Source organism: Amphiura filiformis, chromosome 9 (assembly GCF_039555335.1).
Source record: "Amphiura filiformis chromosome 9, Afil_fr2py, whole genome shotgun sequence".
Lineage (NCBI taxonomy): Eukaryota > Metazoa > Echinodermata > Ophiuroidea > Amphilepidida > Amphiuridae > Amphiura > Amphiura filiformis.
Genome location: NC_092636.1, coordinates 66704634 through 66848812, shown reverse-complemented (window position 1 = coordinate 66848812; position 144179 = coordinate 66704634). Strand labels below are relative to the sequence as shown.

The window sequence follows — 144179 nt, the reverse complement described above, 5'->3', positions numbered from 1 at the left end:
ATCCCCTCTTTTACAAAATTATTCACTTTGACAGTATATTTTAAAGCTTTTTCGGATATAAAATGTATCTATTAATGACAAAATTGGTGGCGCTATTTAGTTACTGGAAATTTTTCTTTCAAGCTTTTAATACAAATAATTCCTTTTATTGATTGATAAAATATGTTTATAAAATTTCCTTCTTGCTTGTTTCACCTATCCCAGCTGTTTTAATGGCAGTATTAATCACCTAACCCTTGCAAATAAAGAAATAATTATGATTTAGGATAAATAGCGCCATCTATAGTTTGCATTTAGTTAATAATGAAGCCAATTCTATATATGTGATGCGATCAACCAAAATCAGTCGGAGTCTGGCCGGGGTGCAGCGTCTCTCTTTGTTACTACGGATTTCTCTGGAACTATTTGTGAAGATATTTCAGGCTTCCGTTTATTATGTTTATTTATTCATTATAAGATTCGACACACAATTGATTGTTTGGAGATTTGTTATGCTATTAGAAACTTATAACTAGGACTACATAATGTCTGTGTGCATAACCTTTCTTGCAGATGATATCGTTTGACAAAGACATCGTCCTATTTGTCTATAGGGGCCTACATTCAACATTAGTGGCCCAATAGGGTACCGTATATGTGTTCATTTATGCGAAATTCGCAAATTCTATGTCCGAATCAACTGACATTTTGGAATTCCGGAAATAAGTCAATTTGGGTGGATATATATACAGTAGAAAAGGTTCTTTTTCAGATCCAATTATTCTGGTACTTACTCAGAAATATCTACGATCAACTCATCAAAAAACAGCAACCAGGAAGTTTGGTTACGTCATCAAGACCAAACAGTGTTGCCGTTTCATCAAACATCTAGAAACACCACAACAGAGTGATCAAGATTCCTGATAGGAATTGAAATATTTCTGAGTAAGTACCAGAAAAGAACCTTTTCTACTGATGAACCTGCTTCAAGAAAAAAAAATGGGTGGATATCTGTTGAATTAATCACACCTATAATATGCTATGTCATGTGCGTTTAATCGAAAGCAGGTTACATTAAAAAAACATCTTAGTTATATTAATATCAATAAACGACAATTTCTTCCTTTCAGCATCAACTGTTTACTCAAGTTGTGCCGATGTAAAAGCAAACTCACACACCGTAAACGGGGTTTACTACCTGACTGTTGGTTCAAACGTTATTCCTGCTTATTGCCGATTGGCTTACACACCTGCACGACTGGTATGTTAGTGCTATATACAGGGTGTCCCAGAATGATCTATACCGGGAAAGATGGAATTTTTTAGGTATGAAGGGCATGTTGAATGGTCATATTGTTTTGCATTTAAAGTGCTACAGATATTTAGCTTTCTCAGATTTTTTAGATTTTAAAAATTGGACGTTTCTAGTAGAAGTTATAGAAGATTGCGTAAAAATGGTGAATTCTAAGTTTTGACAACGCAACCTATTTTGAAAATCTGTAACATTACTAACCGTTCAGCACAAAGTTATTTGGAAAAAGTTATGCAGGTATTTTAGTTGTGCCCTGTTCATAATTCCACTAAATAGCCGATATCTATCTATTATTTATGATGTTACGAAGCAATTATTATATGGAATTAAGGATTTGTGGCCTAATCCCATTCTCTCTTTGGCGGTAGTTTTAAATATAGTTATTGTGGTGTGAGGTCCATGTCATTTGAAATGCCTGCAGAGATCGAACTGGTTGTGGTACAGAAAAGACGGCTCCTCAATTTACTGTACAGCAGCGTGGATTTCTTTCAAAAACTTACTGGCAAACCGGCAGCTATGTTGAGATGCAAAGAAGATTTATTAGACGATAGTGTATAACGTAAAGAAGTTTGACGAGCACGGAACTGTCAGGAATCGGCAGAGTGAAGCTTCAGGTGCTCGTAAGACTGTAAGAACTAGAGCGAACATTGCAGCTGTCCGGCAAGCTTTAAGGCGCAACCCCAACAGTAGTTGTCGTCGAAATGTTGTGCCAAACATCCCACGTTCTTCATTTAATCGTATCGTGCCATTTTTGAAAGGTATGCGAGTCGTTTTTCATCGATTTTACATTATTGCATGCCACGCCAAAACAAATAAAGGTAGCGTGCTGAAATTAATAGAATAAGTAGGAGACATGTCCAACATTATAATGCTGGTATCAAAAATAGATACACTGCCCGTCTTCTATTTTTAGTTATTTTTGCAAACACGGTACAAATCATTCTGGGACACCCTGTACATGTATCTAAAGTACAATTCGTTCGATGTTTTGGGTTTTGTCGTTAGACCAGTACTGTAGACAGTGGACATTTTGCCGTTGCGTAGTCATTTCAACGAAGAACCGACAAATCGCAGCGAGCGGAAAACGGTCACATAGTTTGTCGACGGAACGGAAAACACACGCAAAAAGGTTGAACGACTTTCGGCTTCATTCCATAGTGGCGTAAAGTGATTTTGCCCGGGGAACTCGAATATGAAAGTAACGTACCTGAGCCTACCGGAGTTCGACACTATGGGTCTATCGGTGGGGATTTTTGTTGTTAAGAGGGGTCACTCAGTGATGGCTCCAAGATATTGGAGGTCATTGTGTGTGGGAATGCCAACAAGTGGGTGTTATTGACCGTGAAAAATAACTTTCTGTGCAAAAGGTACTAAAAGAAGCTAAAATTGCTACAAAAGTGTTAAATTTGTTCAAAATGGGCTCGAAGTGCACAACAAAAATGGCAGATTTGGTATAAATTTCTACTAAAAAGGGTCATTGGGTGTAAGCTAATGAAAAAGAGGGTCATTGGGTGGCAGATTTGCAGAAAAAAGAGGTCCATTGACAAGCTCACGACACGTGCCAATATATGGAGTGCCCCCTGGGATTTTTGGTCATTTTTTAAAACATAGGTTTTTCTGCTTCTGCTTAAGTACTGACTGTACTGTACTCTCGGTACAGGTCTTGGTCATATGGGAGCAGCAATTAAATTTTGCAGTGGGCGCCGTTTACCAAATTTTCCATGTCCAAGGTATAATACAATGCCGCTTTAAATTGTTCAACATCGGGCAACAAATTCCATTCAATTTTGAATGATGTTCTCTTTCATTTTGCAAAGCCTCGGCAAGCAAAATTAGCTAATTAATTGACAATTACTTTCTTAAATTTGGCGTAAGATTACAAAGTGAAATTCAGTGTTTTCCATAGTGCCGTATCCACCTTACACCACTTTCTATACACGTTTTATAACAGTAAACAAACTAAGGAATATCGGCAAAATGAAAAACATTGCACGGCATACAGGCCTTTCATAACCTTAAAACGCCACTGTGGAATGAAGCCAACGTAATGTAACGCCATAGGGATTACACGGGGGCCGAGATGGTGTAAGGTTAGGACATGTGTTTTGCGTGTTTTCCATATTGAAAGTTATCTGAGGATAAAATATATTGATATTACTACAGAAATTTCCACATTAAGTACAAAATATAATTAATGTCTGATTTACACAACTCGATTTTATGTTGGCATTTCTTCAAACCCAATATTCTCCAAAAGTTGCTTATTCGCGATGCCACACCTTATGGTCAGAAAATGCTTTTACTTTTTAGTTATGTTGAAATCAATAACATATCATGTAGCCATGATAACCTACTTGTGAATGTTAGTTTGAATTGCATTGCATTGAAGTAAATTGAATTTATTTTGATGATAGGTGATTCAAAAACGAATTGACGGAGAGCAAAGTTTCTATCAAAACTGGACGACGTATGAATCTGGCTTTGGTGATCTGTGCGGTAGTTTTTGGTGGGGCAATGCAAACATCAAGATAGTGACATCTACCTACGCGAATCTAAGGGTAAGACTAGAGAAGTTTGCAGGAGAAGTGGCTGCTTATACATACCCAACGTTTCGGGTGGTAGATCCTGATTACACTCTTGATCTGGGATCAGGAGGCGGGCATGGTGATATAGGTGAGACATACACAAACACATTATCCTAACCATAACCCTATATTTTCTCAAAACCAACCACAATTAATGTCACTTTTGAAAGTATGTAATGTATTTCATACCCTGTGACCTGATTCAACATTGTACCACTAAAACGCATAACGTACAAACACTTCACCGGAGCTTGAAACGTACTTTGATGACCCGAATCCACAGCAAACAACAAGGTTTCAATTGGACCGTCGTCGGATTGAAGTGTTTATCGAGTTATCGGAGTCACAACTGACGTAAGCTCGACAACGGACCATCGGACAACCTTAGGCTTTATAATCCGACGTTGCATCAGTTGAAACCTTGTTGCACGGCGAACCATGGTTTATCCCAATTCGTAATCCGTCTTTCACCTCTCTTGACAACATTAAAATTACGTTCTTTTACAACCATCAACTATTTCTATCGCTATTATATTGCATTCTGCCACAAACGAACAAAGATGTTACGATTTAATTTTACCCGATGGGTCATCAAATATTCTTCATTTTCCTCTCTTTCTGTTTCTCCTTCATTCGTAGGTGATAGTCTGGCGAAGAGTAATCCAGGCACCTTTCTTACACATGATCATGGCAGTCGCATAGAGTGTGCTAGCACACTCAATCTGCATACAGGATGGTGGTTCAGTAATGACAGGAATGGAAAAGACTGTCATGAACTACTGGAGTCTAATCTAAATGGAGACTACAAGGCCGCATGCTGTGCAAACGCGCATACGGTGCAAGACATGTATGACGGGGTTGTGTGGAAGAGTTGGAGCGACGAATATACATCTATGAAGACAACTGACATGAGCATAAATATTTAAGCTTTGGAGAAATAACTTAAAGCTTATCCTACGAATTACATTCACTTTCAGACGAGGTTTGTGGGTGTGAATGCAATAAAGCAAATAAATCGGCAATAAATACAGCAATGTTCGACTAAGAATTGTACAGGGCACCTGTCTCATCAACTCCCGGCATCAACTCACTGTAATACCTTACACCGGAGGTAACGCTAATCATCAAATTCGATCGTTAGTAGGGTGGAGCCCACCATAGGTTTTTCTTTACGTAAAATCTGTGATTTTTATTTTCCTCCTGTACATTTTCCGGGCAAAATTATTATTATAGCCTATTTTTTTTATTTACAATCATTTCATATAGCAGCTAAAAGTTGTACAAACAAAACTTATATTTCACTACGTCCATTCAAAAGTTTTTTAAGAAGGGTATTGCGCTGTTCCCGTACCCATGGGTGCTACAGTCTTCTGTCAGCAAGGGAGTCTAGGAGGGAGTCCACATGACAGACGTATAGCTTCATTATGATAAGACTAGCTGAAATTGAACTATTTGGCGGGGATTGGTCAAAAAAGCTGCAATCCATGGAATGATTTCATTTCGGGCACTAATACTAAGTTGCTGTACCGGCTGGATAGCCAAAGTATGATCAATGCAATCAAAAGATTTGGAGAAGTCCGTCACAACAAGGGTGGCCACAGTGTTCGGTTTGTTCAAGGATATTATTGACTTTAAACTTGGTAGTTAGGATAAATATACATTTCCGTTCATAATTAGTATATAGAAATCCATACATGCTCGTGGAATTTTTAGCCGAAAATCAATGTTGGCTATACTTTTTGTACATATAGCCAGAATTTCCAGATTTCGCGTTCACAATATGGCATCATGGCGATATTGTGTGGGGAATGTTTGACATTGTTTGTACGTATTTTGGTACTCAAGTGGGAGACTCATTAACTATACATTGGTAGCAAATAATACTAAACGTATAAAATTCTGACGTTTGAATTTCTAAAAATGATTATAGAGGTTTGAAATTAATAGTAGGAATGGGGGTAAAGTGTGAACAATCAGGCTAGCAGTACTGTGCAAACTGCCTATAGGACTGCAACTGTTTAACAGTCTTGACCCCTTGCTCTGTACTAGGGGTCAGCGACATTTCGGACACTTGACCCCAAAATAGGGTCGTAGACTCTAGGTAGCTTGTTCAGCGATGGCTGGTTCAATCTGATATAAATGGCTTCCTTAACACCACGCTCAAAATATCTAGGTTCCTTGTCAGGGATTTGAACTTCAAACGATGTTGGGGAGACGGTGTTCAAATCTTTGATTTACAAATTGTAACTCTCATACAAAGAGAAATCTAGGCTTTTCGTAATTCCTTGTCATGAGAAATCTGGGACCCTTTTCATATCTTGATATAAACAAATACGTATTTATCAGTCAAAAAGTTACTAGGATGACAAAATGTAACAAAACCAATGTCGTAAATGACATTTTTGGTAAAAATGTGTTTTCTTGTGAAAAGTAACAAAAACAAGGTGTTTTTGTTTTGTTTTTGTATCTTATCAAAAACATTCTGGGCACTTTGTTGCAGATCTCATCACCACAAATAAACATAACATACAAATAATTCCGTCTCCAAATTGATTTTACATGTTTTTGGGAGTTAGTATTGAGCAATACACGTTTCAAACAAGGCCATTCCATTCCGCGAATTTCATATGAATTCCGCGAATTTAATATTAATTCCCCGAATTAAATATTAATTCCGCGAACCAAATATTAATTCCGCGGTTTTAATATTAATTCCACTGTTTTAATATTAATTCCACGGTAATTAATATTTTTAATTTTTTTTGTAATGAAATACTACGTATGTCATATATCAGCCACCGTAGTTTCATGATCATCCATGCATCGTGGATACTCGAAAAAGCTCTTAAACAAATTTCTTTAATTATTTCTATTTACCCTTGGTTAGTTTTAGTTTTATTGATTCATTTAAACATGTAAAAACTTTTTGATTTTGTATATATTTCTTTACCTACTCACGCTACACGTTTATCATCAATATCTTAGCAACGCTTTCAAAACATTAGGACGGTGGCTTTCTAGCCATTGTCAAGAATACCTTAGCTGCATTAATTAACTAATTGCAATAAAAGGAAAATTTTTAATGACAAGAATCAAAGTGAGTTGGCAGCTTAGCAAATGTAGAAGAACCGTGTTTAGACATTGCTAACTTGATCATGTTGATGTTGTTGTATTTTATGGTGGTGTTTCAAATTAAGTCAATGACAAAATAAATACATATTAATAACATACATTTGGATCAAATACGGATCAAAATGTTTCTCTTTGGATGTAATTCCATAACTGCTGTTCTTTTGGTGTTTTCATTGGCAGGTAAGTAGACGATTTTAAACTGATTAGTTCTGTTTCGCTATACGTTCACAAAGGTTATTTAAGCAATAAATGTGAATTCAAAGCAAACACCAATATCTGATATGTTTTTATAAACGTGTTATATTCGCGTCGTGGTTTCGATCAAAACGCTTTATAACATATAAATGTCGGGTTAAATCTATCTATCTTGCGGACGCATCCGAGAAAGAGTTTACAATTCTTTTCCAGGAATCTCTATCAGCCATCAGATTTGGGAGGTCATTAATTTCTTGATTGACGTCCCTTGCCACACAGTCGATGTAGTTGAATGGTCTTCTTCCTCTACATGTTCGTGGAAGTCTCATACAGATGACATCTGAAATTATTTGGTCTTTTGCACGGTAGCAATGGCCTGCAAATCTGGCTCGCCGTTGAGCAACGATGGAGGACACCTGTGGAACACCATCATAGATCTCTGCTTTGGTTTTATGTTCACGCCAGGATATATTTCGAACCCTCATCAACAGCCGGGTGTAGGTACCATCAAGACGGTCCTGAAGATCTTTCTTCATTGTCCAGGTCTCACTTCCATATAAGAGGATACTCTCTATGCAGGCTCTAAAGAAGGCAAGCTTGGTATTTCTTGATATGTTGGACTGCCAGATGGTGTGCAGTTTGTTGCAAGCTTTCCATGCTTGAGCTTTGCGAGTCAGAAAGTCTTTCTTGCTGTCGGCAACAAATGAACCAAGATATTTAAAGTCAGACACCTCCTTGAGTTGTGTGCCATCCCGAGAAAGGATTGGAGTTGTGTTCTTATCTCCATTAATACACATATATTCTGTCTTCTTGGAATTGAGAAAGAGGCCAACTTTGGCGGAAGCATCTTCTAAAGATGACAGAAGATCTTGGGCATCTTGTGATAACGTAGCTGTTAAAGCGATGTCGTCTGCGTAGTCAAGATCGGTTAAATACTTGTTCTTCTCTCTGCTCGTCTTATTGGGCATGATGTCAATCCCTTTGGACTTGTCAGTGTCTATCGACTGTCTGAGGAGATAGTCTACCACTATCACAAAAGGTAAGGGGCCAAGGTGTCGCCCTGCAGGATTCCAGCAGTAGAGAGAAACTCTTCAGTTGGTCCATCACCTGTTTGTACAAAACTTGAAGGATTATCATACATTATTGCAATAGCATTCACAATCTCCTGAGGGATCCCATAATTACGAAGAATATGCAGCATGGCCTTCCGGTTAACACTGTCGAAAGCTTTTGAGAAGTCAACAAACACAATATATGCCTGCTTCTTTGAGATTTTAAGCTCTTCTATTATCCTTCTAAGGGCTAGAATCTGTGGTGTGGTTGATCTACCCTTGCGAAAACCATTTTGGTTACGTCTGAGAATAGGATCTAGATGAGGAGAAATCCTGTTGAGCAGCATAGTGTTATACAGCTTGGCAGCAAGTGCTGACAGTGTGATACCTCTATAATTTGATGGTTGTGAAAGATCCCCGTACTTCGGGAGAGGTATAATTGTGGATCTTGACAAGGCTTTTGGCTTATTTCCTTCATGGTTTCATTACAGAAATCAAGCAGTTGCTGATGGAAGAGTGGGTTTTTCCAAACAATGGCTGGTATGTTGTCAGGACCAGGTGGTTTTGACTTGTTGAGCTTGCTCAGACCTTTTTGCAGTTCCTCCATAGTAAATGGACCAGTGTGTATTGGGAGATCGTCAGAGACATTGCTGTTAAAGAAGGTATCTTCAAGGTTTACGTCTTGCTCTGGTTTCCCTAGTAAGTTGGAAAAGTGTAGAAACCAGTTGTCACGACGCTCTTCAGATGTATTGCCTTTCACTCTAACCACAGGAGCAGTTATCTCCCGGAGGAGTTCCCAAGAAGCTGCATGTTTATATTCATGATGGAGGTTGTCAAGTTCCTCTGTCTTCTTTTGAATAGAGGACTCCAGAGTTTCTGTGTAGGCTTTATCAAGAGTAACTTTGGCCGATTCGAGGAGCTTTTGTGATGCTCAGGTGGATCTAGCATTGTGTTTCATAGATGCACTCTTTAAGACATCTCTTGCCTCAGTGACTTTGTCTGATGCAGCAATGTTGTAGGACTGCTTTGATTTTTTAGGGAGCATCTCCAGTGCAACTTCCTCATTAGCCGCAACTAAGGTATCATAAGTGGTGCTAATATTGGGTTCTTGTAGCTCATCGTGTAGAGAACTGAAGCGGTTATAGACTGCTACCACAAACTGCTCACCCAGGATGGTGTCTCTGGTAACCTTCTTCCAGTCAATACGTTTCATTGGGTCTTTCATGGAAGTTCTGCATTTCCGGTAGCTGATTTGACATTTGCATGAAACAATCCTATGGTCCGAGTTCACACCCTCGAAGGAGCTGTATGCACGTGAATTCTTGATTGAGTTGATCCACTTCTTTCTTACCAGGACAAAGTCTAGTTGAACTAGTTGGCCATTAGGACGCCTATGTGTCCATAATCTGTTGATGCGGTTTTGAAACCTTGTGTTTGTGGCTATGAGGTTATGTTCCTGCAGGAAGTCTTTCATGTGGTTGCCATTTCTATTGGTTTCTTTAGCAGGTGTGAAGAGAGCATCCAATGGCCCAAGCTGAGCATTAAAGTCTCCTCCAATTATAAGTAAGTTATGAGCTGGGATGGCATTAACTGTAGAAGAGAGTTCTTGGTAGAAGGAGATAACAGCTTCTTCCGGTTGTTCGTTATGTGGACTGTAGCAGCAGAGAACTGTGGATGTTGGATTGCCCAGCAGAGAAATTTCCATAATCCGTTCATTATGACTAATAATGGACATGCAGGAATTGATGGCTCTTGGTGAGATTAAGAAGCCTACTCCACCAGTGGCAGCATTCCTTTGGTTCTTCCATGCTGAAGAGGTGACTAATCTGTATCCATTCAGATCTTCCTGCAAGAGGGAGTCATTGTGACAAATCCGGTGTTCCTGCAGACATATGATGTCAATGCCATAATGTGCGGCTTCATGAGCAAGTTCTTCTTTTTTGGCTAGTGAGTTGAGAGTTCTGATGTTGAAAGTGCTGATGGTAAATGTTTTTTTCCTTTGTACAAATTTGTCTTGACCATCCTTATCTGCATCAGGTTTGGTCCGTCCAGGGATGGTATCAACTGGCTTTGAGATCAAACCGTCATTGATGTTAGCATAGTCTAACGGTGACTTAGATGGTCCAGACTTCATAGCAGGGGCTTTAACCCTGGTGCTTAAATGTAAACTCATATTTCTTGTCAATGGCTGAATAAGACAGAGGTCGCCACTCCTTCTGTCATAGAGGATATAAAGGAAAGGTTTCAGCATTTAGTCCAGTTGCCACCCATACTAAATCATATGGGGATACACTTGGTCGCCTGCCGAGGAGATCTGTGTGTATGTACCCCTCAGCGGCATCGGTGAAGTCTCGATTTTTCCCAGACTCAGGTGTCTCTACCCTACAGAAGTACCTGAAACAGGTATTCTGTCCTACCATGCAAACGAAGCTGAAGACTAAAACTAAATATTAAGCCCTAGACAACTGGGTGCTGAGAAGGAGGAAGAACTAGTATAAGCAGGAAAACACATGGAGCACCCAAAGGATGTTGAAAACATCCAGTGGGAAACCCAGCCCCTTAAGATGGTAGTAGGGTGCAAATGCAAATGTAGAAGAACCGTGTTTAGACATTGCTAACTTGATCATGTTGATGTTGTTGTATTTTATGGTGGTGTTTCAAATTAAGTCAATGACAAAATAAATACATATTAATAACATACATTTGGATCAAATACGGATCAAAATGTTTCTCTTTGGATGTAATTCCATAACTGCTGTTCTTTTGGTGTTTTCATTGGCAGGTAAGTAGACGATTTTAAACTGATTAGTTCTGTTTCGCTATACGTTCACAAAGGTTATTTAAGCAATAAATGTGAATTCAAAGCAAACACCAATATCTGATATGTTTTTATAAACGTGTTATATTCGCGTCGTGGTTTCGATCAAAACGCTTTATAACATATAAATGTCGGGTTAAATAAAGGGCATGAAAACATTTTTAAAATGTTTTATAAAAATTATGGGAAAATGTTTGCATTACGTTTTTAAATATGTTTTCTGAATGTCATAAACGTTTTATAACTTTGATACAAATCGACATTTAAGGGGGGCATTTTGTGAAGAAATGAGAAAATTATTTTACAAAGTGGTATGCAAACTGAAGGGGCAAATCTTCTCGTTCTATTGGTGACATCGGTATCAATGTAGCTTACATGCTATTAAAGGTAGACGCCAAAACGTGGTACGTGCCTGATGTACCGCAAAAATGCAGCGTAGTACCCCCTTATACGTTTTCCATAAAACGTTTTTGTGTTTGCTGAGTTGCAATGGCACGTTATTTATCGCTTAAAAAATCATAATCATGATAATTGGAGATCCACAAGAATCAATACGAAGTCTAATTCTGTTTATATTTGAAGTTATTGATATCCATCTGGATTCAATGTCTTTATGTAATATTTTGAAGGTATGTCTGTTTGCAATGTTGCTTTTACAGAAACATTTGATTATGTCGCCTGCAATAATTGTTACGTACATCGTGAAGGATCTCATAGTATTAAATGGCGTTGGTTTGTCACTCAAAAGGATAGCTGTTCATGTGATATGTTTAAATTTGGCGGACATAACGCTAACGGTCCTATGGAATACAAGACATCTAACACACTTTTTCCGTCACACTGTGGTAAGTTGATTTAGACCTATTATACCCCTCCGTTTCTTTTTTTGTAAGTTAAGGAAGGATAGGGATTAGCCCTTTTTTAAATAAACATTAAAAAAAATTACAATTTCAAATTTTACGCAAATTACTTAATTTGCATATTTAATTAGCGCAAATCACGCAAACTTATAAAATTGTAGCTCTGCAACAGAACACCACAGAATGCATGGTTGAGGTGTCAAATGAAAGCTTTTGCAAAGACCGATCCATTGGACGGTCCGGCAAGGCCCGCAGAGCTGGCATAGTATTTGTTCGCGGGCAACTCAACCCAAACCTCCTCGTGGTGTCGGATGGATAACGCAAACTTGGGCTCTGGGGAACAGGCTTGGATGCGAGGAAGTCAAGCTAGCGGAGGGGAAGGAAATCCCACATGAATTTTGGGAATGACCAACCTCAAAAGAAGTATACATTCTAGTGTATTCAATGTAGGTTCAAAACATATAGTACATGGCCGTAGGACTTGCATGTTTATTTTGAATAAACCAATGAATCAAATGAATTATGCTGCCAATTTTTCTGATAGGGTTAAGGGGTCAAATCCAAGATGGCGGCCTAGTTAATGGTATATAGGATAATATGGTTGATTATACTTGTTCACCTTTGACCTTCAATTTAAAACCTGCAGTTTTATAACCATATATATATTTTAGATATTCAAAACTATAACTTATTTGTTTCTTGTGTCAAGCTGAATAATTAGAGACCATTTTCACTTCAATCAGAGAATATTTAGAGCTTCACCACCAGTCAAAAGGTCGATGACCTTTTGTATAATTTACCATGTAACTCATTCATCTTACAGATGTGTGACCATTAACCTTTTTTTTCCTTGTGATTAAAGGAAGAATTTGAGGTATTGTACAACATGATCTGACAATGTTGAATTTAACTTAGCCGCCATCATGGATTTGGCCCCCTTAACCCCATCAGTCAGAAGAATTGGCAGCATGGTTCATTTAATTCAGTGGTCCATGTAGATTGGATTTCAGTTCAAACAACAAAATAAACATGAACTTCTCACGAAATGACGTAAGGCCTCTGACTAATAGCCCTTTGTTTCAAGATGATTTGAGATGAGTTTCTGGCCCATAGGGGTGTAGTTTTGCTTCCACATTTTTTTTTGAAAAAAGTTATAATGTTGAAATATGAATATTAATTAGCTAACTAGCATAATATTATGATTATATATCACTTGAATTTAATATGTACAACAATTTGTTCTGTTCCATTGATGTATTTTGGCCTGTAATTATGATTAGTTTACTTTGATGAACACTGTTTTGAAAACAGTAGAATACATAAGAAATATAATGAATTGTGATATAGGATAAAGCCCATTCTGAGCTGTTGAAAGTTTTTTCACCCGCAACTTTTGAACGCAATGTGCGATTTGTATCAAATAAAAAGTAAAAGAAAACTGAATGTTTAAGTAAAGTAATATCGTAAGAGAAATTCAAAAAAATTACTTTTTAGCACCCAACCCCTAACCTTCAACCTTAAATCCATAATGTACGATTTCTATTAAATTTTAATTGTATTATTCTTTACTCAAAATGATGAAACAATACTAGTCATGTGAGTAATATCTGCCAGGAAAGGTCCCTGTCCATTTTAAGCCTAATAAACACGGTAAAGTGAAAGAAATCCCACTGGCTATTTTGCCCCCTTTTAACGTAGATTTCTATGGGGACTTCTATGTAAAAATTGATCTTTTCACCTGACATTTTCTCTTTTTTCTCAAATTGCTCGCCGCTCCACCCCCTCCCGATTGCTCTAGATCCGCCACTGTCTGCCTCTCCACTTTTCACATAGGATCGACTGCCTAGCCCACACCCCAACCCGTGAGGGATCCAGGATTTGCCAAATGGTCGCATCACAGGAAAAGTCTGGAAGGCTATTATATAGAGTTACATACAATTCGTGCATTCATGGTATTGCTTCATTTATAGCTATATTTGTGATGATGATGATCGTGATTATGGTGATGATGATTTTGTTAATGATGTTGTTGATAATGATGTTGATGGTGATGGTGGTTGGTGTTGCAATAACAATTTTTTTTATTGTCAATGTTATCATATGCCTACCATCAGCAACTGACGAAACCGGTGTGAATATTCCAACAACACCTGGCGATAATGCGCACACACCGAGCATTCCAGCAACACCTGGCGATGAAACGCAAACATCGGGCATTCCAACAACATCCGGCGATGAAACGCAAACATCGGGCATTCCAACAACATCCGGCGATGAAACGCAAACATCGGGCATTCCAACAACACCTGGCGATGAAACGCACACATCGGGCATTCCAACAACATCCGGCGATGAAACGCAAACATCGGGCATTCCAACAACACCTGGCGATGAAACGCAAACATCGGGCATTCCAACAACATCCGGCGATGAAACGCAAACATCGGGCATTCCAACAACACCTGGCGATGAAACGCAAACATCGGGCATTCCAACAACATCCGGCGATGAAACGCAAACATCGGGCATTCCAACAACACCTGGTGATGAAACGCAAACATCGGGCATTCCAACAACACCTGATGATGAAACGCAAACACCGAGCATTCCAACAACACCTGGTGCAACAACGAAGCCTTTGCCAATAAGCACAACGGTATCTAACCCAAGCCAAGGGGAAGTCAAATCGCCCTTTATCAACAGCTGTGAGCCAAAATGTAAGACATCTGATTTTATCATATTTATACTGTGTTACAACCATTTAATTTGTAATGTTTTGTAGTTAATATAATTGAGTTTCTGACCGGACAATAATTATTGTTGTTATTTATTTATTTATTAGATTCATACACACTTGGCCAAAGATTAAATTACATATATTTTACATTTTAAAATCCCTTAAAAATGGGCAAAGAGGGCGAACCTGTTTTCACAGACCGGAGTGCCCCATCTTTCGAAGGACAGACTCCTCCATTTAATGTTGGAGGGGCTGCTACACCAGTCTGTTACCGTCCCGGCATTGAATAAAGCCAGTACCATTTGTGCATCTGTCTAGGAAGATGCAATTGTCAATAGGGGCAAAGAGCCATGCCTAAGTGCAAAACACCTGCGTGGGTTCGAACCCACCGAGAGCTACCTCGCGGTGTAATAAAATATTATAGGAAATATTCTTAATCATTACTTTGACATCGGAAGATTTTATTGCAATTTAGAGCGACTGATCCCATTCCGAATTGTTTTATTCACGTATTGCTCTATCACCAATAGTGTAACTGTAACATTTTAAGATACAAATATTATCATAGTAACAGCACGTATAATAATAGTAATACTATTAGGGCCGCTACAGACTCCGAGTATCCGACGTACAATATTTTGATATAACATATCTACGTTATTCAATCTAGTTCCATTCTATTTCCAATAATGTTCTAACGAATGTTTGATGACGTAAAATCGATAATATCTGGTAAAAATATATTATCGATTTTACGTCATCAAACATTCGTTAGAACTTAAACACTACTGGAAATAGAACGGGAATAGATTAAATAACGTAGATATGTTACATCGAATATTTTACATCGAATAAAAGTCTGTAGGGTCACTTACTCTTTAATACTACTACTGATAATTAGTTTGAAAGGCTATTAAACAGGTGTATATTACTTCCATTATTATTATTAACAAAATGCATTAATCTTTTGCGCGCGTAAACTGGAGCCGATGATCACGTCATTCAATAATGTGTGGAGACATTTCAATGAACGAGCCTGTAAAATTGTTCACTTAATAGCAAAGGAGTCAGACAACATTTGTTTTCAACTTTTCCACAAACACCCGGTTTTTTCATCTTAGAAGCTACAGATTTGATAATTTCAGACCAGTATAAAATAAAGTCCATTCTTTTCTTATAACACGCGATTTCTCTTTTGATGGTTGGAAATCTGCACATTCCACCATACATATAAATTAAACCGACGACGTCAAAGAAGTTTATATCTGGGCGATAATCATATGTCGCCATATTTCGAAAGGAAATACCCCATTGCACTTGTAGAATACAATGGGTATCAGGGCTGAAAACTGTATTCGCCAAGCAGGCAACCAGGTAGAGGGCAGAGCAACAAAGTAAAGACAAACCAAACAGCCCTTTTCTGGGCTATACATTTTATCAAATAAAAAAAGTATATAAAAAAGTATATAAGAAAGTAAGAAATATAATCAAACAAAAAGGCATTAATAACCAAGAATAAATAAGTACTTGCAAGTATAGCCAAAGAGGTCCCATCCCACACCCACAAATTAATGACACTTAGACTGCCTCCACCAGTGGTCTGACTGTGGCTAGTACCGTGTTATGTACCGTAATCCGAGTCTTTACGAATGAGGGCAGCTGTCATTTTTTTGTTCTGCACAAATAAAATCTGAATTTTTATCAGTTTTTGATTTCAAATTGCACGGTTGTTTGTCAATACGCTAGCTAACGACTATCATGTTCTTTTAACACAAATATTCAAGTGCAAGCCTTACAATTGGCTTCTTTAGAAACCAAACATTACGGGAGATATTCATAATTTTTACCCCGGTATCCAAAGATTTATCGTCTGAATATCAAATCGTGCATAGCAGATACACGTGTATTGATCCCGGTATTGATTTAGTTTCCTGCTGTACAATGTAATAATTTACCAGCCGGGGGGGTACTTAGTACAAACGACCATACGGGGACGTGCCGCAAATATGGGTAGCATTTTCGGCCTTTTGACTCCTTTTTCTAAGCCAATTTTGGTAAATGAATGTGTCCTTTTTTCACAATGTTTTGAATTTTCTTGAAAAATGTCGCAATTTTGCCTCAATCTAGCCAAAATTTCGAAAGTTTCCAAAAAAATTTGGAACAATTTGTAAAAACTAAGACAATATGGGTTAAATTTGGCCGAAAATTTTGAATTTTGGTATATCAATAGGTCCAAATTTCTTGATAATTTGGTATATTTATGGGTCCACTTTCAAATTCTCAGCGGCACACCCCTACCAAAATCAAACTTGAGTACCCCCCCCCCCGGGTTTACCAGGCGATGTCGCTGTGCGTGTATTCCTTTTCAATATTTGAAGTAGCCAAACCTACTCCGTGGACAAAGTGAAAAACGGATACATTTCTTAAAAGGAGCATCTTCCAAAGTTGTGAGGCGATTGTAATATTTGTTTTAGTTTATTAAACCTAACGAATCAGGTTTCTTTACATACCAAAATATATTTGATCAACTTTTCCAAAATAGGAGAAAAAAGGGCGCAATGAGGGTTCTGTTTTTGTTTAAAAAATGTGCAAATGAAAGGCGCCCTCTTTGACAATTAGAAATACTAGGGAAGAGGGCTGTACATGTAAATCAATGATAGCATCAAGTTTATCAAGAGTTCCTGCGTGAAATCAAAAGAATGCATCGATTACACAACAATACAAAATTGTTTTAACTGCTTTTACTGTTTTATCAGGATACAGGTATAATGATTCTCTTTTTCACTTAAGTGGGTACTATACAACCCTGCCATTTTTTCACAAAAATTATAGCGCATTGGTGACAAATAAGATATGTATATTATAGGGGCAAGGACTACAAGTACAACTCCTGTGCTGAAAATTCAGCAACTCAAGGCAAGTAGTTATTGATTTATTGATCAAATATTGGTTTTCCCTCATTTTTGACTGTAACTCCACAACTGTTGTCTGTTTTGAAATAAAATTTCCAGTGCAGTAGTTGCAGTCCTTGCCCCTATAATATACATATCTTACTTGCCACCAATGCGCTATAATTTTGAGAAAAATGCAAAAAGAGGCACAAAATTGAGCAGGGGTGTAGTACCCCCTTAAAACAGATTTTAATCTTTTAAAAAAGATAAATACATATTTCCCATTCTGCTGTAAAATTAAATACATGCCAATGATTTAAATTAAAGACAAACAAATGGTGAACACTCTGTTGTAAAATTAAAATCATGTCAGCGACATTGCATATCGTATTGAAATTTTACACTATAGATTTAAAATCCATTGATGATTTTTCATCAAATCATAAGTACAAATTATAATATTTCCGAGTGTGAAGAAGCTGAATCCGACGTTGATATAAAATTGATCGATTGAGCCCATATTTATTGGTCGAGCTATGAGTTTTATAATATTGGACGAGACATAGTCGAGTTCAATATTTTAAAACTCACAGCGAGACCAATAAATATTGGGCGTAAAGCATCCAAATTTTATCATTATTATGTGTTGGATCCAATATTTTCACACACTTGGATTCATCAAAACATAATAATGCTTGAAATCGACAGTTTAGTCGATTTTACAGTTTGGTCCTTAACAGTATTGTTCTTGTACATGGGTCATTCAGAGCCCCTTCCTTCTACGTGACCGCCGCCTGTAGCAACGCTGCCCTCCTGGGAACCCTGCTTCTGCGGAGCTGCTGGATTTCGTTTCTGTACTGTACGAATATTTGGATATAACATTCTATTCAATTTTCTAAAAAGTGGCACAAAAGGGTTTTCATACATTTGTGTTTAGTGAAGCAGATCTCTGGATTCCCTAAACCAAAATGAATGAAACAAACGGTATTCGAAAGCTAGGGCTGCTCCCTTGACGTTGATTTAAGCATCATGTCACAACAGTATTTTCTAATTGCCAAAGATGGCGTTTTCCACTTGCAAAATTTTTCTTTATACAGGCTGTACTAATGCATATCAATAAACGACAATTTCTTCCTTCAGCATCAACTGTTTACTTAAGTTGTGCCGATGTAAAAGCAAACTCACACACGGAAAACGGGGTTTACTACCTAACTGTTGGATCAAAAGTTGTTCCTGCTTATTGTCAATTGACTTACCCAAATGCACGACTGGTATGTTTAGAACGAATATATTCTTGCATCTAAAGTACAATAATTGTTCAACGTTTTGGGTTTTGATGTTGCGACGTTTTGGATTTTGGCGTTGCGACAAATACAGCGGACATTTTGCCGTTGCGTAGACATAATTAAGTATAACTATTTGAGTAGAAGAACCAACAAATCACGGAAAAAGTCACATCGTTTGTCGACGGAACGGGAAAACATACGCAAAAACACCGAACGTCTACTTATTAGCCTCTTATGCTCTATAGGTAAAAACCATTACAATTTCATATGACAATTTAATTAAGATTGTAATAGCTGTAAGACCGATGCGGTCTGATGGAAAATTCTTCTATGATGTGAATTCAATTAAACTTGTAATGGCTGGAAGACCAATGAGGTCTAAAAAAGTAGATCAAAAACAGGCAAAGACATGGGAACATAAGAACAAACGACAAGTTGAGCGTTTATAGACTCATCATATTTTGACAAAAGTCATTGTTTAGGGAGATGTTTGTGGCTTTTAAAGATTTTGTGAGTTCCAAAGAATAGGACCACATCGAATGACATGGTCAGAAAACGATCTTTAATTCGATTGAAATCAGTAACATATCTTGTTGCGCAGTTGTGAATGTCACAACGTTTCCATTGCATTGACCTGAATTGAATTGAATTGACTTGAATTTATTTCGATGACTAGGTGATTCAAAAACGAATCGACGGAGAGCAAAGTTTCTATCAAAACTGGACGACGTATGAATCTGGCTTTGGTGACCTATGTGGTAGTTTTTGGTGGGGCAATGTAAACATCAAGATAGTGACATCAAGCTACGCGAATCTAAAGGTAGTACTAGAGAAGTTTGCGGGAGAAGAGGCTAATTATGTCTACCCAACGTTTCGGCTGGTAGATCCTGATTACACTCTTGATCTGGGATCAGGAAGCAGGCATGGTGATATAGGTGAGACATGGCATTAACACATTTTCCTAACCCTAGCCCAAATTACCTTAAAACCACCACAAGTAATATATATGACTTTTGAAAGATGTAATGTACCAGAGATACTTGATACCCTGTGACCTGATTCAACATTGTACCACTAAATTTCTTATCACGACATTAACACTTCACCGTAGCTTGAGACTGCCTCTGATGAAAGATATTAAGTTGTGAGTCTTCCACGACGGGAATCCATAGCAAGCAAACAAGGTTTAAAGGTGCGCCATGCATCGGATTGAAGAGTTTATCGAGTTCTGACTTCATCAGGGCTGAAGAAGTCAGAGTCGTCATACCTGATGAAAGCTCGACAACGGCGGACAACCTTTGCAGCTTTACAATTCGACGCGGCACCTGTTAAAATATTGTTACACTTTGAAAGATGACTGGTCCCGAAGGGTCTTCAAATATTTCTTCATTTTCCTCTCTTTCTGTTTCTCCTTCATTCATAGGTGATAGTCTGGAGAAGAGTAATCTAGGTACCTTCATTACACATGATCATGGCAATCGTTCAGAGTGCGCTAACGCACTCAATCTGCATACAGGATGGTGGTTCAGTAATGATAGGGATGGAAAATACTGCTATCAACTACTCGAGTCTAATCTCAATGGAGACTACAAGACCGAATGCTGTGCAAACACGCATACGGTGCAAGACATGTATGATGGGGTTGTGTGGAAGAGTTGGAGTGACGAATATACATCTATGAAGACAACTGAAATGGGCATTAGATAAGAGCATAAAATGTTTGACATTCGGAGAAATAACTTAACACTCAGAACATTGACCACTATTGTTATGCATCGTCGTGCTAAAAGTTATCGATACAAAAAATCAACACAATTCAGAGACACACCTTTTGCTTTGAATTGAATTTCCTCAGTAAAATAAAAAACAATTTTTTCAGTAATGTCAGATAAAAACATATACCTGGTATATTAAGTCCCGGTGTTAGAATTAGGCATGAAATTAATCTTTTACGATAAGATTTTTGATTTTCACAGACATGAACTTGGCCCATGTGCTTTTTTTGGTTTATTAAGTCTTTAGCGTTTCAAACTACATTGTACTATAGTTCGCTATTATAGTTTTGTCAGAATATCCGTTTTGATTTCACCAATTTTCACTTGCGGCTGCCAAAATGTCCAACCCAGTCAGTACTTCATTTCTAATACAACCAGCAGAATCAATAGAATATTTCTATTGTGGCTTACAAAATCATCCATGGATACGAGTAAGTCACGCGTTGATATTGAAAAACTTGTAGTCAGAATTGAAAAAATTGTGTAATCAAAACCGAATATCTGACAAAACTATGATAAATAGCCCGGTATGGTGTGCTTTAGAAAGTTGGGAAATATCTTTCATTGACGAATTACCCTAATCACTCGATAGTTAGCATACGTGCCTTCTATCTTAACCTCCAACAAAGGGGTTACAGAAATATTGGAGGACATTGGCACTACAATGAAGGCAACTGTCATCAGGGCCTTTGAAGAATGTGGAATTTACCTCATTAACATCGACGTCCTATCCGGCTAAAATGTTGAATGAATAACCCATGAGCCCAATATGAATAAAAGCAAAACAAAAAAGAAACACAATGAAAAACGAAGCAAAACCCCCCCCCCCCAATAAACAACAACCAAAAACATAAAAAAAAAAAAAAAAAAAAAAAAAAAAAGATAAAAAAAAAGACATACTGCAGTTACTGTCCGTTTTCCTATACACAATACACAGTGCTCTCACCATTGACGCGTGACCCCTACAAATGATGTACGTTGCAAGAATGGGCACTTGCCTAGTTAACATCACTGTGTGAAAAATAACCAGCCAATATGTTAGGTATTCTCCAAACTTCTAGCAAATATATTTCTCTAACATGACCTAAAATTACAGCTAGGTTAGATGTTCAGAAATAGTCGCACTTTTGTAAAATATGAGTGAGGGCAAGGCATAGCTAGCCAACTCCCCGTGTTAATTGAATGGAGATTTGACCGAAAATATTGGTATCGGACTGCTCACTTCTGAAGGATGCCACAAAAAAACGGTACAAGCTACATCTTAACTATTCTCTGGCAATCATCATGATGAGTGTCTTATATAGTATGCCGAAATTGGGTACTGTAGGTGATTGACAAAGGGTCGCACTTTTCTGATAAATAAGTGACAGTGAACATGAAATATCAGCGCCCATAAACCCAAGTTAGTAGCTAGTTAGTGGAGGCCGTCACGGGACTGATTATTGATTATTGAAGTGCCTTATTAATAGATACGCACGATTTAGGGCAAGAAAAACAAACCGGGACACTTTTGGAGACATCATCATCATCATCATCATCATCATCATCATCATCATCATCATCATCATTATCATCGACATCATCATCATCATCACTTTCTACATTTTTTCTAAACAACATAGGGCCTACCGTTTTAATAAGATTTTTTTCTTGAAATGCATGTAACTATAATTATTGTTTAGAGCGTGATGAAATAAAACATCACGATTTTCATCACAAAACAAATATAATGCATAAGAAATCGTTTGTTTTAGAGCGTGATGATGAAATAAAACATCACGATTTTCATCCCGAAACAAAGTAATACATAAGAAATCAATTTTTCGTGAGTGATGAAATAAAACATCAAAATTGTCATCACGAAACAAAGTAATACATGAGAAATCGTTTGTTTTAAAGCGTGATGAAATAAAACATCACGATTTTCATCACAAAACAAAGTAATAGACCTACAAAAGAAATACATTTTTCGAGAGTGATTAAATAAAACATCACGATTTTCATCACGGAACAAAGTAATACGTAAGACATCGTTTGTTTGATTGCAATCAACCGCGACAGTTCGTCTCACACACATAACAATGCACTGCGATCAAATAGGTTGATGACAACATTTGATTGAATGGACTGCACTGCGCCATGATTACGTGCACCGGTTCAAATCCTTTGTTTGGAGCCAATCAATAATTTCACGTACAGCCTCTATGCAAATTAGAGTTTACACACGCTGCAGCTGGGGTAATCGACCGAAGCTGGTTGCCGTTAGTGATCGAATGCATGAGCTTATTTGCTTTACTGAATCGACGTACTGGATTAATGTGCTGTTAACTGGGTTTAATGACACAAAGGTCGAATCGCCTTTGCCATGGACCATGACTGCATCATGAACAAATCAAACAATTGAAACAAATAAAGCAATAGAAACGTTTGTAACGAGTGTCGAACTCACTGAATTTGTACTAAAGTCTGGCGCTTTACCAACTGAGCTAATGAGGTTCAGACACAAATTTGCAGGTTTACTTGTTCGTATATAACTACGTGTATCGATGATTTGCTCAAAACCCTAGACTTATTTTGGTACTTTTGTGGATGGCGCTCTTCATGTTTTCAAAAGCGCTCGATAGAAGGCACATAGGCTAACTATCGAGTGATTACGGTATGTTACTTTGAAAAACAAAAACGTTGACCTCCCCAAAAAGCTCATGGGCGAAGTGCAGGCTTGTCAAAATCGAAAATCTTACCATCGAGTTATAACTCGATGATCTTGTAAACACTAGACGACTAAATTTCCCAAAGAAGTTTGAAACTAGGATTTAAAATGAAAACATAGTATCAAGCCTTATGGTTTTCTGCTGATAAAGAAACTTGTATTTTAAATTGAAAAGATGTAGCTCACAATATTATTGCGCTCATTTCAACACCGAATTCGATCGGTTCATTGCCTAATTTAATGACTGAGTGAGCCTTGCATAACACAGTCAATAGCTATCGAGTGACTAGCGTATTCTGAGTGTTAAGCAGTATTCAGACTTTTTAATGTACGTAAAATATTGTATGCAACATATCTACGTTGTTTAATCTATTGCCATTCTATTTCCAGTAATGTTTTTAAACATTACTTAAAACTTAAGAGTTAAAACTTAAAAGTTTTAACGAATGTTTGATGACGAAAAATCGATAATATATTTCTACTAGATATTATATGTAACATATTATCGATTTTTCGTCATCAAACATTCGTTAGAACATAAACATTACTGGAAATAGAATGGCAATAGATTAAAGGCCCATATAAAATGAACAGATGTGGAAATAGGAGTATAAACTGACCAGTATATACCCGTTGTAGTCCTACTACTTCATGGCATATTGGATGGCCTAGGGGAAAGTTAGCCCATATTAGCAAGACTATCCTTGCCTTCAAGGTGAAACAAACCTACTCATGTTACCCTCTGGCGAAGGGCTGGCCTGGTGTCAGATCTTACCCAGGGAAAGATGACATTCCAATATATGCCTTTAAATAACGTAGATATGTTGCATACAATATTGTACGTGTAATACTCGGAGTCTGTGGAGCGCTTTAAACCTTTTCTAACGAATTCACTGTCCGAGGAAGTTTGTGGGCGTGAATGCAAGGAGCAAATAAATATGAAAAAAAAATCAGCATGGATTTGCTAAGGATTGAACATGGCACCTGTCTCATCAAATCACTCTAATACTTTTTGAAAGTGACAGAGGTGTCATCATCGAAGTGTCATAATAACCACCACTTTACTCCACCTTCGGGTTTCAAATTCGACAAATAGGAGGGGTGAACCCCACCATAGGTTTCTTCCGTAAAATCCGTAATTTTTAATTTCATCTTGAGAAATTATTATTATATATTTTATTTAGGTGCCCTGTTCAATCCTTAGTAAATAAGAAATAACTATGAACTACTATGGTATCTAGAAGCTAAAAGCATGATTAAGCAAATTGTTTAAGGAAGTGTACGGCAATCACAACATCGTGTCTTATATGTTAGAAAAATAATGATCAAGCACGAATCACATGGTTTTATTTTAAACAAACTCATATTGACCATAAAAACGAATAAAAACGGATGGCTCTAAAGGGTATAAGTGCCATTTGCAAAGCAATGGTTTTTAGATATCTAAGTCAGGAATGTTTACTGGTCATGTTTTCCAATTTTAAACATTTTATTTTAGACTTCCGAAGTTTAAATTCTGTCAAAGCAAAGCAATCATTAAAGTTTACTCTATGCAAAAAATCTATTTTATCTATATATTATGTGTACAATGACATGTAGCATTTTAAAATGGCGAAGGAACTTTTGGGACACCCTGTACTTTCCCGCTGTAACAGCCCGAAATAAACTACGCAAAAAAAGTTTCTTTATGGTTAGCAAATTTACCCACTATTAAAATCTAGCAACTAATTTTGTACGTTTGCTAAATAATCGCATGCGGTGGATTGTCCTGCGCATTTTGACACGTCAATAACTACCCTACGACACTCCCGAGAAAAGATATAAATGTTTAAGTATCAAGAGGTCGACAAATAAAAATGGCAAAGAAGCCTACTCAGTGGATTTAGAGCTGATTCACTAATTCAAAACGGTTTCATTATTTCCGCCTTTTCAATTTGAATATAAAGCATTTTCCTTGATGCATGTTGGATAATCCCTTCCTTATTGTGCAGATGAATGATCAAAGACAAAGGTGAGTGGGTACTAATAGAGGTTATCCGTGTTCTATAAGCTGCATATCCTATCAACGACTGATATACCTTGTTTAGGACTTTCAAAAGAAGTACCTGCATGCGCAACCATGACTGTTTCAAAATAGCCCGCCAAAGTAATGCAGGGAACTCCGAGGTCGTGCATTGAATTGGTTTGAATGTGGAATACTACGGGAATCGGTGCCTTTTGTTAGAAGTCACGCATGAGTAAAGTGGATAACCTCTATAAGACATTTATGTTTTGAGAGATGGGTTTGGAAAAGGGATTCAAAACAGGTCATGATTACAGCCAGGACAGCTGCATTCCTGGAAGCAGTAAGGAATTGAGACACTCGAGTGGTCCCAGAAGCCCTGATCTTAACCCCTTGTAGAACCTTTTGGATCAGCTCAAGTGACGAGTCAACAAGAAGATAAAGGCAGATACAACTCTGGTGGGATTGCGTTATCAACGAGTGGAACGGGATCGAGCAAGGTAACATTCGACGCCTCGTTAGGAGCATGAGACGCCACGTGGCTGATGTAAGGGAAGCCAACGGGGACACACAAAGTACTGAAAGACTGGTAAAGAAAGAGATTCATCTCAAGTGAAGTTGGAAGCGGCTGTATGATGCCTGAAATGTGCTCAGCAAGTAAACAAAAAATGTTATCTGCATGTTTGTTGTTTTTGTGTTCTTTTATGCTGAAAACTTGAATAGGCCTTTTTGCAATTTTTATTTATCGACCTCGTGTTACTTTTAAGTGTTTAAAACATTCATATCTTTTCTCAGGAGTGTCGTAGGGGAGTGATTGAGGTGTCAAAATACGCAGGACAATCCCCCGCATGAGATTATTAGTCGCTAGATTAGAAATTAGTCGCTAGATTTTAATAGTGGTTAAATTTCCTAACCATAAAGAAACTTTTTTGCGTAGTGTAGGTGGACATGGAGCACCTCACTCTACGCCATTATGGGTAGCTCAAAAAGACAATGTCTAAATCAACTAAAACTGCTGATAGCACACATTACTTCATCAACTATCTACTGCGTCAGACTACTTCATCAACAATCTGCTACTGATAGCACACTACGTCATCAACTATTTACTGCTGATAGCACACTACTTCATTAACTCTCTTATTGATAGCACACTACTTCATCAGCTATCTACTGCTGATAGCAACTACTTCATCAACTATCTGTTGCTGATAGCAGACTACTTCATCAACTATCTACTGCTGATAGCACACTACTTCATTAACTATCTATTACCGATATCCCACTAATTCATCAACTATCTACTGCTGATAGCACACTACATCATCAACTATCTACTGCTGATAGCACACTACTTCATCAACTATCTATTACCGATAGCACACTACTTCAACTATCTACTGCTGATGGCACACTACATCAACTATCTACTGCTGATAGCACACTACATCAACTATCTGCTGCTGATAGCACACTACATCAACTATCTACTCCTGATAGCACACTACTTCATCAACTATCTACTGCTGATAGCACACTATTTCATCAATTATCTACTGCTGATAGCACATTACTTCATCAACTATCTACTGCTGATATCAAACTACTTCATCAGCTATCTACTCCAGATTGCACACTACTTCATCAACTATCTACTGCTGATAGCACACTACTTCATCAACTATCTACTGCTGATAGCACACTACTTCATCAACTATCTACTGCTGATAGCACACTACTTCATCAACTATCTACTCCAGATAGCATACTACTTCATCAACTACCTACTGCTGATAGCACACTACTGCTGATAGCTCACTACTACTTTCAACTATATCAAATGATGACAAAAATGAAATATCTTAGCACACTATGCTGGCTTTATTTCATCAGTATACAGTGTATTTATTTATTCATATTGTAGAGCTGTAACAAAAATAAGCAGATTCAATCCTATTGATTTTCCTTTAGTTTAATATCTGTAGTATATTGGACACACTACCGAAGGCAGCACAAATAAGGGGGGGGGGGAGAGACACATGGATGATGGAATAAACCAGATGCTGCTCCTTCCTAAATCCACTTCACCCTCCCACAAGAATCTATTTCTCGATAACCGGTGTATTATACTATTTAGTTACTCTCCAAAAGTCTACATTCCTGGAAATGGACACCTGTGATAAATTCATTCATACCAAATACCTTTCAGAGTATGTTTGGCCTGACTCTGCATTTCAATACCAGATTAAATCATATGTTGGTTGTATTCTTGGTCCACTAGTTGTGAATTTCTTCTTTTTTCAAAGTTGTAACATTATAACATTTTTTTTATAACACAAATGGTGTGGTATTTCATCTCATTTCTCAGTTGTCCATTTGTCTCTATAATTATTCATGTTATACTTTCCCATAATTGATAATAAACATTTTATATTGCACAATATACTATACATATGAAGATGTCATGTTGTACATTTGATGTAAATTTTAGAAAGCAATTCTATCAAAATATATATTTCTATAAAAAAAAATTTATGGTGTAGACAAATTTGCATATTATTGTTTAAAATTGCAGTATCATTTTACTGCCAGATGCTATTACCACTTTGGCATCAAATCGTGGTACATGGAGAAACATTGTAGTCACCTGCTTCACAGCCAAATAAAATGAATCATAATACAGCAAGCCTCATCTAATTTTCATTTATTTAGATTTGTTAAGCAATCCATTTTTAGAAAAGTATATTCCCCTCTTTGTTCATGGAAACCTGTAACTCAAACATGTGCATGCAAATTTAAAAACCAGAAATATGAAAAAAGAAACTGCACTAGTCTGTCCCTTTTAATGCTTTCTTTATTTCAATAGCTCCAATATTGTTTCCATGGCAACCATTTGAATGTAACAAAATACAGATTCCAAAGTTGCACTAAAAATAATGCAATATGACATTCAGGGGTAGAATTTTGTTCCACCTTGGAAGAATCCAATTTGATTCTGGCAACAGTATTCTTACAAGGATCTTTAGATTCTCACCCATTTACTATGTGTGTAGGCTCAAATATATCCATGAGAATCTATTTAGATTCGAGCAAATCAGTTCAGGAGAATCTCTGCCAGATTCTAGGCCTGGACATTTTCTGCTTGAGGACAACATATTGGGTTTTTTTTTTTTTCAGTTTTAGTACATTTTAAATTGATTTCACAAAATTCTGCGTACATGTTTTGAGATGTGGTTTTAAAATATATACATACATGTACACCCTATACGGTATAGTATTAAGCAATATTAACTGGTCTCAAAAAGAAACTTATAATTTTTCACAAGGTCATATCTTAAAATCCTCTCCATAAAAATGAGCAAAAATTGCACACAGGATTACTTCAAAATCTACTCTAAACACAATGTCAGTAACCAAGCAGCTGTCCAACTGACACAACAGCAAAATGCACTGACATGAAACACCTTTCTGGATCAAAATTCACATCCCAACAGATTTCTTTTGTTGGGTTCCAATTATTCGCCTGTGAATGTGGTCCCGGAAGCTGTTCTGTGTCAGTGCATTTTACTGTTGTGTCAGTTAGACAACTGCTTGGTTACTGACATGTGTTTAGAGTAGAGTATAAAAGTTATCTTGTGTGTAATTTTTGTTCATGTACAGGCGAATAATTAGGTCCAGGAAGGTGTTCCATATCAGTGCATTTTGCTGTTGTGTCAGTTGGAAAACTGCTTGGTTATGGACATGTGTTTAGAGTAGAGTATTGAAGTAATCCTGTGTGCAATTTTGGTTAATTTTTATGGAGATGATTTTAAGATATCACCTTGTGAAAAATTATAAGTTTCTTTTTGAGGCCAGTTTATATACATACACCCTATACATACAACCTATATGGTATAGTATTAAGCAATTTTTGCCACACCCTCAATTTTGCAATTATACACCCTATAGTATTTTATATTATATTATTTTATACTACTAGTATATTATAGTTTCATTGTGGTTCCTCAATACGGATGGAACTCTAGGTACCATATTCATTCCATCAACCACCCAGGCTCCTATAAGCACCCATCCTGCGACTATACTAGGAGATTCCCTGGGCCACAAGGAAGAACAGATGATTAATTGTGTTTTCAACTGATTGAGTGTCCCAGGTTAAAGAAGAAATAAAACAAACAAACTACACAAGAGGACGACACACGATCGTCCATCATCCAACTATGCAAGTATCAAACACGTAACCATCTACACATAAAATCCATACTTTCAGTCATTTTTACATGTGCAATTATGTAAACAATATAAAAAAAATTAAAAAAATGTCTTTGTTAAGCACCCTGGTGGTTACTGGAATGAATATGGTATATATAAACATTCATTTTGTTCTATATTGATTAGAGTGGAGATTAAATTAAAAAGTGTGTGACATTAAGCATATACTGGCAAATGACTTCGCGGAGTTTTTTGCGGATAAGATCCGGAAAGTTAGAGATAAGCTTGACAACATCACTCTGCAACCATCCGTGCCTTCTGAACAAAACCATACCTCAACTTTCAGTAATTTCTGCGAGGTATCTGAAGAGACTATCCATCGTATCATCATGAACGCACCAGCGTCGACATGCTCGCTGGACTCAATTCCAACTTCGCTCCTAAAAGAATGCCTTCCTGAGTTACTTCCATCGATTACTAAAATTGTCAATCGTTCGCTCCTATCTGGCATCTTTCCTGCATCATACAAGGTTTCTAGTGTAACTCCCTTGATCAAGAAACCTGGACTGGACGTTAATATCCTGAACAACTACAGGCCTATCTCCAACCTGAAGTTTGTCTCAAAGGTTGTTGAGAGGGCGGCGTCAGCCCAGCTTCAAGAATACATGCTTGATAACGAACTGTATGGTAGTAGACAATCAGCGTATCGCAAGCATTTCAGCACGGAGACTGCTCTAGTGCGAGTACAGAACGATATATTGCGTGCTGTTGACCAGCGTTCTGATGTTGTGCTTGTTCTGCGCGATCTCTCGGCCTCCTTTGGTACAGTCGACCATCAGATATTACTTCGGGCGGCTGAGAGATCGTTACGGAGTCCACGGAAAAGCGCTTGCCTGGTGTACTAGCTGCCTTTGTAATCGTCGACAATCAGTTGTTATTGGCGACAGTGTATCTGCGACACACTTCATGAACTGCTCCGCACCTCAAGGATCTGTCGCTGGACCATTCATGTTTACAGTTTATGCTGCTCCGCTTGAAGACTTGATTAGGTCATATGGTGTTGAAACTATGATCTCACGCGACGATACACAGTTGTATCTTGTATTGGATCCCAGTAGCGACGGCCAACTTCAACGCCTTGAAGACTGCGTTCGTGGCGTGAAAGCGTGGAGTGCAGAAAATAGATTGCTTCTGAACGATTCAAAGACTGAGGTGTTGCATTTATCTTCGCGATTTAGCAGGAATCCGACACCAATTTCTACCATCAAAGTTGGCGACTCAGAAGTTGACATTGCTTCAGAAGTGCGCAACCTTGGAGTCCTATTTGACCAGTACATGACGCTCATACCTCAAGTGAACAATGTGTGTCGCGCTGCGTGTCTAGCTATCTCCAAAATTGGCCGATTCGAAATACATCGACCGGCCCCACGGCAGAAACGTTTAGTGCATGCATTTGTGACATCCAGACTTGATGCTAACAATAGTCTGCTCTTTGGTCTAACAAGTTCTGCAATTTCTAAGCTTCAACGGGTACAAAACAGTGCCATGCGACTTGTTTTAGGAGTGAGTGGCCATCGCGTTAATATCAACGATTTACGCCGAAATGAGCTGCACTGGCTTCCTGTGAAAGATCGAATTGTCTTCAAAATCCTCATGATCACATACAAATCGCTGAATGGACTAGCTCCACCTTACCTGAAAGAACTTTAACACCTACAAACCGAGCCGCTCCCTTCGGTCGTGCGTCGCTTTCTCTCCTTGAAGTACCACGGACTGTAGCAACATCAACGCACGGGGAGCGAGCCGTCTCAGGTGCTTCCCCTAATTTGAGGAACGAGTCACCTGAGCAACTTAGGAATGCCGCGTCACTTGCCACCTTCAAGAAACTGTTAAAACTCATCTTTTATCAATCCAACAGTTTAAATTATATGTGATTTGCTGCTATGTTGTGCGTGGTATCCAGTTAAGCAGACGTTTTAGTTTCTCACCTCTGTCGGTTTTTTCCATCATTCGGTTTGTCCGTTCCACGGAGGTGATGGTCTGTTTTTGCTCTCTCCAACTCGTATGCTGCCTGGATACCATGCATAAATCAATTTTGTGCAATCTTTCTTTTCAGATTGCTTATGTTGTTTTTAAGTCATATGTATATTGTATGTTTTGGACCTATACTATGTTTGCTTTTTAAATCACGCGTTTTATCGTATGGTCATGTTTATGAGTGCTGCTTTCACTCTCTGAAATTTGTATATTTAATGCGGTTTTATCATTGTTTTTTTTTTAACTTTTAATTTTGTGTATTTGTTGTATATTTATGTAAAGCGCTTAGAGGCCTTTTTAAGGTATTTCTGCGCTATACAAGCGCCTCATTATTATTATTATTATATATATCGTATGACTTCTTCAAAATAATACACACTCAACAATTAGTAGTAAACAAATTTTGTAAGTGATTCAGCTTCCGATTTGATCAAAGTTTTTACAGTACAAAGTTAAATTGCAATGCCTACCCCCTGCATTTGTTGGATCCCCTAAGGCACTTCATCAGTTATATGTACTCCATTCCACCTTAACTTTGTTAGTGATGCCAGAGCTTTTACACAGTTGTATACTCAGTGATATACACACCTACATCACTACCAGACTTGAGGTAAAACGAAGTATAGGGACATTATTGGGCAAATTTGTTTTTGTAATAGATGCACTATCTAATCCTGCACATTATGACACCCGCATTGAATCCAATGTGACCTCAAGAAGTAAAGTTACAAGCAATTGAATAGATGAAGGTCCAGTTTTAAAAGTGACAAACTGGCCTATACAAGGTGCAAAAAAGATTCCAACAAGCGCAACAAAGAGACAACACAGTTTCTTCAATGAAGCTTTATTTAAAGCAGTATTTATTTCAGTTTTTACTTCTCTGTACTTGTCATAACTTCCATTTTATTTGTCAGCTCTTTTGTTTCAGTATTTGTTTGTTCCTTTTGTTTTAAATTAAAGGCACGCACAAATTAGCCATTACTACTTTCAAACCAGATGTCTAGTCCATGGAGTTTTGAATAGGCCAGTTTGTCACTTTTAAAACTGGACCTTCGTCTAATCAAATGCTTGTAACTTTACTTCTTGAAGTCACATTGGATTCAATGGGGTGTCATAATGTGCCGGATTAGATAGTGCATCTATTAAAAAACAAATTTACCTCAATATGGTTCAGTTTTGAAATTGTGAATATTTTTCCAAGTGTAAGGATACTATTTTGGAGCAGATATCTAGTATCTATGTATTATAATGTGCCCCTTAAAGGTTTTTTCAGTGCACTTGTTTGCATTCCTTCTGGAATTACATTTTGGTGATAAGTACAATATGCAAACATCTGCAATGCTACAAAGGTAAGATGCGGATAAATCCAAACTTTCTAGAAACAATCCATATGTGATGCGATCAACCAAAATCAGTCAGAACTCGGAAATATTAAATTTGCAGTTTCTTATAGGGGAGTAAAAAGCATTTACAAAGCAGGATTTTGCAGAAAACCCCATTGAAATTGAATAACCAGTCCCAAAGATATGAGCAATTAAAAGAGTTTCCAAAACAAGAGGAAACAAAAGGAAATACTTCCTTTGTTTGGCTATATCTCAAAATCAATATTTCCGAGTACCGACTGATTTCGCATCACATAATAATGATGCTACCTGTATGTATAAATCTACAGTGACCGTTTACAAACGTGCTGAGTGTTGGTACAGAAATATCATAGTAGGTATGTCCCAGAGGTATGCAACATCATCATAAGGATTTAATTGCAACATCATTGAAAATACACTAATCTTTGATCTTTTTCGGTCTTTTCAAAAAAAAAAAAAAAAAAGACAAAAGAAGAATGAAGTGCAGTATACTAGTCTGTATGACTAGGGATCCAGCAAGGCTCATTTACCATACCATAACCATACATTCTATCATCTCCTATTTAAATTATTTGCAATAACTCAAGAGTACAAAAGACAGATGATAGAATTTCATAAGCAGTAGGGCTATGTGATGCTCTCATTTTTGATCTAAGTGAAAAAAAAATCAAGCAACATTATTTTCATTGAGTAATGTGACTGCCATTTACAGCACTTCATATTAATGAGTCAGATGAACTGTAATTTTCTGTAAGTGTTACTATAATAATAAAATAGCATTGAAAGTAACATTGAAAGACATTGAAAAAAAAAAACATATAAAAAGAAAAAAGCAAGCAAACAAAAATCACATTGGTCCTCTGTGTGCAATCTGGCTACCTGATCAAACAAATGGGAGCAGTCTACCAAACCTTTGGCATCTTCCAATGTCTGAAGGCAAACTACAAAGTACACAATTTCCAAACATGTCCAAAAACAACCTCATGGGAACTGTTTTCTTCAGGATAGCCAACTTCATTTAATTTTCTTGAGTAAATAAGGCATTGTTTATTAGTGGCAGATTATCTGGTTGCATAAAGGTCACCTTGTTTTTGTGAATTTAGAATGGAAGACATCTACAGTGGTTTCATGGCATTTTCTAAGGTTCATATCACAGTATCCAATGCTGAATTTACCAGTAGGCTTGTAGTAATCTAGTCCTCTGCCAATTTTGATGATCCAGCCATTGTTGAATCTAGAATAAAATGGTGAGAATTAAAAACAAAAGATAAATGATTATAGGTAAGTTCTTCCAACACATTCCTCAAAATAAGTAGCAAAAGTTCTCACTTATCTTATCAATATGCGATAATTGGAGAATTAAGCTTTATATTGCATTTTTAATAGGTTCTTAAACATTGCAAATTGCTGCTAGATGAGGTGAAACCAATGTTTATAATAAACACAGGTACAGGACACGTCTAGTGACGTACTTGGGGAAACAGCATAATGTTCCCTTCACTGTTCAATAGCCCCATTGTGTTTTATCCGATTTTGTATATGATTTTTAAAAACACAAGTCCTTGGCAAAATGCGTAGAACAAATTGATATAGCCGGTGAACACTCAATTATATGTTATTTGAACATAATAACTGTGCGCCATTTATTTTTAGATCATTGTGTGAAATTAGAGGTTTTCTTGGGCCAAGGTATTTTTCAGAGCAGTAGCTCCAGAGCAAAAATACCTTGGCCCAAAACAAATTTTACAATTAATAATTTCACACAATGAACTCAAAATAGATGATTATTGCGCTGTCCTTCATTACCAAATATGTCATTTTCAACAAATAAAAACGGCATTTTATGCCATAAAATACTGCTAAATATTAACAGTTTTAATTACTATTACAACCTACCCTCCAAAATATTGATCAGACAAACAAGCGCCGATAAGAATCGCTCAGGGTATACATACACGCACGTGCAGAAGTCATTTGTAGCACATATCTGTCACAAACACAGTGTTTCAGTAGTCTTTGTGAAATATCAATGAACTTGTAAGAAATGCACAGTCAGACAATCAAACTCTGGATTGGATCGCACATGCTGTGTATATTCATGAGGTTATAAATGAGTTTCTTAGAGAAATTGCCTCATATTTAAGTCAAGTGTAAAAATACCATGTGTCAGCAGTTATGTTAGTCACATTAAAACTAATGAATTATTGGCCTAATAAATATGTCAAATTAAGCAAAAATTTGGTACCTTATTTCTCTATCATGCAGACTTTTGGAAAATTCTATGTCAAATTGAATGCCATGTTCGGAAAGACTTGTCTTGATTTCATTCAGATGAGTTTGTTGAGCAGCAAAGTTATTCTGTTGGTAAAAGAAGAAAACAAGTAGTGTATATGTATTAAATGTTACTCTATTGGAATATTCCAGTTGAATAACATACACCCCTATGGAAGACATGACCTTAGTCTTCCAAACAGGGAGTGTAAACTTCAAAAGGGGTTACCTAAATGGGTGACTCTATATGAAGTCTACACTCCTTTTGTGGGAGATTAAGATCATATCTTCAATAGGGGTGTATGGATATCAACTGGAATAGTCCAAATCTGTACTTGTAAAATCTTGAAGAGAAGAAAATAACTTAGTGATACACTAAACCACCCTAAAATTCATCAAAATTCAGATTTGTGCATTGTCACGTTGACAAATGAGAAACTTCCCGGCCAATTTTGTCTGAGGACCTGCTTTGCATTATATTGTGTCCAACTTAACATGTTAACCGTGCTTGCTGTATTTTTTAGAACACTCAGCATGCGATCCTTTCATAATAAAACAATAGGACACAAGAGCATCAGAAATTGTGACTAAATTTGAGCACAAATATTTTGAGTTCGTCATGTTTTGTAATGTTCATTTTTCAGTTGTCACTAACATACATCTCACAATTCACCTTTTCACTAAAGCCTATAAGCTTTCTTGGGTAGACCTGAAATGTCATTTGATGACAAACTGTTTAGCGAACAGATTTACTGCACATTTGAAAGCCGTGAAAAGCGCAGTAACAATGCGCGCATTAGCATGATAACATCCGAGGTCTACCCATAAAGGCTTATGGGATTTACCAAAAAAGGTGAATAAACATGCTGAGTTCGAAGCTGATGAAGGATTCATTCTATCTTTACCTCCTCTACTCCTGTGGTTAATATTATCCTCTTCACTGGACAACTTGACACAACTAGCAGCTCACAAAACCTAAGGAAGTTATAGATTTGATGTCCTTGTCTGATGTATGGGTCTTCTACATGCACTTCTGTCAACATTTCATCAAGGAAATGACCAAACACTTTCTGATAGCTGTGACCAGTTGAGTTGTTGGCAATATGCATCTGTTCATGGTATTTTCCAGCTGTAACCAAAAATTACAGGTTTATTTATACAAGCTGTATCAAAATGATTGGTACCCGTCATTTTTCATTGATAATGGATGAGTCTGACACATCAACATTCAACATAAGATGCAAATACTTTTTAGATTAATTGTATAACAAGTCATACACTAGACATTTCATGAGAATCCTATTTTTGCATTTTGAATTGGCAGGCTTTTCAATAAACATCAAATTTGATATGTTCCAATCATTTTGATGTAGCATTTGGTCATTCTCTATTGGGGAATTACAGATTACTTTGATTTCCTCTCATTCTGTACTTTGTGCAACATAACCCCAGACAAGACATGCAGAGTTGCAGATAGAAGAATTGATAACAAACCACCACCAATTTGAGTTCCACTTTTAAAGCACTTCACAGGGCCCAACACAGCCAGCTGTCTGTATTACAATTTATACAATACATAAACCAGGCACCTGTTCAACATTACATCTCTACTAGTGCATATCAAGGGCAATGCATTGTAATAAAATATACAATGGGCTATTCCAGTTGAAATCCACACTACCCCTGTGGAAGATTTTGGAAATATCTTCCACAGGGGGAGTATGTTTTTCCAATGTAATTGATCAAGGTCAATCATTTTGAAACTCATACTCCCTCTTTTATGGCTTTACATATATCTTCCACAACTGGAGTGAGTATTACAAGTGGAAGTTACCCAATTGTCTATTCTATACAAAGTTGATACTCCCTCTGTGGAAGACTTTAGCTAAATCTTCCACAGGGGTAGTGTGGATTTTAAATGGAATAGCCCAATTGATGTGCCAGTGCTAATGGTGTAAAGCTGGCAAGTGCTAAACCTGATAGGTATCTCATAATCAAACACGACAGTACCCATTTATTGTAAGATTTAACACCTGAGTGATATGCAATATTTATCACACATTACTGCTGTCCATCATTTATTATTTGTTCATTGGATCTGCCATACATTGAAAACTCTCATCTATGTAATGTGTACCATTTCTTTTTTCTTTCTTTTTTTTATGAAAAAGAGTATTGTTATCTGCCAAGAATACATTTTAACACACCAGTATTAAAGAATTGTGAACACATTCAACCAAATGAAACCCAACTTTGTGAATAAATTTGAAACCAGGTGTACATACTTTCCTTCTCTTTTTCTACATGGTTTTTCAGCTTCTCTGCTCTGTTCATATATTCACTGATTCGTTGTCTGAAAGCTAGCCTTTTTGCTTCATCAGTTGTGCCTGCAGGTGTTAAATAAAAACAACATCACAATAGAAAGAGCAGGAACTCTCCCCTCTTGTACCATAGTTTGTATACACTAAATACCACCAAAGTGACCCCTTATTTTGTGCCTGCTATCCAAACACCCCATATTTTTACAATTTGTCACTGAAATACCTAATGTTTTAAATTTTTTATAGTTTGTTACCCAGAGACCCAATTTATAAACAAAATTAAAATCTATCATCCAATGACTATCTTTGTGAAGAACAAGTCTTTCTTTTTTAAACAAGTACAAAAGTAGAGATTTCATATCTGAATAACCAACATTTTTATTGTGTCACTGAAATAGGGTGTCCTTTTAAAGGTTTTTTTTTTTCTTCTGTCACTGAAATACTATAATCTGTTGTACATGTAAGGTTCCTTTTATGTGTTATCATCATGTGCGTGATGTCAAGCATGTGCATAGGACATTGTGCAAAATAATATGGGCTGGACTGTTACGGTTAGCAGTACGCTTAATTTGTAAAATTAATTCTGTAAAAACTTATACGAGTAAGGTTCTGTCACCAAAAGACCAATATTTGTTCAATGTAGCATGTCCCTTAAAGATCCCTAGTTTGGAAGTACCCAAGACACCTTATTTTTATTTCTGAGAGCCCTCTTTTCCCCCTTCAGATGCCAACAGCACAAACTTAATTAATCATGACAAGGTTTGACCAATACTCCAGACCAGCACCACAGAGCTATAACAGGGAGCTTGTTTGATGACAATTTTGATCTCTATTTCTACGAAAAGTTACACTGTTTTGTTATTATCCAATACCAAAAAATATGCAAATGAGCTATTAAATATGTGAAAGATTTGTAGTCACATTTCTCCTTGTTCTGGCGCAACAACAATTGTTGTGAAGTACCATCACTCCCAGAGACCCAATTTATAAACAAAATTAAAATCTATCATCCAATGACTGTCTTTGTGAAGAACAAGTCTTTCTTTTTTAAACAAGTACAAAAGTAGAGATTTCATATCTGAATAACCAACATTTTTATTGTGTCACTGAAATAGGGTGTCCTTTTAAAGGTTTTTTTTTTGCATCTGTCACGGAAATACTATAATCTGTTGTACATGTAAGGTTCCTTTTATGTGTTATCATCATGTGCGTGATGTCAAGCATGTGCATAGGACATTGTACAAAATAATATGGGCTGGACTGTTACCGTTAGCAGTACGCTTAATTTGTAAAATTAATTCTGTAAAAACTTATACGAGTAAGGTTCTGTCACCAAAAGACCAATATTTGTTCAATGTAGCATGTCCCTTAAAGATCCCTAGTTTGGAAGTACCCAAGATACCTTATTTTTATTTCTGAGAGCCCTCTTTTCCCCCTTCAGATGCCAACAGCACAAACTTAATCAATCATGACAAGGTTTGACCCAGAGGATGTTTAAAGACATTCCCACAACCCAATGGGGTTTCTGACCTTGTATGTCTGGCTTTTGTACACATGTGGTACAGTTGATCATACATTGCATTGGGATTGTGTGCAAATATCTGGTGTTTTCATCCTATTATTTAACATTCAAAACATCTAGACTTAGGAATAAAATTAATGCAGTGGGACAATATGAATGTTTCCTGTAAGAAAATCAAGTATCAGTCATAAGTCTCAACTATTAACTCGTTGGCTGCAGTTTTAAAATTACCATTCTGTGTGTGTGGCAATGGGGACTTTGCCTTTAAAATTAGGTTATATTGATCAAATTTCCCAATCATAGTAGTGCATTGTAGGAATGCCTTTAAGCCTCCTCTGGGTTTGACCATACTCCAGACCAGCACCACAGAGCTATAACAGGGAGCTTGTTTGAAGACAATTTTGATCTCTATTTCTGCGAAAAGTTACACTGTTTTGTTATTATCCAATACCAAAAAATATGCAAATGAGCTATTAAATATGTGAAAGATTTGTAGTCACATTTCTCCTTGTTCTGGCGCAACAACAATTGTTGTGAAGTACCATCACTCCCAGAGACCCAATTTATAAACAAAATTAAAATCTATCATCCAATGACTGTCTTTGTGAAGAACAAGTCTTTCTTTTTTAAACAAGTACAAAAGTAGAGATTTCATATCTGAATAACCAACATTTTTATTGTGTCACTGAAATAGGGTGTCCTTTTAAAGGTTTTTTTTTTGCATCTGTCACTGAAATACTATAATCTGTTGTACATGTAAGGTTCCTTTTATGTGTTATCATCATGTGCGTGATGTCAAGCATGTGCATAGGACATTGTACAAAATAATATGGGCTGGACTGTTACCGTTAGCAGTACGCTTAATTTGTAAAATTAATTCTGTAAAAACTTATACGAGTAAGGTTCTGTCACCAAAAGACCAATATTTGTTCAATGTAGCATGTCCCTTAAAGATCCCTAGTTTGGAAGTACCCAAGATACCTTATTTTTATTTCTGAGAGCCCTCTTTTCCCCTTCAGATGCCAACAGCACAAACTTAATCAATCATGACAAGGTTTGACCCAGAGGATGTTTAAAGACATTCCCACAACCCAATGGGGTTTCTGACCTTGTATGTCTGGCTTTTGTACACATGTGGTACAGTTGATCATACATTGCATTGGGATTGTGTGCAAATATCTGGTGTTTTCATCCTATTATTTAACATTCAAAACATCTAGACTTAGGAATAAAATTAATGCAGTGGGACAATATGAATGTTTCCTGTAAGAAAATCAAGTATCAGTCATAAGTCTCAACTATTAACTCGTTGGCTGCAGTTTTAAAATTACCATTCTGTGTGTGTGGCAATGGGGACTTTGCCTTTAAAATTAGGTTATATTGATCAAATTTCCCAATCATAGTAGTGCATTGTAGGAATGCCTTTAAGCCTCCTCTGGGTTTGACCATACTCCAGACCAGCACCACAGAGCTATAACAGGGAGCTTGTTTGAAGACAATTTTGATCTCTATTTCTACGAAAAGTTACACTGTTTTGTTATTATCCAATACCAAAAAATATGCAAATGAGCTATTAAATATGTGAAAGATTTGTAGTCACATTTCTCCTTGTTCTGGCGCAACAACAATTGTTGTGAAGTACCATCACTCCCAGAGACCCAATTTATAAACAAAATTAAAATCTATCATCCAATGACTGTCTTTGTGAAGAACAAGTCTTTCTTTTTTAAACAAGTACAAAAGTAGAGATTTCATATCTGAATAACCAACATTTTTATTGTGTCACTGAAATAGGGTGTCCTTTTAAAGGTTTTTTTTTTTTTTTTTTTTTGGAAATACTATAATCTGTTGTACATGTTAGGTTCCTTTTATGTGTTATCATCATGTGCGTGATGTCAAGCATGTGCATAGGACATTGTACAAAATAATATGGGCTGGACTGTTACCGTTAGCAGTACGCTTAATTTGTAAAATTAATTCTGTAAAAACTTATACGAGTAAGGTTCTGTCACCAAAAGACCAATATTTGTTCAATGTAGCATGTCCCTTAAAGATCCCTAGTTTGGAAGTACCCAAGATACCTTATTTTTATTTCTGAGAGCCCTCTTTTCCCCTTCAGATGCCAACAGCACAAACTTAATCAATCATGACAAGGTTTGACCCAGAGGATGTTTAAAGACATTCCCACAACCCAATGGGGTTTCTGACCTTGTATGTCTGGCTTTTGTACACATGTGGTACAGTTGATCATACATTGCATTGGGATTGTGTGCAAATATCTGGTGTTTTCATCCTATTATTTAACATTCAAAACATCTAGACTTAGGAATAAAATTAATGCAGTGGGACAATATGAATGTTTCCTGTAAGAAAATCAAGTATCAGTCATAAGTCTCAACTATTAACTCGTTGGCTGCAGTTTTAAAATTACCATTCTGTGTGTATGGCAATGGGGACTTTGCCTTTAAAATTAGGTTATATTGATCAAATTTCCCAATCATAGTAGTGCATTGTAGGAATGCCTTTAAGCCTCCTCTGGGTTTGACCATACTCCAGACCAGCACCACAGAGCTATAACAGGGAGCTTGTTTGAAGACAATTTTGATCTCTATTTCTACTGAAAAGTTACACTGTTTTGTTATTATCCAATACAAAAAAATATGCAAATGAGCTATTAAATATGTGAAAGATTTGTAGTCACATTTCTCCTTGTTATAAAAAAAAAACAATTGTTGTGAAGTACCATCACTCCCAGAGACCCAATTTATAAACAAAATTAAAATCTATCATCCAATGACTGTCTTTGTGAAGAACAAGTCTTTCTTTTTTAAACAAGTACAAAAGTAGAGATTTCATATCTGAATAACCAACATTTTTATTGTGTCACTGAAATAGGGTGTCCTTTTAAAGGTTTTTTTTGCATCTGTCACGGAAATACTATAATCTGTTGTACATGTAAGGTTCCTTTTATGTGTTATCATCATGTGCGTGATGTCAAGCATGTGCATAGGACATTGTGCAAAATAATATGGGCTGGACTGTTACGGTTAGCAGTATGCTTAATTTGTAAAATTAATTCTGTAAAAACTTATACGAGTAAGGTTCTGTCACCAAAAGACCAATATTTGTTCAATGTAGCATGTCCCTTAAAGATCCCTAGTTTGGAAGTACCCAAGACACCTTATTTTTATTTCTGAGAGCCCTCTTTTCCCCCTTCAGATGCCAACAGCACAAACTTAATTAATCATGACAAGGTTTGACCAATACTCCAGACCAGCATCACAGAGCTATAACAGGGAGCTTGTTTGATGACAATTTTGATCTCTATTTCTACAAAAAGTTACACTGTTTTGTTATTATCCAATACCAAAAAATATGCAAATGAGCTATTAAATATGTGAAAGATTTGTAATCACATTTCTCCTTGTTGTGAAGTACCATCACTCCTCAGTAACCATAATTGGCATACTTTCAACATCAAATTTTGACAATAAAGTTATGTTACCTTTAAGTGCATCCATTAACAACTGCAATCCTTCCTGGTAGCAAATCAAAGACTCTGTGTATCTCCCTTTTGTATCCAGCTCAACAGCTCTCTTTAGAACACTAATGGCGGATGCCTCAATCCCACTTGTACTAGCCATATCTGTCAAAAAGTACACCAACGATTTAGAAACACAGATGGTTCAATGTGTTTTAAAAAACTTTTTTTTCAGTGATATTTGATGTTGTTGCTATTTTGTTTTGAATATTCTTTTAAACATAAACTTGTTTGTTTTACCTACTTTTGTTTTGCTCCCAGTGTTCTCCCCGGTTTTGCCCATTGTGATGTGGAAGTAAAATGATGTTTTCTTGAGTGCAATTAATGCTATGTCCAATTTCATGCTGCCTGTTTGTTCTTTGGTCGGCTTTGTGATCATTTTTCCAAGATTACTCCTGACAAACTGCACAGTATGAGCATGAACTGTTGTGTTTTTTACCTTGTTATTTTACCACTGTACATGTTGTTTTAATAAATAGTGTTATTCTTTTGTAATTTATTGTAATTTTAGAGTTGTATGTTGTTTACTTTCGAGTATGCAATATATTAAAGGCACTTAAAGGAGTATTTCATGATCCTAGCATCCCTTTTTGATTTTTCAGTACCATAAAGATAAAAATATCCATGAAAAAGCTTAAAGGCCCATTCAGTGATTTGCTCATCTGGATGATCGTAAAAATCCACAAAATTCAGATTTTGGTACCTTTGTCATTGTCATTAGATGTGCTAACATAACCTGCAAGTGATTCAGCCAAAAGCCGTGTATTTAAGACAAAATAAGACATTTTACACAAATCTGTAATTTAGATACTGACAGTATCTAAATTAGCTACATGTATTTGAATGGGGTTTCAACTTCGTCAGTGCGGCCTGTTTTCTTTGTTTTTTTGCCAAATTTGTCATTTCAAAAATACCGAAACATGACAATTTTAATGACGTATCCTTCACTTTTAAGCAATTTATAAACAATTTTAATTTTTTTTACACAAGCACTGGGAGGCTACTGGGATCACTGAATGGGTCTTTAATTCCCAAAATTTCATTTTCAGTTGATTCTGATTTTGCGTTTGCAAGTTATGTATGATACTTGGATTGCACGCACAAACGCACACGCTGGCGTACGCGTACATCGCGTAGTGTACGCAATAAAAATCACGCCAATGACAGCTGCGTTCATTCCTTTGGAATTCCTACTAGGCCTAGCTACAATGTGGCCTAGCCAAAAAAAACCTTTAATTTAAGTAAGCTTATCCGAACAATGACATATATTATCATCTTCTACAATTCTGCTTAAATATACTGTACACATCGTCCTGTTGGACTATTTCGGTACACCTAAAAGCAATTATTACAACTTAAATAGAACGTTTGCACCAACCTTATTTTGGTGTATGAATCAGATGCTTTTAAGACATACATTACTTCATTCAAGTATAAATTTGTGTCATGGGCGCAGACATCTTGGATTATACTGCCCTCTAACGGTGGCCAATGAAAATCCATGTTTCTAGGCTTAAATTTATAAATTTCCTTTTTGAAAATTATATACTCATCAAAGTATCTTTAATAGACAATAAGTATTATTTTACAAGTTTTTTACGTAAATCATTTCTTTTAGCATACATGGAGAAGGAAAACAACGCTAATTAGTTACAAACAATAAGTTTCTATATCCTAAATTAAATAAACAAAACTTATTTTAAAACCGATTTCCTTGCCAACAAGTAAACAAATCGATGGTGTGAGTTTTTGACGGTGCGCGAGAATGGTTTATTTTGGAAGATGATGAGAGAACCCCTGTAAAAAGTTAAATTAAATTTAAAAAAAAAAGAAAACTAAAATGACTTCTTTACCAAGAGACGTTTTTAAATGGCTTCAAAGTTTAGATCTTACGTTTCCGATTAGAAACGTACGCAGGTAAGTACGCGACTATGCATGTTTAATTTAAAATTTGTTGGTAAATAAATTGTCAATGAATGTCATTGAACCGAGTAAGCTTATTAACCATGTCAATCTTACTATAAATAGGCTAATGTTGTATGGGTGGTGTGTGTATGTGTGTGGTTTATAAAAAAGGCTCCGTCAGTTTCGATCCAAATGTCGCCAAATTCATACGGGAGATCGACGAATATACGGGACATTGCCTGGACTTTATTTGGTTGAAATCGGTCAAGAATTGGCTGCAAAAACAGTGAAAATATGGGTAAAAACGAGGTTTTTGTTATGAAAAACTGCAGCTGGTAGGCAGCAGCGTCAGCGCCAGCGTGCGTAATTGCGACTACGCCAATGCGCTGCAGCAGAACGGCGCAGAGCCACGCGACTTGCGAGCCAGAGACCAGTGGACATGATAATATAGAAAGAAGGAAAAATAAATAGAAAATAAAGGACACAAAGGCACATGGACGGGTCACGGGATTATGATAACGGATGAACACGTCCGCATACACCCTATGCATGAGAGGACGTAATAAATACGGGAAAAAATGTGTGTTGAATAAACAACATGAAGCGGTACTATAAAGAAAAATGAAATTAAAATGACAAAAGAAGTACGAGTCGAGTAGGCCAATGGTTAAAGTAACTAAATGAAACGGGCACGAAACAATGAAGGAAAGAAACTAATAAGGAAATGTAAGAAAAATTTAAGATGTAAGAAACTAATCAGGAAATAGTAAGATAAAATGTATCTTTTCAATGATTCTACCTGTTCAGTAATTCTTCCTGTTATAGTGAACGCTCCCATTTACTCATCTAGCGGGGACTCGCGCGAAGCGCGGGTATCCCGCTAGTGTAAATAACATTCATAACAACACTATACTAAAATGCAGTAAACCTTTGACGAGCGCGTATTGTAAGGATACATCGTGTATTTTCTGCGTTGCACGCACCTGTCTCTGATTGGCTGCTGAGGCGATCTGTTGTTGCCGAGTGGAAATTTATTAATGAACTGTGCGCTGTACGCGTTGTTAGCGCCAAATTTGCAACATCACGGTAGTCACGCTCGTCAAAGGTTTGCTGCATTTGACTATATGATATTGACGATAGTATACACCACATTTTTGTACACTTACCAGAGTTTTAAAGTTCTCTGATTGTGAAGCAAACTGTCATTTATGATTATGAATCAGTACGGTACCGTACATAACACATTTGCTATAGCCAAAATATTATAAAATTCTCGATCATGAGAGCCAACTTTGGGTACGCACAGTTATTTGCGTCGAGCGTACTGAGCAAATACCGGCGCTTACAGCGCAAACACAGCTTTTGAGAATTGACCAATCACACGGTCGTTGCTAGGCAAGGCTTGGCAAGGTCATGGTTCGGTCATCCAGGTCGCGCGATCATGTTATTCTTTGAAAAGTACGCTGACGCAGAAGGTACGTCCTCTCATGATCGAGAATTTGTTATTTTGGCTATAGTCAGGCTAGAACCAGTTGTAGTAACTACAAATTTCGAACGTTTGAGGACTTGTTCTGAAGTTGTAGAAGGTGCCATAGGGTGGCTGGAGTGTTAATTATTTTCATTATAAATGTCGCAAAATATTAATATTGACAATAATTAATAACCTGTTTCACCTCTCCATATATTCATACATTGCTCACCTGTGTTTTCATATCATATTTTGTGTTGAAAAATGATTACAAATGTGTAATTTGCAATCATTTTTGGAGCAACGATTTCTTCGAACCGACGGCTAAGTGTGTATGTGAATGCACATTAAACACATACAAACACATACACAACACCTGTTGGAACTCCCAGTCGGAGCCGGGAGTTTCGATTATTGGAACTGGGCTAGAACACAATACATATTTACATAGAAATTTAAAAGAACAGGTAGGTCAAGGAAACCTACATAAATATGTTGTCTATACTTCACTTGACCCACCAAATATATGATTTTTATGGTGATGAGATACTCGCACATGGAATTTTAGAGGGATTTTGATATAATGAAAGACAAAGAAAGACAATTTATCGCGTCTGACGTCACCTGTCAATCAAACTCGAGCATGGTTTGTTTACAAGTGTCGTGATGATGACTTTGCTGAACGCGGATTTATAGCCGCGCGGGTGCCTTATTGTTAATTTTGCAAGGTTATAGTATCATCATGAGACTAAGATCTAAATACACCACCGAAATGCTGTTTTGTTAGCTGAATCTTTTTGATGAAAGTCAATCTTTGACAAGATGTAACTTCTTTTTTGGCTTTCTTTACTCAAGGGCTTTAATTTGATATATAAAATGATACACTTTGATGGCAAATTTGAATTCACCTGGCATACCTACAGATTGTATGAACGTATTAACAGCGTCTCGTGGTTCAGAAAAGTCACGTAAAGCTGGTGGATCCGTGTACAAAAGAGTCTGTGCATGTTAAAGTGTCAGACTATATTCCAAAAGAGAAAGGGGACCACCCCCGGTTCTCTAAGTTACAGAGCAGAGGATCTTGCCTTTTATATGACCGACCGGTTAACTCTGGCATTGTAATCAAGTAGAAGTAGAAAGAACGATTCATGGGTTACTTGTTATCTATTTTTATTAGCCTATTCAAAAACTCATGAGACATGAAATAGATGCATTTGTAGGATTGTAGAATTAAAGTTGATTAAATTTTTTTTGATTGCCAAAGCCAAAAATGCTCACAAGTTTTTAGATTGCGAAAGTCTAAAACTAGTGAGTATTTTTGGATTTGGTACCGTACTCAAAAAATGTAATTTAAAATATTGACACTCACACATTTTTTGTGTTTTGACAGGGATTTTTCCAATGGTTATCTGGTAGCAGAGATATTCTCTTGGTATTATCCACAAGATATACAGATGCATTCCTATGATAATTGCAATGGATTGCCGGGTAAAGTTGGCAACTGGTCTCAACTTAAAACGGTAAGTTTATCAGCAATGACGTTTAAATAATAGAATACTGAGATTATTATAGTACAATGCTATAATTAATAGTATGTACACCATTATCACCTTGGTGTTAGGGGTCTATTTAGAAATGAAGTTTCACAAAATGCGATGAGTCACAACGAAACGTACCTCGATTGTCGGTTCCTTCATCTCATTTTGGTAGTGCCAGTCAAACACCTTTAAAAGTTTAATCTTTCTATAATCCTATTGTTGGAAAGGATAATAGGATAGGATGTCTATAGAATAGTTATAGCTCTGATATATCCCTGCTCACATGGTGGACAACAGAGTATTGCAATTTTTACCTTTTAGTTTGAGGGACCTCGATCATTGCACTTGAAAGAATGTGTGTGCATTTTATTTCTTTTCAGCATTCTCATTCTTAAAGGAAAACATGCTACGTTATTAGAGGGCTGCTCGTTTGGACCAGGGTGGGGTTGTATGTCCCCACAGTCTAATAAGTTAACTCGAAAGGTGGAAACCGAGTTACTACAATAGCAAATTGGACGAGATAGAGTACATTTGGTTGTTTTAATACAGTCAGTTTTACATGGTTTGGCACAGGTTACTTGATTGCTATCTGCACCTAAACACAAAAACAGCAACACAGCAAGCTGGTAGAAATTCATTGTTGCCAAGTCAAGTACCACTTCAAATTGCTTAAAAGTAGAAGTTCCTTGATAGCTCTTATTGAAGATGATTATTGGAAAATTGATTGAAATCAACCATGCATGGGCCTGGTACCGGGGGGGGGGCACTCAACTTTAGAAGTGACGGGTATGTGCCTACCGGTGTCGCGAAGTAGGGGCCTATCGGTAACAAAGCGTTATTTTAAAAAAAAAAGGGGTCATTGGGTACAAATAAAAAGGGGGTCATTGGATATAATATTTTGAAAAAAGGGGGTCATTGAGTATAAGATTTCAAAAAAAGGGTCAACGGGTAGAACATTTTGAAAAAATTGAGCAAAATTTAGAAAATTTCAGCATAATTTAGAAAAAATGGAGCAACATTTGAAAGTTTCGGCATTATTTTGTTGCATTTTGATGATGCTCTTCTAGAAAATCTAAAAAAAGGGGGTCATTGGGTAGCCGCAACCAAAAAAAAGGGGGTCATCGGGGGGGTCATCGGGTATGACTTTTAAAAAAGGGGGTCATCGGGTATAGTCGACTTCAAAAGAGGGGGCCTATTGACAGGTACCGTCACTTCCAAAGTTGAGTGCCCCCCCCCCCCCCCGGGCCTGGTAGTTGTTATCAATACTACTACACAAATCCTTTAATTCAATACTGTAGAATTCTCCTACCTGATTTGCACATCAGCTGAACAATATTTGAAGACAGTTAAACTTATTTAGTTGACAGTCGAATGGTAAAAATACATCAAAATTATACTTATAAACATGTTACTCAGTGGCTATAGTTGTTAAAAGGTGGCGCATTGAGCCAATACAGCCCAATGTCTGAGTTGGCCGCACTTCCACCCTACCACCATGTCAACATGTCACCATTAATGATGAAATGTTCATGTTCACAGTGAATTGAAAGGGTAAAGAAAAAACATACCATCCAAAACATGAAGCTTGTTCTTGTGTTTAGCTTGACTTACAAATGATTCCCTTGAATGTGCTTTGTTTCAGTTCTTCAAAAGGAGATCCATTGATATACCTCAGGAGTTAGTAGAAGGAACCATCCATGCTAAGCCAGATGCTGCTGAATTATTAGTACAATTCCTTTACACAAAATTAACCAATAGAAAGTGAGTATCAATCATCATTTGACTGATGAATTTCTCTGTCAATTACACATTTTAAACTATATAAAGGTTCAATTTCAACAATTTTCAATGGGAACGCATCGTTGTATTGCACACAAGCACCACGGGCCTATCAATAAAGCACACAATGTAACAGGCACAATTGAATTGTTAAAATTGCAACTTTTTGATTTTTGGGGTTTGAGGGTTTAGAAGCGCAAATCTTGGTCAGTTCTTGCTCGATTTTCACGAACATTCATTCATTCATTCATTCATTCATTCATTCATTCATTTATTTCCATATATAAAAATATACAACTACATCAAAAATAAAGAAACACAATATGGCGGAAAAGGCAGGAAGGCCAATAAGGCCTGAGAATTGCCTTTCCTGAATGAAAAAAAACAAAACAAAGATTATGAAATCAACAAAAATAAATAAAATGACTAACAGACATGACAAATTACAGTGCTCGAGAATGGCCTAATTGTACTTAGAGATAAGTTTTTGTTTAAGGTGTTTATGGAAATGTTTTATGGACTTTGAGTCTTTAATTTTTTTATCTAGAGAGTTCCAAAGTATGGGCCCGCTTCGTTCGAATGGAATGGTCGGAAAAAACTCTTTTATTTTTTGTTAACTGGAGATCATTATTCGCGTCTTGTCTGGTAGTCATGGATGTCAGAACGTTTTGTAAAATACTCATTAAATGAATTGGGTAACTCATGTATGGAATTCTTGTACATAAATACACCAAGTTCAAGAGAATACATATCTTCTATATTTAAAATGTTAGTATTGAGCTGTGCTATCAGTAATGATAATGAAGATGCTTCAGTGATGTACATTGTACATACCAGTATTCTTATCAAGTAGTTCCCCAGCAACCTATGAATAGCTTAGCATCAGTCAAGTATAATAGCCCTTCTACATGTAGAGACAAACTTTAAGGGGGTAACATAACCAAGCTTGGGCATGACCTATAATGGTTCTATATGCTATTGGTGACTCGATAGGTGCCGACGGCTCTTTCTATTATACCCTGGAAATGTAATACATTGTATCAAGCACAATGTTTAGGGTACTATCCATTGATACATTGATAGCGCTATGGCCAAACTTTACATGGAACCTTATAGTTCTATAGTATTAATTGGTTCTTGGAATTATTGGCTTATCATTAGAACTTTTGCCCATTCTGGATTGATTTTTGCCTGGCCTGCACCCATTGTTCTGATTACCTGGTATTTGTGGACAGCTTCATTTTATGTCATGGCTTACATAAGGAATTTTGGTATGTTGTAATTATTCACTTTGACTTAAGTTTGATTTCTGTGTGTTATTTCTTTTCAGAATCAAAAGACTAGCATTAGATCATGAGATTGATTTCACAGACCATAGATATCAGATGTCTTTACCTATCCATGCCAGAGCCACAGCATCCATGGCAGTCAAAACAAATGTCAAAATTACAGAAGCCATGACTGAACCTAACCTTATTACAGGTCAACAAAGGGTAGGTAACTAATTATTCGTAAATGCAAAAAGCAATAAACAATCACGCTGATAGGCTGATCAATGCACTTGACAACAAGCCGGCTGACCCATTGGTCTTCGGCGCGGCTCGTAGTAGGCGACCTTGTCACTTCTATGTGATCGCAATTCACCAGCGCGTACCCGGACCATGGAAGTTTAAAAAAAACAACTTTAGTTGCATGTTTAAACTGCTCACAAAAAAAGGAACTGTTACACTTAAAGGAGTATTTTGTGATCCTAGCATCCTCTTTTTATGACATTTTTCTGTAGATTTCCACGAAAAAAAACCTATTCCCAAAATTTCACTTGATTCCGATTTTGCGTTCGCGAGTTATGCATGATTATGTGTATTACACTGCTCCATAGACAATGCGTTGTAATTTCGTTCTGGTATACCAGAACAAAATTCAAATTTCACAATAACTTTGCTAAACGAAATAATCTGCAAGAAATATTTTGTACATAAACATTATTTAGCCAGAGGTTTCCAGTGATATAAAAATCTCAACTGTTTTTGAGAAAAGTGGGGGGATGAGACTGTGGATCACGAAATGCCCTTTTAAGGTTAGCCGAGAGTTTTTCATGCGCTTGATTTCAGAGGGCGTAAGTTCATAACAGAAACAGCCATGCAGAAAATGAACAAGCGTGCGGGACGTAGGCCTACTTACAATAGAATATCGATCCACGGTCAAGACATGAAAAGGATATGAAACTTGGCTTACCTCGTGCCCGGAGCTCGTGAGTCGCGCGGGGGGGTCATGAGGGGCGACATGCCGGGTCGGATGCCGGGGGGCACAATCCGTTTTCGGCAATTTTATAAATTTTAAAATTTATTGGGGGCACTTCGTCAAGCTACGCCCTGGAAAATGGGTTGATTTTGAATTTATAGCCTTGATATCTTTGATGAAATCAATGCTGCTATTCCCCTGATTACAATGTAATAGGGTACAACAATAACATCAACAACAATATCAAAAAGTAATTATTTACAAATCGAATTTGGGAAGAATATCAACAAGACAGACTTAGCAGGCCTACAAATTTCTGAATTATATAAAGTGAAAAACAATCAATCACGATTCACTGCAGTCAGCGAATCAATCAAATAAAACTAAAAAGAAAGGAGCAAGAAAGAATAAAGAAATAGTGGAAAAGAGAAAGAAAGAGAGAGAGAAAAAGAACGAAAAGAAAGAAAGAAAGAAAGAAAGAAAGAAATGAAAAAAAAAGAAATGAAAAAAGAAAGGAAGAAAGAAAAGAGGAAAGTAAGGAAGTAAAAATGAGAAAAGAGGGAAAAAAAGGAAAATTCAGCCGCACGGGGACTCGAACCCCCAAAAATAGTTCATAACAGATTCCCAGTCCAACGCTCTAGTCTATCCACTCGGCCATACATCAGCTTATGCAATTGACTGTTCTCGAAGCGGATATGTAACTATAATTGGTTGCAATTACGTGATTACAATCGCGTCCGCACAATGGCTCTTAGAATAAACACGCATGTCGGCGCTGAAATTTTGAACGAACTGATGGAGGAAAACCTCGTTTTTGCAATACTAGCTTCAATTTGGAGTGAAAATCAAATGGGATAGCAATTGGCAGAATGTTGAGAAATAATGTAGGTATTCAGATGTCTAAATTAACGTCCCGTGATCAAGATATCGATAATTTCACAAAACAGTTTTTTCTGAGGCAAGATTCTCGAAAATGTTCCCCAAAAACGGGCTTTTAAAATTTAATCGGTACTGTATTTGGTTCTTCCCCATGGCAACATGATTTCTTTAATCGATTTGTAGTACAATACAAAAAAGAAGAAAACAATCACACGGTGTGGTTTTATACGGGGCGCACATTTGAAAAAAACGTCATGCAACACGTTTTTGATCTTGTGAACATGATGCTAAAAACGGCTTTAAGCGAAGGATTTTCAAATTTATTCTAAAAATTTGTATAAACACACAAGAAAAATGTTAAAGGAAGTGTCCGGTAATCACAACATTAAGCCTTATATGTTAGAAAAATAATTATCAAGCACGAATCACATGGTTTTATTTCAAACAAACTCATATTAATCATAAAAGCGAATAAAACAGCCATCTCTCAACACGCGATATTCAAAATTCAGCGCCGAAATTGTCTAGAGCAGTCACGTCCACATAGTTCAATGAAGCCTGTCGACAAATGAGCACAAATAACCATGACGTCACTGCTCTAGAACATTTCGCGCTGGAATTATGAATATCGCGTGAGAGACGGCTGTTTTTATTAGTTTTTATGGTTAATATGAGTTTGATTGAAATAAAACCATGTGATTCGTGCTTGATAATTATTTTTCTACCATATAAGACCTAATGTTGTGATTGCCGGACACTTCCTTTAAGCTACATCCAATGCACCAACATTTCACTTGCTGCGATATTTGATTACTGAGAAAACTCTGTTTTAGAGAACAACTTTATACGTCTTTTATACTTTTTTTATACGTTTCTTTGTGTAACCTTAAGTAAGAAGTAATAAATTTGTTTTTGCACATTTTAATACCTTTAATATTTGCGATGCAGGGCAGGAGGATATTAAGCTGTCATGCCATGGTTCGGGAAAAACACCCAAAATATTGGCAAGTAAACAATACTTGTCACAATGCAACCCCAATTTGAATCCATTTAATGGACAAAAGATAGTGTTGCCAGAATCACAACAGTTGCATTGGCTCGTCCTTCCAACACGCCAATGATGAACATGTCAAAAAAATCATCACGCTGCTGTGAGCTCATATAAAATAAAACTTTACCAACAAAGTTTTGAGAGCTCTATAGCCTTTTGGGTAATGGGTATATAATATGCATTGTATCCACATAATTTTCGAATCAATAAATTATGTACATTGATTGTAATTTTTCATTTTGTCATATTTCGTCTTTCAGGCTCAAGAAATTATCCACAAACGAATCCAGCACAGACAAGAGGAGAGGCTGGAAGACCCAGATAGATTCTGTATCAAACCAACCATAGGTCAACAGTGTATAAGGAAACCACCCATGCAACCTGGACATGAGCAAGATGAGGAAATAGGAAGCAGTAGTAGGCAAGAACAGGGTAGTCCTGTGACTCAGAAACAATGGACACCTCCAGCAGGTATTAACAATTATAGTATAGGAATGTGAAAGGAAGAATATACTAACCAAGTCATTATAGGCAAGTGAAATGGAAAACCTCTCTTTAGAAAGGCATCTCATCTTATCCTGTATGAAAATGTATCACTTGACCCTTGATAATTTTTTTGCTTTAATTATTTTTACTTACCGAAATAACACAATAAATAGAAATTTCAAGTTATCAACTAAACTCCTCAAAAAAGTTTGGAAACTAACCAAACCGGCTTTATATCAGAAAAATTTGAAATCGATTTCCATATTAATTCATATCATTACAAGCATTGTTCTTTCCTGTCAAAAATGACACCAAATTTGTGACCGTAACTTATTTCATTGTTGAGTAACTGTCTTTGAAAGACAAGGAGGTCTCAAACAAAATGTGCCAAATCTGTCATTGTCTGCGGCATTTGCACCAGTAAACATGGTAAACATGAATAAGGAATACCACACAGTTTCATTAAAAACGGTTTCAAAGTACTGCCAGTCTCACATACCGGTCTTCTGCAGCCGTTGTTTTCCTTGCATGGCCACTTCTGGGTCTGTCTTTGACATCTCTGGTCTGACGAAACTTGACTTTTAGCTTGGAGATCATACTGCAGGAAAATCCAAAAGTTGCCGCAATGTGATTCTGAGGTATGCCAGCCTCAAGATGACCAATAGCGCGAGCCTTTGTATAGGTCTGGTAATCGAACCATGTTTGATTAGAACTTTCTTGCAAATGACCACTATGAAGAAGTGACCAGCAAGATAAGTTGACTTGCGTTGATCTGTTTGAATCCACATGTAGTAGAACTGCTAATCCCATCCTAGCACTTTTCATTCAACATGATGTACTGCAAACAACTTTTCATTCATTCTTTTATTCATGCATTAAACCACTCGTTTATTCATTCAGAACAATAAGATGAGCGCAGATAATGGTCAGTTTCGCACATTTTCTTTGAGACCTCTCTGTCTTTCAAAGAAAGTTACTCAGCCGTGGAATAATTTATCGTCATAAATGAGGTGTCATTGTTGACAGGAAAGAACAATTTTTTCGCTGGTATGAAACAAAATGATCTGATATACAACCGTTTTTGAAAGTTTCCAAACTTTTTTTGAGGAGTTTAGTTATGTGAAATGTTTGCCAAGCTACAGGCACCAAGAGCATTCTCCATTTTCTTTAGTGAACAAACCAAAAGATCAATAATGTTATACTAGTGTTTATAGGATGTGATCGATCTTTTGGTTTGTTACCTTATTAGTAGGGATTATCTTTTCTTGTAACATTTTGTTTTTCTTCTTTCAGAGCAAACCAGATCAGAAAGCCAAGAAAAATCCAAATCCCCAAGCCTGGTACACTTCAAAGAAGTCAATGTGAATCAACTAGACCATGTAGCACAGCAGGTTTCAAGGCGAGGGATGACATCCAGTCCAGTATTGCCACCCATAGGATCACAACTTGCTCAAAGTGAGCTACTTTATAAGAACTGGCCAAAGGAAATATGCAGCTAATGTGCATATCATTGTGTGTAAATCTTTGTCATTGGGTAAAACAAAGAGACAATTGAATTAATAGCATCTAACAACATTATGCTATGGTTACTTACCTCGGAGGAAGTCTTCAAAATTGTGTAGTTGCATATTCACCAAATTGCAAGGGTGCTATAGTGTTGGATATTGTAAAAACATGAAATTTTTTCTTTTGAGAATAAAGTAATGGAAAGATGGCAGGTTGTTGCATACTGTAACTCAATAGACAATATTTGTGGGAGAATAATGATTGTAATATCCACATAGTATGTGTCAGAAGCCTTATTTTATAATGTTTGATGTATGTCTTCCTAGCACAAGTGGCTCTTACAAGGCCGGTCGAGTGCAGATCCGTCGGAACACGCTTTTCAATACCAATTGTTTGGTGCGGGCATCTATGTGTCGTCTTAAATGTGTGCGTGTACGCTACTGCTCTGAGCAAACGCTAGTGATTTGAACCTGCGCTAATGAAATATGCACTGACATCACTGCCATGTCAAGGTGAAAAATGGTTTAGTTTTAATTTTGTTCCAGAGGTTGGTGTGCAAAACTTATCTAGTATAACGAGTTAGTTAGCGATTAACAAGATAGGAATTGTTGTTTTTACTGATCTACTTTTGTGTTACAGAAGATATATAGGCATGTCCAATATTTTGAGTAGTGGATGCCGGCCCAGCCGATTAAATATTGGACACACCTACGTATATTAAACTTTTATGGCATGATAATAGATTATGTGGTTAGCTGTGCTTGTACATTTACTATGTGTAGTGAAAGCAAACTAATGTTGAACATTTTGTAGCATTTGCAAATTGTTTTCCCTGTACAAAACTAAATTACAAGGTTTGAGTTAGTAGTGAGTGGCTCATAACACTGTAATCCATATCTGTATCAATATATGACCATCCTCTCATGTAGCAATATTGCTTTATACATTTCATGGTAACTTATTAATTCTAAATAATGCTCTCCATTATATTAGTCGATCCGTCCACAAATAACTACCTGCACTGCCATTGTAATCATTAAGAAAATGCTATCATTATCTTTATCAGCTGCTGTGTCCCCTCATTAGGGTACATGATTACACAGCCGTGACGTTAGTCACGGCTGTGTCTTTTTTCTTACAGGTTCTTTCTTTCTTCTTTCTTTCTTCTGTCAACCTTTACATTTGCTCTAGCACTCACATGCTTACATCGATTTTGACCTAACTTGGTCACAATAATCATTGACCGTGCCCCTACATGTCACATGAAACTCGTGGGGTCAAAGGTCACGAGGGGTCATAGGGGTCAAAACGTGATTTCAACTAAAATGCATCTTCTCCGACAACTTAGGTAGGATAGCGACCCCACTTGCACACATGCATTGTTATTACCCAGTGTCTATGTGGTGTACACATATTTGGGGTCAAAGGTCATTAAGGGGTCACTTCGGTATAAAGCGAAAAACCTTCAAAAATTTTATTAGCTAAGTAAAACATAGCACAGTAACGGTATGTTCACATATGATCCGAGTCACCAAATGTATATGTGGTATTTTTTTATTTGAGGTCAAAGCTCATTAAGGGGTCACTTCCGGTATAAAAAGAAATATCTTTAAAATGCATCTTCTTTCACAAATTATGTGGGACAGAGCGCCACTTGCACACATGCATTGTTATTACCCAGTGTCTATGGGGTGTACACAGATTTGGGGTCAAAGGTCATTAAGGGGTCACTTCCGGTATAAAGCGAAATACCTTCAAAAATTGTTATTAGCTAAGTAAAACATGGGACAGTAACGGTATGTTCACACATGATCTGCAGTCACCCAATGTATATGTGGTATTTTTTTATTTGGGGTCAAATCTCATTAAAGGGTCACTTCCGGTATAAAACGAAATACCTTTAAAATGCATCTTCTTCCACAGATTCTGTAGGACAGTGCGCCACTTGCACACATGCATTGTTATTACCCAGTGTCTATGGGGTGTACACAGATTTGGGGTCAAAAGGTCATTAAGGGGTCACTTCCGGTATAAAGCGAAAACCTTCAATATTTTTTATTTGCTAAGAAAAACATAGGACAGTAACGGTATGTTCACACACATGAATTGTGGTTACCCAATTCATATTTGGTATTTTTTATTTGGGGTCAAATGTCATTAAGGGGTCACTTCGGTCTGAGACGAAAAACCTTCAAAATGCCCCTTCTGCCACAAGTAACATGGCAAAGTGATGCCACGCGCACACATGCGTTGACATTAGCCAATGTCTATGGGCGTTTTCATATATTTTGGGGTCAAAGGTCATTAAGGGGTCAGAACACGGCTGTGTTCGTGGTCTTAGACCACAGCTAAGTCTAGTTTTACTTGTAATATTATGCCCTTCAGAAATAAGGAGTAATACAGTATCTTTTACACCCAAATTTGTCAGAAGCAGTAAATACTTTAGCAATGGTGAGGCGCAGCTGTCGACTGAACCAAACCGATTATTTATTTTCTTTAAACATAAAAATTAGTGCGATTTAAGGGGAAGCAAACCACCTTTTTGCCCAAATATTGCAAGATGTTTACATCAAGGTGTATGTGTATGGTTACATATCCACAGTGTAAGTGACAACAGGTATCTCGAAATGTGTATGCATAACCGTGTGGAGGTAATAGAATAAAAATTGAAATGGGTTGACAATTTGAAATCGAGACATTCCCCTCCAGTCAACATCCTGCCCCTAATATTAATGCGTGAGAGTCAACGAGGCCTCAGTGCATCTAATTGCTATAACAATGTTGTATACTATATCTCAAAAGTTAGAATTGAGAAAATCAAATTATGAACCTTTTTGTATTATAGTTGTGAATAGAGCAGTGTATATGTAACAAATAAAACATATTAATAAAAACATTTTGACTTTGGTTTATATACTTATTTGTAGGAGACTGTTATCTGATGTAAGCATTTCAACAGCCCTAAGAGTAAGCATCTTGAGGAGACAAAATGACAACATCCATTTAATTTGAGTTATCTTCAATAAGAAAAACACATGGTTGCAACATAATTATAGGCCTACTAAAAGAAAATATTGCAACACATAGACATTTTAATTTGATCTTTAGTAGACGGCACCACTCGCACAATTCTAAAAACATCGATCTATTTCGTTCTAGAAATAAAAACAAAACAAAATGCATTACTTGAGCTATCTTCAGAAGATAGCAAAAGCGCATGAATTCAATATATAAATAGGAAAAGACTGGCTGTAAACACATTTCATGAGCAGAAATATTTTGATTGAAATAAACAAAATACTGTCTTACACAATTTTATTAATAATATTCTGACTGGAAAAAAGTCAGTTTGTGAACAAAAGTTTGTCAGTATTATTTTTTTCTTCTCATACTGGTTTTGCTATTTACTGCAGATTGATTGAATGGCGTATTTGTAAAAAAGCAACGCCCGACTTTGATGCCACATGTTATACATTCATTACACTTTGTATGACGTACGGACAAGACCTATATCTTTTTCAAAATAATGTCGCAACACTCTGCAGGCCTAACTGCTTGAATGTTTTACATAAGGTGGTACTACACCCCCTGATAAATTTTGTGACTAATTTTGCATCTTCTCAAGAAATAACTACACGCTGGTAACAAAAGTTATGTATACTAGCGGGATACCCGCGCGGGTCCCCACTAGATGAGTAAATGGGAGCGTGCACTACAACAGGAAGAATAATGAACTGGTAGAATCATTGAAAAGGTACATTTTATTATTTATATAAATCTTTTTCTTCTTACATTTTCTTTTTTTAGTTTCTTTTGCTTAGCTTGTCATGCTTGTGATTTTCAGTTTCCATGTTATTTATTTATTTAACCCCGTTCCCAGCTTCATTTTTTCTTATATTTCGTGATTAGTTTCTTTCCTTCTTTGTTTCGTTCTCGTTTCATTTAGTAATAACCCGTTGGCCTATTACTCGTACCTTTTTTGTCCTCATTTTAATTTATTTTTTCTTTATAGTTCCGTTTCAAGTTGTTTATATATCTTTTTCCCGTATTTATTACGTCCTCTCATAGCGTGTCTGCGGACGTGTCCAAGTGTTATCACAATCCCGTGACCCGTCCATGTACCTTTTTGTCCTTTATTTTTCCTTCTTTCCGTATTATCATGTCCACTGGTCTCTGGCTCGCACGTTGCGTGGCTCTGCGCTGTTTACTCGCGTAGTGCGCATTACGCACGCGGCGCCGACGCGCGCCGGCCAGCTGCAGTGACGCGTAGGCTGGCAGCCGATTTTCATAACAGCCGTTTTTACTCCTATTTTCACTGTTTCTGCAGCCAATTCTCAACCGTTTTCAACCAAATTTTCGCATTACCGTCTCGGTATATGCCTCGATGTCCCGTATGAATTTGGAGACATTTCGATCGAAACTGACGGAGCCTTTCATACCCTTTCACACAACATTAGCCTATTTATAGTAAGATTATAGGGGCAAGGAATCCAATTACTTCACTGAAATTTCAGTGATTCAAGACAAGTGGTTCATTATATATGTTAAGAAATGAAGTACATTCTAGCGGTACCTCTTTACTTATCATAATGTACCGCTTGTTTTGAGTCACTGAAATTCCAGTGTAGTAACTGGAAACATTGCCCCTATAATATACATAACTTTTGTTACCAGTGTGTTATTATTTTTTGAGAACAATGCAAAAATAGTCACAAATTTATCAAGGGGTGTAGAACCACCTTAACTTGATCTCCAGTAGATAGCACATTTGGAGACGAAAATTACACCATCAATTTAATTTAAGCTATCTTCAGAAGATAGTGAAAACACAAATTGACCATGATTTTTTAACGAAAGAAAATGTCGCAAGACATGCCGTAATTTGCTCGATTTTGGTACCCGGTGTCTATTAAGCTCCTGCATTGGTTTGCACGGTGAATGTTAAAATTAAAATATCTCAAGAACAGAATACAGTATGACGCTGAAACAAACTTTAAAACAAAGCCATTAGATTTCTCTGTTGTTTTCAATTTAGTGTATCTTGAATTCATGTTTTTTTTACTATCAACTGCCGATAGCTCAAATTTAAATGTGTAGTTGGCTGTCGTCTTTGTCTGCTGACGAGATAAGAAGGCACATCAGCATAAGATTTCGCAGTCAAAAAGTGCAACCTGTAATTAGTCCCGTAAAACGTTGAAATTGAGCTTATTTGTTCATTTTTTCAGCCAATGTGTGAGATGTTTCTTTGATGCTATATTAAACCTGGGATGGGCTTTCTTTCTTGATGAAATTATGTGCAAAAAATGATCTCCAACCTGTTCTGTCAAAAAAGCACTTGGAGCATTAAGGTTCCTAATCACATGAACTTAAACATACAGTGACTTTCATAAACAAGTGAAATATCATATAACATTTGCCAAGTATCTTTAATATCTTGTTGCTTTGTTTTATTTCTCTTTCAATTTATCATATAATTTCAGAATATACAGCATAGCAGTATCTTACAATAAAAAATATGAGCATTAAAGAAGCATTGCTAGGAATGTTGTGCAAAATAATAATTGTAATAATAAATTACATGTATAATTTATTTACTTTACATTGGAATTGGCACCTTGTGACAAAGTCATTTTTGTAAGAATACATTGTAAATATTGAACAATTAAACACTTGCTATTCCACACTTGATGTTCTGTACATAAAATTATCTACATGTACAATTGAGGATTCAAATGTGTCAAATCTGTCAAATTGCTGACAATTTTTTAGTCTTCTGCAAAACATATGCATTTGCAGCCATATGGCTAAATCTTCTGCATTTCAGCCATCTGGTTAAAAAATCAAAACAAAATCAATTATACTCCCACTGTCCTGTCCTTTTGCAAAAAAAAAGGTCAAGTAGCCCTGGAAAGGCATTTTAAGGGTCTCAAAAAGCCAACATCCAGGAGCTTTTGGGGGCGCACTGATCCCACGCAAGGGCCGTTGCCCTTGGCACGAGAGCGCCACATCCTAAGCTTTTTTACACTTCGCAGAAATTTTCTGCATTTATTTCTGCATTTACATATTCCAATGTTGGCAGCTCTGCCTATTATGCAATATTGCATGGTTTTTAACTAAAAAACCTTGGTAAAGGTGCAAAAGTGAACAGTTACCACAGCATGGTCAATTTTCGTCTGGGAATCCCCACACTCCCACAGCTGCAGAGCTAAGCCACTGATAACATTCAGAGTACTTTTGGCCAGATTTGATCAAAATGGACGAACTTCACACAGCAGGCACTCAATTTGAATAATACTTAACGTGCACTCATGATTTGTTTGCCTGTCATCACAACACAAAAATATCAAAATCTACTACAAATATATCTAGTTTCTCTGAAAAATACTCAATCTCAAAAAATAATAACCCTTAGCACTATATTTTCAATGAAAATATAAATAAGCTCTTACTAATAATATGAAAATACCAGTAAAATTTGTAAATAATATGACTTTTCCTGTCAATGGAGGTCAAATTCTGTTTTGACAGTAAAACTGATATTTACTCAATTCTAAATGTTCGTTTTTTTCACATTTTTTAATCATCTGATACATTATCCAATATCATATTGTGACCCAATCAAGTACAACAAGGACAATGTGTAAGGTCAATTCTCAGCTTTTTGAATCAAGATTATGTATTTTTAATCAGCTTTAATTTAATTGTGATTAATCAGAAATCCAGGTTATAGTTGAAAATATTGGGTATTTAAACAATAAATAACATTATATCAAACATTCCTCGATAGTGAGTACCAATCAGAACAAACCTGTGCATAAATATTGTAGAATTGCATGGGTGCGCACTCCGCAAAGTACTCGCAGTGCTTTCAGACACAGTCATTTTTCTTGCCGAAGGATGCATTTATATTTGCTTGCATTTTCCAACATTTTTAGTGACAATTTTGTTATAAAAATAGCAAAAATCCGTGATTTTTTAGTCGTGTATGAAATAGGTTAATAAATGCGTATCCCTCGTTGCTCACGAAATTGTACAAAATAATGCACTTGTATGAGATGTTTATGTATATAATGTACTCCCCCCTTCGGGGCTCATGCATTAGACACATCAATATCTCAGTATGTGTGTATTATTTTGTACAATTTCACTCCCAATAAGTAATACACGTTTATTAACCTATAAATATTACCAAACTGCAGCATACCTACCTTTTATTTCCCTATTATTAATTACATAATGATGTTTTATTATCAGAATAATACTAGAATAATTAGAATGTTATTGAATCATTGATTGTAAATATTAATTGATCATTGGTGTAATAACTCCTCCTTTTCTACATAATCATATTACAAGAAAATTGCTACATCGAGTTAGAAAGAACTAGCGAAATTACATATTCATAAATTAATACTATTGGCTCTACAGCAACAAATACTACAATCATACAGTACAGTACTGTAGTAGTAAGAAAAGAAATGCAACAAAGTTGAGGTCAAAATTAAATAAAACATACATATGAGCTGTAATTTCACAAGAAGTTTGCTAGTTTTTTGCACAAATGAAAAAGCATATGGCACAATAGAATCAATCCTTGTATGTATCAAGGGTTCATACCACTAAATCCGCGTGTGAAGCGGTTTCCGGTAAAAGTTTATCACGACTATAGTCCCAACTTTGCATAAAAAATGTGCAAAATCGGTACAATATTAACAATTTTAGTATTGCAAATCGTGTTTTGCTAGAACTTGTGAATGTGATCTCTACTAATTTGAACAGAAAGCGCGAAAATTTGAATGATGTTTACAATGATGAGCGCATGAACACACAAGGTCGAAACGCGGTTAGCAGTCAGACGTAAACACGGGAAAATCGCGGCGTTTTCTATGGCGCTCTTTTTCTCAAAAAGTAGACCTAAAATATTGTGTCATTTTCAGATATGCAGAATTTTGTTCTGATTAAAATGATATCAAATATATATTTCAAAGTAAGGCGTAACTTCGACTTATAGCCTAAAAGCGTGACCCCTGTTTTGCACGTAAAGTCTATGGAAAGCTATTTGGTGGCATGTACCCTTTAAGGAGCAATTCCATGCGTTTTTCAGCGTCTTTATCTATTTAAAATGCACGCGAAGAAATGAGGAAGTACATCAACAAGCGCGTGCATGTACGCCGCCATGTTTTTCGCTGTGCGTGCGTTTTCCGCGAATAGGCTTACTTTTATTTCCAATTTAATAAAAGTTCCGATTTTGGTAGAAGTTTGAAACCTTTTGATATGAATAAAGAAGAGTTTCAAAATATTGAAAACATTGTTTATTGGTGTTTAAATTACAAAGAAGTTTTTCAATTTCATTGTTATTTTTTAACCAATTTTTTTGTCATTTAAACTCAAGTTTTGGCTTTCAATTTTAATAAAATTACATAAAAAATTAGATTTAAGATATTTAAGTTTCTAGTTTGCTTTATTTATACCACTGTCCAGTATTTTAAATTGTTATAACATTCAAAGTTTAATTTATATTAATATTTAATTTCAAATAGCCATTCATTACATTTGCTTTTTGGACAAAACTGGTTAAAAGTGACGATGGAGGGGGGGTAGGCCTACTTGATTGACATTTCTTGTCTTTTTAAATATTCTGCAGGTACTGAGAATGTTTTAATTTTGAAGTTATGCACTTGCAAAAGATGTTCAAAGAACGTTTACTATTAACATCAATTAATATCTTCATGAAAATAGCAAATCAGCAACCATTGTGCATTCATGTGCATCAAAATGACGAAAAATGGCAATTGTCGGCTATCATGCTTGTGCTTGAAATCAGCATCCTGTCTAAAGTATGAAAGGAAATAACCCAAAATTTCTTACAAGTTATTCAAAATGTAGTGAAAAAGATAACAAAATCATTTTCAAGGCCTAAAAGCGATGTTTTAGCCACTTCAAGGGTTCATACCACTAAATCCACGTGTGAAGCGGTTTCCGGTAAAAGTTTATCACGACTATAGTCCCAACTTTGCATAAAAAATGTGCAAAATCGGTACAATATTAACAATTTTAGTGTTGCACATCGTGTTTTGCTAGAACATGTGCGTGTGAGCTCTACGAATTTGAACAGAAAACGCGCAAATCTGAGTGATGAATACGATGATGAGCGCATGAACACACGAGGTCAAAACGCGGTTAGCAGTCAGGCGTAAACACGGGAAAATCGGGTCTTTTTATATAGCGCTATTTTTCTCAAAAAGTAGACCTAAAATATGGTGTAATTTTCAGATATGTTATGCAGAATTTTGTTCTGATTAAAATGATATCAAATATATATTTCAAAGTAAGGCGTAACTTCGACTTATAGCCTAAAAACGTGACCCTGTTTTGCACGTAAAGTCTATGGAAAGCTATTTGGTGGCATGTACCCTCAAGTTAAGCGTAATGCCATGTTGGATTCCGCAGGGGCAGATTAGAGTCAGTGCGTTTACATGCTTGCGTCCCAAGCGTACTAACAAGTCGCCCTTCTACGTGTATGTGTATAAGGCCCATGGGATTAGGTTAGCCAGAGATGCCCGTCAGTATTGTCCAAAAATCCTGAAAGGCAAACATTTTCCTGAAAAATGTGCTTTGTACAGAATCATCAAGTAATATTTCCTGAAATCAGGAAATTTTTTGAAGATTGGCAACACTGTTAGCATGCGCAATTCAAATCTGCCAATGCAAAATCTAACATGGTGAGACGGACTATAAATAATACTGTAATACAGATTTTCATGATACAAAATCCATACAATTGATGGAATCTACAATAAATGAACACTGTTAAAGGGACATTCACAGATGTTAGGTGTAGCCGACTAAATGAAAGTTGCATCAATGTGTTTTTGACAAAGCAACACATTGTGACACACACCATACTCATACCTGCCAACATTGTAAAAATAAAAATCTGTACAGGGTGCGAGCAACCCGGGGCGCGCGAAGCACACGCTCACCCTTAACGGCGCATACTTGCCAACCTTTGGAACTAAGGTCGGTGTCTAATTAGAGTGAAGCGAGAAGCGAAACAAAACTTTGGAAAAAAGAAGTTATATACCCTAAATTACTTGTTATTCAAGGTTGGGCATTTTTATTTATTTTTTTTTTTTTGAATTAAATTTTTTCTTTCTAATTTTTTTCAACAAATTTCAAAGTTCTTGTCAACTTTAGAGAACCACTGGACCTATTCTGAAGTGCTAAGATCATTCACAGGTAATTTGAAAAAAATTTGAAAAAAAAATTCTGAAAAAATTAGTTTGTTATCCTTAATAAGTAAACCATTAACTAGTGTTTACCTCTTCATGTATCACATATAGATGCATTGGTTTTCCATGCATTTATAATATGTGCTACATGAAGAGGTAAATATTGGTTAATGGTTTGCATATTAAAAATATAAACAAACTGTAATTTGTTCGAAATTTAAAAAAAAATTAACTGTGAATGATCCTTATGATCCTAGCACTTCAGAATAGGTCCAGTGGTTCTCCAAAGTCGCCAAAAAATCAGATTTTTCTGATTTTTGTGACCTTTGACCTCAAAAATCGGAACGAATCCGATTAAATCGGAACGGTTGGCAGGCATGCATACTAGAAGGTCTATGATAGGGTTTTGGTTATTTTGAGAGAATTATGTGTTGCTGCCAGCTCATTCGAGTACTAGACAAAATAAAAGTCTAAATGATCTAGCTGCAACACCAATAAAAGGTACAATGCAATTTTGCTCCCTACAGAGGACCTTGGAAGGCTCGAAATGACAAACTGATCTATGAGACTACCGTAAATGTTCGCCTAATGGCGCACATGGACTCCTTTACATTGGGGTAAATTTCATGTACAAATAGAGATCCCTCCTCTGAAAATCCCAACCAGAATTAAGGGTACATGTACGTGCCCTTATTTGCTGGTGGGATTTTTACGGGAGGGTACTTTTATATTATGCCTAAAATTCCAGTTAGGTTAAGGCAGCCCATAGCGAATGTTTACGGTATATCTATTCCAACTCCAGTGACACTTCATGCATATTGACCGGGTAGGATTAGGCAAATGGTCACTGGAGAGGCATGAAAACTAGCACTGCAGCTCTGTTAAATTGATTTTTTAAAGTAAAATGCCAATACCTATTTCAATGCATCCAAAGGTCCAGGGAAATTAATGAGGTGTCACTGGAGCTGGAATACATAACAGCCAAAATGATTTTTCCACAAAACTAAATCTTTGCAAAATAAGTATGTAGTGTCATCATAAAACCATATCGCTGAATGCCCCTTTAATTTATGTAAAAACTGTAAATCACATACATGCACAATATATGTGACACAATCTGAAAAATTCTAAAGATTAATTTATATCAATATCAACTTTCTCAACGACAAACATACTGCTTGTAAAATCCTTACATTTTAACAATTTTAGGTTGATAGATATGAACTCTTATAATGCTAATTTTCTTGCTTTTAGCTCCATTTTATGCTTCAGTCCCAAGTAGATTAGATTCTGCCTCAAAGGATCTTGACTGGAAAATTCTGAAACTCGGGTTAGATCGATCAAGGGTAAAAATATATATTCATTTACAAAATAGTAATAATTTTATGAAAACAATGATGCATTTACACATAAATGGTATATTTTTGGATGGCACAAAGATAGAATTATATCACAAAATATTACAAATGTCACCATCTGATGGCTATGGTTTATGTACAATTTTTTTATGTTACATAATTCGTGACTTCTCTCTAGTCCGAAGGGTCTCTAGTCCGAAGGTTCTCTAGTCCGAAGGGTCGCTAGTCTGAAAACCAAATTAAATTAGCTAATCTGAAGGTTCTCTGGTCCGAATATAGAATAAAGGTTAAGGTTAGTGAGCTTTATTCTATAACTAGAGAACCATTTATTCGGACTAGAGAACCTTATTTATTATTCAAACTAGCGAACCTTCCGACTAGAGAACCTGATATTCGGACTATCGAGCCTTTTTCAGAATTCGGACTAGCGAATGGCAAATTATGTGTTTGGACTATCGAACCTTTTGGACTAAGGAGCCTTCGGACTATCGAACCTTCAGTCTAGAGAGTTGTCACCACATAATTCTTTAAATAATGATACATGTACAATGTACAGAATATGGCTGGTATAACTGGCATGGGCAACCTGACAGGAAATGACATCAGATTTTGACCAAAATGGTGATAACTCTGGCATTTGCTTTCAGCTAAATCAAATTATAACAAAACAGGGGCCAAAAAGATCGATGTTACAAGCAGGTATCAAAAGCACATTATTTTCCAGATATTAGCAAAAGAGCAATTATTGCCAAGCGGAGAAAGAGCAGTTCTTGACAGGTCACATCTGTAAGCAAATGACATATATGTACACTATCAGAAGGAATGCTTACATTATGAATCATTATTGGAAATAAATAACAATTTGATTTCATGTAATCATTTTGATGACTCAGCGGCACAGAGCCTTCTCTCCATTAGCTGTGTACATTATTTGTGTACAATTAGCTTCGGTATGAATGAGTTAACCTTACTAATGTTTGGCGTATGACATCATGCACCTGTTTAGGCCATGCACTCATTCATGGACACCAGAGACAATTATACACAGCATTTATTATATGGAGAGATGTCTTTGTGCCCTTCACACATTAATTTGAAGCCACTACACTTTTAGTTTTTTGGTTGGCATATTGATTTTACTAATCAATTTACCAATCCTTAGAATAGGTGAAAATATAAAGACGGTTTTACCTCAAAGCTATGGATACTATACAAGGAAGCTGCAGGTAGCTTTCTCAAGAGAATCACTGGGTTAGCTTATATTTAACATTGGGTGCATTAAGCTGAATTAAGACACAGGGATGTAAGTAGGCCTGAAGAAAAAATCCTGAAAATCTGGAAAAAAAATCCTGAAAAAGCATGTGAATTTGGGCTAAAAAGCCCCAAAACGGGCTGATAATAAATAAAGTGCGGAAATTTGGACACAAAAATATCTTCCACACTTACATCCCTGAACAGTTTATCTTTTAGAACAAGTAATTTTGCAGTCTTCACATAACTTTTCTGAAGTGTTGAGTCAATAACTTTTGACCTTTTAATTTCATGTTTGAGTTGTAAAATATGTACGTTGCTAGTCATGTGACCTAAATAGACCAATAATTACCTGCTGGCCACATCTATTCCGTTGCAAATCAATTTTAATATGTGTAATTCACAATCATTTTGTGAAAGAAATTTGATTAAAAATGATAAATATTTGTAATATAAATATAAAATAAAATATAAGCATGGATGGCATTAAAATGAATTGTCCAATTTGAAATTTTTCATAACATTTATCATCTGCTGCATGACTAGCCACTATCCTTTGGCTCACCTCACGTTAGATAGCAAGGTCAATACTTTTTTGCAGTTGCACGATAAACATGCTGACAAATAGCCCTTACATTTTGTGATTAACTTTACATACGCAATTCTATACTGCAACCAGCAATGCAATGTCACTAACATACTTGGCATGAACCATAGTCTTGTGACAATCAATTGCCATTCAAATGAGATGTGACTTTGGTAAAATGGTCAAATATAAATGAAAGTACTGTTCATATGCAGACACAGGTCAGCATGATTCTCTATGGAATGTTACATATCTTGATTGGTGCAAAATACTAGAAACACCTCAAAGCTCAACAATTTGCACATCTTTCACTCACACCATCAGTTTGGTTTGCCACAAATATTCCCAGAAATCGGGCCGACCATCAATTATATAGCCGCGACTTACTTTATTTTGACACATTGGTGCAAAATACTAGAAACACCTCGAAGCTCAACAATTTGCACATCTTTCACCATTAGTTTGGGATTTGCCAAATATATTCCTAGAAATTGGGCCGACCATAAAAAGTCAAGACTTACTTTATTTTTGACAATTCCTTGGGGCTCCTCAGTGGTTTTTGCAAATATAGGAATTAGAACATAACTTTTGCTGGGAATCCGCAAGTGAATTGTACACACTCTGTGCCTAAAGCGATTTGATCACAATTTCGCCACAGTAAACCATTGAGGTGTTTTAGAATGTAAAACATGGATTGTGGATCAAAACAGTTGGAATTGTTTCATGCTGTGGATGTAACAACACTGGGTGTATAAAAATGACCAAGTCCAACTGGTGGTGTGTCTTTCACTCAACATGATACCATGGAGTATATCTTACTGAGATGACTGTTGGGTTCAGAAACTGGTACTGCTATGTATGTTGCCATCACGCTAAGTGGGAAACTTCAGCTTGGCCACATGTACATGCTGCAGAATTGGTATGTTACACCTGCAAGCTTTTAGTATGATGGCGACTCCCATGCTTCAATAAGTTTGTAGTATGCCATGTCATGTCGCTCTTACATTCTCCAACTGACACGCATGGTTGTTAGCCAGCAAAATTTTCACTGTAAGAACCCTGGTGATATATCCAATTATAAAATAAGACACAACACAAAAGTCTTCCCTCCTTTCCTTGAACCTACCAATAAAGATGTGATATCTATTCAGAATGGGTTGATGAGATTACCATGTCCAAGTGGTGAGAATGGGTTCACTTTGGCCCACATTAAAGCATCATTCAGAGATATTGCTGAAGTACCATCTTCCAAGAAGAAAGCGGGACCCTGTGGATAGAAGAAACATGCTAGCATTAGAAAGCTATACTTAAAGACAACATACACAAAAATGTTTGAGGTTTGTTTCCCTATAAGGATATTGTGGTATAAGCTGTTGAGCAATATTTTTTTGAAATCACAATGAAGTATGCAATGCAGACTGTGGTTTGTATAATGCCAATAAAAGGAAAACATTTTCTAGCTATATAGTCTGAAATCTCTACTCCATTAGTTCTAGGTATACCTCTTGCGGTGCATGCAAAGCTATTTTGCCACAGTCATTGTCCACATTCATCAGTGAATCATGCAACACACTACAGAGATTATATATAAAGATGTTTTCTATAGAAATTGCTGTAAACATTTAAAGAGAATTCATTTCTGGTAACTCACACTGTGCATGGCAGCAGAATTAACAAGGCATCAAGCACACATACTATGCTTCGGATGAGCTTTGTTAACATCACAGAAGTATGCTCTCATCAATGTTTTACAGCAAAATACTACAGTGATCTGGCAATTAAGGTTTAAACAGTCATTCAACACAAAAATAATGAAGAAAACCTCAATATTTCAATGTGAAGACGCACAGCCTCATCAGGAGAACTACAGAGATGTGAAGGAGTTGACTTCCTGATTGACCTGAGATGACTTTAGGTCGAATCAATGAAGTGTACAGTGCCAGGATCTCAAGGCCCTGGTCATAGTTGAGTTGCCTGTACACTTCATTGATTCGACCTAAGGTCATCTCAGGTTAATCGTGAAGTCAACTCCTTCAAAACATCTCTGGAGTTCTCCTGATGAAGATATGCGTCTTTACATCAAAATATTGAGGTTAGTCTCAATTATATTTGTGTTGAATGCCTGTTTAAATCTTAATTGCTGTTTTAACTACCAACACGTATGAACATTCACTTGAATACAGCAATCTGGTATTCATCAACTTACCTGTATTCTCTTGCCGGTTAATAGAGACCTATGGACATCTGAATGACTTGGTAGATGAGAGCCTGTGGCAAAGTCTGCACCCATTTCTAAACTGCTAGTTTGTTCACCAGTTCTTCTTAATACTGCTTGGTATAGATCAGATTGGTCTGCGCTTGGCTCGGCTTTGGTTTCGATGTCTGAAACACTAGATATATAACAGCATTATTTAGGGTTAAACTGAATTCACATTCCTTCGCTGAGCGACAAGTTTTTAATCAATGAGTGCTTTTTGATGCGTTTGGGAAGTGCGCCACATCATTGGTAAAGAAAACAATTGCTTGGCGCTAAGCAAAAGAGTGTAAATTCAGCCTTAGAGTTCCGACTATCCTTGGTCTGCTTTGGGACACGGTTAGTCAATCTGTTTGCTTTAAAGGATGCATTTGCCTTCTGATTTTGCAAGGGTGGGAAGCATTACATATCTTGTTGGGATTCTTATTTATACTACATACCACACTTATCTTAAAAGATATGTTAAAAATGAGAAAACATTTGGTACAATTTTAACCAACTCATGAACCACAATTGACCCTTTGCAAGGTAATCTCATATTGAGGTTCTACCCTAAAGTTATGTGCATGTACACTTTTCATACGCACTCTGAATTCCATAAATCCTTTGCGAAAGCCCTCAATGTACGTTGCTAGAAAAATGCTCTTTTTGCACATGCATTTGTAGGGAGAATCTCATTTTGGGAGCAAGATTGAGGATCCGTGCAAAGAGTAAATACTGACCGAACTAAGGAGTGTAATCTTTGGAATGTAAGACAAGCTCAATTTATCAAGTATCTCCTATTGAGAACATGATGGCCTAACAGTTAGAGTGTTTATCTCATGTGAACAAGATTGTGGGTTCGAACCCCGTCAGGGCCAATGTGCTTGGGCAAGATACTTTATCTTGTCCCACTCCAACCAGGTGTAAAAAGGGGAGCTGTTAATGGTTGGGGTGTAGTCATACTGGCATTATTGTTGGGAGCCACATGGTGTGATATATCCTAGTGGCGGTGGAATAAATGCTAAGTGCTTTGACAGGGTAATGTATTGTCCTTAAAATCCGAATAATACGTCTGAGGCAGTAAAAAGCGTAACTAATGGGCGAGGCGCAGCTGAACCCAATATTTAAACATTTTCACTGCCGAGGACACATTATTTGTGTGTAAAGGATAATGCTGCACCTTTATTTCTATTCTATTACCACAAACTAGTGTGATTTAAAGAAAAAATATCACTTTTTTGCCCCAATAATTAAAGTTTTTTACCTCAAGGTGGAGCGCGTAGGCGTAGCCAAAGCTTAAGTGACAGTGAAAATTGCGGAAATATTGAACACGTAACCAAGCGTAATGCTTTGCGTAGAATGTGTAACATCGCTAATATGCGAGAAGAACAGAAAGTTTTTGCCCTGGCCACTTTATTAATAATTAAAGGTTTTTCACATGATGCATTTCAACAAATCACAGTGCAAGATTTTGAATAATGGGTCGTGGAGGTAATAGAATTACGAACCTTAGGCGCTTTTGTCTACCTTTTTTACTTGTTTACTTATTTATTCATTTACTTACAGGATTGCTGCATTCTTGTTCATTGTTAACCATGCATCCAACTCAGAAAGTACTTGATGCTCAGTGATGGGCAGCTGTGCTTCTGGATAATCATTTAATAGACTCCTGAAATGTGTAAAGAAATATCAAGATATGTTGTAGAATTCCATCTACATGCATATATGCCTCTAAATGAGTGGGTTTTTTAGGGGGAGTTTGAGCAATTATATTACTGATACAGGCACATATTTATTGTATGACCATTCTATTGTAATGTTTTTGTGGAGGGTGTCGTCCTTTCATCTCCTTCGTAAAAAGAACACTCATTTATATAGAAGCATATGTTTGTAAATGGAATTTTAAAGTATAGTCATTTTAACCATGCATCCATCTCAGAAAGTATTTGACACTTTAACTTATTGATTTTTGCAATAACATTTTGGGGTCAGATACTAGTTTTGAGCAAATCTGTCTAAAAGTTAATATGCAAGATATCCCAGTCTATATGAGCACTCATACCTACATATGCTGTAGGTGTACCATTGTACCCTAAAACAAACCACCACCATACAACCAACTTGCAGTCGGTAGTTTGGTATGTTGTATGCAACTTAAAAGTTTTGAGGAATGTTTCTCCTCACTGGTATGAATCATAATTAAGAAACCAAGCAGAAAAGATTTGCGCTTTGGGTCATTGCTTGCCAAGCCATATAAAACACTATAGAAAAACTGCTTGTTTATTTTATGTTATTAGTACATGCATGCTCTATATCAGGGCTGTAGCTAGCAGAATTTGAGTGTCTGGCTGCAATTTACAGAGTTTGCTTGATTTAGCAGGATTTCAACAAAAGTGAACACTTTAATGATAAATTTGGTAAAAGACACTAAATTCTTGCTTTTTTTTAAGTTTGAGTGGTAGGCTCTAGCATCAAAATGAACCTTCAGTGGTGAGCTCCAAAGTGAGTGGTGGGCTACACTGCGGCCCACCGTAGCTACAACCCTGCTCCATAATTCATCAAAGATTTGACCTTACCTGGTATGGTGAAAGAGTGGTGCTACAATGCCATTATATTGTTGTTTTATTGCCAAGAGTGCACCTACATAGGCACTGATGATCAACAGCTCACCTCTCTGACTGCATATCAATGAAAACAAGAATATGTAGGATCAAGTCTTCACCTGCAAAGTGAGTCTTGGTAACAAATCACCATTATCCCTCTTTTTCCTTCACCTTTTCAGTTGGAGGGCCATTCAACTTTGACGCGCTATTATTAAACTGTACGCTATGAATACGCACACAACGAAAATTCAAATTTGCTTGGTTTGGGTTGCAGTTTTAAATCTTCCAAAATTCTCTCTACAACTCCTAATAGCTATATATTTTATAAATAACTATAAGAAAGGCTTTCAACATTCCATATATATGTTCACAAAAAATACCGTAGCTTTGCAAGGAATATGATATGGGCACATAAACACAAATTTTTGTCATGAATTGAGATAAAAGAGTAACAAAAACTACTATATTTTAAAGCTGGCGCGAGTTCATGAATCAGGAATTTGCATATGATTAGAAACATAGCTTATTATCTTCATATTAAAAAATCAAGATTTTTGGTTGGTTAAGACAAAAACCTGCCGGGATGAAAAGGGTGTTTTACAAGACGGAAAAATACCAGTATTCAGTAGGTCATGCGACAACAACATTGAGAAAGTTCATGCGAGCAGTGTTAAACTGCGTGCTGCGTATTTCACTGAACGCAGATGAATGGCGCGCTTTGGCGCATCATAGTCTCACGCGTGTACTCGTTCATGGTGTCAAGTCACGCGATATTGTTATGAAGTTGTTTACTTAATTTTCCTGCATGGGCTGAATCTGGGTAACCAATTTAAACCATTATAACAACTTAAATTTTTAAGTTCAATATTTGGGACAAAGACTAATCGATAGATAAAGGTTGAAATTACTTGTCTGGCTAAAAATTAGAATGATTAAAGCGTTAAGACAGAAAATATCCGGGTTAGAAGTCCTTAGCAACGAAAATAAATATAAAGATAAAGCAAGCGCAAAAATCACGAATTCTAACAACAAAAGTAGACAAAATGGGAATCACGTAGAGAATTGTGAAGATATTTTCAATACAAGCTTATTTGTAAATTGCCCAAGATGATTGGCTACACATAATACGATACATTTAAAATCGAAACTTTCCATGGGAAAGGTAAAAAAACATACCCAAGAGTGCGACGGTCATTTTTGCAAAGGTCGCGTACGTTAATAATTTGACCTTTAACGGAAAACGCGCACGATGGCCCTCTGACTGTTTTTGTTCCTTCTTCTCACCCCTCCTCATCCTCTGTCCCTTCTCAAGTGCTGAGACCATAGCCCAGTGAAATTATTTGATTTCCAGTTTTTTTCAGCCCTAACGCGCCATGCTTATTTTGGCAAGGGTGAAGGAAAGAAGGAAGGAATAAACAAAGAAGAAGAAGGGAAAATGTTTTTCTCGTGCAGATTTGAACCAGTGACCCTTCAGGTAGCCGGACACACACACGACCATGCCTTGCCACAGGGGTGTACCTTGGCCGGCCAAGTTTTCCGACACATATGACTGTCCACATGATGACACAATCACATCATGTGAGATACCCCGCGCTTGCAGATGCTTTGTGAAGTTTTTTGATGTTTGGTTCGGTTAGGGTTAATATATTTTTAGGTATTATGGTCTCAGAATGAACTGCTTTAACAATGCATCCTGAAAGTATATCCTAATTAAAGTTTCTGTTCAAGTCTGCTCACTTTATGCATGAGGGAGTGCAGCCTAGTGTTTTTAAGATCATGTCATCTGACACAAAAATCAAACAGACTCCCTTACACCATATATTTCAGTCTTATACTTACACTGTGAACTTTTGTTGCTGTAATTTCTCTGTTCTCACACAGCTTAACAAACATAGAATGTCACACACATCATTAACTGTCCAGTCTGGCTTGGATATTATAGCTGTAAAACACAAATATGAAATAATTATCAACGGTGATATTATTCATCCTCAGTATAAAAGTGCACTGAGATTGTATATTGAAAGACAGAGATACGTGGCAGTAAAAACGGGCGTCTTATTGTTAATTTTGCACCTTCAAACATACAAACCATCTCAAAGTTAGGTCTTTATAGTAGGGAACTTTCTTTCCTGAAGGTATCATGTCAACAATGCCTAGAAAAGTTGCTTTTTGCCTGGTAAAAGTACATAATTTTTCACAATTTTCTGCTATTCCTTTTTTTCCGCTCGGCACCGGATAAATCTACCTTCCTTTTACGTGCTATTAACCAATCAAGAATTGTAGGGAATTTGATTGACGGATGAAGTCAGACGTGATTTAGTCTTTTTATCTCTGTCTTTCATTATAGTTTTGTTTTAGGTTAGGAATCTTTTCACCAATGTTTTAAATGCTAATTACTGACAAAATACAAGACAAGAAACAAATTTCTTCTTTTGATTTGGCCAACTTAATCTAAATCTAAACCAACTTGAAAAATTCAGCCTTGACCCAACCCTAAGACAAGCCTCTGACCTATTCAAATTAGACAGGTATCATATTATTAATAAAATGGCATCTTTTCCACCTTGTAGCATATAGACTACGAAGTACTTACATTTCAATTCCTTGAGGCCAATCTCTAGTGCTTTCTCTTGATGTGATGAGAGTAGACAATACTCTACACGCTTGAGTAAGTCATCTTCTGAGTCACCTAAGTCCTCCACTTTGGCATTGTAATCTTCTATACTAAGCAGACCAGCCTAAAATGAAATAGAATAGAAATGCAAAGATATCACTTATACCATAAAAACAAACTCAATAGTTAGCATATGTGCTTACTATCCAGTGCTTTTGAAAACATGAAATTGTAGAAAAGTCCAGCTCTTTACAAACTGCGCTAATGAGGTTGAGACACAAATTTGCAGGTTTAATTGTTCGAATATAACTATGTGTATCGAAAATTTGCTTAAAACCCTGGATGGGGCACTTCATGTTTGCATGTTTGAAAGTGCTCAATAGTAAGCAAATATGCTAACTATCGAGGTTTTATGGTAATATGTAATGCCTATGTAAAGCTAGAGGAAGCAATTTGAAAATTCAGCTAATACTTTTGCCCAGGGGCAGATTGCAGATGAGCCAAGTCCCGATATCCAAGGAAATTTTATTATCTCATCTATGTATATAAAGTAAAAAAAAGTTTTTTGAATGTTATGAGATTTTTCAATTATATTCCAATCAGTTAGTCTTACCACAACTGTACTTACCCTTTCCAGTGATGCATTGATTTCTGCTTGACCCCCTCTACATCTAGCACACACTTTGACTAGCATCTTCTCACAGGATGGAATGGTCTTCAAGATATCTACAGCTAAATCCCTGAAAAAGAATACAGAAAACCAAGAATCAGTTGTAACATCATGGTGGAATTCTTGCGATTCCAAATACAGCGCGCCACCTACGATCACGCCTGGCTGGTCTACTTCGCGCAGAGCATCATGGGTAAAAGTCGACATCCAGAACGCGTCGACGATGAACCATCGACCCTCGAAACGGAAACGAGTGTTGCTATCGATTACTCAACCACTTTTGTTTATTTACGTTGATGATGATCAGCTGTTGATTCAACCCTCCGACGATTTTTTTTTCATTTCTGCCCTCTTTCTAAAGTTAATTTCGACAGTCATGGTTTAGGCCTACCTCTGTGAATGTTCAGAGTGTTAGGCCTATTCCCACACAATGGGCATCAATTAAACCCATTTTTTAAACTTTTCCGAACTTTCCGAGGCGCTTGGGAAAATACTTTAGGCTCTCGTTTACAAGAAAAGAAAACACTTTCAGGTCTTTAACTAAGCTTTGTTGTAAGTAGGCCTATAATAGACTTGATTTAAAAAAATATGATTGGGGATAGGCCTACTTTAATAGACCCTCATGCATATATCCTTAAAAAAACCCAATTTTTAAACCTTGTTTGTTTTAAGGCAGCTGTGTACTCTCAGATATGCATGTAGTAAAAGTGCCATAACTTTTTAATTATTAACGCAAGACATATAAAAGTATACATTTTTATAAAGGCAAGACATCAATGAATCTTAATATAAATACAGATTTGGTGTAAAACAACAATTATGAAGAAAATCACAAAAAGTGAGTTTTTGGCAATTTTGTTCGGTACATCATAACAAAAAACCCTTTCCAAAAATGTTTGTTTTGTTTTTTCTTAATCTTGAGACACCATTCCAAAAACGGTTTTTTTAGTTTTTTGATATTGGCCTTATTTTTTGATATTGACCATATAAGGCATCAAAATGAACTTTTTAAAATTCACAAACGCCCATTTGCACAAAATGATGCCTAAAATCGGAAATATACCAAAATATAAAAAAATGAGAAAACCGTTTCTTAAGTCGATCATGCTTTTTATGATGAGCATAATTGCTTACCTATAGATGCTGTATTTATTGAGTTATCGTGTACCTAAATTGTCATTTTACCGAGAACCCAATTTTAAAACCTTGTTTGTTTTAAGTAAAGTAGGCCTAATTCTCAATATTTAGAATAACGAAATATTCAATAGGCCGACATATTTTAACAGCATGGACAGCGTAATAAAGTTTTTTTTTTTTTTTTTTAATACGATTAAAAAGTTTTCGAATTTCAAATGTACTCTATTCTAGATCCTATTCAACCATCTACGGTTAAAACTCGATGTCAAAATGTCAATTTTCGAGTTTGGGTAGGCCTATAATAGCAAATGCTTTTGATGCAAGACAATTTCAAACAGGAAATTTAATCTAAAACGCAAATTTGTGCCTTTTTTATTTCTTGTTTGGATAACTTTTCCCATAATTATTACCATGCGTGATACATGATTATGATAAAAGCTTTTGGTTTTCATAAATGTTTTGAACGCTTGTCTTATTTTTATTATATTTTTCCTAACCTAGGCCTATAGATGTTTTACATTTATAACCTTTTTACAAACTTGAATAGATTTTCGTGTGACGTTTTGAAACGCTCTTTGTAGCATGATGTAGGGCAACTGTATGATCACGGAAGGTCGTAAATTTAGAAGCCATTTCCTTCTATATAGCCCTATAAACAAAACACTTTGGCCCCAATGTATAATGGCGGGAGAAAATAATTGCACTAAACAAATAAACCTGTTAATTTTTAAAATAAACTCTCGTGGTGCAATTCTGTCAACAAAATTACATAGGCTTATGAACCGGTGGCTGGGGGCTCAGCCCCCTCAATAAATTTGGTGCGGGGGCTCGAATACCCTTCTGTATGAATAGGCACGTTTTCATTTTCATTTATGCCTATAGGCCTAATGGCCTCTAAACTACATTGTTAAGCATGTTAAGTTATCTTGTTTTTGTCAAAAACATCAACTGCAAATTGTCCCTTATTGTACAGTATATCCTTCACCGTAAATCGGTGTGTGGGGGTGTGTGTGGGGGGTGTTCTGGTTCCCCCCTTCAGTCTCAAATGAAGCAGGCCTAAACAATGCGTTCACCCCTCCAATAAAGTCCATCCATAGATTTGACCTCTTTACTTTGTAGGTTGAGTCCTTGATCCATGGGCCTGATCCATTATTTTTTTTAATATGCAAGAAATGTCGACCCTCCGAATTTAAACCTTCCAATTTGGCCAAAGTCCACCATGCTGTAAAGGTTGGGCTACACTACAGTTCAGTTCTTTTCACAGTGTTGACTTATAATTTCATGAGAAAGAACAAAAATGGGAAAGATTTTAATCTTTCCCATTTTCTTTTTCTTTTCAAAAAAACATGTAGGCCTACAATGTATAGGCCTAGGCCTAGGCCTAGGTGTTTAAAATTGTCCAATTGAATATTTAGTCGAAAAAGTTTTTGATTTTTCAATGTTGTGCCGACCGATAATATGACTAAAAAGAAACTCATTCCAACCAACGTGTGCTATTTGGGAGTAGGCCTAGGCCTACATTAAGAGTAAATTTCCTTGGGTTATGAATTATTAAAGGGGAAAGATGAACTAAAGATGATATGACATGCAAGAAAGCGGAAGTAAAAATAAAATATGAAAAAGAAACATGAATTAATATTAAAATCGGGCATGACAATTGTCAAATTTAAACCTTTGTGACACGATCTGGTTCATGGGGGCCAAAGGAGGCATTTTTGAAAATTATTATACATTACACGTACAATAGGCTATCATTGTAAACTGAAAACACCAAAGGTCTAACATACTTGGTTCTAAAGTTATGAAGTTTTTTCATGCATATTTTCTTGATATGCCTTAAAATAATGATCTCTTAAAATTCATATACTCTTTTGCAGTTTGAAACTTTCTTCATCTTTATTATAATGCTAGAACTCTATGAGGTATTGTTGAACTTATGCATTAAAGTCTCAAATTGAAATATTAACAAAAGATAAATGTTATTTTTATGCGGTAGGCTATGCCTACAAAGTGTTTTTATTGCGATCGTAATTTTTTTATGTTTGATAGTAATATAATTAAAAATACAAATTTAGGCTAAAAATAAAATAAGGACAAATCAAACAATTACAATAATAACAAAAACGGCAAACCAATGTGATGCATGTTTATAAGTAATGAGACATTAAGAATCTTTTTAAAATTTACTTGAATTTCTTTGCTGTAGCTAGCCTATCCCGCGCGGCGGGCCGCTATAAGCGCCTTTGTGCAAAAAACCTCATTTTTAGAAAATGTAGGCCGATTACAAAAACGCAACACCTATAGTATAGATGTTGTTATATTATTAAGTATGCTGGTGTTATATTATTATCGTATTGAACAAACAATAAATTCAGAAAGAATTAAAACAATTTATTCTAATAACCAAAATAAAACCTATGCGTTTTCCATTTAAAAAAAGGACAGGCCTAGGCCTACTCCGATTGACTAGGCTCAGCGTATCGGGCTGAAAAGCATCTTAAAGTTTAAAAACAAAAAAGGGCGGTTTTAGAAAATGTATAACAAAAAGGAAACACCTAGTATCAACATCAAGTTTGCGGGTTTTAGAAAAGGACATCTGTGAATATCAAACTGCAATATTTCACATCAACACAAAAAATCTCAAAAAATTTCAAAAAGTACTATAAAACATCGTGTTTTTAGAGTACTAATCACAAACATGGTCAGCTACGGATGAAAAAGGATGTCGACCCTAGACACGGGAAATGCCCATTTTCACTGCCGTCGTTGGTGGCGCGCTGTATTTGGAATCGCGAGAATTACAATCAAATGCAAAACTGCTGGGACACTTACAATGATCCTCCCAGCTCCTCTGATTCAATTTTGTAGACAGATGCTTCAATAATTCACATAAGTGCTACATGTTTGCTCTGACATTGGTTGGTGGGGAGGGAAGGGTCAACATAGGTTAGAATCATACAAAAAAATATCATGATGAACTTGACACAGGATTGTTTTATTTTCCCTCATGCACATAATATGAACAAGTATCCCATGGAGTTCTGCACTTGTTTGTACATGGGGTTAAACCCAGTGTCATTCCACTCAACTTGCGACATTACGCATACTCTCATGATCAAGAAGCTATTATTTTAGCTATAGTAGGAGTGTAAATAAAAAAGCATTAGTTAGTTTTGTGTTCATTTTGCAATTAACTGAAAATTAATGAAAACTAACTGTTTTCCACCAACTTACCAGTTTTCCAAACTTTCACATCTCCTTGCTAATAGCTCTGTTGCCATGGTAATGAGTGGCTGATGTTTGTTGCCTTTGAGAACCTTTCCTATACACACAGCAAGTTCTAATTCATGGCCACGGATTAGTTTGGACAGAGCAAGCTGCACACAAAATTGAAAATAAGTCATAAGTATATAACAATACTTTTAATGAAGACATATTATGCATCAACTTGTGCTGGTCTATCATCAACTATATTCTGTGACAATTTCAAGAACCTTGTTATAAACTTGCCATATTAGATTGCTGATCAAATAACGCTATTTACAGCATAAAATACATGTCAAATACTAATCATACTGTAAAAAATACTGTCAAATACTAATCATACAAAAAAAAAAAACCCTGCATTTCTTAGGCTTTCATCATTTATTTCCGATCCTTACATATATTAATTGTACCTCGCATTGTCTTACACCCTGCCAAGGTGAAGCACATAGGTTGCCTCCTTTCTTCATTATTTCATTCTTAAAGTAACACAGTTATGCTAAAATCAATGTCTTTCATAGACAAAATCTACATCTTCTGCTGCCTGGCTCCAACATACCTGTACATTGCCTACTGCCCTCCTAGTGCAATTGATTTCAGTTTACATGCAAATCATGTTAAAGTTGCCATATTTGGCAGATGAATAGTACTTATAGCACTAATAAATCTAGACTATGGAGGCTATTGTTGTGCAATTCTGTACTAGTATGCTATTTAATTCTGTATTTAATAATTGTATTCACAGCTGGTCTGGTTTTTAAAATATACATTTTATTATGCTTGTTGATGTATAGGTGTAGTATTTTTAAGGCTTTTTAAATTTGTATACTGATTTCATTATATCTCGATGTATTATTATTTTGTGATTATTTCGTTTTTACTGTAAAGCGCATTGAGGAATCTGTGATTCACAATGCGCTATATAAATGCTGTTTTTATTATTATTATTATTATTATTTTAACAGACCCTCATTCTAGTAGGAAAAGGTCATTGAATCGCAGATGGGTTAAACTATACTTTTCTGAATCCTTATGACTAGAGGAACACACTGCTTGTGTTTTTAACCAAGTTCGAGCAATTTTGAACTTGACCTGTGTAAAAGTTTAATGACCTTTTCCCATCAAATAAGGGTGCTGTTGAAATGCCTCCATAGCCTATTAATGATAAGTGCTATAAGTACTCTATCTCTGCCAAATACGGCAAATTTAACATGATTTGCACTATTGTTACAGAATTTATTGGACTATCCACTTAAGCCTTTGCAACGGGCTTGAGATTGAATTCAGTTTCCTTTCTCACTGAAGTAAGGGCTAAGAGTAAAATTGTACAATTGTGTTTGGGAGTGGCCTTCTCTCCTTTCTCCTTTTGCTTGCTATTTTCTTCCATTTCTGGCTTTGTTTATCAAAGCTATCTAGGCCAGCATGCATTTTATTAGCCTACACTGGCTATCCAGGCTTGTGCTTTTTTTTATTTTTTTCTTGGAACGGTCCATGAATTTCCCATGGATTAGCATGTGTCCCTCACGGACTAACCTGGGTAAACAAACAAACAAACAAACAAACAAACCTACCTGTACATTGCCTACTGCCAGATGACAACAAGCAGCCATAACTGGAGCACCATCTTGGAAAAACCTATCTGCTAATGAGGCACTTGATTCATGTAACATCCTGAAGAAAACACACACAAAAGTAGATACAACATTATTCAAATGAATTCAGAAAATAAAAATGTAGGAGTATGCAACTCTTGAGTGTATGTATATAGAATGGTGTATCTTACCCTACACTCCCTGCATCTTCATAGCTTCCTCATCCCATGTATCTTGAATGTATTAATTATTGCTTATACATTGGCATCCATATATATAGCTCTTTATTACATTTGAACATTTGCTATTGGTATTACATCTGCATTGCTTTACTGCTTTCACAACTGTGTATCATTGTAAACATGTAATTTTTCAAATATTATAAGTTTGTTGTATAATATTTGAGATAAAATAAAACCTGAATTTAAATCTGAAACAAGCATAAAGTAAAGGCCTATATGCATATTTGCTTAGCATAGCAAATTGTGTTATATGCCAATTTTAGCTCCCAAGTAATTTTTAATTCAATCTATCTTTATTCAGTTAATTAAAAAGTAAGCAAAAAATAATATAGTTGACTGGGACTTAAAGAACTTGAGTACAACAAATTAATTTCATGAAGAACTGCCAGGGGTGTGAAAACTCATAGTCTTGACAGCTGTAAATAAACATCTTGTCAGTATTTGTGGCCTATTGTCCCTTTGCAGCCATCTCAAAACTAGGTTTACCTCAAAGTGTGTGTTGTGTGTGCATAAGCCTTTCATACGCATGTTTAATTACTGTGTATGCTTTGCAAAAGCCTTCTGATGCATTACTAGAAAGGTGTGACCCTCCAAATGCACTTGTTACCCATGCGTTTGCACAAAGTATTTTGTTTTGGGATCAAGATGTCAGACCCATGCAAAGGGTCAATACTCTTTATCAGCATTATCGACATGGCTTAAAAAAAGTGGGGAATTTGGGAAGCTGCTTCCCGGGAAATGTTGGTGTTTGGCGGGAAATTCTGGTATTTGGAGGGGATTTGTATATAAAAACATGCTATAAATTATGGGAAATTTAGCTTGCTTCCCAGGAAATAAACATTTTTTCAAGCCCTGGTTATTGATGTACATTGTTATAAGGCCAGATTCTTTGCACAACGTAGTAGTGAATCAATGAAACTCAACCATTATACACACCTAATGTAATCTTTGGACGGTTCATCAACACCATTGTGATCTTCTGTTGGTATATATTTCCCTCGATGTGCGGAATCCGTCATAACACAATGACTATTCTGAATACCGCCCTCGCAGGCTACTTGAGACACCAACATGGCATCTTCTAGTTGATTGTGACTTGAGTAGAAGCTTACTAATTTGGTTACGTTGCCAAGGGCAACAAAGTATGGTACACAGTCGCTGCTGTCTTCTACAACCAACTGCTCTGCTCTCCTGTAAAATGTTGGGAAGAATCAATATTAATATTAGCAGGAATCATGAAAAGTTGTCATTTACAGTCGGCAAATACTGAACATTTTTCTTGTTTAAATAAGCTATACCATACGTTTTCATGATTATGCATGAATGAGATTAATGACGAAATATGGTGCACAAGCAGTTTTACTTCTTCATCATAATGTACTACCCTTACAAGTTGTGCATTTTTCTGTAAAAAATATAATGGCTCATGCATAGATATTAGTCACTTGAGCTACAGGGTATCCCTGAAAGAACTGTATCCTTGGAAACTGAATTTTTATTTGGTATTTTAAATGTACTTTTAAAATGATTTCATACACTCCTAGATAGTGAGTACCAATCAGAGCAAACATTTGTAAACTAGTAATAATAATAATGAATGGTTCTTTTAAGGTGCAAAATCTTCCACGGAACTCAGAGCGTGCAAAAACATGAAAAAGACGCAGATGACAGGTATGGTGGTAAAGTGCCATCGAAGTGACGGAAAGCCAGAACAGCAAGTTCTGCCATGCATAAATATTGTACAACTGCATGGGCGCACACTCCACATAGTACGTAGGTTCATTTTTCTTGCAGGTGGATGCATTTATATTTTCCAACATATCGAGAAATTGTACAAAATAATGCACTTGTAATGAAATGTTGATGCCTCTAATGCACGAGCCCCGAATGCATCAACGTCTCAGTATGAGTGCATTATGTTGTACAATTTCACTCCTAACAAGTGATATGCATTTATTAACCTATAAGTATAACATTGAAGCAAGTTTGAGCTTTCTTAATTAACTGTGCAATAATTTAACTATTTTGTTTCTTACCTAGCTGTCAGTGATTTCCAATATTCCATAGACACAGAGGGTGCTACAGCTAAGGCCTTTTCCCACTAAATATGAAAGCAATACAGAATAAGATAATCAGACATGAGAATACACTTTCATGAAAAAGTCTGGTTCAAGTGTTTTGACTGCCTTTGATATTGCTCAAATCTTAATGATTTCCTTAGCAAAGTAGTATTTAGATACCAAATGATAATTGTTGTTCTATGTACTATGTGCCATAAGAATAAACAAGGGTTGTTTGTATCGACAGTACTTCAGAAACTTGTGGATTTTACAACTGATAACTCTATCAATTTATGTGATCTGTGCAACCCATATCTGTATCAACCCACCCATGTATATGTCATAACAGCTATCCAACTCATATCTGTAAGTCAACTAATAATATGTTTATCAAGAAGCATTGCTCTTACATTTTGTTCAAGTTAGGGAATAAAATGATTTTAGGCATCTCTTTTCACTACATGAAAAATCTAATTTTCATCCTAATATATTAACCTTTGAGACCATTGGTCTTGTGTGCATCCCTTACCTAATCCAATACTTTTTCAATGGTCTTCTTTTTGCTTTCATGTTGACTTACCTCCCCAACTTGTACCATGAGTTCACAGTATCTCTGCATTTGACCTAGTTTGATATGTAGATTAGCTGCTTCCCTTAGTAGCCTCTCCTCTCTAGCACGGGTACCACCACCTACTGACCCATATCTGGACACCTTGGCCATTTCTAATTCCTGAGCTGCTGACTGAAAAATAAAGAAATTAAATATTTGGTGAAATATAGCCAATCACACAGGAGCTTAGATAATACACAAGTAAGAGATTCTCAACTATATTTGTTCACAAGCCCCAAGGGGCAACACACATTCCAAATACACCCAGTTTTATGTGGCTTTCTTTACATATTAGAGCTGGTCAAGGGTCAATTGTCTGTGGTTGGCAGGTGATATTTGGCTGGTCTGCAGCTGCCTTTTGAGAGCCAATGTCAAATCATAATCAGTATAGACCTTTTTCCCAGACGTCACCAATCAATCGATATAGGGTCCAGCATTTGAGTCATCCGCAACCGTGCCAGCACGCGATCAACTTCATGTGATGCTAGACGTCCTGCACCAGATTGCCAGCTGCAGTACGAATTTAAAAAGTAAACAAAACTGTAAAACATCACGGTTTTCCTTATCTTTTGTATTTTGTAGTATCAAAACAAGCTGAATCAAAGGTAACAAGTATACAGTTCCTGTTTACACAATTATTAATGGAAGCTGAAGTGAATGATGACAAAACCGAGGAGAAAATACGTAGTATTTGGTGTTTGCACATCATGGGCATGTGGGGAACGCACATGTTGTTTGTTTACATCTAAGACCCCAATATCGATTAAGTGACTTCACGGGAAAAAGGTCTACTATGCACATTGTTTTGAACAGCTGAGAACAACCTATTGTCTGCCATTATATCAACATTTCAATGCACATTAACAAATTCACAGGTAGACAGAAAGACAGACAGACGAGACATGATGAGTTAGCAAACATAAGCATTCCTCCAATCAAATTTGACTTTCTTGTCTAAGGGTTTTGTCATGCTTACAGTTTTCTATCCCATTTCTCACAGAAATCCTATACTTACAGCAGTAAACTTGACTAGATGTTTAGAGTGCATAATTCCCTGCCTATAGTCATCCGGTAGTAAACTATCATCTTGGCCATTTACAACAAATGCTAATTCCCACAAATTCTTGGTTCCACCAGGACTCTGAAAGCAAAATACACAAACTGTGAATAAAGAATTCTAAGCAGTGCAGGAAAACAATGAAATAAAGCAACAAAGCAAAACAAAGAAAAAAAGGCCAATTTTTACTTACTGAGAATAGATCTGAGAACCATTTGAGGACTAAGTTAGGATCCACATTGCCTCTGAAATGCTCCACCCTTTGCTTGAGATCTTTTGATGCTTTCCCAGCCATGTGAGGACAAACACCCATAGCCATAGCATGTTCTAGCAAATAAATGAAAATCTCATTATTTTATAAAAAATGCATTTCTAAAATGAGTTTTATTTATGTACATCAATATAATGGATCAGAATCACTAAGCTTGACACAATCCAGGCAGTTATCAGGCAACCTCTGTAAAGTATCAGTCCTTTATTTTTAAGGAGCACGATCACGCAGGCGCTTCTACCGTGCACCTCAAAGCATAGTCGGGAATGTTAATAACAGCGCTCCTTATTTGGAATTACTATCATTTCAAACAAAATGTCAAAAATAAATTACTCCAAGAACTGTATCACATCAATCACTCTGACTAACGATCTGTTGAAACAACGTGCTAGTAAAGGCTCTGCGAACGAAATACCGCGACAATCGACTTGAGAAACACAAACAAATCATATCGGGTCATTGGGTCATCTCATCGTTCTGAAAATACAAGTGCGAAGTTTGTTTCTCCACTAGAACGATAGGCAGCGCTCGGAGGCATGGTTCGGGGATCGCACATACGACCATTTTGTTTTCAATTTGCGTGCATGTTTTGAAGATCGGTCGATGTAATAACGGCTGGGCAGAGATGTCGCCGTGGAAATTCTGAATTGCACAGTAAACAGATTGCTGCCCTTTTTGGTGATAATGTCTGAAAGAGAAATCGCAAGGCATTTAGGAATACCTGAATGAGCAGTATTTTCAACTTGCAGATGTGACCGACATGACCGACGCAGTATTAACGTTATCACCTGTTGGATTCCAAATTGAGCTCCTCAAAAATCACAGGAGAGTGATTTTGAGGAGCTCAATCAAGCTCCTCAACAAAACCAGGAGTGTGATTGATGGAGCTCCACCAAATTCTAAACGTGAAGGCCTGAAGTATATGCTCTGGCTAACAATCCTCACATATGGACCACCATTACCAGCTCACACGATATCAAACATGACAAGCTCATACTCATTCACCAATCAAGCACCTGCACATGACCTTTGAACTTACCAGTTCCACTAATGACATCATCCAATGGTCTCATAGCTATTGTTTTCATTTGTAGACCTGTGATCAGTGGTGTGAGTGACCATATTCTTAACGTTGAATCTCTGGCACATGATGCTAATACAAAAGGTCTATTTGGGTGGGCTGTAAGGCCGTACACATCAGCTCCATGGTCAAGGATCTTATCCACACATGCACCGTCCCTGGATATTGGCAAGTAATCACATGTAGTTTAAAATAACTCACATAGAAGAAGAGACAAGAAATCAATAATCACATTTTTGTGAACAAGTTTTTACTGGAAAAATAATTTATAGAAACAGTCTTGTTCATGTGGAATATTGGCCCATATCCAAATCAGGTAATTAATATGCATCTATTTTCAAAGGATGTGATGCAAATGTATATACAGTACCAAGAACTTCTAATGCTTTATCACCCTACACAATTTAATACCAACCTGACTTTGCAACTAGGTGGTAGAGTAGACAATGGAATTTTGGCCAAGATGGGCAAATTAACATAATTGGCAAGAATATGTAAAGTATGCAGCATCAAACTTTTTGTCTGTCTCACTCTTATCAAGTTTGGTGCTTATCTTTCAGTTTTATCTTGGAAGTAACATATTTTTTAGTTAAATCCCAGAATTACCTTGTATCCCATACTCTAATAGTATAATCCCAGCTGCCTGATATGAGTATGTATGGTATTTCAGGATTCCATAATAGACCTCTTACAGGTGCTGCATGGCCTACAAGGATACTAACACAACTGTCTTGGGTATAGTCCCAGATACGGATGGTCCTGCAATGCAAACACAAGTCATCATCAACACAGAAAACAGACATTATTTCTGCGAAAAAGGTTTGAGAAAGGTTGAAGCCAGGTGTACTACCTTGATATGCAAATCAACTTGAACATACAAATCAAGCACTACGGAAGATGCACTAGTAAAACAAATATCTTGCAACCAAGAAAATCAGTTTTCAAAAGACAACAGGGTTTACTTACCAAACATTTAGTCATTACATTAATTATTAACAATTTGCAAGCCTTGTTATTTATTTGTTGTCCTTTTTCTTTATTTTTCCAAATGATCTTATCTGCGTCTGTTTCTAGTTCAGAAATTGGTTAATGTTACTCTTTATTAGTAGATATATTATTTTATGAGCTGGTACATGACAATGTTTCAAGACCCCCCCCCCCCACCCATCCACCTGGAGATTTTGCATCACTAGTACTTGTACTCACCCATCATCTGATCCACTGCATAGTATACCATCTCTAAGTGGTGACCATTTCACATGGAATACTTTAGCTGAGTGACCAGAGAAAACCTTAAGGGGATGGTCAGTTGCAGTGGCTATGTAGTAGACACGCACATTGCCATCCTCACAACCAGTAGCTATCATATCTCTGCAAGAAAAAAGTAATGTTGAAGGATGGTGCAAGTGTACCAACTTCCCCCACATTTGAGATTTTAGGACTTGTGGAAAAGCTGTACTTCGTAGGTAATCCCATCCAATATTAACATTGGGAAATGTTTTGTATAGATTGACGATCTCAAATTATGATCTAAAATACATTGGAAGTGCAGTTTGTGAGGGCAATAACAAGTTGGACTGGAAGTGTGATATTGTTTGCCACTTAACTTAGTCATTTATTCAACTTTGACAACAGAAAATGCTTTGAAATAAAATTATGTTATAATGTGCGCACAGATCATACAAGAGAGTTGCATACATCAGAAAACCACTATGTATGTAGCTGCATCATACTTCTGTATGTGTTCTTTTATTACCAGCTTTGATAAAATTACTCATACTATAAAATCATGCAAACATTTATTGTCCATCCAAACATACAAAATTTGTCGCAAAACATGTCTATTGTAAGCAGAAATATACCTATGGCAGTATTGAATTCTACTGGCGATTTAACCATATATTTTAGGATAATAAAAAGTACAATAGCCAAATGTACTTACTTGTTATTAGGACTCCAATCACATCCAAATACAGAGGAAGGATGTTTATACCGCTGAATTAGATTACCATCTACTTCTCTGATGATACTGTCATGGTAACAAAAAATTATTATAAACATTAAAAAAAAGGTAAGGGCAATTTCTGGATCAGATACTAAGAACCTTGTCTACTGAGTTTACTTTTCCGATTCTGATGAATCTTGTTCAATCATGATAGCACTCTTAATTAAATCAACAATATTATGTGATGTGATCAAGCAAAATCAGTCGGAACTTGGAAATATTAAATTTTCAGTTTCTTATAGGATAGTAAAAAGTATTTACAAAGATGCATTTTGCAGAAAACCCCATTGAAATTGAACAACCAGTTCCAAAGATTGCGCAATTAAAGAGTTTCCAAAACAACAGGAAACAAAAGGAAATAGTTCCTTTGTTTGGCTATATCTCAAAATCAATATTTCCGAGTGCCGACTGATTTTGCTTGATCGCATCACATATGCTCTTAATTCAGTAAGCAGCCAGGAAGCACTCAACTATGTATGTATGCTTTTAAGGAAAATGCTAAAATTAATCAGACTTGTTTATCTTGGTCAATATTTTAAATGTATTCTGTGTATTACTTTCTGTATATATCATATTTTTGTTTTTAATTAGGAGAATACCGTAAGTAGGATTTTAATTTCTAATTTTAGACAGCCTGTATCCACTGAAAAAAAACTTACCAGAAATGATCAGCTCCACAACTTGCTATTCTTTTGGAATCCTTGTGGTTCCAGGCTACTGAATATATACTGGCTTTACCATGCTGTAAGGAAAACCACCAAGAAAATGATCATGGTTGTAAATGATTTACAATTCCTGTTATAATAACCTCTTTATGGTTAGCAACTATTTTAAACGGTTGCGATTTGGTAGTTAACAGCATCTTGCAAATGGTAGTGAGCTTTGGCAAAAATTGCATTGATTATTTCACAGCGAGTGTGTAGAAAAATTCAAATATCACAGATATACTTTTGTAGGTCCTATGATTCTTGAGTTATGTTGTAAAGAGGGCTGAAACAACAACACTTTTGTAAAACGCATATAACTCATTAACAACAATAAATTAAGCAAGTTTGCAAAGTATCTGATTTGTAGAATGAACTTTTGCAAAACATCAAAGTGTTATTTTTCAATAATATATTGATTTAAATAATGAAAATCTTTTCCAGAAATAAGAACCATACATCAACAACCATTTTACTTAGCTATCCAACAAACCAGGCACCACACACAAACTGCACGCCCTGTATAGTGTGTGGGTGTGAGGCTAAACATCATGATATTAATATTCACATGCAAGTGGAGAAAAACCTCTTGCAGTATGATGGAACATAATTATATACCAACTATTTAATTTTGGGAAATCTTAGTGGCCATGTTAGAGTAAACATAAAATCCAGCCAAGCTGGTGGCTTGAACCACCAATTGTTAGCTATACTCTACAAACACAGCCATGTAGACTGCTCTTCTGCCTTATATAAGGGACCCTAGGTGGTTTAAAATTGTGCTCATAAGGCCCACTTTATTTCAAACCCTGTATTGACACACACAGTGCCAACCTCTGTAAATCTCTTGATGATTTTACTCTTGACCATGTCCCAGATGAAAGCACCATGTTTGGACGTCCCTGCTACTATGCAATTTAAATCAGCTGAAAACAAAACAAAACAAAACAAAACAAAAAAGATTTATGTGGGTAAATAGTATTGTATTACCATGACACTAGCAAAGAAACTAGTAATTAAATGCATAGACTGTGCCAGACACATAATTGTGATGCGTTTACCACAATAAATAATACTATTTGGTACTTTCTAAATACTGGATTTGTCTCCAATATTTTTAAATATTTTAAATTTATTAAGTAGGTTCAAATAAAGGATAAAAGCAATCTTGGTCCAGTCTTTACAAATTATTCATTTGGACAAATTATCTTCCCTACTTCTGGAATCAGGAATAAAGGTAGGCCATAATGATGAGACAAGATTAAAGTTATAAGAAACTATCCCTTATCCGCTACACCCTTGCCCATTCAGAGGTCAATGGTCATTAACATTCACGCACAACCAATATCAACCGAGACATACCTGGAGCCCATGATATTGCGTATATGACGCCCTCGTTGCCTGGTGATGTATTCACTGCTGATAGCGTGTTGACATCCCAAACTTTGACCGTGCCATCAAATGAAGCTGTCGCTATTTGATCAGGATTGTCTGGTTTAAATTTACAATCAAATATGGTTTCTACATGACCCTGGTATAAATAAAAATAACGGGGAAAATAATGTGAGCAGAAATGGAATGGTTATTGTGAGAAACTGTGAGGCTTGAACAAATTTTAATATATTTTTTTATTGTGCATTTTAATATTGTAATTATATTGCTTGTAATTTGGTTGATTAGCCATGATTTGTCAATAAAATACAATTCAATTCATTCAACAATATCTTAAATTCCTTACCAGTTCTCGTAGGAAGTCCCAGCTTCTCTTGCCTAGATCATAGAGCCCAACTCCTCCATCCAGAAAACAGCAGACCGCATGGCCTGGTGGTAAGGCATAGGATGTATCTATCATAGTACTACTAGAGGGTCCTGACATGGCATTACTGGTTGATGACTGTGGTCTCAGGCTTACATCTAATATCAAAGAATAGGCAGTAAATCTGTTTAGCACATATCTATCATAGTACTAGAGGGTCCTGACATGGCATTACTGGTTGATGACTGTGGTCTCAGGCTTACATCTAATATCAAAGAATGGACAGTAAATCTGTTTTTCAATCTAAGTTTTAATATGTGACCATCCAGCACAACTGAGCCCTGAAGTCGCCAATCATCATTTTTGAGATATTCAACCGAAATATTCTGCTTGAAATTGGCTTTAAAATGATGTATATCATGTCTATAGTACTTGACATTTAAGTAGTGAAAAGTCAATAAAACAGTCAATAAATCCTTTGTTTCCTATTGTTTATTGTTAAGTTCAATGGAGCATATCTCAATAGTGGCACTGGCGACATCCGGGCTCAGTTGTGGTGGATGGTCACATATTTAAAAATATTTCAAATTTCATACATTTTTAAATAGTACTTAAGAGCAGCATGATTTGTATGCAGGTGAAAATGCAGATATTTGCCATAACCGGTGAACTATCTCCTTGAGAGCATGTAGTGCTTTCAGCAAATGGATCATGTCAAAATGAACCCCATATGAATGGCCTATATCTAACAATTTCCCCCTTCAACAACCATTTCCTATGTCCTCCTCATTCGACATGCTAAGAGCCTAGAGAAATACATACTTAACCAAAGTAAAACACTTCAATAAATGGTTTTCATGTACATGTCATATCCTGAGAGCATAATGCATGTGTTTAACCCAGAATAAACCACTCAATGTAAATGTAATGTGATCAAGATAGCATAATGTGCCACCTGCTGTCAACTATATTCAACTTAATTACTTGTCAACATTATTTACTCAACATATGTAAGTGTTGTGCTCAAGTAGCCATCAAAAATGAATAATTTGCAACTCCATTATCAAGTGGGCGCCAGAGCCAGAACTTCCTCTAAGTAGCCATAATTTTTTTAAGTAGTAGTATGATACTTGAAATCTCAAATGATATCAGTAAAATAATATAAATTTGTTTGTTTTTGAAGAAATGGGTATATAATGCAGGCAGAAAGTGGTGCTTGATTTAGATAATAAAGGTATTGTTTTTAGCTGTTGTCATGCATCTATCATCTCATATAACACAGGTAAAAACCAATAAGATTGCAGGAACTTTCGCAAGTGTTTAAGAATTGGCTACAAGTAATAGGGCCAGGGGTGCATTTTACTTCACAACATTGCAACTGCCAAACCCATCATAGCATCATCAAAGTTTAGTGAAATGCACCAACCAAGACACTTTTTAAAAATAAATGACACCTGCTACCTTTGTACACACCTTGTAACTTAAAGCAATAATGTACAATCTTATAAAATGAATTTGAAAAGAATGTTTTTCAAACTTTATTTTTTTTTGCATAATTGTATGTTTACACCTCAGCTTAGACAAAAAAAAAGGGCCTTACGTACAGGCACAACGCCTAGACGTTGATCCACAAGCCTCAGCACACTTTACAGGTTCTTGCTGACCACTATGGCCCACATCATTCCATAAATCATTTAACAACAACTCAGGGACTTTGCAGCGTCAAGAGCACACACCCTAGACATTCCACAAATAACCTTCGCAACCAGGATCAGCTCCCCGAGTTTCGTACGGGTTACAACGAGACAATTAACAGTAAGTTCCTTGTCTAGGGGAATTTCAAGCTAACTCAATTTTTCCATGTGAGCGTACTAGTTACCGCCAGGGTTCGAACCCGCAACCTCTTGCACAATAGTCAAACGCCTTATCGATTGAGCTAACTTGACTACATAATTGGAATCAGCCAAATTTGTTGTGTTTGTAGGACAAAGGAGCAATTTTGAATTAATTTCTTATCAAGATATTAAATCCCCCATAGAACTCCACAGTTAAGCGGCCAGGATAAGTGGCTTTGAATGTTTTTGGGTATATGGGTAACCTTATTTGTTTTACACATGTGGACCAAACTTTAACGTCACACATCATTGCGTTCAGTCACAATGGTTCATTATGTAAAAAAAAGGAGACCGTTTTAAACAGTGTTAAAAGTTGCATCTGAGTCCATAGGACTCAATTCTCAAACAGTACAGTAGGCCAGGGATATTCATGTGTTTGTAAAAGAAAACTTAATCTTTGGTATTCTTCTTCTTCTTCTTGAAAAGCAAAGCAGGTGTTTTATTCGTTTCTTTTTAATGATAAATGCCTGAGATGGAAGGGATATGTACTGCAGTGAGAATAGACCACATCGCCAGTAGTTCATCACATGTGAAAAGTCACATTTTAATAATGCCGCGTTTGCCCGAATTTCTTCGTGGTAGAGCAATAGGTTTGCTGGATGAAAACGTACCGGTGAAAGAAATTGCTCGTCGTATGGGAGTTATGCAATTCGAAAATTGAGAGCAAAATTTCAGTTGGGACCATGTTAAAAATAATCAAACATTATCAATGAAAACACAACACTGCAAGAGCTAACCCGAGCAATCCAAAATGTATGGAACAACATGGACCAGCAACGGGTCCGGAATTTAATAAACAGCATGCGGCGACGTTGCAATGCATTTGTCAACAGTACAGGAGGACACATCCCCTACTAAACATCTAGACTTTAAGTTTTATTTCCATTACAAACACATGGACAGGCCTAACATACTGTATTGTTTGACAATTGACTCCTATGGACTCAGGTGCAACTTTTAAAACTCCCTCTTTTTACATAATGAACCATTGTGGCCAAACGCAATGATGTGTGACACTACAAATTGGCCCAGATTTGTAAAACAAATAAGGTTACTCATAACTTTTACAATTTTACATTTCGTTAAATAATTTTCGATTTATTTTAAAAAGCATTAGGGGGAACTTATAAGTTGTGCACTGTATAGTAAGTGGGTTTTCTTTCAATTACTATATTTACCTCATTTTTCAGCTTAAATTGACCAGAAAATAGATTTCATCATTTTTGGCAACAAATATAAAAGAAATTCTACATTATGGTCTTAATCCATATTCTAGTGACTCACCTGCATTGGTGCTATTATTGTTGTGTTCTTGTGATGTACTAAATATTGCTAGTGCATGGAATCCTGTTTTCTTCAGTTTTAGACTCATTATTGGTGTTGGTTTGGATACATTCCATAGTCTTAATACACCACTATTGGAATCTGGATGGGAAAAAAGAAAGAATTGAAATGTCAAGAGATTCTGGAAGATGAGAAGGAAAAAGAGAAAGAAAAAAGGAAATGTTACCATGTAAAGAAATAAAGAATAATAATAATAATAATAAAAGATTTCTGATAAGGACATCAAAACTTGATAAAGCCCTAAACATTACAGAAAAGCTGATGCAATGGATTTTGAACCTGATTGTTGTTCAAGTGAGGGCTTTGGGCAAAAGCTTTATGTACTACAAGATTTAAAAAAAATGATTCCTGATCCACAAATGCAGTCTTTTCAGGGGTAGACATATGAAGCAATAATCAACTGGCCAGCTGGGAAGGTGTCCCGATGGCCTAAGGGCAACTCCACTGGCCCAGATTTGTTGTTAATATATCGTAACATGTCATAAATTCATAATTATGCCAAAATCCCAACTGGCCCATCCAGACAGAAAATCTCCTGGCCCAATCAGAAAACTATTGGCCAGGGCCAGCGGGCCAGTGGCTAAATCGGGCCAGTGGCTAAATCGACCCCTGTCTTTTTAAACTTCAAATAAGGCTAGCTAAATGTTAAGCTGAAACTGTACACAAACTTGTAGCTATTAAATGAAAAATTGAAGATCTTTTGTAGGATTTGTTTGACAGAACTACAGCATGATGAACTGTGGTCTTAAATAAAGAGCCAAAGCCCTGGAGGGGCACTCACATGTAAAGGCAGTACAGGTATGTGCAGTGTTCAAGTTTCACCATTTCAAGCAGCGCTCCAGTTTTTTAACCTTAAACTGACAATTGTAGCTCTTAAACTCAAATTTGCAAATAACATACCTCCAGTAATAAACATTCCAGGTGCAGTCGGCACCCATGCTAGCGTCCGTATAGAAGCTGCTGTACTTGGTAACACAAAGGTTGTGATTGTATTTCTAGAATCACTGTCAATCATTCTTACTCCATAACTTTGATTGGCTACTAAGAGATAGTCAACTGACAGGGGGTCCCACTCTAATGCTACCACTGGGTCTTCCTCGTCGGATCCTTCACCAACATCTGGTTTAAGTGTATGTTTGTAACATCTTTGACCTGTGTGATAACAAAATCCAACACACAATATCATCACTACAAGTTCATACTAATGGAATATGGCATTGGCTTAGCAGAGACACAGAAAAACAAAGTGCTCCGAAAAGGTAATAACATTACTTCCCTTCTAGAGTACATTTTAACCCATTGTAAGTAGCTATTCCCATATCTTCCTAAATCTTATGAAAGAGTTACGATGGGTTCATAACTTATATGCAGTATAAATGTTTGTGCCATATTAGTTATTAGGTTCAGCATTGGTCTGGTACAGGAAATTATTGTGCGCAAAGTGTCATACTGGGTAAAGCTGAAGGCCGGACCCAGTATGACAGAGCGCACAATAATTTCTCGTACCATACTGATGCTGAACCTAAATACCACTAAGTCATTCTAAATATTAAAATAATTAAGTTTTTAAGCATTTAAATTGTTCCAAAAATGGAAAAACCTTGCAAAAATTAAATGACATATTGAGCTTTCAGAAACTAAAAACCCCATGTTGATACAACGTTTTTTTGTGAAGTTACGTCGATTTATCAATCGCTGAAAACAAGAGAAAACAAAAGAATTTTAACACTTTCTTTGCCAATCTCTCAAAATCAATATTAGCGACATCCGACTCATTTCCCTTGATCGTGTCACATATGATAATAATAATAGAATGGCATTCTACAAAACAACAATCTTTCTCAAAATAATGATCACAAAAAGAAACCGCAAGAAACTAGTGAGACAACCTGACATGAATTGGGAATAAAAAGTCACAAAATGGCCTGAAAATAATTAAAAGGGCAGAAATTTGGACTTCAAAAAGCCTGAATTCAGACTACATCCTGAAAAGTGGCATTTCTGTAAACAAGTACTTATGTTAATTCTTATGTTGATCCTTATTGCTTCTTATCCAACCTTGGATAACAATCTCTTGTCGTCTGCATCACATACTGTCATATCTCAGAAGGCTGCCTTGTGTCGTCTGCATCACATACTGTCATATCTCAGAAGGCTGCCTTGTGTCGTCTGCATCGCATACTGTCATATCTCAAAAGGCTGCCTTGTGTCGTCTGCATCGCATACTGTCATATCTCTAAAGGCTGCCTTGTGTCGTCTGCATCGCATACTGTCATATCTCTAAAGGCTGCCTTGTGTCGTCTGCATCGCATACTGTCATATCTCAGAAGGCTGCCTTGTGTCGTCTGCATCACATACTGTCATATCTCAGAAGGCTGCCTTGTGTCGTCTGCATCGCATACTGTCATATCTCAAAAGGCTGCCTTGTGTCGTCTGCATCGCATACTGTCATATCTCTAAAGGCTGCCTTGTGTCGTCTGCATCGCATACTGTCATATCTCAGAAGGCTGCCTTGTGTCGTCTGCATCGCATACTGTCATATCTCTAAAGGCTGCCTTGTGTCGTCTGCATCGCATACTGTCATATCTCTAAAGGCTGCCTTGTGTCGTCTGCATCGCATACTGTCATATCTCTAAAGGCTGCCTTGTGTCGTCTGCATCGCATACGTCTGCATCACATACTGTCATATCTCTAAAGGCTGCCCTGTGTCGTCTGCATCGCATACTGTCATATCTCAGAAGGCTGCCTTGTGTCGTCTGCATCATACTGTCATATCTCAGAAGGCTGCCTTGTGTCGTCTGCATCGCATACTGTCATATCTCTAAAGGCTGCCTTGTGTCATGTTTTTTGCAACCAGTGTCATCTAATATGTGACACGATCAAGGGAAATGAGTCGGATGTCGCTAATATTGATTTTGAGATATTGGCAAAGAATGTGTTAAAATTCTTTTGTTTTATATTGTTTTCAGCGATTGATAAATTGCGTAACTTCACGAAGAAAAGTCATTATCAACATGGGGTTTTCAGTTTCTGAAAGCTCTAAATGTCCTCTTTAGAAACCTGTGTAAAACTCATTTTCGACCAGGGCCGACATGTGACTCATTCCCTTTGATCAGGTCACATATGTGACGAGATACATGTACACTGTAAAATTAACTTTATATGTATATTAATTTTGAGGTATAATCTCAATATTACAATCTTGTGTTCATTAATAAAAGATGCTGAAATATAAAATAACAATATGAAATACAACAATGATGATACAAATCACACAAGGCAGCCTTTTGAGATACGACAGTATGTGATGTAATGACACAGCTATAGGATTGTATCAAAAAAGCTCTTCTAACTCACATGTTTTCCATGTTTAACAAGTGACATGGCTGTAATGTCGGCAGAGCGAGTGTTGAGATACGGACCATTAAACTTCTCAAAAACAGAAGACAACAAAAGGATTTCTCAACTAGTTTACTGATTTTTTACTGCCTTGCCAACAAGCAACAGGGACATGTAATATATTATTGTACAGCTTATTTTGAGGATAATTTGCCTGTCCAATATCTCAAGAAGTGAAAACGCTGACATTACAGCCTATTTGTGGTGGACGGTCACATGTTTGCAATAAATATGCAAGTCTAAACTTGCTACTTGTTATCTTCATAATTCACGAATCAATAACTAGCATGTTACAAACTGTGATTGAATTCATATCCTTAAAGCCCCAAGGTGAATAATGTATGACTTGACAGCTTATTAATTTTGACTAGCACAGCACCGCCTCAATTCTTTTTTTCTTTCAATTTTTACTAAATATTATGCATGTGGGAGTTTCATAAACAGTGAATGTCTAACCATAAAGATATGGATACTACAGATGCTAAAATGTCCTATTTATTTGTCTTTTCTTGGCAGTCTTGTCATCTTTATGAAGATATTATAGTGGCAGCACCAGAAATATAGGGGTGAAATGGGTTTTGTTTTGGGAGGGGGTAGGGGATATGAACATTTGCTTAAAATTTGTAATTTTTGCCATAAAAGTGAAATTTCCCAATTTTTTATTTGACTGGAGAGAAAATATCAAGATTGGGGTGGACAGTTTCATGAAAGTATTATAGTAGCAGCCACAGGAAACCTGCATTCTCCAGCAGCACAGCTGAATATGTAAATTTCAAGATGTACGGAATCATTTGATCATCTGAGGACAGACAAATAATAGGAGATTACTAAGAGCATTGCTTCAGGAGGGTGAAAGTGCATAGGAACAATGCCGGGAACTACGTCACGCTATTGTTCCACTAAGGCTACATCATTTTTAACGCATGCGTGTTCGTCAATACAGCTTTAGTCTCCTCCACCTTCGCAACCGCAGTGCGTGGAGTGACTGGAATCACACTGACGGCGGAGGAGAATACTAGCTGGTCAGACAATTTAATTCTATCAAGCATATAATACCCTGAACAATCACCGTCATTTGATCGATTTACTACAGAATATATTGTATACACAAAATATAATTTTAAAATTGTAAACCTGTTAACTTATATATTTGTGTACTAAAGTATAAGGACACGTGAATAAAATCATGTAGAAGACAAAATGGCCGCTAATCCGCCTTTTGTCTAGACCTAGGCTACATCTTCCGGTTTGTTACGTAATACTAGGATGCCCATCCCTTTGTAACGATCCCTGATTGCTTGCAGTTGAGACTTGAAGCAGAATACCCATCAAGTTTATTCAAGCAAAGAAAGGGATAAGTGGTGTATGTGCACTCGATCATATCAGATATTTTATGTTCACTCTCCGCCTATTTTTACTCAGTAGACTGACATGTCAATTTGGTTCACAAACATGTGACAACAAGAAATGTCGTTAAAAAGACTTCACGATAGGATAGAGGTCCTGTAAGTGACATAGGAGGCTGTAAGACAAACCTTTCAACTTTGTTCAACATAACAGAGCCCAGTCTAGTGCACACTATAAATTAAGTGGACACCTTTGTTTCAAGTACACATTTTATAATTCAATGCATACACTTAAATATAATTTAAAGGACAAGATTTCATTCATCTCTTTCAAAACATTACATAATGTGTAAATTTTTAGAAAAGTTGGATTTATGGGCATTTTGATGAAAGGGGTTTACATGCAAGAGAGTGGTCATTGAGGGTGCCATCACTTTAGTTTTAGGCTTGTATTAAAATTGCTTTTCATAAAATTTGCACAACATGCATCAAACATAGAAGTATTTTGTGCAATAGTTCCCTAACAAGACTGTGACTATCCCATGGCCATCTCCCTAAATGTTTACAGATTTTAAATATTGAGTTTAACTTGGTATACTAGGTATAGCTGTGAAGATGCACTGCTTGGAGTCAATTGGTTAATCTCACAATGCGATGTTACTTTTCTGTCAAAAGCTAAAATAGAACATGCACTGGACTTGATGCAAAGATGGCGAGAAAATATGGTTGCATGACCTCAAATGGAATTTCCAAGTCAATTGGTAAATTTGTGTATTTCATCCATGTTAAAATGAGTTGTTATTTGCTCATTTAAGGGTCATGTTTCAACCTTTTCTTTCTATAAACTGCCCATTTTGGTCAACTTTACTATCTCAACATGTTTTTTTTTTTACTTCGTCTACTCATTATACCAAGGAGCATGTGTGGCCGAGTGGATAAGACGCTCGGCTCATAATCCATAGGTTGTGAGTTCGAACTCCACTTGTGTCAACGTGTTGTGTCCTTGGGCAAGGCACTTTATCCTCATTGCCTACAGGGGGGTATGGTGGGGTTGGATGTTTGTATAGTTTGTTTGTTTAAACGGTTGTTCCGTGTGGAGACATGCTTGGGTCCTGATGCGACCAGGCTCAAACAAAATGCTCAAGCCAGGCTAAAAAGCCTATATAAGCATGCTGGCCTGTATGGAAAGAAAAGTGAGAAACAGATTTGTTTGTTTCGATGTTGCAATATTGGTGCTGATTAAGCTGCTGCCTTCAAATTGCATTGTTTCTGTTTAGGTGTGTTTAATGTAAATTCTAGCAATTTGACCTGCGGGTCACCATTAGAGTTTATAATAAAACCTTTAAAATGTTGTTTTTTTAAACCCAATAAAATAGCCACTTCTGTCTGTGTGCGAGTGCAGTCTATGTTTAGATACATACTGGGTAACTATGCATGTCAATATAGCACCTTCATCTGTACATCTATGATGATCATTTTATCATTTCAAAGCAATGTCAGTAAGCTTCCTCCAGTACACCTGCTTGTCTTGTAAACAGGACACCAAACAAGATATATCACACATGTACAAGCTGCTCTTCCCAGCCAATGACGTCACATTTGGTAAATACAACTTCCATGCACCAACAGGTTTAAACAGCTTGCACATAGGGTATGATGTTTTCAGTTTATCTTGGTGTTGATTATTCATCCAGTAGTTCAAAACATTATTTTGTAAATTAAATCTAATACTGAACTAAAATTTGCAACTCACTTTCTCGCCTTTTGACGTCACGACACCTGACGTCATCACAACATCATGCATCAAACATAGAAGTATTTTGTGCAATAGTTCCCTAACAAGACTGTGACTATCCCATGGCCATCTCCCTAAATGTTTACAGATTTTAAATATTGAGTTTAACTTGGTATACTAGGTATAGCTGTGAAGATGCACTGCTTGGAGTCAATTGGTTAATCTCACAATGCGATGTTACTTTTCTGTCAAAAGCTAAAATAGAACATGCACTGGACTTGATGCAAAGATGGCGAGAAAATATGGTTGCATGACTTCAAATGGAATTTCCAAGTCAATTGGTAAATTTGTGTATTTCATCCATGTTAAAATGAGTTGTTATTTGCTCATTTAAGGGTCATGTTTCAACCTTTTCTTTCTATAAACTGCCCATTTTGGTCAACTTTACTATCTCAACATGTTTTTTTTACTTCGTCTACTCATTATACCAAGGAGCATGTGTGGCCGAGTGGATAAGACGCTCGGCTCATAATCCATAGGTTGTGAGTTCGAACTCCACTTGTGTCAACGTGTTGTGTCCTTGGGCAAGGCACTTTATCCTCATTGCCTACAGGGGGGTATGGTGGGGTTGGATGTTTGTATAGTTTGTTTGTTTAAACGGTTGTTCCGTGTGGAGACATGCTTGGGTCCTGATGGGACCAGGCTCAAACAAAATGCTCAAGCCAGGCTAAAAAGCCTATATAAGCATGCTGGCCTGTATGGAAAGAAAAGTGAGAAACAGATTTGTTTGTTTCGATGTTGCAATATTGGTGCTGATTAAGCTGCTGCCTTCAAATTGCATTGTTTCTGTTTAGGTGTGTTTAATGTAAATTCTAGCAATTTGACCTGCGGGTCACTATTAGAGTTTATAATAAAACCTTTAAATTTTTTTTTAAAACCCAATAAAATAGCCACTTCTGTCTGTGCGTGAGTGCAGTCTATGTTTAGATACATACTGGGTAACTATGCATGTCAATATAACACCTTCATCTGTACATCTATGATGATCATTTTATCATTTAAAAGAAATGTCAGTAAGCTTCCTCCAGTACACCTGCATGTCTTGTAAACAGGAAACCAAACAAGATATATCACACATGTACAAGCTGCTCATCCCAGTCGATGACGTCACATTTGGTAAATACAACTTCCATCCATGCACCAACAGGTTTAAATAGCTTGCACGTAGGGTATGATGTTTACAGTTTATCTTGGTGTAGATTAGTCATCCAGTAGTTCAAAACATGATTTTGTAAATTAAATTTATTTTGCGAATTTTACTTCCAGTATTAGATCTAATTTACAAAATAATGTTTTCAGTTTGTTCTCCTAAGCTTTCATTTAAGTTTGACATTCCAATTATTGCTAAAGATATTTATAACTATATTACCCTGCAGGTCTTAATGTTTTGCCCCCAACCATATTCCTAACCTTAATCTCTAAAACCTTAACACTTAATCAATCGCAACCCTAAAAATTAATAGTAGCCCTAGACAGCTGCCCTCATTCATCAACTTTCTGGTTTGACGACTGAGAAACCTATGTGTTAAATAAGTGTCCGACTTTGCCACCAGATTCTGGTTGCATTGAGACTACGCAGTGTTTTTTAATTGACCTTTTGACCAAGTTTGTTATTGAACATGTATTTTCAAAACTTGCAGATCACAATCTCGTCACATGCGCAGTGCACAGGCACTGATAGTCAGTCACGCTATGACACACAACCAAAGTTGCGCAAGAATATTTTCATGAGTCTAACACGATACTAATGACAAGTTTTTCAGTCATCACTACAAGCATACATGCGCAGTGTAGACGACTAATAGATTTAGTCTATTAAATTAGTCCTAATCTCTTTGGGGCAGCAGTTATTCTATAGTCTTGCCTAATCTTTGAAGAATGATTGATGCAAAATGGGATTCAATTGACTAATAATTGACCAAGTTAGTGACACCCACACTAGCTTCCACAAAAGGATGGCACACTTTTTCTTTTATCGCTGCATGCCCTGCTAATAAGCGACATAGGCGGGTATTGTGTTCCCTTCATAAGCGATGCTCTGTGAAAAACAAAACTTTTATCTATGTTGACGAATAAGCAGCCAATCGGATTACCGTTCTACTGTTACGATTGAATCAGCCAATCCAAATCCCACTTCTGTATTTACGTGCATCACAGATACAAGAGGGCAATACTTTTCTGGAAGCTGGTATGATAGGCTGAGTATGTCAGTAATATAATAACAAATGATTTGGCTCAGCAAGTGCAAACTGATTTACAATAAGCCAATACAGTCTACGGCCTGGTCAAATCCAACCTTAGCGTAATCATAAATCATAACCGGACTCCCAACCCATTTTAAAATTACATTTCATTGCTATAACTTTTATCTTTCCATGTCACAAACATAAATGTGAAAATGAATATGACCCTTTTCTTTATTTGAATATGTTAAGCCTACCAACTCTACAATCATAATCTTCTGCCTTACTTACAATACTGTTATTCAGATTTCCTTTTACAAATTAAGCGTACTGCTACCCGTTCAGCGCATATTATTTTGCACAAGGTCCAATGCACACACTTGACCTCGCCCACGTATACGCGATGGTTAACGCTGTCAAAGGAACCTTGGAAAACATTATACTACACCATTCAAAGACAGAAGATCAGTAGCAAGAGCACGCTCTTATAAAACTATAGCAACAAAACATTTGTTGTATAGCATAAAACCTTTGTTGTATAACATAAAACATCAGACATATATTAATTGCATTGTCCAACTGAAACTTTAAGTCGTGTTCACACGGTCGGACATAATTTAGTTATTACTGGTAATAACTGACATACAACCGGTCATAGTGACTTATCACTGCATTCACTGGTAGTAAGTGACTTAAGTCCAACCGTGTGAACACGACTTTATACTACAAGCAGAGGCAAAATGAGCTACAATGAATAGGCTGTTAGATAAATGCCCGGGGGGGAGGGGTACTCAAGTTTGGTTTTGGTAGGGACGTGCTGCTGAGATTTTGGAAGTAGACCCATAAATATACCAATTTTTCAAGAAATTTGGACCCATTGATATACCAAAAGTCAACATTTTCGGCCGAATTTACCCAAAATTGTCTTAGTTTTTAAAAATTTTGGGAAAATTTTGAAAATATTAGCTAGATTAAGGAAAAATTGGGCTGTTTTCCGAAAAAATTGAGAAAATTTTGAAAAAAGGACCCATTCATATACCAAAATAGGCTTTGAAAAAGGGGTCATTGATATACCAGAAGGCTGAAAATGCTACCCATGTTTGCGGCACGTCCCCATATGGTCATTTGTACTGAGTACCCCCGGATAAATGGCCTTCCAACATTCTTTTGGATTGACTCAATGATGAAGCATTAATCTTAATGGCATCTGGCAGATTGTTCCCCAATGAAGAGGCCATAATAGAAAAGACCCTTTGACCATAAGACTTAGTTCTTGGAACTGAAGCTAGATTTTGAGATCTTGCTTGACCAGGGAGACTTTGTGGCAACATACGAATGAACAAGATCAGTCAAGTAAATCTGAGCTAACCCAGTCAGAATTTTGAAGGTAAAGAGGAGTCACTGTACTGTTGGAAAGCTAACCGGTGATATCAAAGCCATTGATTTGACATGGTCCTAAGTCCAGTAACCTGACATACCCAGGCCTTCGCCACAAGAATACAAGACACTGCCAACTTGCCAACTGTCAAGTAGTTAGTCATAACAACCTTTGACAAGAACTCTTACTTTGCTCTGACTACAAAAGAGTGGAATGACCTATCATATCACATCATCCAATCCGGCAGTGTCAATGATTTAATGGCACTAGCGTAGACACTTCTATATCTTGATTACTACTCTCAGCATAATTATAGCTGGCTGGCTTATAATGCTTTGAGCCCTGCCAGTACTCAAGAAAAACAACCACAAGAATAACAATGAAATACAGACTTAGCTTCCGTTAGGCGAGTTGGAGCAGTGTCTGAGCTAGCGGTGTTTGCACTCAAATGTTGAGGAAAAACAAAGCTCACACTCACAGGGAAAGGTATGGCTTAAATACATAAAATCCCAAGGCTCATTGTAATGGGTTTATTTCCCCCCAATTTGCATGATTTTTCCTGGGAGGGGGGAAATAGCAAAAAGTTTTGAATCAACATATTATTTGTTATAACTAAAATAACTGCAATACATATGGAAATATAAATGTGACCAGTGGATTCCTATAATCTTGGAACTAAGTCTTGCAACGCTTGCATGTAAAGAGAGAAAACTGTCACCCCTCAGTCTCCCCCATGCAATGTTGAGAAATGGCAGGGTAAATCATTGTTGTAGATGTCATATTTGTTCACAAACATAATATACATCATTTCCATGATCAGAAGAAATTCTGCACAGAATTTTGGCAGAGTGTGCCAAGCGTTCCAAGTACCTTTTTCTCAGATTCATTTCCTATAAGATCAATGTATTACTCTGTAGAAATAAACCATACGTGTATAATGTAGCAACTGGACAAATGTGATGTGATCTGTGAAAACCCTTCACATGGTGAAATTGATAATTTTTCAGTTTTGTAGACAGAAAGCATGGAAATGTAGAAATCTATTTAGAGCTGTTTTTACCACAGAATTAAAACCAGAGAACCAGGACTCCACCGCCATCTTGATACAGGCATGGAGCAAAAATTGGGGGTATTCGGTTTCCCTCGGAATGCGCACGAGGCATTCGTTGTCATGCAAGCGCGACATGGATGATGGGCGCATTTGAGAGACGCACTTGATGCGACCTGCACGCGAGTATCAAGACGCTTCAGATGAGACACAGAATTGTTTTCGTTCGTCTCCAGCGCACTGTCGGCAAAGACCGAATACCCCAATTTTCTCCCCATAGCTAATGGCGCGATTTATGCGTGGCGGTATAGGGAGTCGGTTCTCCTTCTCTAATTCTGTGGTTTTTACAGACATAATGTATGTCATTTCCAGGATCATAAGAAATTCTGCACAGAATTTTGACAGAGTGTGTCAAGCATTCCAAGTACTTTTTTTCTAAGATTGTAGACTCATGGTGAAATTTTTCATTTTTGAGTTTTGTAGAAAAAAAAGCTTTTTAGAGCTGTTTTTAAATTAAATTTGTACCTGTAACTTCAACATTAAAAGCTATGAGCAAAGACAGGTTGGAAAAGAGTTTTAGCCATTATTTACTTTATAAAACAAAATAAGATAATGAGACAAGTGAAGGGGTTTCATAGATAAATATTACCTGCAGGCTCTGACTTGCCTTCAGCATGTTGTCTAATATTACCATAAACAATTATACCCACTAGGCAGAACTTTTATTACATGTCTGTTTATCTATGATGACATTTTGCGAGAAAGTTTCTTCAAGTACTTGTTATTATGATCATCATCTAAAACAACCCCTAGACACAGGCTTGAATTGCCATTTAATATCTAATACCCTTGAAAAATCTTATTATTCAGTGCAATGGCCTTGGGGGATGTTGCGCAAAGAAGCTGGATAAAATGAGAAGAGTAAATGCCATATACATGTATCTTGAACTATCCTGACAAGATTTTAAAACAAAATTTACCACATTGTGTCATTTCAGAGATATTCATAATGGACATAGAGCTCCAAATTTAACTAATTGGCACCTGTGGCACTTTTAGTAAGTCGTTTAGAAGGGGTGCTTAATAATTTCTTTATTTTAAAGGTCAACCAAGACTGTTATACAAAACAATGTTGTTCAGGAAAACATAAATACTACCTTTACGTATAGAACAAATGTGGCAGCTATGTCAAGTTGGTTTTGCTGTGATTTAACTAGCATTTTTTACCATATCTTGTGCTAAAGGTGAAACAAAAAGGGGCAGCTTAGGGGCTGTCCATAATTTTCGCCATTTTCACTTACGTACAAAGCGTACGTAACTTTTTACCCCCCTCCCTCCCTCGAGTTACGTACAAATTAAATGGCGAAGGATTTCCACGACTACTACCGGTAATAGTAAAATTGAGATGTTGAGTTGGGGTTGTAGTTAGAGTTTAGGTTAAAGGTTAGATTATGTTTAGGGTTAGGGTTATATTAATGTTCCAGGAGGACAGTTGATTCTGGATTAACATGATTTTACAGATAAGTTGAGAAATGCTGAAAACCATATTTTCATGAAATCGAAAGCCATCAATAAATTAAAATATAGCTTAAAATGCAGCTCGAATCTAAACTAAATGACTAATGCACTCCAAAATCTGCTGAACATAATTATACTCTCTTTTCCACTTAGAACCCCCGGCATCAAATCATATATAGGGGGGGGGAAGGTGGACATCCTTTTGGCATGTTTGGTGTATGTTCTTGCAACATAAACTATGGGTTCCATGTCTTTTGTCGCAACATTGACAATCCACACATCGATCCTAGCTACTTTTTGAAGCATTTTGGTATGAAATAAATTAAGCATATAATGTAAAATAGGACCACTGTGCTGCTGCATATTAGACTCAAAATTAAAGCGAAAATCATTGTTTGCATGGCATGTTAAAGAAATTGTTCAAACGAATTGAACAGTTGGTTATAACTTATGAATAAAATATTGGAAAATACCATAATTTTTCACTTTCATTTTTTTATTGCTCAAACAAATCGCCATTTTTCTTACATTACACATGCCCAGGATTTTTACCCCTCCTCCCTCTTACGTCACGTTTGTATGCATAAGTGAAAATGGCGAAAAATGTGGGCGGCCCCTTAAACAGGTGCAGGTTTGGAAAGGTCACTGGGAGTTGCTAATTAGGGGAGGGTGCTATTTTTTATTCTTTGGAGTTCCCTTATATCATACAAACATGAAAGTGCACAAATCCTTTAAATAGTGAAAACCTTTCCTAAACTTGAAACAACTCTTTGAAACAACCTCAAATCTATCTTAAATTCTGCCCACTTTCTCTTCTCTCTTCTCAGTCTAAGGAAAACCCTTGAAAGGGTAAATTTAGAGAACCTTATGTATCTAGTTCTAGTTAATACTTTTGAACAAAACATTTTAAACCATTGCTTTGCACTGTAGAAAAAAACTAATTCTGTCAAAAATAAAATATGTAGGAAATGCTGAAAATTTATCTATTTTTATAGTAGTAGCAAAAATAGCATAACAATTTCAAGCTATATTTAGTGCTAATCAAATCATATCTGTAGCCAGGTTTGTAGTGAAGCTTGTTGCTAAGTGGATGACTCTCATCATCACATACATGCTAATGCTATATATAGTTCTTATATAGGCAATTAGATATAGGAATCTTTAAGTTATCCAGAAAAGTGATGTACCTGGGTACTCGTTATTTTTACATGAAATTTCAATATAACTGGCAGAGATACTAATTTGGATTTCTGCAAATATAACTGCTCTATATTCTATAAAAAATACAGCACTATTTTTTTGGATTACAAAAATATTGCCACATAAAATGAAACATAGCTAAATCCTAATCTTTTAGTTAGTTTTAACTGGCAATAAAAGTCATATTTTTGCAATTTGGGCCAAAAACATGCAATTTTGCATGTTCTCTTACAATTGTGGTCACACAATTCTAAGACTTGGCATTGAAAATCTTGAGCATAGGCCAAGAGTTAGCTTAATTTTATGTTATTTTTGGTAATTGGTTATGAAATAGATTAGAAAATGTATTGTGTGTTTTTTTAAAAATTAGAATGCATAACTTGAAATTAGTCTTTATACAAGTCTTGGACTTGATTGTTTACAGTATGCACAAAAACACCATAAAACACATGTTTTTGGTCCTTATTTCTAAAAATTGACTCAAAATTAAAATTTGACTTTCATTGCCAGTTAGAACTAACTAAAAGATTTATCTATGTTTCATTTGGCAAAACAGGATAATATTTTTTTAAATTTGAAAAAATTAGTGCTATATTTTTCTGAAATAGTAGTTATAATGTTATTCAGATTTCCTTTTACAAATTAAGTGTACTGCTAGCCGTCCAGAGCGTATTATTTTTCACAAGGTCCAATGCACACGCTTGACGTCGCGCACGTATACTGCGATGGTTAACACTGTCAAAGGAACCTTGGAAAAAACTATAACAATTTTGTATGATTAATCATGCAATGTGTGACTGAAATTCAGCACTTCCTTTGGTAAGTGTGACTCCACTGAATGAAATAAATTATTTTAAAAGAACTGCAATAATTCGCTGTAGAAGTAGTGATGTAACAGGATTAATTACAATAGCGATAGATGTAAACAATTTTTGAATGCATTGCCCTGCACTATAATTAAGCTGCACTTATCACCTCTCATGACTGTGTATGTGTGCAATCATAGATTGAATACAACACCGCTCTTTTCAAGGACACTAATCGTACAGGTGCGAGTAAACGTACACAGACTCTGCATAATGTGAAATTTCCATAGAATTACAATCCCGGTCTTAATGCCTATTCTTTGATAATCAATGGTGCAATGCAGAGTTACAGCGTATGTCTAGTACAGGGCAATATACTCAAAAATTGTTTAGACCTATCGCAGTGGTAATTAATTCTGTTACATCACCACTTCTACATCAAATTGCATTACTCAATTAGACTGAAGTCCATGAGCACTGTGCCTGTTTTAAAACTGCACACATGTTCTCTGCATTTTCCTTTTGTCATTATAACGAAAATAACTCTTTGACAGAGTATTTTTCCCTGGCATTTTCACTTTCTTTAGGTTTACAGTGTCCTTGTAGGTTGCTTTAAAATGTCATCTTGTTGTTGTTGTAGAATACTTCACTGAAATGAAATTGAGTATAAAAGCCCATTGAATTTAAAGTTCACCTAGTGTAATGAAGCTTCATCTACAATCAGTATTAAAATAACACACACTTACACTGCACAAAAAGGAAAGTTCACACTTGTTTAGACAATCACAGTTTAAATTGGAAATAATCTAAAATTAATCTACAATGGATCTGAAAAGAGTGTATTTTGCTTTATTTTCATATTTCACAAGTGTATGTCTGTGATAAGTAAACACATTTCATCTTAAAGAGGTGTGGTCTAATTTTTTGCATGCTCTGTTTTCTTACACTGAAGCAGGGTTGGTGTGATTTAAGTCAACTGATTTAAATCACGATTTAGGGCTCATATTGAAATTCCCTTATACAGGAAGGTGTGCACCATCCTGCAGCTTTCCTGTGCTAGCCTTCTTTTGTTAAAATCCTATAAATCAAATAAATCGATTTTTTGATTTAAAAAAAAAATTAAAAAAACGCCAACCCTGCACTGAAGTCTACCATTACAACAATGTTTCCAAATTTTGAGTTGTATTGCTCCAGCAGTTTAGATATGGGAAGCAAAAATGTGTATAGTACTATACTTCCGGTTCTGGTTACTATAATTCACCACGATTTTGGTCACACCATCTAACCAAAACATACAAGGGTGTTAAATTTTACTGCAGTAATGAGAGCAATACAAGCTTTCATCAGATGCAAATTTATCAGTTTTGATGACGAAAAATGGGAGATGATCCTGTCAATCGCGTTACTCCCCTTTAAGTAAATCATCATAACATTATGAGTACACCTTAAACATCATAGCAAATAATGGTTTCCTCTATCTTATAAACCCTTATTACAAAAAATGCATACTAATCTCCTTTGTGAAATACAATTTACCGTATTTCGTCAATAAACGCCCCCGGGGGCGTTACATTTTCCCAAAGGGAGGCGTTTATTCAAGGTCAATTTTAGAACGATAAATTCACGTTAAAATCACTAGGTAAACTTAAAACTCACCATAAAATGACGAACTACACTTCCGGGTTTCCAATCCAGATTTTCACCAAAAAGTGACGCTATTATCGACCATGTGGGCAACTTGGTAAGCTTACTACACAAGATAGCATGGAAATATCAGCATTTTTTAAACATCTTGGTTGAAAAAAGTGGTGGGGGCGTTTATTTGAGGAGGGGGCGACTATTTGCCGAAATACGGTATCATAGGCATCGTAACTTACATGGGATTTCAGGCTTGTGATGCATTTTAAAGTTTTGTGAGACATGCCATACTAACCTTGGTCTTTGCAATTTGAAGAGCATTATGTTTGCTGTAAACCCATGCAAAAATATCATTACATTCAGTCAAGGGTGTGGCTAACAAAGTTTGAGTGCCAAGTACCAATTCTTTGAGTTGGTGGGCTCCAGAACTGAGGGGTGGGCTCCACCACCTGAGAACCTCCCACCGTAGCTACAACCCTGAATGAAGTATTATGTGTTTTGTCTAATTTGCAGCTGTGTGAATTGTCCTACTTACCATTCCCAGGTATTTCTTCATAAATGAGGTATTAGAGGCAACAAAATGCTCCACATATGCATTTGATTGCTATATCACTATGATCACTCAAACAAGTATATTATGTGTATGCACAGACTACTACATACCATGAATCAACGGTCAAAGTCCCTGTGCATTGTATGCTGTGAATTCTCGCATATTCATGAGGGCCGATTGTTTGATCGTGCCGTGTCTAACAATCACGCCAGCCTCGTGTGCCTTTGCGTATCACGCGATAGAGCACTGATGCTTTATAAATAAAATATGTGGAAAGTGCGTAACAATTTTGCCTGTCACATTTCATGGAACAATCATCCCTCATTATCGGGTGATGCTGAGACTTTGACTGCTTGTACACATATGTTATCTTTTTCGTCCATGACTGTATGAACTATTTTTATTACAATTACCTGGACAGAAAAATGAGAGACTTCCATCGACATGTCCTACAACCAGTTTACTATGTTTCTGCTTATGCCATCTGAACATGCTGATATCCGACACAAAACCATGTGCTTCTTTGTGAGGATGCACAACACCCCCTGACAGGTAATTCCACAAGAAAATAGATCCTTTACTGTGGGAGAAAGTCAGTACATCTTTGTCATACATAGACCAACCTACAGAGCTAGGATGTAACTTAGTTTGCTCAATCATGGCAATAACCTTTTGTTCGGTAACATTCCAGACAAACAGTCGATGATCGGCTCCTGCACTGGCAAAGATGTTGTCATCCTTTGGATGCCATGCTATTCCAGTAATGGTTTTCTTGTGCTCTGACATGATGGCCATGAGTTTGAACTGACCGCTTGGCCTCTCCAGCTGCAAGAAAATCATAAGATATAAAAGATGAATTGAGTCTAAGCCGAACCCACAATGTTATGATTGGCGACTAAAAATTTCTGTGCAAATTCTGTGTCTGGACTCTAACCCACCCCCCCCTCCATCTGGGGAATTTGATCCTGTACAGTCCAAATTAATCTTTCAAACTGCACATGAAATTTTGTATCCACAACTTTTTGAAATAAATGGAAAAAATATTTTATGAAATGTAAAAATGTAAAGAGGTGTATCTATTCTTATTTGTTTTACACATACATGTATGGACCAATTTGTAGTGTCAACCATCATTGTGTTCGGTTGCAATGGTTCATTATGTAAAAACGAGTCTACAGGAGTCAACTTTCCTTAACAAACACAATAGGCCTGACCTATTGTTTTGTTTGAGAGTTGACTCCTATAGACTTTTAAAATAGCCTCATCTTTACATAATGAACCATTGTGACCGAACATATTGATGTATGATGCTATAAATTTGCCCAGATGTGCAAAACAAATAAGGCTAGGCATAGCATTTTACATTTTTACATTTCGTAAAATATTTTTTCCATTTATTTCAAAAAGTGTAAGGGGAACGTATAAGTTGGGGTTCCTATATTGCAGCATTCAGCATGTAATCCTTTCACAACAGCACACAAACACAAATGTGCATTGGAAGTCACAGAACGGGAGGGGGGCAAAGGATGGTGACGATGGGGATGGTAGCGGACAAAAGGGCGAAGCGGTAAGCCCGTCACGCCGATGACATAACGGGAAAGGGGGGATCGGTTGAATACACTGTAGCGAGTGTTAACAACTCCCTAACATGAACCAATGAAATGACAATGCAATAAACATAAGTTTGAAAGATCAGCCTCTTCTGGACTATGAAAATAAGTAATTTATTTTACGTTAATTTTGAAACAAAAATAGGCCTAAGTATACGGCACGATATATTTATAGAAGTCATTGTAGGTTTTTTTCTATCCATCGCTTTTGGAATACCTTGTTTATCAGTTGTCACTAACTAGCGCATAATACAATGGCATGTACATTGCACAGTTAGTAGACAATGAATGATTCAATCTAAGAAAGGGATCAAGGGCTTCTGGAATCCCTCCATCCCTTCAACAGGTATTCCTCAGGTCGAGTGTAAAAGTGCATGGAACCATTCTTTGCATGCTTTTTATTTTGCTTTTATTTCAGGATATGTACTGCACATTTATTACTTCTGTTAAAATTAATAATATTATCATTTCCTTTCATGTTCAAGTTTTATCAGATTGATTCAGAAGTTTATTTTGGCCTAAATTACATATTCACTTTCAGTCGTGTTTATAGCTCAATGATTGTTCATAAAAAAACCAATATAATGCAAAGAAACTAAGCAAATTAATGTAGTACAAAATGGTGCATCCAATTTGCTTTAAGCCCGCTTACAGAATCCATTTTAAACATACTCAAGAGAATGACCTTAATTATCTTAAGAAAACACTTTAAGTTCCGACCACTTACGCTAGCAAAAGATAATAAATTTTGTAAACACTGAAATTATCAAAACAATCAGAAATCCCATCCTGAAGACCCACTAGCACAGCAGAGCTGCCCACAATGATGGAACACCAGCAAAAGATAATAAATTCAGAGAGAATACACAAATTATCATTTAATAAATCCTAGCCTAGTTGTTATAGGGAATACATTATTTGATGATGGTAGAATAATTTAATAAATAATTGCTAATAAATCAATAATATAGCCAAGAATATGCAGTTAACAGCATAGTGAAAAAACTGCAATTACAGCACTAAAAATAACTTGCATAAGGATGCATATGGCACAGATAGCGGTTACGTAAACATATTCAACTATACCAAACCAATGTGTTCACAATTAACGTTTGATTTTGTAAGACAATGTCAAGCTTTCAAGAAAACTTTATAGAGAAAAAAATAAGCAAAAAATTAAATGGACCCCAATATCAAATTTGCATCATTTTCTTATCCAAAGTCCCCATTTCAAATTAATTTGAAACCACCATTGACCCTACATTATAGAAACTTTTAAGTCATCATTTAACATTTTCTCATTTGCGCAAAGGAAGGCCTGCCCTAACATATGTCAACATTCTAAAACAAGACACCGGACTTGAAACTACTGACACAGTGACATGCGTAAAAAATCACACTTCAATAAAAAAGCTCAGTTTGATGGAGTGTAATTACTCAAGCCAGACAAGTTAGCCTTTGGTATTTGTGTATTGCATTGCACTCTGTCTCAAGAAATCATGATAATAAAATTGTATTTTTAAATTAACATCCGCAGAATCTGGACACTCAAGCAGATGAGCAAATATTTGTATTTCCTCATTAAAAAAGTGTTCAGGACTGCTGAGATTTGATTTCTTTTTCATTAGCCAAGAGGCTGAGAGTAAATTAGTCACTTTATTTGAAGAGAGTGACCTTCTTTACTTCAAAGTTTATCTTCAAATATCTTTATATCATACGAGGCCAAATGTTTTTCAACATTTTAAGTCTTAATTGTTTGGCACTTAAACAAGGCGGTTCTCGAACCACGAGTCTCGCCTGCTTTCGCGATCGCCTGCTTTTACGATTACTTTTGGTAGAAGTAAATGAACCTGCAACAACCCATGGCGATTTGCCTGTTCAATTTGAGCTTGATTGGACCAATATTGGAATTTGACCTTTGATCCCTAAATTTTGGTGGGTCTCGGCTGGGCACAATTACCTGGCTGATGGTGACTGTAGGCCTACCCACCAAGTCTCATGCCCATCCGACAATTTTTACTAATTTGACCTCAGATGACCCCTACTGACCCCAAAATGACCTTCCAAAAATTGGGCTCTAAATGTTGACTGTACATGTCATGCCCATACAACAGTTTTTAGTCATTTGACTTCAGATGACCTCTGAGTGACCTCAGATGACCTTGCAATGACTGTCCAAAAATTTGGCTCTAAATGATGACTGTACCCACCAAGTTTCATGCCCCTGTGACAGTTTTTAGAAATTTGACCACAGGCGACCCATGGGTGACCTCAGATGTCCCTGAAATGACCTTACAAAAATTGGACTTTAAATGTTGACTGTAACCACCAAGTGTCATGCCCATGGATGACCTTTGATGATCCCAAAATGACCTTCCAAAAAAATTGGCTCTAAATGTTGACTGTACCCACCAAGTTTCATGCCCATACAACAGTTTTTAGTAATTTGACCTCAGATGACCCCTGGGTGACCCTGAAATGGCCTTCCAAAAATTTGACTCTTAATGTTGACAGTGACCACTTAGTGTCATGCCCATCGACAGTTTTTAGTAATGTGACCTCAGATGACCCCTGAGTGACCTTGGATGACCCGAAATGACTTTCCAAAAACATGGCTCTAAATGTTGACTGTACCCACCAAGTTTCATGCCCATATAACAGTTTCAAGTAATTTGACCTCAGATGACCCTGGGTGACCTTGGATGACCCAAAACGACCTTCAAAATTTGGCTCTAAATGTTGACTGTACCCACCAAGTTTCATGCCCATACGACAGTTTTAGTAATTTGACCTCAGATGACCCCTGGGTGACCCCTGAAATGCCCTTCCAAAATTTGACTCTTAATGTTGACTGTAACCACTAAGTGTCATGCCCGTCGACAGTTTTTAGTAATTTGACCTCAGATGACCCCTGGGTGACCTTGGATGACCCTAAATTACCTTCTGAAACTTTGACTCTAAATGTTGACTGTACCCACCAAGTTTCATGCCCATACAACAGTTTTTAGTAATTTGACCTCAGATGACCCTGGGTGACCCTGAAATGGCCTTCCAAAAATTTGACTCTTAATGTTGACAGTGACCACTTAGTGTCATGCCCATACGACAGTTTTAGTAATGTGACCTCAGATGACCCCTGAGTGACCTTGGATGACCCGAAATGACTTTCCAAAAAAGATGGCTCTAAATGTTGACTGTACGCACCAAGTTTCATGCCCATATAACAGTTTCAAGTAATTTGACCTCAGATGACCCCTGGGTGACCTTGGATGACCCAAAACGACCTTCCAAAATTTGGCTCTAAATGTTGACTGTACCCACCAAGTTTCATGCCCATACGACAGTTTTAGTAATTTGACCTCAGATGACCCTGGGTGACCCCGAAATGCCCTTCCAAAAATTTGACTCTTAATGTTGACTGTAACCACTAAGTGTCATGCCCCGTCACGACAGTTTTTAGTAATTTGACCTCAGATGACCCCTGGGTGACCTTGGATGACCCTAAATTACCTTCTGAAACTTTGACTCTAAATGTTGACTGTACCCACCAAGTTTCATGCCCATATGACAGTTTTAGTAATTTGACCTCAGATGACCCTTAGGTGACCTCGGATGAACCCGAAATAACCTTCCGAAAATTTTACTCCAAATGTTGACTGTACCCACCAAGTTTCATGCCCATACGACAGTTTTAGTAATTTGACCTCAGATGACCCTGGGTGACCTCGGATGACCCCTGAAATAATCTTCCGAACATTTTACTCTAAATGTTGACTGTACCCACCAAGTTTCATGCCCATACGACAGTTTTAGTAATTTGACCTCAGATGACCCTGGGTGACCTCGGATGACCCTGAAATAATCTTCCGAACATTTTACTCTAAATGTTGACTGTACCCACCAAGTTTCATGCCCATCGACAGTTTTTAGTAATTTGACCTCAGATGACCCCTGGGTGACCTCGGATGACCCCGAAATAATCTTCTGAACATTTGACTCTAAATGTTGACTGTACCCACCAAGTTTCATGCCCATACGACAGTTTTAGTAGTTTGATCTTAGATGACCCCTGGGTGACCTCGGATGACCCGAAATAATCTTCCGAACATTTGACTCTAAATGTTGATTGTACCCACCAAGTTTCATGCCCATACGACAGTTTTAGTAATTTGACCTTAGATGACCCCTGGGTGACCTCGGATGACCCGAAAGAATCTTCCGAACATTTTACTCTAAATGTTGATTGTACCCACCAAGTTTCATGCCCATACGACAGCTTTTAGTAATTTGACCTCAGATGACCCCTGGGTGACCTCAGATGACCCCGAAATAATCTTCCGAACATTTGACTCGATGTAGCACCCCAACAGAGACATTTTTGACATAAAAACCCGTTTTAGACATTTTTTTGAAAAAATGCTTCCTTCACCCTAAAAAGGTTATTTTAAATGTACAGTTTCCTATACTTTTGTACATGAGAGACATTCTTAAAAGTCTTTTTTTGGCCTAATAACTTGGCCTACATGACCGAAATTGATATATATAATGCGCAATATAAAAACATTATTTAATTAAATTTTTGACCCCCCCCCCCCAACTTCGAGTGTGTGGGAGGGGGCCACATGGGGGGTGCTAGTGAACATTTGACTCGATGTAGCACCCCAACAGAGACATTTTTGACATAAAAACCCGTTTTAGACATTTTTTGAAAAATGCTTCCTTCACCCTAAAAAGGTTGTTTTAAATGTACAGTTTCCTATACTTTTGTACATGAGAGACATTCTTAAAAGTCTTTTTTGGCCTAATGACTTGGCCTACATGACCGAAATTGATATATGTAATAATGCATAATATAAAAACAATATTTCATTAAATTTTGACCCCCCCCAACTTTGAGTGTGTGGGAGGGGCCACATGGGGGGGTACTAGTGTGCATCCTCTGGTCATACTACCCCTACCACATTATGTTGACCGTACCCACCAAGTATCGTGCCCATACGACAGTTTTTAGTCATTTGACCTCAGATGACCCCTGGATGACCTTGGGTGACCTTGACGCACTAACCAATACAAACTTGTTCTGTCTGGGGTGAAGATGCACCCACCCACCAAGTTTGAAGAACGTGCGACCCCTAGTCTCCGAGAAAATAGGTTTTTGCATTTTATGCATAAATTATGCAAATTAGGTACTTAATTACCATATTTTGCGCTGAAAATCGAATCGGATTGAGATCCTCTGGTCATACTCCCCCCTACCACGTTTCATCATCATAGGGCTTAGGGATCTTACGAATCCCCAGATACAGCTCCACAAGGCGGATTTCTTCAGATTTCCAACCATATTTGTAGAATCGTTCCGCATAAGTTATGCTAATTAACAACTAAATGCGCATACTTTTAGCGAAAAACTAATCAGGTGATCAGCAGATGTGTATCATAGCTGACACCAGGATTCGTTACAATGCGCCCGACGGATCTTGAGATAGTCTGTCCACAAACTCCGCTATCAATTTGCGCTGATTTTCGCATAAATTATGCAAATTAGCTATGTTAATTTGCATATTTTTCACGAAAACATACTGTTCTGAACAAACTTGGATACCCTTCCTCCCACCAAGTAGCGTCGCCCGTAAGTCTTACGGTTCCCCAGATACACTCGGACGGACACACATACATACATCCACACACACACCCCCACACGCCTACCCACATAACCCTGAAAATGGGGACATGGGTAGAGATGTAGGAAATTGGGGACAACCTATTGCATGACATTATGCTTGAAATTTTTATTGCTTATGTGTAGGTATACCCTACTTATCAACAATCTGTAGTGGGAATTACAAATTTCAAATTCCTTGTCCTAGTGATTTTTTACATTGGAACTGTGGACACACACCAATACACACTCAATGAGATTTGTAACATGAAATATGGGGATATAGAATATCCCCATTTTAAATGTAAAGTTCTGGAAGTGTGTATGGGTATTTTATATTAACTGGGGACATTGGAACTGTGGACACACACCAATACACACCCAAATGAGTTTTTAACATGAAAGAGGGAAAACGGAGTGCGTTCATATAAAATGTGAACAACCCTCTCAAGTTCTGGAAGGGTGTGTATATAAATGTTTAAAGCCAATTTTAGCTACTTTAGGAAAAGTATTGAGAACTAAAATGAAATGAAATAATAAGGAACCCTGAAAGTACATTGTATGTTTTAATTCTCCCAGTCCTGGGGTTCTTTCAGATCTGGAAAAATTATTCTTGTGCAATATTTGCCACATTTCCTTTCAACATGGCAGGATTCCCACAGGTGTCAATTGGGGAAGTAGGGATATCTCCAATTCTCTTTTGATTACATGGGGGTGTGGCAGAATGTTGCAATTGGTCGTATGCCATGAACTGGGTACGCTAAAATGGGGGAGCCATTTTTTTGTCAAGTTTCATTCAAGTTTATTCTTAAAGTACTTGACTGTGTTCAAAGTATTTGGTATCAATTTATTGCTAGAGGTCTGCTCTAAAAATAAAACCATTTCCAGCCCATTTGGACTAGTATTGCATTAGTGTTGCATTTGAACTACAGGGTGTCCCAAAAAAGAGGCCCCACATTAGCCCTCTTTTCTCCTATTTCTGAAACGTTGATCAAATATGTTTTGGTATGTAAAGAAACCCTAAATCGTTAGCTTTAATTAAACCAAAACAATTCTTTCAATCGGCTCACAATTTTTGAAGATATGCCCTCTTTAAGAAATGTACCCGTTTTTTACTTTTTCCACGGATGAGGTTTGGCTACATCAAAGATTTAAACGAAACACACGGTTAATGACATGGATAGATAATAGCATTAGTCTTGGGAAAGCATTCACTATAAGCGAGGATCACCAGCTAGCTTCAAACATCTTCGCAACCCCGTATTACTGCTGAATTCGCAAGTATCTGGCGCACAAGGCCTTAAGGATGGTACGCAACGCAATTAATGCAATGAGAACTAGGGCTGAAACCTGCATTCGTCACGGAGGCAACCAGGTAAAGGGCAGAGCAGCACAGTAAACTCACTTCAAAGAACCAAAGACAAACTAAACAGCCCTTTTCAGGGGTACCTTTTATTCAAAAAGAGAAATGACTTATGTTGTCAATAAAAAGAAAGCAAGAAACGAGAAAAACATAAGTAATTGCAAGTATAGCAAAAGAAGTCCCATCCCACATCAATTTAGCCCAAATTAATGACACTTAACAAAATCCATAACCCATAAGCCCACCGGTAAAGCCCATTCCTTAAATAAAGTTGTTATTTTATAAAGTTATCATCGAGGAATGTTTTATATTCATGCATGGTATATGCACTTTTCAATCTTTGAAGTAGCCAAACCTCCTCCGTGGACAGAGTGAAAACGGATACATTTCTTTAAAAGGACATATCTTCAAAAGTTATGAGCCGATTGAAATAATTGTTTTGGTTTATTAAAGCTAATGATTGTAGGTTTCTTTACATACCAAAATATATTTGATCAACTTTTCAGAAATAGGAGAAAAAGAGGGAGCAATGTGGGGCCTCTTTGTTTTGGGACACCCTGTACAAGTGTAGGGAATTGAAGGAAAGGATGTATACAAACAAGCTAAGCATGATTCAAATGTGGTTATTCCAACAGGTTGTGTTCTTTATGTTGGAATAGATATGATACATGAAAACAATAAATTTGTACTTCGGGTTCAAGACCATGAAGACAATATGTGCTCAATATCCGCCTAATAATATACCATATTTAAAGTCACCCTGTATAGTACCATTTTGCATAGAGATGACAAATAATATATGTACTTAACAGAATGTACAAAGGGCCATTTAATTACATAGAAGAAAATGAAGTTTGTATTCCATGACTACACTTACTACATTAAACCTGTTTAATTTTGATGAATTTCGTACTAATGAGTCAAACATAATCACCCTGTATAATATGTTGATCACCCTGTATACTTAATATTTGAGTATAACTATGGGCAAAAACTCACGACTCATGTATTTCTCTTTCTAATTTACATTTTCAGTGATGAAATATAGGACTGCTACTTAAATAAAGAAATTAATTGATCTTCAAATTAATTTTTTTGCATCAAAAAATACAGTCGAATTTGACCACCCTGTATGATCAACACAGAACACCACCAGTCGTCCCGTTTATGATTTGTTTGTGGGCCGTTGTCATATTTTTTTAAATCCACATCTGTTTTGACTTGTACATTTTGGGAGAAAAAGATGACTCAGGTATATCAAAATTTCAAAATATGTATTTTTTTTTATGTTACACCCTATAGGAATTTTACCCGCCCTGAATATTGGATCTCTTTTTGCTTTATCTAACATCCTTGTAATAAGCTTTCCAAAAATATATACGTGTGTGCACTTTAAATGTAAGGAATAAAAGTTATGCTTACTGCAGTACATATTGGTGAGCGTTTATGTCATTTTCAGTGTGTAATATTCATGACATACGACCAATTACAGACACTTATTTCATGCTGAAATTGGGGATACATACAAGGATTCTTACTAGTCAATTGGGGAAGAACCGCAAAATAAGGATATCTTCATATTTCTCTTTTGTTTACATGGGGATGTGGCAGAATATAACAATCAGACACTTATTTCATGCTGAAATTGGGGATACACACAAGGATTCTTACCAGTCAATTGGGGAATCGAATTGGACACAAGGTGTGGCAGAGTGTCGCTCTCACAGACACTTATTTCATGCTGCAATTGGGGATACACACAAGGGTTCTTACCAGTCAATTGGGGAAGTACCGCGAAATGTGAATATATTCATTGGGCATTTAGGTGTGGCAGTGTCGCTATCACAGACACTTATTTCATGCTGCAATTGGGGATACACACAAGGATTCTTACCAGTCAATTGGGGAAGTACATGAAATGGGAATATATTCATTGAGCATTGAGGTGTGGCAGAGTGTCGCTCTCACAGACACTTATTTCATGCTGCCATTGGGGATACACACAAGGATTCTTACCAGTCAATTGGGGAATCGAATTGGACACAAAGGTGTGGCAGAATGTCGCTCACACAAACACTTATTTCATGCTGCAATTGGGGATACACACAAGGGTTCTTACCAGTCAATTGGGGAAGTACCGCGAAATGGGAATATATTCATTGGGCATTAAGGTGTGGCAGAGTGTCGCTCTCACAGACACTTATTTCATGCTGCAATTGGGGATACACACAAGGATTCTTACCAGTCAATTGCGGAAGTACTGCGAAATGGGAATATAAACATTGGGCACAAAGGTGTGGCAGTGCCGCTATCACAGGCACTTACTTCATGCTGAAAATTTGCTATTTCAGATTATCCCCCCCCCCCCCCATTTCCCACTCCTTTTCCTCTCAATATTGCATGGGAATTCCCATCACGAAAATGCCTAGATTGAATGGCTATAATGCCTATTGCTCGAATTCCATTTATGTAAATACCTATTGTTTGGGAATTCCCATCAGAAAAATGCCTCTTGCATTGGAAATTCTCATCACAAAGTAAAGTACTCAAACAAAAAGTGTGCAATTGTATTGCAAAAATAACCAAAACATGAGATTAAAATTGGTCTGAAACTGGGGTAAGGGCTCTGGTATGAACGTTTGTCATTTGGACAGTATTTTTTGTGGGACATGAGAGCACATCATGCATCAGACATATCGAATTGAATTCTGAATACGAGGAATGTCCTGATATCAAATAATTTTGATTTTTTGAAATTTGTGATATAATTGGCAAGATTTTTTGGCAGGCCGAGAGGGGTTGGGAAGTGATTTTTGGCAGGCCCAGAGGGGGCAAATGATTAAAAATTGATATTTTTGATATTTAACAGTCCTCGAAGTAAACTTTCTGATGTATGATGTGCTCAAAAATGGTTTGCACCCTTCCCCTCTGAGGTCAAAAATGTCTTCCTTCCAATTCCCCGCTCTTAATTATTGGTGAAGGGGATGATTACATAATCTAATGTTCAGATATCAGTAGACCTATATTTTTAGAGAAAAGATTGGTATAGCTATATATTTTACCTTCATGCAAATTAATTGCTAAGTTTTAGGTAAAAAGAAGCTATGTTTTTGCATGCAAAACATGCATGTAGAGATTGTAATATGGGTGGTTGTGAAGAAATTCCAACCAAAAGGCCATTTATTCCTTAGGGAAAAAGACACTAAAGTTTCTCTATTTTTGAGGAACTATATAAAGTTATTGTAGAACGTGTTTCGTTTACTAGTGATCAAGACTTAATTGATCTTTTTATTAATCTCATCAGCTACATTTTGCTCAGCTTAATTTAGGTATATTTGTTCACAATAGAAACATAAATCTGCATAGCTATATAACTTGGGTCTAAAATGCTTAACTTTTTGACATTGGCAATTTGGTCCATTTTAAGTGACGGAGTTTTTCTGTAAAAATGGAAAATGCAATGTCTATTATGGCATTGTGTAGGCCTATGCTAACATATAGTAGGGATGACCAATGAACCATCAACTTGATTAGAACACTCCCATAGACATGCAGGGAGCTCAACTGTGCACTGCTTGCACATACATTTCTAAATTGATCTCATTCTTTTTTTTTTTCAATATTTTTCTGTAAAATTTGGGGAAGTTACTGCCAATTATATTTTGTAACTATCTTGCAAATTACAGCAACATAACTTATTTTGTTTTTCTGTAAGTGCGAGTCAAAATTGGTCCATCGCCACAGTGCGCTTAATTGCCAGTGGCTGAGTTTAGCACTGCTCAAGAATGGCACAAAATATTCAAATCAGTAAGATCAGGTGAAAAACGTAGCCTACTGAGCTGTAATTTGGCAGAGTTGCCAGTAATACCTCTATCATACCCTCTGTAAAAAGGTTAAAAAATTGAACAAGTAGATCTCGAGTTACAAATTAAATCACCAGCTTCCCTTTGGAATTTTTATATTCCTTTCAAATCATGTTAAGAAGACACCTTTCTGAACATAAATGTGAAGTTTCGTGCTCATTCGATGTATTGTTCACCTGATCTTAACCCTAAACGTTTTCTTATATTTAGGCCTATAACATCTACAACTTGCTGCTGGCTATACCTTGTTTAGGACTTTCAAAAGAAGTACCTGAATGTGCAACCATAACTGTTTCAAAATAGCCCGCGATAGTCATGCAGGTAACTCCGAGGTCAAGCATTGAATTGGTTTGAACAAAGATACTCATAATGTATTGAGTGCTACTTTGGTTTGAATGAGGAATACTACAGGAATACACATGAGCATGATGAGGATAATCTCTATTGTTGTGAATGAGTCAATGACCTTCAAAACTTAAGATTTTGTTTACATACACCTACTAATTGGTCATATTAAACCCAATAACATTGAAATTCTTGGTTGTGAAAAAAAGTTCACCTACTTAGTGCAATTTTGATTTTGTGCCATATCGGCTATCTTGGATGATTTTTGGCAAATGTCCTCTAAATGCATGATTTCAATGCCTTGGTTTGAAAAAATAAGTTATGCCAGTGACTAGTTAAGTGCCATTTCATAAGAAACCCTTTGATACTTTCACAATATGCTTGTTTCATGTTTGCAAATATGTTAAAATAAAGAAATATATAAAGGTAAATATATGCTTATGCCAATTTTGCTCCCAACTGCTATTTTTGGACCTTGTCATTTTATTTCGCTCCAATGACCGGTCAGAATGGGAAACTTTGATAATTCATAATTGAAAAGTTTTTGACCGATTTTGACCATTTAACCACCAAAATACTTCTGTTGATTAGTTCTACTCAGAAAACAATCTTTTGTAGCAATAGGGTCAACATGAAATTTTGATGGTTATCCCTACATATAGTGATGTTCTACTATGAAAATTAAGCATGAGTGGTTTTGATTTCATTCAAATGGATATCTTTTCTTTATTAGAAAAGAGTAGACCTATTAGTAGGCCTACATATCATAATAATGAAAATCTAGTTGGGTACAATAGGTAATGTATATAGTTCGTATTTGTTTGGTATAAACTGAGGAGTAGGCCCTATACAAGTGCCTTCATAGTGGGTGACAACACCGGGGTGGACTCCATAAGTGGGTTTATCCTCTGTGGTGGTTCTGAAAAGAATGTGTGATTGGAAGCATGTAGGTGATTAATTATATGACAGCGTTCAAGCTTTGACTTGCGTTTGGCGGACAGAATGGTGGAAACTTAAAGTGAAAGATATCCTACTTAAAGGAACATTTTCTAGGGTGAAATTTTGTGTAGAAACTGAATCTGACATAAAAAAATGCACAATTATCAACTTGAAAATTTTCCCCATAGCACTGTACAGGCATATTTCTGCCTGAAGTCTTCAAATTTGAGCGAAAATTGGTGCAAAAAAATAAGTCCTTCAAAATGGGGATACTAAGGGCTAAACAAAAAACATGTTGCTCTAGAGGGAGGCATTGGTAAGGGCAACATGTCTTTTGTTTAGCCTCAAACCTCCCAGTTTTGAAGGACTTATTTTTTTTGCAAAATCCGTGACTTTTTTCACGACCTCAAAATCCTTAGGGGTGGGGGTAGCATTTTGCAAGTTATTTTCTTTTCTGTATATCTAGATTACTTGTTTGTTATATCACCATTTAGCTATTGAAATACTGAGCAAACAAACACTTAAAGCATCCCTATAGCTCATACCATTGTGGAGATATGGCCTTTTCAAATCCAAAATGATGCGAATATTGTATTTTTTTCTAAATCAATTGTCACCCGAACCCTCAAGTTTCTACCCCTGCTACAAAAATAAAAAAATATATGGATCCCATTCAATGCTTTTAATATCACAATTGTACCCTTGTTACACAATTAGCACAGAAAATTAGGCACTGTTTGATAGTTTTCATGTTCATACACTCACAGGAAATCTGCAAGTCAAAATTTTTGTCACCCCAAAACGGCTATTTTTGGCCAAAATCGGACATAAAATTTATTTTTTCTTGAAATCTATAAAAGATAGGGAGTTTTAAAGGGGCATTTCGTGATCCACAGCCTCATCCCCCCACTTTTCTCAAAAAAAGTTGAGATTTTTATATCACTGGAAACCTCTGGCTACATAATGTTTATGTACAAATATTTTTTGCAGATTAATTTGTTTTGCAAAGATATCGTGAAATTTGAATTTCGTTCTGGTGCACCAGAACGAAATTACAACGCATTGTCTAATGTCTATGGAGCAGTGTAATACACATAATCATGCATAACTCGCAAATGCAAAATCGGAATCAACTGAAATTTTGGTAATAGGCTTTTTTCGTGGATATGTACTGAAAAATGTCATAAAAAGAGGATGCTAGGATCACGAAACACTCCTTTAAGTGCCAAAATCTGAAACTAGATGATATTTTACCCTTGGAAACATAAACAATCAAGAATTATCTATGCCCGTGTAACGGGGCATAGATATTGTATTTGTTGTGTTTAGTCTTCGGCTTCTCCGTCTTCTCCTTCTTCGCCTTCTCCTTCTCCTTCTCAAGATCAGTCCTTTGCACCCCTCTAGCTCAGGAACTAAAGTAGCCCCTGGGCCCATACTTAGTACAATGATGGCCCATGACCCCTAGATACATCCTAGGGTACCCCGACCCCAAAGGTCAAAGGTCATGGGCTACAGGGGGCAATATGTGTAAAATTTCAAACAGCTCTAGCTCAACTACTATAGCGCCCTCAGGGTTCATACTTGGTACAATGATGGCCTATGACCCTAGAAGTATGCTATGCTAGCCGCAACCCCAGAGGTCAAAGTTCATATGCTTTAAAAAGCAAAATAAGTACGACCGGTTAACACAGTGTATCATAATAGGTAGCATTTTGGTAGCTACCTGTATTTGCAATAATGAAGGCTTCAAATATACGTCAAGGCATACAATGGGGTTAAGAGGTTAACGCTTAAAGGGACACAATGTTTTGGGATTAAAGGGGTATTCTCCAGTCTGGTGGTGTTTCAGAGAGAGTGAAGGTCTGATGGAGTATAAGAGAGAGTGATGGCTTGGTGGGGTATTAGAGAGAGTTTGGGCCAGCCTGGTGGTGTTTTAGAGCGAGTGAGTGTCTGGTGGATTATAAGAGAGAGTGAGGGTCTGGTGAGGTATTAGAGAGAGTGTGCGCCAATCTGGGGGTGTTTTAGAGCTAGTGAGTGTCTGGTGGAGTATAAGAGAGAGTGATGGCTGGCTGGGGTATTAGAAAGAGTTGGGGTCAGCCTGGTGGTGTTTTAGAGCGAGTGAGTGTCTGGTGGAGTATAAGAGAGAGTGAAGGCTTGGTGGGGTATTAGAGAGAGTTTGGGCCAGCCTGGTGGTGTTTTAGAGCGAGTGAGTGTCTGGTGGATTATAAGAGAGTGAGGGTCTGGTGAGGTATTAGAGAGAGTGTGCGCCAATCTGGGGGTGTTTTAGAGCTAGTGAGTGTCTGGTGGAGTATAAGAGAGAGTCATGGATGGGTGGGGTATTAGAGAGAGTTGGGGTCAGCCTGGTGGTGTTTTAGAGCGAGTGAGTGTCTGGTGGAGTATAAGAGAGAGTGAAGGCTTGGTGGGGTATTAGAGAGAGTATGGGTCAGCCTGTTGGTGTTTTAGAGCGAGTGAGTGTCTGGTGGAGTATAAGAGAGAGTGAAGGCTTGGTGGGGTATTAGAGAGAGTATGGGTCAGCCTGTTGGTGTTTTAGAGCGAGTGAGTGACTGGTGGAGTATAACAGAGAGGGTCTGGTGGGGTATTAGAGAGAATGTGGTCCAGTCTGGTGGTGTTTAGAGCGAGTGAGTGTCTGGTGGCGTATAAGAGAGAGTGAAGGCTTGGTGGGGTATTAGAGAGAGTATGGATCAGCCTGTTGGTGTTTTAGAGCGAGTGAGTGTCTGGTGGAGTATAAGAGAGAGTGAAGGCTTGGTGGGGTATTAGAGAGAGTATGGGTCAGCCTGTTGGTGTTTTAGAGCGAGTGAGTGTCTGGTGGAGTATAAGAGAGAGTGAGGGTCTGGTGGGGTATTAGAGAGAGTGTGGTCCAGTCTGGAGGTGTTTTAGAGCTAGTGAGTGTCTGGTGGAGTATAAGAGGGAGTGATGGCTGGGTGGGGTATTAGAGAGAGTTTGGGTCAGCCTGGTGGTGTTTTAGAGCGAGTAAGTGTCTGGTGGAGTATAAGAGAGAGTGCAGGCTTGGTGGGGTATTAGAGAGAGTATGGGTCAGCCTGGTGGTGTTTTAGAGCGGGTGAGTGTCTGGTGGAGTATAAGAGAGAGTGAAGGCTTGGTGGGGTATTAGAGAGAGTATGGGTCAGCCTGTTGGTGTTTTAGAGCGAGTGAGTGTCTGGTGGAGTATAAGAGAGAGTGAAGGCTTGATAGGGTATTAGAGAGAGTCTGGGCCAGTTTGGTGGCGTTTTAGAGAGAGTGAGTGTATAGTGGAGTATAAGAGAGAGTGAAGGCTTAGTGGGGTATTAGAGAGAGTATGGGTCAGCCTAGTGGTGGTTTAGAGCGAGTGATTGTCTGGTGGAGTATAAGAGAGAGTGAGGGTCTGGTGGGGTATTAGAGAGAGTGTGGTCCATTCTGCTGGTGTTTTAGAGAGATTGATGGTCTGATGGGGTATAAGAGAGTGTGAAGGTTTCGTTTGTGAATTGGGGAAGGGGGGTTAGGTCACGGGCATAGATATTCGTGTTTGGTCAAACACAACTGTGGTTTCTAGTTATCTATGCCCGTGCAACGGGGCATAGATATTGTATTTGTTGTGTTTAGTCTTCGACTTCTCCTTATCTATGCCCGTGTTAACGGGGCATAGATATTGTATTTGTTCTGTTTAGTCTTGGATTCTCCTTATCTATGCCCAGTATGTATGCCCGTGCAACGGGCATAGATATTGTATTTGTTGTGTTTAGTCTTCGGATTCTCCTTCTTCTCCTTCTCCTTCTCCTTCTCAAGATCAGTCCTTTGCACCCCTCTAGCTCAGGAACTAAAGTAGCCCCTGGGCCCATACTTGGTACAATGATGGCCCATGACCCCTAGATACATCCTAGGGTACCCCGACCCCAAAGGTCAAAGGTCATGGGCTACAGGGGGCAATATGTGTAAAATTTCAAACAGCTCTAGCTCAACTACTATAGCGCCCTCAGGGTTCATACTTGGTACAATGATGGCCTATGACCCTAGAAGTATGCTATGCTAGCCTCAACCCCAGAGGTCAAAGTTCATATGCTTTAAAAACCAAAAATAGGTACGACCGGTTAACACAGTGTATCATAATAGGTAGCATTTTGGTAGCTACCTGTATTTGCAATGATGAAGGCTTCAAATATCGCCAAGGCGTACAATGGGGTTAAGAGGTTAACCACTTAAAGGGACACAATGATTTGGGATTAAAGGGGTATTCTCCAGTCTGGTGGTGTTTCAGATTGAGTGAGGGTCTGATGGAGTATGAGAGAGAGTGATGGCTTGGTGGGGTATTAGAGAGAGTTTGGGCCAGCCTGGTGGTGTTTTAGAGCGAGTGAGTGTCTGGTGGAGTATAAGAGAGAGTGAAGGCTTGGTGGGGTATTAGAGAGAGTATGGGTCAGCCTGTTGGTGTTTTACAGCGAGTGAGTGTCTGGTGGAGTATAAGAGAGAGTGAAGGCTTGGTGGGGTATTAGAGAGAGTATGGGTCAGCCTGTTGGTGTTTTAGAGCGAGTGAGTGTCTGGTGGAGTATAAAGAGAGTGATGGCTGGGTGGGGTATTAGAGAGAGTTTGGGTCAGCCTGGTGGTGTTTTAGAGCGAGTGAGTGTCTGGTGGCGTATAAGAGAGTGAGGGTCTGGTGGGGTATTAGAAAGAGTGTGTGCCAGTCTGGTGGTGTTTTAGAGCTAGTGAGTGTCTGGTGGAGTATAAGAGAGAGTGATGGCTTGGTGGGGTAGGCCTATTAGAGAGAGTTTGGGTCAGCCTGGTGGTGTTTTAGAGCGAGTGAGTGTCTGGTGGCGTATGAGAGAGAGGGTCTGGTGGGGTATTAGAGAGAATGTGGTCCAGTCTGGTGGTGTTTTAGAGAGATTGATGGTCTGATGAGGTATAAGAGAGAGTGAAGGCTTGGTAGGGTATTAGAGAGTATGGGTCAGCCTGGTGGTGTTTTAGAGAGAGTGAGTGTATAGTGGAGTATAAGAGAGTGAAGGCTTAGGGGTATTAGAGAGAGTATGGGTCAGCTTGTTGGTGTGTTAGCGCGTATGAGTGTCTGGTGGAGTATAAGAGAGAGTGGGAGTCTGGTGGGGCATTAGAGAGAGTATGGGTCAGCCTGATGGTGTTTTAGAGCGAGTGAGTGTCTGGTGGAGTATAAGAGAGAGTGAGGGTCTGGTGGGGTATTAGAGAGAGTGTGGTCCAGTCTGGTGGTGTTTTAGAGCGAGTGAGTGTCTGGTGGAGTATAAGAGAGTGATGGTCTGGTGGGGTGTTAGAGAGAGTGTGGGCCACGGGCATAGATATTCGTGTTTGGTCAAACACAACTGTGGTTTCTAGTTCTCCTTCTCCTTCTCCTTCTTCTCAAGATCAGTCCTTTGCACCCCTCTAGCTCAGGAACTAAAGTAGCCCCTGGGCCCATACTTGGTACAATGATGGCCCATGACCCCTAGATACATCCTAGGGTACCCCCGACCCCATAGGTCAAAGGTCATGGGCTACAGGGGGCAATATGTGTAAAATTTCAAGCGGCTCTAGCTCAACTACTATAAGCGCCCTCAGGGTTCATACTGGGTACAATGATGGCCTATGACCCTAGAAGTATGCTATGCTAGCCGCAACCCCACAGGTCAAAGTTCATATGCTTTAAAAAGCAAAATAGAGTGCGACCGGTTAACACAGTGTATCATAATAGGTAGCATTTTGGTAGCTACCTGTATTTGCAATGATGATGGCTTCAAATATCGTCAAGGCGTACAATGGGGTTAAGAGGTTAACCGCTTAAAGGGACACAATGTTTTGGGATTAAAGGGGTATTCTCCAGTCTGGTGGTGTTTCAGAGAGTGAGGGTCTGATGGAGTATAAGAGAGAGTGAAGGCTTGGTGGGGTATTAGAGAGAGTATGGGTCAGCCTGTTGGTGTTTTAGAGCGAGTGAGTGTCTGGTGGAGTATAAGAGAGAGTGAGGGTCTGGTGGGGTATAAGAGAGAGTGTGGGCCAGTCTGGTGGTGTTTTAGAGCTAGTGTGAGTGTCTGGTGGAGTGTAAGAGAGAGTGATGGCTGGGTGGGGTATTAGAGAGAGTTTGGGTCAGCTTGGTGGTGTTTTAGAGCGAGTGAGTGTCTGGTGGAGTATAAGAGAGAGTGAGGGTCTGGTGGGGATTTAGAGAGAGTGTGGTCCAGTCTGGTGGTGTTTTAGAGAGATTGATGGTCTGATGAGGTATAAGAGAGAGTGAAGGCTTGGTAGGGTATTAGAGAGAGTATGGGTCAGTCTGGTGGTGTTTTAGAGCTAGTGAGTGTCTGGTGGAGTATAAGAGAGAGTAATGGCTGGGTGGGGTATTAGAGAGAGTTTGGGTCAGCCTGGTGGTGTTTTAGAGCGAGTGAGTGTCTGGTGGAGTATAAGAGAGAGTGAAGGCTTGGTGGGGTATTAGAGAGAGTATGGGTCAGCCTGTTGGTGTTTTAGAGCGAGTGAGTGTCTGGTGGAGCATAAGAGAGAGTGAAGGCTTGGTGGGGTATTAGAGAGAGAGTATGGGTCAGCCTGTTGGTGTTTTAGAGCGAGTGAGTGTCTGGTGGAGTATAAGAGAGAGTGAAGGCTTGGTGGGGTATTAGAGAGTATGGGTCAGCCTGTTGGTGTTTTAGAGCGAGTGAGTGTCTGGTGGAGTATAAGAGAGAGTGAGGGTCTGGTGGGGTATTAGAGAGAGTTTGGATCAGCCTGGTGGTGTTTTAGAGAGAGTGAGTGTCTGGTGGAGTATAAGAGAGAGTGAGGGTCTGGTGGTGTATTAGAGAGAGTGAGGTCCAGTCTGGTGGCGTTTTAGAGAGAGTGATGGTCTGGTGGAGTTTAAGAGAGAGTAAGGGTCTGATGGGGTATTAGAGAGAGTGTGGGCCAGTCTGGTGGTGTTTTAGAGCGAGTGAGTGTCTGGTGGAGTATAAGAGAGCGTGAGGGTCTGGTGGTGTATTAGAGAGAGTGTGGTCCAGTCTGGTGGTGTTTTAGAGAGATTGATGGTCTGATGGGATATAAGAGAGAGTGAAGGCTTGGTGGGGTATTAGAGAGAGTGTGGGTCAGTCTGGTGGTGTTTTAGAGAGAGTGAGTGTATAGTGGAGTATAAGAGAGAGTGAAGGCTTGGTGGGGTATTAGAGAGAGTATGGGTCAGCCTGGTGGTGTTTTAGAGCGAGTGAGTGTCTGGTGGAGTATAAGAGAGCGTGAGGGTCTGGTGGGGTATCAGAGAGAGTGTGGTCCAGTCTGGTGGTGTTTTAGAGAGAGTGAGGGTCTGGTGGGGTATAAATGAGAGTGAAGGCTTGGTAGGGTATTAGAGAGAGTATGGGCCAGTCTAGTGTTATGAACATTAAATGTATATCAAAATGAAAGTTTAAAACAAGGGGTTTCACATGGTGCTCACCAAGTTTTTGTTTGTGAATAGGGGAAGGGGGTTAGGTGTGGTCATCACGGGCATAGATATTCGTGTTTGGTCAAACACAACTGTGGTTTCTAGTTTTTATTGTTTTCACCTCTAAATACTTTTTTCACACACATGTCCGCCAAACGTAAGTCAAAGCTTGAACGCTGTCATAAATGCTTTTAAGGGCATATTTTTAACCCTTTTTTCAAATAGGGAGCTTGCTACGGAATTGTTTAAATGTTTTGACCACGAATATGTATTTCTAAATAAAATGATGCAAATACACTTTCAGCTCTTCATTAAAGCATCAAATTATACATTATCTGAATAATAATAATAATAATAAAATATATTTTTGAGCGCCTCACAACAAAAGCAAGTTCACCAAGCGCTTTACAAAGCAAAATACATGAAAGCTAAATACACAAATTATTTGCAAGGTACAAGCCAGCTGTACAATGCCATAAATTAAAAACAAGGTTACTATACCATAAATTAAGTACAATAATTAATCTACATCTTGAACGACAATTTGAATAAGATGAGTCTTTAGGAATGTTTTAAAGTTGAGAAGTGATGAATCTAAATGATATCTGTAGTATTTGGGCATTTATTGGTTCATGATTTTATGATTATACCGGGTGAAAAAAAAAAAGGTTACATGTAGATTTGTGAAAATAATCTAAGTTGCTGTTAACAAATATTAATGTCCTTTTCACATGACATAATCTTTGTACCCTCTACTCGTACCCCATGTGAATGTCAAGTTCACAATGTGCGTATTTAGCCCGCATTCCAAATTCCTGAGCAAGCTGTTTACTATGTTTACGGGACATAATGTAACACGAGGTTCGCTGCCCGGACACAGCGCACAGTACATTTGGCGGGTCATTTGAGTAGGTCCAGCCATAGCATGGCAGATGCAGTATTATTCTGTTGAACAGAAAGTTAATTTTGTTCAGTTTTATTTCAAGAGACCAATCAGAAAATGAACAATATTCTTACAGTAATTTCAACTCAACAAAACCCAAACAAAGCCTAAATGCAAATTATTATTAATTTCATTATGTTGATGGCAGAAGATACGGCGTGCAGAAATGCTTTCACCAAAAATTGGTGACTCCATAATGTTACATTATAATATTTTATGTATAATACTTTTGTGACGTCAAAAAGTATTACAAGTCAAATAAAAATGGGTTCCACGCCGAGTTGAATCACATTAAATAGCGCGCTATAATCCCGACTCTTAATTGTTTGCTAGATTCAAGCGAGGTCATCCGAAAATCTATCAAAGATAAATTTCTACTGATGCTGCTAAAAAATCCAAGAGGTGCTTTTGGATGTTTATTCTGCACTTTACCAGTAGGCCTACTATAGTAATAAATTCACCAGATCTAATCCACCGTGCCAGGAAACTGAATTCCTGTACCATTGTGTACTCTGTAGTGTTTTTCATTGGCTTTCCCTACACCATGACATCTAATTTCATAAACTTATAAAACAGTTATAAGATACACACATTTGCTTGCATTTTCTTCATTAATGTTTATAATGCACCCATATTTATAAACAAAATTTCAGATTTTCAAGAATATGCCTATTTTTAAGCACATATTCTTACTAATTTCGACATGTCCATTATGAAACCGTGTGAAACTGACCCTCGAATCCAAAACAATTGGACCCCTCAAATTCCAATAATTAAATTCCTTTTGCTGGAAAATACACTAGGCCTATTATTATGTCAAGGACTCACAACATGCCCTTAGGCTTCTCAACGATGTTCACTTCATTCAATGCAAATCAATCACTACTATTCACTATGGATGTGAAGTCCTTGTACACCAGTATCCCACATGACGAGTGACTACGAGCTTTACGTCGTTTCCTTGACAGACGTAAGATCAAAGAACCATCAACTGACACTATTTGTCGACTTGCTGAACTTGTTCCGAATCTCAATTGCTTTGAATTCAATGGACAGTTTTACCTTCAGACCCAGGGTGTAAAGATGGGTACCAGATTCGGACCAGTATATGCTTGTATCTTCATGGGTTTCATTGAACAACAGTTTCTACAACAGTATAAGGGTCCAAAACCTCATCACTTCCTCAGATACATTGATGACATAATCGGCGCTAACTGCAGAGAAGAAGATTTGTTACACTTCATGGAATTTGTCAATCAATTCCACCCGGCGCTTAGATATACCTGGGAAATCTCCAACGAACAGATCAGTTTCCTAGACATCATGATCACAATCGATGGCAATCATCTCTGCACTTCAGTACACTACAAGAGCACTGACTCCCATTCGTACTTGACCTACACATCATCACATCCAAAGTCATGTAAGAATTCCATACCGTTCTCACAACTTCTCCGCCTGAGACGACTATGCAGCAGTGAAGCCGACTTCAGCAAGCAATCCTTGGACATGATCCAGTTCTTCAAGTCTTGTGGTTACCTCGACAATGTAAACTCTGCGGCATTACAGCGGGTTCATACCATCACCAGAGAAGAGAGCCTTCGCACTGAAGAGCGTGCCGACAATCACCAATGTCCCCCGCTTGTACTCACATATCATCCAGCCACTGTTGCAGTAAGTAATGTGATCATGCGCAACTGGAAGATAATTAGTGATCATCCTACAACCACTGATATCTTCAAAGAACAACCCATTGTGTCCTACCGTCGCGACAAGAACGTTAAAAGAATGTATGAAATGTTGTTTGCAGTACATCATGTTGAATGAAAAGTGCTAGGATGGGATTAGCAGTTCTAGTACATGTGGATTCAAAATATAGTAGTGTGGGGAAATTAATGGGTTTAATACAAAATATTTGTTAATTATCTTTGGTGCACATAATTAGCTTGGTCACACAACCTATCTTGCTGGTCACTTCTTCATAGTGGTCATTTGCAAGAAAGTTCTAATCAAACATGGTTCAATTACCAGACCTGGATAAAGCTCGCGCTATTGGTCAGCTTGAGGCTGGCATACCTCAGAATCACGTTACGGCGACTTTTGGATTTTCTTGCAGTATGATCTCCAAGCTAAAAGTCAAGTTTCGTCAGACCGGAGATGTTAAAGACAGACCCAGAAGTAGCCATACATGAAAAAGAACGGCTGCAGAAGACCGGTACGTGAGACTGGCAGCACTTTGAAACCGTTTTTAATGAAACAATGTGGCATTCCTTATTCATGTTTACTGATGCAAATGGCGCAGACAATGACAGATTTGGCACATTTTGTTTGAGACCTCCTTGTCTTTCAAAGACAGTTACTCAACAATGAAACAAGTTATGGTCACAAATTTGGTGTCATGTTTGACAGGAAAGAACAATGCTTGCATTGATATGAAATAATATGCAAATAGATTTCAAATTGTTCTGATATAAAGCCGTTCTGGTAAGTTTCCAAACTTTTTGACATATGGATATATGGACGAGAAATAAGATGCTGTATCGTGCACAAAGAATGGTCCGAGCCTATTTCATATGACACGGTGTATGGATTTCAAAAGACGGTGTAATAGATATCGGCAAGGGAATTATTACAGCATGACGCTTTGCGTGTGCAGCAATCCTCTTGACAATCAACCAATCAGAAAAGCACATTACAAAAATATTTTCGTAGAGTTGAATTTATTTCAACTCAGAAATATATTTCAATTTTAATCTCGTTTCACGTTTAGCAGCACTTTGACTTGCGAAAAAGAAACAAAGGGGCAGTGATGATAAGTAAACTCTGTGGAAAGCCATAGAGGCCTAATAATTAAATATATAGGCGTTAGTCTTTGCCAAATATTTATATTTTCTATGCGGAATTTCTTTTTGTATACATTACAATAAAAAAAGACGGGTCATACTTTTTAAACGTTCAACACGTTTATTAGTAGGCCTATACTAATTGAGGTTCTATTAATTTTATTATGGTTGTTAATTATATGTATTAAAATTATTATTTTATTATAGTTTTATTAAAGTTGTATTAATTGTGGGATCATTAGTACCCATATAAGAGGCGTTGCATATGATTAACATTATTCATGTTTTAATGTAGGCCTATTTTGGGATGATAAATAGAACATACTCCAACATTACAAGTAATATCACCGATATCAACATGCACAAAGTGTTGCAAATTCATAACCCAACGTGTTTATGTTGTAACCAGTTCTGCAACTCTTATTAATTTATTGTTTTACCCGTAAGTAGAGTGGCGTTGTGAAGTGTTTTGTGTCATCCGGCTTTTTTTTATATTCCAGCGTAGGCCTCTAAATACCGTACCAAACTATTCATGTTTATTGATAACATGAATAAAATCAAAGCAATTTTTATTACCGTATTATTATGTGGGATGTCTATAAAATTAATGTAGTAAATTATCCGGTTTTTTTGGTTTGTTTGTTTTAAAATTAGTAATTGAAGTATAAGCCTACTGTACAGTTAAAATATTATGCAAGAAGACATCAAAAGGTGTTCATCATTGCGTGTAAGAACACTCACTAAATTTACCACTCTTAGAAATTGAGCAACTCCTTATGAATTAATTAAGCAACACCCAATATAACAAAATATACATTTTCTCGGTACATACTTCTCATTCGATGTGTAATACTTTTTGACGTCACGAAAAGTATTATACATAAAATATTATATGTAACATGTGGAGTCTGCAGACTGCCTTAAGCGGTACCCTTGGACAATAGTATTACCCATATACGGATTCATTCAATAATTACCATTTTATTCATTCATTAACATAATAGCAAAATTTGAACCTCTAAACTCAATATAGATATTGTTAAATCTATCATGTTACCTACTGAATACCTGTGTTTCTTCACCTATCATTTAATAAAGTGTTAAGTGTATGCTTATAGTTCCTAAATGCTGCAATTGGGGATACACACAAGGATTCTTACCAGTCAATTAGGGAAATGCCGCAAAATAAGGATATACCCCCATTCCTCTTTTTTATAACATGAAGGTGTGGCATAATGTCAAAATCACAGACACTTATTTCATTCAGGATAGATACAAGGATTCAATTGGGGAAGTACAGTGAAATAGGGATATCTTCATTTCTTTTTGTTACATGGGGATGTGGCAATCAGACACTTATTTCATGCTGAAATTGGGGATACACAAAAGGTTTCTTACCAGTCAACTGGGGAAGTATCGCAAATTGGGCACAAAGGTGTGGCACAGTGTCGCTCTCACAGACACTTATTTCATGCTGCAATTGGGGATACACACAAGGATTCTTACTAGTCAATTGGGGAAAAATAATACCGCATAAAAATAAGGATATCCCCATTCGATCTTCTTTTGATAACAGAATGTCACAATTGAAACCTAAGTATGGGCCCAATTTTCAGCAGCTGTTCTCATAAAAGATTCTTCTCTACAGACTCCAGTACAAGGTATCAATTTGGAATTGGAGTGGCATAATTATAGTTTCTGTATTTTCTCATCTTCTCTGGTTTAACCAACAGTTCACACACCATGCAAAATGGAACAGGACATTGGTAAATGCCAGTTTAGGGATTGTGCAAGGTCTTGATCGATGTGAATAAAGTGTTAAGTTCGTCACCCATTTTCCCTTGTCTGCTGTATGAGCATAAGAATTTATAAAGATGTTGTTTTAACAATAATAATTTTCCCTATCCAGTAACGATGTCCCGTGTTATATGAGATGATAGATATTGGCCTATACTGGTACACAAAGAAATGTTAGTACCAAACTGGAGATGACGTACTACAATTACAAATCAGCAGGCCTAGGACCAGGTTAAGGTAGCCTAGGTCAACATAGTAGGCCTTATCCTGACAAAACCAAATCAACATCAAAGTTAAGGTCAACGGGAATATCCCCATTTCGCGGTATTTCCCCAATTGACTGGTAAGGATCCTTGTGTGTATCCCCATTTACAGCATGAAACAAGTGTACATAAATTATGGGTATAATCAGAAATAATGGCACCAAAGTGTGACAAAGTGGTCAAAATTACAAAGAGTGTTCTTGCGACAAGTGAGTTTTGGAACATTTATTTTGCGCACCATGTAGTCTTTATATTTTCATAAGTAGACTATTAAGTGACTAATTTGAAAGAATGTGGTACTTAATAATAGCAAACATTTCAGAAAATGCCATGAAAACCCATGCAAAACTTTTTAACTTGTACATTTTTTACAGTGCACGTTTCAAATACAGTACCTCTTTTCACGCTAGCATGTAACACTCCTGACCATATGGGGAAGAAAATTGGGCATATTATTTTTTACATGACAGCTACATGTGTGTATATATAAAACACAGTTTTTGAAGGACAAATTTCCGTGCTGGTCTTTTTCATACAACAACCTCACGGTGCCATTATTTTTTACTTTACCCATTATACATACCATTCTAGTTTTACTGTTTATAATACAGTGGCCATAAACCAGTAGAAGGGGCCTATTAGATACCATTGTCAAATGAATAGAACTCACACCCTCGCATGTGATTTACTATGAGTATGAACATCACAAATTGAAAATCTAGGCCCCCTATAAATAATATAAACCCCGGAATATAAACTCGTTAATGAAGAAAACAGCATGAAATCAAAACAGTACTCTGATATCCACATTGCTGATATGAAATTCTGAATAGATATCAACAAGTAATCATGGTAATGATAAATTGGCTTCTGACAGAGTTACAACAATCCCCCAGAAATCAAGATTGGCAGCCATAATGTTGACAAATTTCTCGCTTATAACCATGCAAAATTTAGTTGCAACCCAGCAAACACAGTTTTAAAAAGCGTTTTAAATAAGTTATATTTTGGCTTTTGGTTTAGGTAAAAAGCGTTTTAATAACATTAAAATGTCGGGTTATATAAAGGTCATGATAACGTTTTAAAAGGTTTTGTATGAAAACACACTACTCCAATTCTTTTTAAAATATAACAAAAAATGTTATTTTAAACTATTTTTGCAAACATTTTTGCCAAATATTTTGTCAATACTTAAATAACATTATGTTAAAATATTTGAACCCAGCAAACACAGAAATGTTCTTAAAATGATTTTTTTAAAACCTTTTAATAACATTTAAATGTCGGGTTATATAAAGGTCATGAAAACGTTTAAAAAAAATTTTGCAAATATTTTGGGCAAACATTTTTCGCAAAATATTTTTTCAACCCCAAAATAACATTCTGTTTAGAATGTTTTGTATCAAGTTTTCAAGAATGTTTTTGGAATGTTATTAAAACATTTTTATACCCTTTATATAACCCGACATTTAAACTTTTTCTGTAAAACATTTTTGTTTGCTGAGCAGTAGATTATCAAAAATGTTTTTAAGGTTATGAAAACGTTTTATACTCTTAATATACCCTTTATATAACCCGACATTTAATCGTTTTCTGACAACCCTTTATATCCTTTTGCGAATGATGTCGAAAACATTTTGTGTTTGCTGGGAAGTTACTTACCTTGAAGTTGAAAAATATGCACAAGTCAAATGAGCTGCTGGCCACATTAGGTTCACTTTTGTCCATGGAAACGGGGACATCAAATTGGGTTGACTTATTATATTTTGTCAGTGGAAATGGGGAGATCACATCAGTTTTTTTCTGTGTGGAAATGGGGACACACTCAGCTTGATTTTGACTGTGCAAGCAGGGGCGTCACAACAGTGTGGTTTTGTCTGTTGATATGGGGATGTCACCTAAACTGTGTGTAAACTGCATTGTTAAAGCATCTTACACACATGTGTGTGGCAGATTGGGATAAAACCATGCAAACTGGGTATGTACCTCAAATCACCCCAGATTTTCAAAAATGCATTTTTACATCAAATTTTAACATATTATGACCATTAGAGAATTGGGGATATCCCCATTTCACTGTATGTCCCCAATTGATTGGTACGAATCCTTGTGTGTATCCCCAATTTCAGCATGAAACAAGTGCACACATCCATCCATCCACACACACGGACAGACAGAAATAGTGATTACTAAGTCCCATCCTGAACAAAGTTCAGGCAAGACAAAAACGGTTCAATGTATAAAGCTGAAACTGAGAGCAATTCAGACTTAAATTCAGTAACTAAATTCAGTACTAAATCATGGCTGTCATTTATTTTTTTTTGAACAAAACGGCAGAATGGTTGTGGTAAAATGCACAAAACATGTGGTTAAACCATATATTTTGCTTAATTGGGCATGCTGGCATGAGACTGCATTTTCCTAAAAAAACCTGAAAATGCACATGAAATTGGGCTAAAATTACCAAAAACAGGCTGAAATTAAATAAAGTTGTGGAAATGTTGACTAAAAATAACTGATTACAGTTTTAAAATCTGAAAATTCTCATGCCTGGGCATAAAATAAGTGAATTGAGTATAAAAACCCAAATTGCAAAGAGAAAGGTAAATTTCACGGAGCCCAGTGGGATTTCACTCTACGAAAATCACTGGGCCAATAGTGGGACCTCACCTGATAGATATAGATGGCTAGTGTGGCACAGTAGGCAAACCGATCCCTGCTTGCGGCACATACATCTGTGTTCCATGGCTGACAACCAGCTGCTAACAAGCCTATTTGTTTCATGATGACCGCCTCAATTGTCAACAAATACTTGTAACATAGATTCTGTCATTCAGGTTACTAATATCATGCAATTTGTGATCAAATTGAATGCCTTCCAAGTTGTATGTTGTCTACACTCTAGCTAGTGGTTATATATTGTACTGCCTACATGTACATTTTTTGTGCCACAGGTGAAGTTGATGATATAGAATGTAATATAATTCCATTGCTACAATCTGAAATAAATAAAAATCAATTTATAATTTAAGTGGAAAGAGGTATCTTAGGCAAACTGGGCAAGTAACATGTGTAACGTAAACATAGGTTTTCAAAGGGAAGTTCTTCTAATCATATGGAACTTAATTTGGATATCTGTTCCAAATAATTCTGTTCAAATAATACTGACTTGATTTCAAAAAGGGAACAACAAACTTTGAGTTAGTCAGTGTTAGTAATGTTTTCACATAATTTGATCATGGTATTCTTGATTAAAGGGCAATTTTGCTAGTTGAATGAATGAAAAGTGGTGTGAAAAACATGAATGTGGATACTATCTTTATGGACAAGAAAGTATTTATAGTTTTTACAACCATATACCGTATTTGGTCAAATAGTCGCCCCCCCTCAAATAAATTTTTTCAACCAAGATGTTTCAAAAATGCTGATATTTCCATGCTATCTTGTGTAGTAAGCTTACCAAGTTGCGCACATGGTCGATAATAGTGTCAATAATTGGCAAAAATCTGGATCAGAAACCCGGAAGTGAGCTAGAAGTCAGTGTTTCTAGTTCATAGTTCGTCATTTTAGCGTGTGTTTTAACTTTACCTAATGATTTTAACGGGAATTATCGTTCTAAAATTGACCTTGAATAAACGCCGCCCTTGGGAAAATGTAACGCCCCCGGGGGCGTTTATTTGACGAAATACAGTACTTATGATATTGCACAAATGGAGCAAAGTCTGTAATATATGTTAAAATCAACAAACTCTTAATTTTTTTCTTGGAACTGATTTAAGGAAGCTTTTAAACTAAAAGCAATGCAAATACAGCAACAGGTCAGGAAGAATTCTGCTGCACAAAAATATATTTGGTTACAGGTCAGAAATCATTTCTCTTATTGGCCCAGCACTTGTTTATCATATTTGTCTTTAGTCATAATGGTAGCATGTTGGATGGGTTTTACCGTATTGTTTGTAATAAACGCCCCAGAGGTGTTGCATTTTTCCAAAAGGGGGCATTTATTGAAGGTGAATTGTCAGTGAAAAAAAATTAAAAATCGGGTTAAATTTCCCGATGGTGCTCCTGTAGAAAGGAGGGATTTACGGCTATACTAATAGTATTATGGTGACGCCCATGCAAAATAACATCATCAAGCAAGAATCTGGTGAAATTCTACCATAATTAGGCAATAGAATGCATGGAAGTGTGAGCCATAATAGGTTTTGTCCATGCAATTTAGCGATCATCACTGACAAGACTCAAGACTGACATGATCAATGCCAGTTTTAAGCTTACTCACACGATATAGCATGTAAATT

General features: G+C 37.0%; 5 protein-coding genes across 5 annotated transcripts in view; 3 read left to right on the top strand and 2 right to left on the bottom strand.

Annotated features, from left to right (window-relative positions):
* LOC140160400 (microfibril-associated glycoprotein 4-like) overlaps nt 1-4934 on the top strand; it is an 8732-nt gene extending 3798 nt beyond the window's left edge. Inside the window, exons 4-6 of the mRNA XM_072183636.1 lie at nt 1110-1240; nt 3706-3964; nt 4516-4934. Coding sequence (XP_072039737.1) covers nt 1110-1240; nt 3706-3964; nt 4516-4802 — 677 coding nt within the window. The 3' untranslated portion in view covers nt 4803-4934. The remainder of the gene's footprint in view (nt 1-1109; nt 1241-3705; nt 3965-4515) is intronic.
* Nucleotides 4935-30512: 25578 nt separating this feature from the next.
* Nucleotides 30513-31256, top strand: LOC140160233 (uncharacterized). Its single transcript, XM_072183508.1, has one exon. The coding sequence runs from the start codon at nt 30513-30515 to the stop codon at nt 31254-31256; it is 744 nt and encodes a 247-aa protein (XP_072039609.1).
* A 2680-nt stretch (nt 31257-33936) lies between these two features.
* Nucleotides 33937-44097, bottom strand: LOC140161352 (MIT domain-containing protein 1-like). Its single transcript, XM_072184838.1, has 6 exons — nt 43981-44097; nt 42567-42707; nt 37504-37605; nt 36124-36347; nt 35193-35305; nt 33937-34181 (listed from the first exon to the last, which is right to left on the bottom strand). Exons 2-6 carry the CDS (start codon nt 42703-42705, stop codon nt 34028-34030), a joined length of 732 nt encoding a protein of 243 aa, XP_072040939.1. The 5' UTR covers nt 42706-42707; nt 43981-44097; the 3' UTR covers nt 33937-34027.
* Nucleotides 44098-44336: 239 nt separating this feature from the next.
* On the top strand, nt 44337-55835 carry LOC140161351 (spermatogenesis-associated protein 4-like). The gene is made up of 6 exons (XM_072184837.1): nt 44337-44519; nt 47366-47495; nt 49156-49274; nt 50623-50785; nt 53724-53934; nt 55243-55835. Exons 1-6 carry the CDS (start codon nt 44443-44445, stop codon nt 55446-55448), a joined length of 906 nt encoding a protein of 301 aa, XP_072040938.1. The 5' UTR covers nt 44337-44442; the 3' UTR covers nt 55449-55835.
* A 13675-nt stretch (nt 55836-69510) lies between these two features.
* Nucleotides 69511-142831, bottom strand: LOC140161350 (WD repeat-containing protein 17-like). The gene is made up of 27 exons (XM_072184836.1): nt 142549-142831; nt 113304-113715; nt 96927-97178; nt 95967-96107; nt 93459-93481; nt 92770-92925; nt 92394-92562; nt 91866-91957; nt 90987-91069; nt 90265-90351; nt 89529-89693; nt 88929-89081; nt 88281-88480; nt 87164-87297; nt 86929-87054; nt 85884-86045; nt 85280-85344; nt 84180-84434; nt 82981-83080; nt 81380-81522; nt 76967-77078; nt 76318-76462; nt 75561-75663; nt 73695-73796; nt 72683-72787; nt 71089-71272; nt 69511-70149 (listed from the first exon to the last, which is right to left on the bottom strand). The coding sequence occupies exons 1-27, from the start codon at nt 142660-142662 to the stop codon at nt 70030-70032; spliced, it is 3903 nt and encodes a 1300-aa protein (XP_072040937.1). The 5' UTR covers nt 142663-142831; the 3' UTR covers nt 69511-70029.
* Between the last annotated feature and the right edge of the window lie 1348 nt (nt 142832-144179).

Bases quoted from the DNA above. Each gene is read 5' to 3' on its own strand.
- LOC140160233 (XM_072183508.1), top strand. From the start codon at position 30,513: ATGAACTGCTCCGCACCTCAAGGATCTGTCGCTGGACCATTCATGTTT.
- LOC140161350 (XM_072184836.1), bottom strand. From the start codon at position 142,662: ATGAAACAAATAGGCTTGTTAGCAGCTGGTTGTCAGCCATGGAACACA. The intron at 75,664-76,317 runs GTAAGTACTTCG...TGTGTTTTACAG, and splicing joins TGGCCTCAAGGAATTGAAAT to CTATAATATCCAAGCCAGAC. The intron at 73,797-75,560 runs GTAAGTATAAGA...ATTGATATGCAG, and splicing joins CAGCAACAAAAGTTCACAGT to TCAGAGAGGTGAGCTGTTGA.
- LOC140161351 (XM_072184837.1), top strand. From the start codon at position 44,443: ATGACTTCTTTACCAAGAGACGTTTTTAAATGGCTTCAAAGTTTAGAT. The intron at 47,496-49,155 runs GTAAGTTTATCA...GCTTTGTTTCAG, and splicing joins ACTGGTCTCAACTTAAAACG to TTCTTCAAAAGGAGATCCAT. The intron at 53,935-55,242 runs GTATTAACAATT...TTCTTCTTTCAG, and splicing joins ACAATGGACACCTCCAGCAG to AGCAAACCAGATCAGAAAGC.
- LOC140161352 (XM_072184838.1), bottom strand. From the start codon at position 42,705: ATGGCTAGTACAAGTGGGATTGAGGCATCCGCCATTAGTGTTCTAAAG. The intron at 37,606-42,566 runs GTAACATAACTT...TAACACCTGCAG, and splicing joins GTTAATGGATGCACTTAAAG to GCACAACTGATGAAGCAAAA. The intron at 34,182-35,192 runs GTACCAAATTTT...ATTTTATTCTAG, and splicing joins CTGCATGATAGAGAAATAAG to ATTCAACAATGGCTGGATCA.